Source organism: Salvia miltiorrhiza, chromosome 8 (genome assembly GCF_028751815.1).
Source record: "Salvia miltiorrhiza cultivar Shanhuang (shh) chromosome 8, IMPLAD_Smil_shh, whole genome shotgun sequence".
Taxonomy (NCBI): domain Eukaryota; kingdom Viridiplantae; phylum Streptophyta; class Magnoliopsida; order Lamiales; family Lamiaceae; genus Salvia; species Salvia miltiorrhiza.
In genome coordinates, this window is record NC_080394.1 from 3,628,037 (window position 1) to 3,768,966 (window position 140,930).

Here is a 140,930-nt window from a genome sequence, read left to right on the forward strand (position 1 = left end):
GACAAAAACTAAGCGTTTATAGAGGATTTATATAATAATTAATTTATTTCATAAAATATTCCCCCAAGGGAGGAGACAACTTGTTTAGCTACTCATAGTAGCTAATACTTGTGTACATAAAATAAAAAAAAAACTAAAACTAAAACAAAAGCTTTGAAAACAAATTAAAATTACAAAGATAATTTCTAGAGAGAGGAAGTTGTGTGTGTGAAAATGTTGTGAATTACAAAGATAATTTCTAGAGAGAGGAAGCTTGTGAATTCAATTTTCCGATGGTTTTATAGAGGTCTGATACCCTCTATTATTGCTTGGTAGTTGGCCTCGGATGCTTTCTTCGTGGCCAGCTTGCTTGAGATTGACAGCCACCTTCTTTTGTTGGCCATTATTGCCGACACTTGTTGGTGTTGTCACATGTGCTGGACCCTTGCTTTATCGTTTTGTGATAATGCTGGTAGGGGCCGGCTGCTTTACTTCCCATTCACTTTTGTCCTGGTGCGTTTGGTGAGTGGCCCTCCTGTCATTCCACCCACTTTTGTCGTTTCTTTTGTGGGTGTGATCCTTGCTGTGAATCACATGATTCACTATGCTTTGTCGGCCACCTTACTTTTTTGGTGCCCGAGGTGCTCTTCCTTTTGGGGTCTGATGCTTATCGTGTTCATCAGACCGGAACCTCCTTCTGTCCGGCTTTGGGAAGAAACCTTTACCGAATTCTGGCTCTTTCTGCGACGAACATTGATCGCAGATTTTCTCGATCCATTGGCCCGAATGAGCCATATTGCAGAATTTGCGACGAGTCTCCTGGCTCCCCGCTATCCTGTTTCCCCAAATCGTTTGCCTCTTTTTCTCGAAAGATTTTTCGGCAAACTCAGTTGTTGTTCCTGTCATTGTGTTAACCAGGAACGTTCCCAGATCAGAACTTTGAAAGAACTTAAATCTGGACTTCATTTTGTCCATCTCTGTAAGACAGACCCATAGCCCCCATGCTCGTCTCGTGGAGATTTGATCCTCCGTGAATGTTGAGGCGATTGGGACTTGAAATTCAGGAACTTTGATTCGGTTCAAGGCTCCTGTATCCGGTCTTCGAAGCTTGATGAAATGGAAAGCTTCATAGACTCCTTTTCCGACGGGTTCTGGTGCTGCGCTGAAGAAGTACAGTTCCAGAACATCTCCCCGCTTAAGGGACTCGTTGTTCTCCCAGGCTTCAAACACCGTTCTCTGGATCCACTTGGGTAGACCCTTGATTTCGTTGAAGGCTGGAGAGGTGGTATAAACTGAGGCCAAAGCCCCAAACTCATACCATTCCTTGATGTGATTTGGATTGGCTCCCGGAGTTGTCCAAATCCTAGGGTATCTCCCTGCAACATCAACCCGGCAATTTCCCGGATTAATGCCCTTTCTCGTGATGAGTTTCTCCCATCTGTCTTGATAAATCTGCCAAGAAGGAGAAATATCAATAAAATTAGTATCAACCTTAACTTGGCCTGTCATGGGCCTAAGATTGATCTCTTCCTCTTTTACCCCAGAGGTGGAGGGTTGACATGTTGATTCAGGGTGTGACCCCTTAACAACATCTTTTCCTCGAGCGTCCGGCTGTAAAGCCATTCTCTCAGGACTTGTGCTAGGGGTACTTGAATCCCCTGCTACAGGTAATCCGCCCTGTACGGAAAGCATTGCTTTAGCCCGGTTTTCACGGACAACGCGCAAGAGCGGCTTGCTGAGTACTTCCTGAAGATTGAACATCTTCATGAAGCAATCATCGATTTGGTTGGATACTTGGGCTTCGTCAGCCGCTTGTATCTTTCCAGCTTGTTTAGTGTGTAATACACACTTCTGCCATTCTTGTTGTAGCAGCTCTAGACTTGCAAAGAGCTGCCCCTGTATTGCCTCGATGGCCTCCACTTCAGGGAGCTCCATCCCTTGTAAGGAAATCTGCAAGAACATTCTGATCAGATTTCAAAACGACAATATCATAATCATAATATTGACATTCGGCTTGCCATCTAAGCAATCTAGATTTTTCAGGCTTAGATTCAATCTTTTTTGTTAAGAAAGCTTTAACGTTAGTGTTATCTACTTTCAAAACAAATTTCTTGGCAAGTAAGAAAAGCGGCCATTTTTTAAACGCCTTTCGCACTGCAAAGAATTCCTTCTCGTTGATGTGCCATCGCACAGCTTCGTCGTCGGAGAAAAGACCGCTACAGTATCTGCAAGGTTCTTCTCCAAAAGGGGTGATCTTTGTAAGCACTGCTGCCCACCAGAAATCACTCGCGTCGGTGTAGAGGACCAAGTCATCCTCGTCTTGTGGTATTGAAAGTTTCGGGAGATTTTTACAAATCTCTTTCAACTTCTTCATACCCTCCCGATGTTCCTCCTTCCAAATGAACGGAACATCTTTCTTCAGTAGTGGACTGAAGACCTTTCTGTGTTCTGCAAGGTTTTTGATAAACATCCCTGCAAAATTGACAACTCCGAGAAAGCTTTGGAGCTGTTTCTTTTCTTTGAGATCCTCCGGAAATCCCTGGACTTTTTCCACAATATGATCTTGTAGAATTATCCCAGATTCATCGATCTCGATCCCCAGAAACTCCATCTTCTGGGTGGCTATGACTGCCTTCCTTTCTGACAGCACCAGTCCTTCTTGTTGACAAACATCCGCAAAGATCTCCAGATGCCTGACATGTTCATGAATGTTTTTTGATGCAATAAGGATGTCATCAATATAAACAAACATAAACGAAGAATAATCTTTGAAGAGATTATCCATCTTCCTTTGGAATATCTGAGGTGCGTTGGCCAACCCCATTGGCATGACATTCCAGACATAATGTCCTTGTGGAGTTGAGAAGGCCGTGAACTTCTTACTCCCTTCCTCCATGCGAATCTGGTAGAATCCTGATTTGCAATCAAATTTTGAGAATACCCTTGCACTTCTGATGCAGTTGATAAGGTGTTCTCTGCTTGGGATAAAATATCCGTCAAACTCAAGAATGTCATTAATCCCTTTGTAATTAATGACCAATCTTGGCTTTCCTCGCTTGATCTCCCCATGATTTCTCACCAGAAATCCAGGACTGCTGTAGGGTGATCTTCCTTCTTCGATAAGTTTCAAATCAAGGTGTTCCTTGATTATACTCATCATATCCTGTTGATCTTGAGGATTCATCAGGATAGGTCTGTACCTTACGAGCTCATACTCCTTTCCAGTTTTAACTTTCAAGGTTGCTCTGAGCTGGTTCTTGTCCCACCATGCCAAAGGATCCTCGTGGTAACACTTCTGGATTCTCCTTTTGACGTCGGCAATGGACACCTGTTCTTCTTCCTTAATATCTTGGTGTGATATCAGGGATACTTTGAGGATCTGAGTTTCTTCCTCAGAGAGATTTGGGAATCCCTCAGTTCTGCATTTGAGCAAAACTTCTCCGAATCTCCTTTGATCCTTCATTTGGGGTCTCCGGAGTCTGCCATCATCACCACGCTTGCTGCGGAATTTGATTGGCATTGAGCGATGAAAGGCTCCATTGAGCCTTTGCACAATGATCTTGTGGTCACAATTGGTTGTGAACACTAGCCTCCTGGCTTCATTGTCTTGAATGTACCTCTTGAAGCTTTGCAGAAAATTATTTCCAAATAATATATCTGCTCCGGTATCATGGAAATAAATTGGTGGAGTCTTGACCTTGTACCAAGGTGTCTGACCTGCTCCGCCGATCAATATTTCCGTTTGTTTTACTCCCTTTGATAGAAGCAAAATCTTTTTGGAGAAATCCCTTCCTGCAATTCGAGGTAGATCTTCTTCCACTTCTACTGGAAAGACTCCTCGTTTTGCTGTACAGATTCCTGCTCTTGAATCCACGTAAGCAGCAAAATATTCTGCTTTGAATTTCTCATATAACATCCCTACAGAGATGTATATCGAGAATGGACTTGTCATTGGATCATCACTCTTTGGCGTCCAATTGTAATCTCCATTCCTCCTGATTTCCATGACCATGGTTTATATTTGTCAAGGAAATTTCGTCCTAAGATCAGGACATCTGCTTCTTGTCCGGCTTGGCCTTCGGTCTGAATTTCAAAACTTCCAACCTCCAGAGTTCCGATGTATCGGTTGTCACCTGGATTTGCCAAAAAATACAACATACTACAAGGAAACTTGTTTTCCATGCTTGTTGTATCAAATCTTGTGGAAACCTGTCTCCATCCTTCGGGGCATTTGAATTTGACCCTCATGTCTGGGACTGGTGTTTCCTGTATTGCCCTTCTCTCATAGGAATGAGAGAAACTTCTTGTTATAGGCCCTGAAGTTAGCCTATTTCCTTGGAATGATAGCCTGGGTGCTCCCAGTCTGAGACTCTGGGTATGATTAAGCACCGGTTTGTCTCCCACATCGATGTCGATTTCCCTGACTTGGGGAATTTCCACTCGGGTTGGAAGGGCTGCTCTGGCAACTTCTTTGAATATTTCTGGAATTTCAATAAATTCTTTTCCCAGAAATAACTCCGTATGATGGGAATTTGATAAGGCATACGAGACTTGATAAGTCAGTGAGTATGGCCTATTTCCATCTGTCATGTACTCCTTCTTTTTGTAGTCCTGATAGAGAGTCAGGGCTCTGCTGAAGGATGAATCCTGTAGATTATAAGCGATCTGTGGGTAGAACTCGGTTATAATCTTCTTGGCATAGAGATTGCCCGAAAAAGCTCCAATAACTGATTCTCTGGCATCTCGAACCCTTTTATCGCAGAGTGCGACGTCAATTGGTTGGTCGGTCCCTGGGAAAAGGGAAAATTTGAGTACCAATTGAATTGCTCCAATATGAATCCATTTCATCGTACTTGCGACTTCTGGCTTCATTTTCTTGAGATCCTGCCTAATATCTTCGGCCGGAACCAGCTGAATTTCCACCTGGTTGCTTGTGATCTCTATTGGAAGCGCCGTTTCTTGGCTTGTGACGCCAAAATAGACATGATGCTTCCTCTTGGTTGGAATCAAGCTATTAAGAACTCGATTCAATCTTCCATTGGAAAACCCTTGGTAAGTTTGAACCTCCTCGGTTTCCTTCTTGAGTTTTTTCACGAGCTGCTTCACCACTTCTTTTTGTGGGATCAGGAAATGGCTAGTGAATCCATTCTGATCCTCCTGCTGGGTGTGGTGAACCTCGTGCTCTTCTTTAGTCTGACTCGGCTCCGGTTGATCCATCGGACATCTCCGAATCTTCAGAACTAAAGATTTCCTCTTGCTCATATATACTCTCATCAGAGGATATATTTTCGAACTGATACACGGGTATCAAATCCTGGTGGTAGATGGCGTCTTCGATATCCGGTGTGGATTCGAATTTCCTCATCTTGTTGTCTGGGCAATTTGTAGAGATATGCCCCTTTGCACCGCACGTCCAGCAGTTGCAATCCTTGAAACTTTCATTTGCTTTGGCCTGAGTGCGCCTGAAAGTTTTTCTCGCCGGGATTCTCTTTTGATTTGAGAATCGGTTTCTGGATGGTCCGCTCCGTTGGCCTGACTTGTAGGAGCGTGCCTTCTGTCTAGTCCACATAGTTCTTGGCTTCCAAGAAACCCTTCTGGACTTTCTTTCATAGGGTTGGTACCTATGTTTCTTTCGGCTCCTCTTTTGATACAGCAACTCAGCACCAATCTCTGTTGGAAGATCAATGTTGTCGCACATCAATGGAGATTTCTTGTTGAGTCTCCTCAATCTCTTGAGATTCCTCTGGTCCGCTGCCTTCTGGCACCATTCGGACAGCTTCTTGTGGACATAAGACATCCTCCTTGAAGCACTATCGAGGGGATATTTTCCGGGTGAAACATACTCCTTGATGAGCATCTCTCTCCATGGACTTGGAAACTTTGGAAAAAAGAGGTCCATGGCCGTCTGATCTTCCACTTCCCCCATATGAACATATAGGGTATATAGGCGCAGGAATTCATCGAGAGCTTTTGGCTCTAGCATCATCAATCTCAGATTGTGAAGTGCCTGTTGATATTTCTTGCGCTTCTCCTCCGCGGATCCTTCGAAAAAACCCATTCCCAAGAAATGGATTTTAATCTGCTTAGTAATCTCCTTGATGATGTCATACATGGATGGACTACTAAACATTTCTTCCCTTACTGGAATCTCAAGTTTGTCCCAGTATTGTTTTGCCATTCCTGCCAAACTGGCTTCGAAGACTCTGGCAAATTCTTTCTTATCGTAATCAATTGTAGCGATTACGACTTTCAATGATGAAGCCCATTCGTCGATGAGACCCTCCCATTCTTTGAAGCTGGCTTCGTCAAGGTTGAGGATCAATCCATATGGATGGACTGGTTCCAGTGTGACCTTTCCAACCGGAGTATTCTGCATCTGAGGCCTCCGTCGTCGGGTTCGCTGGAACTGGCTTGCATCGTCTTGGGCTGACCCTTTCCCTGACGATTCTTCTCCTTGAGGCTCAATTTTGGGGCCCTCATCTCCTTGGTTCATCTTTAGATCAACCATATTGAGGTTAGCAAAAGATTCTGCTAACTCTTGTAGATCTTCTAATCCGATTCTGTCAAGGCTATTCATGATATTTGCCTTTCATGATTCGGATTATGTCCTCCGGCTGCAACTCCTTAGGTTTTGCATCGAATAGAGATGTAGACGTCGGGTCTTTGGACCATTGATTCCGAATTTTTCCGGAACATGGTTTTCGCCTTTCGATCTCCTCCATTCTTCTCTGGATATCACGCAAGAGGGTTAGGATTTCCTCTTGTTTGAGTGATATTCTGCTTATCTCCATCGGTAGTTCATACAGCTTGTTGCCGTAATATTCCACCGTTTTCTGAATCTCCCGCAAGTTGACGTTGTCGGAAGAGTCTGGCTCGATCTTGTGGTAGCTTGGATAAGCTACTCCCGCCTTGTCTTTTTGTTCCATCAATCGTGTGACTGATGGGCCTCGTCTCTGGTTCGTTCAATCGCCGTTCTGGTAGCGGCGAGTCCCATGAGGTTCTCATGGTAGAATTGGATACTCGTGATAATATCACGAATAATCTCGACATCTTCTCCTCGTCGTACGTTGATAACGAGGGCTCGATTGTTCCAGTTGAGTCCGTCTAATAGACGGGTAATCTCGCTCTCCAAATGTTGGAGAGTGTTCCTGTATGGTACACATCTCGGACACTCGTCCGGATCCATAAACTTTTAATGGAGTCTCCTCCCACATGGGTTAATTAGAAAATAAACTAAAAATTATATAATTCCTCTATAAAAACCCGCTCTGATACCATTTTAAACAAGGATCTTTTAAACTATTTTTTGCTTGATAGTACGTGGCATTGTCTCACAGTCCAGACCCAGATTACCAGGTAATCTATCGGGCACGAGGAAAGTTTCCAGCCGATATACCTTTCAAGCCAAATTTTAATGCATATAATGAAATAAAGAGAATTCTTGGACAAAGCAATTCAAAGGGTGGAACTAGCTAAAGGGTAAAATTGTCTAAAGTGGGTACATTTTGTATGTTTTAAAATAGGTGGGTACATTTTAGGTTTTGTTTATGAAAAGGGGTATTTTCAACCATTAACCCTAAATAATATTACTAAATTTTGTAATAAACGATGCATATTAATTAGGTATTGCTATTGAAAACGTATAAAATGCATTTTGGCTGCAAGTCTTGTGATATGACATTTTGTCTATCAACTCTTCATTAGTTTTGGTCAATCTTTGTTTTAGTGAACTTTTTTTTAGTGGACAAATATGCCCTCTTGTGAAGAAAACTCCATGGATTAAACAAATATATAACATATATACTACTCATGATTCATCTTGTCCTGTAAAATTAAAATTGTAAACATTTCCTTCACCATTCCTCATCATTCACATTTTCAATCCAAATTTATTTACTTGTTTTAGATCTAAATTCTTTAAAAATTTGAACAATCTTGAAGAAATTGTGAATTAACCTGTAATGACCCGGCTCTAGACTTGACGATCAGGGGCGGTTCTTGGGGCGTGCGAGGTGGTCAATCGCACAGGGCCCCGAAAAAATAGGGGCCCCAAAAATATAGATTCATATATATATTATGTAAATAATAAATAAAACCTATAAAATTATTAGCTTGTGTAAGGTAGCATAGTGGTGTAGAGCCATTTTTTAGACTTTGTTTAACTGTGATCGAATCTTACTTGTAGCAAATTTTGCGATTTTTTTTTTCAGCTTCTTTTTTCTTTTAGCGATTTTTCATTTCTAATTATTTTTGTGATTATGGCAGCACCAGGCACACTATTATTTTCTGAAACTTTTTTTTTCAGCTTAATTTTTTCTTAAAAGCGAGGTAATTTCTTTAAAAATTTTAGAGCAACACTTTGTAAGTGAATGACATAGTTTTTTACTCTCCCACCGTCCCACTCCAATATGCTCATTTCATTTGGGCACGGAGATTAAGAAAACTTACTTTTTAGTAGGAAAGTGGTAGAAAAGTGGTGTGGTCCACACCAATTAAGTACACATTTTTTACTCAAAATGGAAAACGATCCTATTAGAGTGGGACATCCCAAAAAGAAAAACGAGCCTATTGGAGTGGGACGGAGGAAGTATTTATTAAGTAAATTCGTGGGACGGAGGGAGTATTGTTTAATCAAATATTTTTCTTTGATCTTATCTTTTCGTTCAACGATTTTTCAATTCTAGATATTTATCAAGGTAATTTCTTTAAAACTTGTAAGTAGAGAAAATTTCTTTAAAAGTGTGAATGACATAGTTTTTTATATACTCCCTCCGTCCGCCAAGATTATGGCACAATTACTATATTGGGCGTCCGCCAAGATTATGTCACTTTCCTTTTATGACAATGGTCCCACCATTTACTTTTATATTTTATCCTTACAAACACTCTTTATTTACAAAAAACTCACCTTAAATTCAATCTCAACCACACATCTCATAAAGTGGTGGGACCCTTCCTCCACTACATCAAAATCATCATCAATTTTATTAAATGTCGTGCCCAAACAATTTGCCATAATCTTGGCGGACGGAGGGAGTATTTGTTAAGTAATTTGACAAAAAAAATATATTGTTTAATCAAATATTTTTATAATACATTTTTTACTTTAATTATGAATAGAGGGCCCAAATTTAAGAATTCGCACGGGGCCTGCGTTTCCCCAGCGCCGCCCCTGTTGACGATTGTCCATTACGGACCGATACGAGTTTTTTCTAGCATGTTTTGACCTCACTCGCACGCTCCCTGACCTAAACGAAAATTTATTTGATCACCTAAATGAGAGGTGAGTATATATGTTCACCAAAATTCCATGACCTTGTCTCAATGTAAATTAAAAACATACATCAATTATTTGGTGAGCAAGAAGCATTAAATAATGGCTCATTAATTATGCATGTAATGGATATACAAAATCTACAACTTAAGTGGTCTAATCTTTTGGATGATTTTAAAATAATTTGACCCAAATAGTAACGAATCCAACACCTCACAAAAACGACAAACATTTCTGCATGAAGCAATTACTTTCTTGCCCCCCAAAAAAATTATCTAAAAGATTACAGCAAGTATATCACAACTCATATGATTGAAATGTTTGAACAAAGTTTGACCCATTACTCTTCTTACTAAAATGAATTTTTTTTTTAAAAAAAATACTCCCTCCGTCCACGAAAAAGAGTCTTGTTTCCCCTCTTTTTTTTGTCCATAAAAAAGAGTCATGTTTCACTTTTTGTACTATTATACCCTTCATGGGCTTCAATATTTACTTTACTTTGCCATTAATACATCTACCTCAATAACTAAAAATAATTCACTTAATTTCTTAATTAACACTAATCCTAATTAAACTCACGCACAAAACCCACGCACACACTCACAAAACACACACGACACACACATAGAAGAGTCCGGCGCCCCCCTTCCCCCCTCCTTCCTCACCGGCATCGCCGGCTCTCCGGGAACCACCACCGGTACACCTCCCTTCTCTCACCTCTCGCCTCACGCCCTCTCTCTCTTCTCAAACTCTCACGCACCTTTCAACCCAAACGTCGCGCCGCCTTCATCTACTGCCGGCGAAGGTGACTGCAGCGAGGGCTGCGACCGCCGCGGTTCCCTCTCCGGCGAAGACGCGCCTGAGCGCCGCTTTCCTGGCTTTATCTCTCTCTCTCACCACTCAGCCCTAAATCCCCAAAATCCAGAATCTACCCTAAATCCCCTAACTTCATCTCTCTCTCTCTCACCGCTCCCCTGAGCGCCACAACCGGAAGGCCACCGCCGCAGAGCCCAGTCACTTCTCCGTTCACGGTCGGACAGTCGCCGCCGAGCCCAGTCTCTTCCCCGGCGAGGAACGCCGCCGCTGACCGCCTCTCTCTGCGTCGCCCTTCATCCCTCGCTCTCTCTATTTCTCAGGTAACAACGACAACCCCTCATTGTACCCTCAAATCGTCACCTCTCAGAGCTCGAAACCCTGATTTCGCCGCCTCGCTCCACCTGAGCTTGAATTTGTTTTGGTGGAATTTGTTGTTTGAATTTGTTGTCCAATTTGTTGTTGAATTTGTTCGAATTTATTTTGAATATCCAAAAAGTTGTTGAATTTGCTGGAATCGAATTTGAATTTGTTGCTGCAATTTCCTAAATTTGTAGGTGGAATTGATTTGTTGAATTTGTTTGAATTTGTTGTTGGGTTTTTGATTTGGATTCAGGGGAACCGCTGCCACCGGGCCGACTACGAACGGTGGGTCGGAGAGAGGGAGGGAGAAGAAGATCGTGGAGGTTCCAGCTGCGGCGTCGACGATGGCAGTTGCCCCCTTGGAGTTCCGGCTGAAAATCGTGGTGGTTGGCTGCTCAATTTTTGTTTTACAGTGCATGATTGAATTTTTGATTTTAAGTGTATTCAATTTTGTTTCTTAAATTTGAGTTTGTTTGAATCTGAAATTTTAGTGCACCTTAATTAAATCTTCACTTTCAGGAACATAAAGCAATTAATTAAGTTTAGAAGTTAATAAAGGATTAAGTATTTAAAATTGTTATTAACACTACCCCTATAAATTTACTTCTCTCGCCACTTACACCTACTTTAACAACTTTCTTAAAACCCGTGCCGAGTCCCAAATGGGACTCTTTTTCATGGACGGAGGGAGTATAAATTTGAAAATATATGTTGCTTGCTGTCCCAAGAAACCGAAAAAATTTCATGAATATAAATCATCACTAATATTTTTAGCTTACCTAAGCTGATAGAGCTAAGCAAGAGTCAACTCTAAGTGGGACCCACTCAAAGTTTTTGTAATTATAAGACATTGGTCAATCATTAACCAATCAAATCAATGGGACCATTAGGAGCTGCCGTGATAGGCGTCCCAAGATATATACTAACGACGTTGTCCTAATTTATAATTTTCATGCAATTAAAATTTGATTAAATATTGCTATAATTAATTAACACAACATGCACGTACACTAGTTTATGTGTGCCTCTCGCTCATTTTTTTATATCTCTATTTCATCAATATTATAAGGGTTCTTCAAATAAGACTAAGATTTTTATTATTTTTTTCTGCCGTATTCTGTTATATACGTAGCTACCATTATATTTTATTTGATTGGCAATTACATATTGGGTTTCGGACTAACAGACTCATTCAATAATAAATGGCTCTGCTGCATCATGGAGAGACATTAATTAGAATAATCCAATAAGCAAATCATGCATATTTAAGAACTTAATACAATTTGGTCTTCTTGAAAGCAATTTATAATTAAGAGGTGTAGACTTAATTAATTATGAGTTTCTAGCTAATTTCTTTGAAAATGATGATTCATAATAAAAATTTATATCAGTTATAATATTAAAAATAGATGTTGGAATCGTGACTCCATTTCCATTACCTTTTCGCAAACGAACTATGCCATAAGGCCAACATAGAAAAAGTGGTGACTGATTGAAAATTTGACAAATTAATATTGAAATACAATGAGCCCAAAAGTTGATTTATTTTCAAGTAAAATCTAATAATTAATTAGCTTGCTCATATATATATACATTGAAGATTTGATCTCATAGGTGATGATTGCGAATTTGGATACAATCACATTTAAGCTCCGATCACATAAACTATTTTTGGCCACTTGGGATCCTCTGTTCCACTATTTTGTGTGTACCACTCTTAATATATTTATTTTATCATTATTTTTTATAAAAATAAAAAATATTATTATATTATGAACTCTAATTAATATTTATAACTAAAAATTGAAATTTTAAAAAATTATATATCCTAACTTTGAATTAATGAACCCAAATAATCAATTATTAATTCAAATAAATATAAAAAATAATTATAAATCATAATTAGATGAGTGAACTCTTGTTAATTATCTTTTTATAATATTAAAACATAATAAATTAAAATTGAAGAAAATATAACTAAAATTATACTCCCTCCGTCCCAATAAAAGTGGTCACTTTTTTTTGGGGACGGAGATTAAGAAGTGGATTGTTATGTTTTAATTGAGTGTGACCCACCAAAATTAGTGAGTAATTTTTAGAAAGTGGCCTACAATTATTGACCAAATTAGTGAGTAATTCTGACATTTTTAGAAAGTGGCCTACAATTGTTGACCAAATTAGTGAGTAATTGTTGACTTAATTAAAGTAAACTTTTGTCATTTTTAGAAAGTAGCCACTTTTAATGGGACACCCAAAAAGGAAATGTGGCCACTTTTATTGAGACGGAGGGAGTAGTAAATTAAGAGTGGTACATACAAAATAGTGGGACAGAGAATCCCATTTGGTTTTTGGCTGTCTAGATTTATTGTTTTAACATGAGTGATGCTAAACAGTCACATTGTGGCCACGGGCCATCCACCAAATAGTTAATTATGATATTTTTTGTTCTGTTTCATTTATTTTTAAAGTAGAAAAATATTTATTTATTTTACTGTATTGTCACATTGTAATTATTTTTTAACATTTTGTTTTTTTAGAAATAAAATAAAAAATGCAAAACATAGAAAAAGGTTCAATACAAACAATACAGTAAAATAATTAAATCCTATTTTTATTTTAAAAATTTTCTACTATATGGCTGCACGCGTAGATTTATTGTTTTTTTTTTTTTTTTCTGAGGGAAGTATATTTATTGTTTTTAACAATGCCGATAAGTTGCAGAATTGTTTCGTGGACAAGGAGATAATGATAATGAACACAAAAAGCAACATGATTTTCTCAGAAGAAACGACAAAAGGAAAAAAGATTTTACTATGTACCGTCAACAAAAGAAGTTTTTTTTTTTTTTCCACAAATTTTCCATCACAACACAAAACCCCATAAACTGATCAAACTCCTTTTCTTTTTCTTTTCGGATTTTTAATAATTGAAATCTGAATCTTCGACACCCATGCCATGCCATGCCCCTTCAAATCTTTCTGATTGTACTTACAGTCAAATTTTCTCTCTCTACCTAATAGTAGTACAGCGTCTCTCTCTCATCGCTCTTCCCCTCATCATGATTGAACACCAAACCGCTGCTCCCACCGTCGCCGCCAATCAGATTAATCCCACTCGGCTTCTGATCATCAAGAAACGGGTCATGAAGCATGAATTTGTGATTCTCTTGATCAAATCCGCCGTAAAACCCCTGAAAACCGCAGCCGATTTCTTCCTGTTTGACGCGGTGATGATGATGATCCCTGCTGTCGGATGAGGAGCAGCTGGCCTCGTTGCCACCGAACACGAGCATGTTGTTGCAGAGATCGGGCAAGGGCTCTTGATTAGTTTGAGGAAAATAAGGATATTGAGACGTGGTTAGTGAAAACGTGTCGGAGTAGAGGGATGATGATGGGATGGGTTCGAGAACTGGGGCGAGAGATTTAGCAGTTTGGAGATAAAACGAGTTGAAATCTCTGTAGAGCTGCGAGATGGTAGAGAGAGAGTGGGGGTGTGTTTGGAAGGTGTTTGAGAATGGCGGCTGTGAGTATTTGGTGTGGTTTGAAGGAATCAATCCCATTAGTTTCTTCTTCAGCTTCGTGTTCCAGTAGTTCTTGATGTCGTTGTCGGTTCGCCCCGGTAACTGGGCTGCGATGATCGACCACCTGCATTTATTTTTTTTCGTTTTTCATGAAACATGCTAAATTTGAACATAATATTGATGATCAGTGAGTTACGTGCATGCATAAAATCAAATACATATAGGGGAATAATCAATGTGTTGACTTTCCAATTTCCATGTAGCATTCGAATTTCCCACAGTTTATATATGCTTTCCTTTTTCATGCCTCTTTTCTGTTTATTCTTCTGCTTTCGGTTTAAATTCTTGCAGAAGAAGAAAGAAATTAAAGAAAGCAGTGTTTGAGTTTGGTACAATGTGAGTCTCCACTTTCCCAAAACAGATCTCGAATTCTTGCAGTCATGAGAGAGAGAGAGAGAGAGAGAGAGAGAGAGATACCTGCTTCCAATGCTTGCATAGAGTGTGCAAATGATTCTGTCTTCTTCATCAGAAAATTCGCCATGTTTAATGTTAGGTCTGAGATAATTAAGCCATCTCAATCTGCAGCTCTTTCCACATCTTTTCAGACCTGAATTTCAGACAAATTCCCATGATCACTTACAACAAGAGAGAGAGAGAGAGAGAGAGGGAGAGAGAGAGGGGTACCAGCTTTTTGAGGAAGAGCGATCCAATTTCCACCGGTGCCACATTTCTCCATGAACTCCTTAAGCTTTGCATCTTCTTCAGGAGACCAAGGGCCCTTCTTCACATTTGCCTTATCACAGCAAGGAGCTCTTCCCATCTCTCTCTCTCTCTCTCTCACTTCAACTCTTTCTCTCTCTTATATTGGGAGCATCTATGTTCGTAGGCAGGAATCGAGAAGCTATGTATGTTTCCCTTCTCTATCTCTCTAATAATTTGACTTGGTGTGTTGTGAGGCTTTTTATTGATGGAAGGTGATTAGGAAACAATGGCAAAGTCATCAATTTATATCGCAAGTCAAACTAAAGTTATGGCCGAATGGGGTGATTTAAGTTTGCGTCTCAAATCACACAGACAATATAATTATTACATAAAATTGCATGAATTTCATGCACAGTCTTTTTCTTGATTTTCAAGATTCCAACAGTTTATTAATTTAACTCTTGAATTTGTAAGCAGGATCGACTGGTCAATGATGTTACTGTTGCAAAACACTGTATATATAGCAATAATAATTTAAGTTCATTCGTTGATTATATAAATAATATTGAACTTTCCAGCTAACCAACAATTCATGCTCAGAGATATTTAAAAACAATTCAGCGTTACATAAGCCTAACAAGAGCGTTGATTGAGTAGAGTTGAGATCTGATTTACATGTTATAAATTGAATCAATAAGTAAATTAACCTCTCTCGTGTAAAATTAATTAATCTTAAATGAACTGCATGCATCACTTAAGGTCTAACATTAGATTGTTAATTTAGAGGTATTTGATAATATATATATAGAAAGGTTATATAGAGAATGCTATATATAGAAAAATGGATCTTCTAATTGTTGTTTTCGTGTGTGATAGTGAAATTTTTCTGTTGGCCTCCTATAATTGTAAATCGTTACGATCGAACCAGGTAACTCCAGTGCGTGCTGATTCTTTGTTTTTAGTTTTTCATTGTTATTCGGCCTTTTCTTTCAACATATTATATAGTCAAGGCTTTCATAATTATGGTTGCTTGCTAGTATACGTGCAATTACAATCTTATATTCATTAGTTGGAAATTATAGATATATGAATATGAACACTCAATGAAAGTCTAGTTAAATCTTCAAAAGTTAAAAAGGCATAAATAAAACTACTAGTAGTGTCTAGGCCCAAAATTTACATTATTGAGCTATATATTTAGCTTTTACCATATAATTGCCAATGAAGCCATAGGGCACATCTGCACTAGCTAACTAGCACCATATGTTGTACCTCAAACCTAATTAAGCACGGCTGTTTTTCTTGGTGTCATACCAAAATCGCAAAATCTTAAATTCCACTACATTTCTTTGGTCGGACACAGACGGAAAATTTCATCGATAAAATCAAAAATTCCGTCGTAAAATCAAATATTTCGTCGGTGTCCGACGTATTTTCTTGTAGTGTTCAAACCCTACAAGATGATGTATATATATGGTACGTATAATACGGATTAGTGTGCAATAATTGTGATTAAGGGAAAGCCCCTTGAGCACAAATCTAGCTTGATTAATTGATGAATCGTACTTCAAAATGATCAAATTTTTTTCATTATAATGATGACCCATCTTTTAGATTTGAGGCAGCTATATAGGTAGGTGAGTATACATGTACATGCATTCATTTGATCTGATCAGGTGCCCATTTGGATTGACTTATCAATATTTGCTTTTTCACTTCTTTGAATTGTCATAGCAAACTGACAGGTAATTAGATCATACACACATAATCTAAAACACTAGTTGAGTTACTTTTGACAAAATTTAAACCAAAATTGTTTGTGTAATGCAAGTTGGAGTCAAATGATGAACTGTGAGAAAACAAATTAATAAACGTCATTTTCTTTGTTTCTAATTAATGACACTTCCATTGATCTCTAATTTACAATTAATATACTAACTTTCTAGTCATGCATAATTGTCTTTGTGTTTACATTTGATAAATGTAAACACAAAAAGTAAAAGGCTATAAAATCAATTCTTCACTTAGGACCGGTTTGTCGTTAAGACCAGTTTCTGCCTGTGAAGGCTTAAATAATTAATTACTAAAATCAATTTAATAAATGACCAATTCCAGTTTGGAAAGATTAGTACGATGTATGTGTAGTTCAATGCAAACTTTCGATAGTAGTCGATGTCCAACTGTGGTGAGTTTTCTTACACATAGGATTGTGATTTTTCAAAGTCAACAGATGGAAAATGTACCAAATAGCCACGCCCACGCATTTATGAATTTTATCTATTTTATATATATAAAAAAAAATAGAATTACAAGAGATATATATATTATATAATCAAATAAGTCACTTGCACGCAGACGAGACCAGAACCCACACAAAGGTGAAAAAACTACACCGCACGCAGGTGGAATTGAATCCAAGACATCTCGCAAAGAAGAGTCTTTAATCGGATGTCTCCTCAACTTTACCACTTGAACTAGGCATCATTGGCTCAATTTCATAATATTAATTACTACAACATCCGTAAAAACATGAGAATACTTCATTAAATTTATGGAGTAACTAAATTCACTGTGAAATTGACTGCTTCAAAAAATTAGAATTTTCACACCTCATGAGATTCGAACCCAATGTGATAAATTCATTATAATTTTTCACGATCAGAAGCGCCTCTAATTTCATTTTAAATAAGGACGTTCTATTTGAACCTCCCATATATAATTGAGATCACATGAGACTAAGAAAACATGCAGTCCTTCGATTTTTTCAAATCAGGCATTTATGAAATTATTAACAAGGTAATATACTAATATTGATAAATAAGATGATATTGAAGATTATATTAGACGGGCTAGGGGTATACCTATCAAAAAAATAGAATGGGTAGTTTTTTTATGGACAAACTAAAATAACATAAATAAGTAGTTTATGAAAGAAGGGAGTACTATTTTTTTAAAAAAATCAGCCGGTTGATTATATTTGCCAAATTAGCTCTAATTAAATTAATATGTGAATGCGAAGACTGGCATAAAATCTCAAACAAGGCTGCAATAGCCATATAAATTTTTATAACTACTATTATTTCCTTAAAAGTACATTATCGTTGACTTTAATAAATTTTCTTGCTTTTATATGTTGCATTATTTGTCAATAATTGCCTGAATAAGAAATTGTTACTCCCTAAATTTATGTTCGCTATATACTAATTATTTTGAAGTGACATGCATGGCTCGAATTAGCACCAATTTTAGATTTAAAAATTTGCATTATGTGAACACGTATCCCTATATGAAAGCATAGAGAAAACCACGAATTATGAGAAAAATCGACGAAAAGTGCTCTTCACACAACGACTTTTTACTACAAAAACATTACTTAAATATGCGTTGTATAATTATATCTGTTTTGTCTTCTCTCGTGAGACATCGAATCTTCTGATTAAAAAACACACTTAAAATCAAAAATGTAAAAAATGTGATTAATTAATTGATTAAGATCGTACGATCAAATAAACTATTTTAGGAAAGGAGACAAGTGTCCTCGCCTCCATTGACTTTGGGACAGCTAAGATAAGTATTTGTGATTTGCTTAGTTCTTACTTAAATCAACGGTTGGCAAACTAAGCTTGAATTTTATTTTTTCAAGTATTATTTAATATTGTTTTTAATTGGTATATTACCCCTTGAGAACTCAATTTAACCTTGGCATGATGCTACTTAAGTCATTTAATTTGTTGAAATGGCCTCCTCAACGATTGTAGCAATATATAATGATCCTCAATTTTCCTTTTTAGGGAAATATTGATGATAAATTATATGCTTATATAATTATCTAAATTTATTCAAAATAAATTGTTAAACAAACTTGGAGGCGAGTATATATAAAACTCACATAATGTCTGGTGGATATCACATCTGACATGAAGGTCAATTTATTTTATTAGTTAAGTGCAAGAGAGATAAATAATTTTTACAAAAGATAAATTTTTATTTGATTCTAACAGTATAGTTTTTAATCTATGAAACAAGAACTATTTCCAACAATTATTGTGAAGAGTGTATTTATATATGTCCATATCCATAAAATTATACGACGATGAAGCGCAGTCTGTTGGTAAGACGCTTCCCCTCCAACCAATAGGTCGGGGGTTCGAGTCACCCTAGGAGCTAGAGTGTGAGTGGGTTTTTTCCTTTCTTTGGTTGTAACAAATTTAAAAAAAAAAAAAATATCCATAAAATTATGGATGTGTCATTTTTCACAACGAATTCATCATTTAATCGGGCTAGTTCATTCAGTTCCGAATAGCCTACTCGGTTTCAAACTATTTTTAGTTTGAGTCATTCAAGTTTTTTTTTTATTTAATTTAGGACTAAAAAATTTCAACCCTAATTATCTTTAACCATTGATTTTTGGACTAGCCCATCAGGCCAGAAAGTTTACGAAGAAATTATAACATAGTATATGATGTTTTTATAATTATATTCTTGTAATAAAAAAATAAGTCATATTTTTTCAGTCAAGATATTTAACATTATATTAAATACAAAGTAATGTCATTTTAATATCGACTTACATAGTAACCAATAAGAAATTCCATGAAAGGTAAGCTTTTATATATAACTATGTTTGCGCGTTTAAGTTCGATTTTTATGATTTATTAATAATAATACAAGTTCCAACTCAAGATCTTTGTGGTACTGGATATCATTCGATTTTTGGCGGTTATTTTCAAATCAAAATTTTTATATTAATTGGCTTATAAAGTGACTTTATAGTAAAAGATGTGCTTAGGATATAATTTATATATATTGTTGGCCACATTTCTTTTTTGGTTTGTCCCACTATTGTTGGCCACTTTCTAAAAATGGCAAAGTTTACTTTAATTAAGTCAACAATTGCTCACTGATCAAGTCAACAATTGTTGGCCACTTTCTAAAAAAGCCAAAATTACTCACTAATTTTTGTGGGTCACACTCAATTTAAACATAACACTCAATTTCTTAATTTTCGTGACGAAAAGAATGTGGTCAACAATAGCGTGACGGAGGAAGTATTAGCTAATTGAATGTCATGATTATGTATATCTTTTAATTCATAAAGTTAGATATTTATCATTCACAGTAAGCAAACAACATTTTTTTTTTATTATTGGAGCAAACGACATTAATTAATACCGATGATTCTAGAATCATCTTTGAAAATGTTGATAGGGACAACTTTTAACATTAGAAACAAAATTTTAGTTCTAATTAAGGCCAAATTAAGCAATTGAGATCTTACAGTTATAGAATTAATTATTTTATTGAAATTATTTAAAGTGTCAATATAGTTACATTTTTCTTCTTTACACTCCTTCTAATGATGTGATGCCACATGTCGATTCAGTTGGATTACGGCAAAAGCTTTCAGGAAATCAACGACATCAACCCACTAATCTGCTAAAAAAAGAAAACACTGAGGTAAGAGGTGGGAATTCTGATTGGTTTAATTGATTAATACCAAAATCAAATCAAATTTTTAGAATTTGATTATCCAATGATCTAAATATTTAGTTTGGTTTGATAATCAATATGCATGTTTTTTTTTTTTAAGTTTTTGGTATTCAATTGGGTATAAGGAATAACCAAAATGATGTAATTCTTCTTTTTCGTAAAACTTGAGCAGTATTTCTTTTTAGATTATTCCATGAATCTTGAGCATTTTTCTTATATGGCAAAAGTTTTTTCCTTTATTCATCATTTCACTTTTTCACCTATCATTCACACTCAACACACAAAATACTAGTAACCTTTTAAAATTTGTGTCGAAAAGAAATTGTTCAACCTTCATGGGACGAAGAGAATATTATATTATAATTATTATTAGGGATATTGGAAAATAAAATTACGAATTATTTTAAATTTATAATTTTAACGTAATTTTCGAAATATGATAAATTAAATCATCATCTTTTCAATTTTTGCAGTTTCATCTCCTCAAATTTTTTCGATCGTCGGATTGTTGAGTTAGAGTTTAATTACGTGGATTAGTTCGCCATGTAATTAATATTCATGTTATGACATCGTTTTATAAAATTGCTGAATACTGAAAATTATGGTGCATATACATGATACAATTCCTTTGTAATTTGAAGAAAATTTTAATTGAAATTATACAAAACAACATCATTTAAGCCTAACAAAAACAATGTCGTCCACGTAAGCTTTAATTCAATACTCTGGCGATCGAAAAAAAATTGTGGGAACGAAATTATAAAAATTGAAAAGTCACATTAAATTTTCAATTTTGAAGTAGTTCGTATTTTTATTTGTTAAAATTCTTTATTAATGTACTAGCCTATAATATTATATTTTAAATAAATATTTTTAACTCTTTTATTGGATGGGTGAGATGACATCAGGGGTTGCGTGAGAAGTGCGCATAGTTGTGCGTGTGTTGTGTCTCACTATTTCTGTGCTCGAAACGTGTCGCTTTCTTGCCTGCAATTTTCAGACCCCTAATTACTAAATTACCAACCAACACCCTTCACACTTACACTTAATTCATCTCCTTTTTTCCTTTTCTCTTTTCCACTAACCTTAATTAAACCTACTCGGCTACGCCATTTTCACCTCTTCTCCTTCGTTTCTTCGCATCTTATTACTTCAACTTCGGTTATAATTACAACTGAATTAAGGAGAATGTGTAAATTGGTTAAAAGTGATAGGACCTAAGGGTTAAATTTTTCTATTTGTGGAAACAGACTACTTATAATGGGACGTCCCAAAATGAAATACAAGCCACTTATAGTTATATATTTCTCATACTAGTACTAGCTATTATCCGTAGTTATCTTTTATTACTACTCCTATTAATTAGTGATAGGGCTTAGTTAGAGGCCTTGTGTAACTAAGAATGAGGGTAGGTTATTTAAGGGTTGTTTCTTCAAGAAATTTTTTGAGAGGGAGTTGTTTTTTTAAGTATTTGATCATCAATAATACTAAAAACTATCAAAATTTTAGGTTGGAACTACCGCTTGCCGAGAAACCTAAGAAATATTCGCATATATTTTCAAGGAAGATGCATATATTCCCTTCTAAGGTTAGACTTTTGTATAATGATTCCATCTCTTGAACACCCTTCTCAAAAAAAAAAGTTTTAATGAACAGAAAAAGAAGGATTTTCTTGTACATTAATGAATGAAAAACTAAAAGTAGAAAATACCAATTTTTTTTGCGAACGAGTTTGTTAGTTTATTTTTATATTTTTAATCTCGTTTACATTTAATATTTATAAAAATATTTATTTGACAAAGTAATTATTAATTATCTAGCAATTTGATTTTGATGAATCTCTTTTTTCACTTTGTATATATATTTTAATTATTTTTAAAAATTTATATCCTACAAAGTGCGCCACATTTTTAAATTTTTATGGATTGAAATAGTGTAATATTTCTTGCTAGCTGACAAATAGTGAGAAATTGACAGTGGGTAATGATGAATATCATAGAATTTTGTTGGAAATAAATCCCATCAACATCAATCCGTTTCGTGATGTGTTTGGTTTTGAATTTTAGGCCTTCGTCAAACGGGTCGGCTTCTTACTTGTCAAATCCCCAAGAGCCCGGCCCATTACAGGCCCGAAAAGCTACTGAAGCCCAATAATAAAATGAAGATCTTTTTTTTTGAGGGAGAATAAAATGAAGATCTTTATTAGAAGGAGAAGTGACAAATAGTGAGAAATTGACAGTGGGTAATGATAATAAAATGAAGATCTTTTTTTATTTAAAAACTTGACGAAAATATTAAATAAATATACTTATTTAGCCCCAAAATTTTGGAGAAGCTGCCGAGCTTAGTCAGGATATGGTAAGGGTGTAATCGAGCCGAGTCGAGCAGAATAGTGTCTTGCTCAAGATTGACTCGTTTAACTAATCGAGTTGTTCGCTTAATTATCGAATGAGCTTTAATAGAGTCAAATACAGTGCCGAACCTAATTAAACTTTTAAAATTTTAGTTATTTTTCAAATATATAAGTTATTTTTTAAAATGTTAGTTATTTTTCAAATATATAAATTATTTTATTCACAATAATATAATAGATCTACTATAGTACTATTTTCTTACCAATAAATGATGTTAATTAGATACTTAATCCAAATATTACTAATTATAGTATAAAACATTTAATCAATAATCTTATATTTTTAAGATAAATCACCTAACGAGTTTGCTCACGAGCTAACGAGCCAAGTATCGTCATGCTCAAACTTGACTTGTTTAGCTAAACGAGCTGCTCATTAAATTACCGATCAAACTTTTATCGAGTCGAACGTCGAATAGCTCACGAATAGCTTGACTCGTTTACAAACCCGATACGGGGATTATTGTGATAAATTTAATAAAATTGATAGATTGATTTGATTCTGTTGGCTGATAAATATATTAATTAACAAAAAATATTGTGGTTAAACTAGAATAAGTGGAAATTATTATTCGAGGCAAACCGATATTCTCTTAATTAAAAATTCAAGGGTTAAGTATCAATTTGGCCTCTAACGTAGAATCCCCTGTAGCTATTAACACCCTATGGGCAGGGGTGTGTCAACTAAGCCCCTGAAGTACCTAATTTCCGCCAATTAACTCCTCCGACTTAACGGACGGTTAACACCGTTAACTATTTTAATTTTTTAATTTTATTTTATTTCATTGGTGGTGGGACCCACACCATCTTCTTCACCAAGCTCGCTGGAAACACGCCGGAAACCTAATCCACCCCTTCCCCAAAACTCCGGCGTCGCAGCGGCGACAAGCCGCGGCCGCCTATCTCACCAAAGTGGTTGACACCATTCCAAATCAAGATTTTCTGAAGAAAAATATTATGAGGGATGGCCGCCGCCTCCGGTCAAACCAGCATAAAGCGGCGATTAGGCCCCATGCCCTCCGCCGTGCCGTGCGCTGCCGCTGGACCATGCGTCCCTCACCGCCACCAGCCTGACTTCGCTTCAAACTCCGACCAGAAGCGACGAGAAAGACCGACTGGATCTGGAAGATCGGTCAACAGGGAGACTGGATCTGGAGGAGCGGCTGGATCTGGAGGGAGACCGGGCGACTGGATCTGGAGGGTGCGACTGCCGACTGGAATTGGAGGAAGATCGGCCGAAAGGGGGAGGAGCTGCGGGCTGTCAAGGAGGTGAAGGGCAGAGGTGGGGCGGGGGAAGCCTCGACGACACGACGTCTACAGGTGGGGGAGGGGAAGATATGAGGGTTTTAGGGGAGTCGTGGTGTTTCTGCAACGGTGGGGGCAAGTCGGAGAGAATGAAGGGCGCCATTTTCTCCGGCAAGGCTCCGGCCATGGCGAGAATCAACGGCGGCGGCACGAGCTTCCTGATCCATCACAATATGCTGCTCACAACCCACGCCAATCTCGCATCCGTAGCTGCCGCTAAAGCCGTCGAGATCCAACTCCACAATGGCCTCTTCGCGGCTTGTCGCCGTTGCGACGCCGGAGTTTCGGGGAAGGGGTGGATTAGGTTTTCGGCGAGCTTGGTGAAGAAGATGGTGTGGGTCCCACCATCAATAAAATAAAAAAAAAAAATTAAAATAGTTAACGATGTTAACCGTCCGTTAAGTCGAAGGGGTTAATTGGCGGAAATTAGGTACTTCAGGGGCTTAGTTGACACACCCCCGCCCATAGGGTGTTAATAGCTATAGGGGTCTCTACGTTAGGGGCCAAATTGATACTTAACCCAAAATTCAAAAATCAGGGCTTCTTCCCAGAAACCCATTCGGAGCCAATTTGGGAAAAGATATGTCGATTTCCGGCGATTATAGCAGAAAACGGCCGTTTATGGAAACAGATACGCCGGCAACAATCCTGTGCACAGTGGTAGCAATTGATTACAACAATCTCTTCTACAGAGTGTGTAGTGTGTGCGAAAGGACTCTGCCGGAGAATTCCGACCTTTTCTGCCGCCACTGCAACTTCACCAGCGGTTTCAATCCTGCTTCCAAACGCCTCTTTCGTGTTCTCGTGAGTATTCAATCACTGCTTGCCGGCTACGAAATTCAACGCCGATTCGGTCGAAATTGACGGTTAGAAATTCAATCGTGTTTGCAGATGTCAATCGGTACAGATACGAAGATCATGGTGGTGATAATGTTCGATAGGGCCGCCAGAGTGTTGTTTGGTTGCTCCGCCGACGAGTTCTTCGACTTTGCCAAAACTCACCCCTACGCCTGTATGTTTCTGTGTATGTATCAATTTGATCGTTTTTGCCGAACATTATTGATCGATAGATTTTGGATTTTGGTGTGAAATTTTGCAGCTGCGACGGCCAGCAAAGCTCTGGAAGGGGAGATGTTGACTGTGACATTATCGAAGCCCAAGAATGGAAATGCTCAGCACCTGCGAGTCGTATCAGTTGTGCCCATGGGAAGTGGTTTTCAGCCAGCTATCCACATTTTGAAGGAATTGTATCCACACTAACTCTCTCTTCTATTCTGTAATAACAAGTTCTTCAATTCTTGCTCAATGTTTTGTCGTAGTTGAGAACGAATTTCAATTCTTGCTCTAATAATATTCATATTGTTGAGTTTTGTTGATCAGAAGTGGTAAAAAATAAAAATACAGATTTTTTTTTTATGACATCAATTTTTATGTTATTTTTTTACCACTTCTAGTTACCAAAACCCAGACATATAATGTATCATTAGAAAGATAACTTCAGGAGCTTTCTAACGGTACCTTCGGATTACTTATCGGACTGTAGACAATCAAATTATTAGCCAGCAAACTTTGGTCTCAGGTTAATTTACAAAAAAGTAAACTGCTATATTTAAAAAAAAAAAAATAGATTTGATTAAAAACTAAAATTTAGGTATAGTTTGTGTTTTATTGGTAACCAATCCAAATAAATACTACTCCCTCCGTCCTATTTATATAAGCTTGTTTTTCTTTTTTGGATATCTCAAATATATATCCTACTCTCTCCGTCCCGATTCAATAGGCAACAAACATTGGACACGAATGTTTAAAAACGAATAATTTAAAATAAAATAGAAGAGAGAAAATAATTTTTGTTGAGGATATATGGGTCCAAAAACTAGGAGAGAGAAATAAAGAAAAAATAATTATGTGTGAGATCCAATGTCATTTGGTATAAATAATAAGTTATATGAGAATATTTATTATGTATTGACTTTTCATTTTAGGAAGTGGCTTATTGAATTGGAACGTTCAAATAAGGAAACATGACTTATTAAATTGGGACGTAGAGAGCATTTAATCTTTTGATTTACTCCAACTTTAATTCATCATTAATAAAGTTGAGCATATTAGATAATTTATTTGTATATTTTTCATTTTTAATGATTTTTCTTAGTCTTTGTGTAAATTCCAATCAGTCTCAACGTATATTTATGGGACGAGGGAGTATAACATTGGACTGCTTGTACCGAATAACAATAATATTACAACAATGAGGTTAAGATACATATGACTCATTTTGTGTGTTATGGCCTCACCAAATTGACAACAAGAGGGGAAAAGAGAAACAAAAGTAAAACTTATGAGCGAACTCTTGCAAGACGAGCCCTCATCTCTTCTAGCTCTTCCTCGTCATCAACATTCTCCTGCAAGTTTATAAAATCGCTCGAAAAGTTTAAGAACCGGAAAAGGGGATGATGAATAGCCGCTTGCGACGCGTTAAAACATACCTCTGCATCTTGGCTAGTTGCAGGTTGCTTGAGCTTCTGTTTCCTTATTGTTTCAGGAAGTTGGGCAGCAGTCTCACCAGCAATTGCTGATAAAACCTTTTCAATTTCTTCTTCCGTCTCCTCTTCTATGTCTTCTGAATCTAGTGCGTTGTCCAACGTGTCATTCATCATCTCTTCAACTATACCAGCCTACAATCGCATAATAATACATCGTCGTTACCCCAGGATTCAACATACCTCAGTCACTTAACCCAATAATCAATATAACCCAGAAAATGCAATCTTGCCTTGGTCATTTCTTTGCTGAATTCTTGCATGGTTACAGCAACTTCTGAAGACTTCATAAGATTATTGACAAGCTTCATGACTTCAGCACTTTTTGATAAATGCCCCACGGTACGAGCAATAGCTGGATATAATAATAGCAATTAATTTAAATAAAAATCATCTGAAGAGTCAGGCTAGCGAGTTTTTTTACAAATTACAAACGAAAAAGGTATAACGTCCACAGCATAGAGAAGTAAATTCTGAATCTCCAAATGCATTTTTAGCAAAAAGTGGTCTGTTTGCAAATCAAGATGCAATGGTGGTAAAAGTGTAGTCATATATTTCTGCCGAGATTAACAATAAAAATAGCAGGTCATAAGTTTTCAGAGCATTGACTCAGCATGAAGTAATAAGCGACAAGAATCCCATATCATGCTATAGCTTTTAAAATAAGAAGGGTAGATAGACTAGACGAAACACTAAGTGATGCATCACAAAAGAAATTAAGCCCTTGTTCATGTGAAGACTAAGCATATGTTTCTTGAATAAACATTAGGGTGGAAGATTTATATTGGGTTTGTAGCTTAACATACAACATGCTGATGTTCTGAACATAAGTTCATATTCCTTCTAAGACACATCTGTGCCATCACCCTGAATCCCTGTTAAGTTAGAACTGAATCTCCCTTATCTCAAGGAACCGGTGTTCCGAAGTTGAATCAAACAATTCAGGGAAGAATGCAAGATTGGTGGTCATAATTAGATATTAGGATCCATGTGTAGTATCAACATATAAGAGCGAAAAGAGAAGTGAAGTAAACTGGATCGTACCAACGCTTTCTCCTAGATGCATTGATATTGAGTTCATCTGTGCTTTATTTTCATACAGACGGTTCACAGTCTTCCTAGATCTCACAATTTCTTTCGCTAGTGCCTGTTAGGAGAAATGATAAAAAGCAGCATATCAGAATAGTAAATTGCCTTCTTTTCATGGTTTGTTCAATATAACAAACACAAAGTCCACCAGGAACTGCAAATATCTGCAGATTGACACCAAAGACAATTAAGATAAAATTATACGCATCTCTATTCTCAGTTTCAGATTCCGTACCAATGAACAAAATTTCGGTACCTGGAGCCAGTTTTCAACTTTGCTGATTTTTTTATATACAGAATTTTACATATGCCACCTTTTACATAGAATAGTTTCATTTATTTGATGCTGCATGTGCTTTAGCTCAATCAAAATTTCACTATTCCAGCAGGGTGTTATATAACTTATGCTTCGTTCCACCCTTTTAAGTTATCTTCTCAACTTCCGTAAAACATTTAGACTTCAAGTGAAAAGTTTGTCCAAAATAATGACTAATGAGAAACAGCTTGGGTCAAAGCAACCATTTCATGAGATGCCAACTCCATTATTCCATTGCAATGCACTCTCCTCATTTAACATTGCCCTTTGTTATTTCTTTCTCTCACTGAGTCATGCACTTGGATATGTAAAGTACACAGTGTAGTTAATTGTCTTAACAACTAAGATCAACCTTCTAAAACACTACTTACACCAAATATCAATATCAATACTCTTTGATAAACTATGTCGGGAAGATCCTTGACGACACAATGCTAAATAACCAAGTTAACATTCCCAACAAGTGAGTGCTGTGACACTCAGTCAACTGCATCCTCTAACCTTTGAATCATTTGATTTTTCTCTATTTTAGAAGAGCGAGCTTAGGCACAGGGGCTTATGAACATACAAAATATGTCATGGTCACCACTAGCTCTGGTCACTGTCTTAGTAAAAGCATTCTGGCAGAACTCATTTTTCTCAAATTTTTTCCTTCAATACATAATACACTAACATGTCTCGACTTTTGAGGTCATTATCTGCAGAACCTAGATAACTTATTCATATTAGAGGGATAAACAGACACATTATACTTGTATAGACAAAAATCGGCATTTAGGTTGCCTTATGCGAGACGTGGCCAAATATCATCATATTCAAGTAATATACACATGCCCTCTTAATTATCAGAGCAAAATTTCTAATAGAATGCCACCCCACCACCTATCTCTCCCTAATCAGGACTTCGATTTGAGAACACAAGCATGCTCTTCCAAAGTTAAGTGTCTTCAAAAACAAGGATATCATTTATCACAGAATACAGAATTAAAAACAAAATCAAACCTTTACCACTAATCAATATGAAAATACAAAAAATTAAACAAATTCAGTATAGAACTATAAAATATCTCGAGGAAACCAATTGAAAGCCAATCATGCCTTCATTATCATCAATAAACATCAACACACCAGAATAAATCAAGAGTAGAAACGATCAGATCAATAAATCAAATTGTAATTAGAGTGCCTTAGCAGAACCCATGTCATTTCTCTTTGCAGCCTCTTTGATCGCTTTCTGCACATTCTTCTCTTCTCTCTGTATGTCTAATCAAACACACCAATAATCAAAAACCAAAAATCTAGTCAAAATACATTATTTGCAAACGCAAAAACAATCCAGATAAATTAAATCAAATCAAATAATAAAAATATAAGAAATGACCTCGGATTTGGCGTTCGATATTGCGACACTCTTGGCGGAGGCGACGCTGCCAATCTTTGAGTAATTGCTGAGGATTAGGTTTCGGCTTCAATACATTCTTCATCTTTTCCATACTATGTTTTGAATTTTTGCTATCGATCAATAAATCCTTGGAAAAGAAATGATTTTCTTTTTCTGCTTTCGAATTTTGGGAATTTCTTCAGAGTTCTGCTATGTATATGGATATTATGATCCGGATATTTGTACAGAACAAAAAAGAAAAACTGAATTTTTAGTGATTCAATGTTAGAAACGATGAGATAGAAGTCGTTAATTGTATGAACAAATCAGCTCAAGGTTTGAGATTTTAGATTATTGAGTAGATAAGGACTTGGGTGCCAACTGCCAAATGCGAATGCGCGTAGAGTTTCGGGGCTTAAAGAAGTTTCCTTTTTCATTAAGGACTCTAGAATTTTGAACTCACTGTACCTTCTACTTTTTTACTCACTTCGTCCCAATTCAATAATCCGAAAAATTTAGGCACAAAGATAAAAAATTGAATAATTTATAATAAAATAATAGAGAAAAAAGTAAATTTTGTTGAGAATATATGTGTTCAAAACATAGAAAAGAAAAATAAGCAAAAGATAATAATGTGTAAAGTATAATGACATTTGGTGTAAATAATGAGTTATGTGAGAATATTTATTGTGCATTGACTTTCCATTTTAGGAAGTGACCTATTGAATTGGGACGTCTAAATAAAAAAAACATGATCTATTGAATTGGGATAGAAGGAGTATATTCTATCAGAGCGTTTATTTTGAAAAATAGCGTTGATAAATAAAATTAATTCTTATTTATTCGATGGAGTGAAATTTTGAGATATTCTAATATTTTTTATTATTTCATCATTTAAACAAATTTTATATAATTTATATCTCATTAAAAAAGTGGAATTAGATAAATTATATCATTGAGGATAAAAATATTTAATCATGCAAAATAAATGTCTTACAATAAATTTTTCAACAAGTAATTGGCCTAGTAAAAGGTTTTTCTTAAATATAATTAATAATATTCCTCATTTCACTTATAATGACTCAAAAACGGAGAACGATATTTCTAGGAACTCTATAGGTTTATCATGTTACTCTAAAGAATTAATAATGTTTATAATTAAAAGCTCCCTTTCAAAAGAAAATGTTTACAATTAAAAGCCAGCCTTGATATATCTAAAGAAGTATTGGGCCGTAGTTTCGCGTTATAGCCCAACTATTGATGGGTTTATTATGGATCAATTGAACTTGGCCCACTTCGCTATTGCTTTCCATCTTGTACACAGAGGTGATGTTAATACGTATAAATGAAATAAGGTGAAAATGGAATGGATTTGATTTTTGAGAATCAAACTAGTACGCCTACCCGTGCGATGCACGGCGAAAATCGAAATTAAATGATATTTTAAATAAATAAATAAAATTATTAATCAAAATCAAAATATAAGCAAATGTGAATTATTTAAAAAATAATAGTAATTCACATCATTTACAAAATAAATAACACGAATATAAAAATATATAAATTTTTGGGTAAATATCATGAAAATCCCTGAAGTATACATCAAAAATACCTTGAAACTTTCAAAATGTTCTATTAACCCTCAAACTATTTGGTTTTTATCAAATATATCCCGCATCTATTTTTCGGTCACCAAAAAGATGATGTGGCTCGCCGGATGCCACAATGTAATTTATATTTTATTTTTTTAATGCAATGGCAAAAACGATGTTGTTTCATACCATAAACCATATCCTTTAAAAAAATCAACTCTGAAATTTAAAATTTACTCCTATCGTGTTTGAAATTCACGCTAATAACCTAGAATTAGAGATAAACACGATAGAATATGGTACGAAACGAAGTTGTTTTTTTTCCATGTCATTTTAAGAAAAAATAGAATATAAATTACATTGTGGCATCCGGCGAGTCACATCATGTTTCTGGTAACCGAAAAATAGATGCGGGATATATTTGATAAAAGTCTGATAGTTTGAGGGTTTAGAGAATATTTCAAAAGTTTCAGGGTATTTTTTATAAAGTGGTATAGTTCAGGGATTTTCATGATATTTACCCTAAATTTTTAATTTTGTACTTCCAATAGTTGAAATACCAAATTATCATTTTTAATTGATACTCTTTATAAATTAGTACTTCAATAACTGAGAATACAAAATTAAAAATTGTTATGTTTTTAAATTTAGGTTCTTTCTTGTGTAATTGTTGTGAATTATTTTATTTATAAAAAAAATTCCGCATTTAATGTTTGTCGTGCATCTAATGGACGGATGTATTAATTAGTTTATATTAAAGGAGAGAAGTAAAAAACTAATGGACGGATATATTTTTTCAAACAAAATGGATATATATATATATATATATATATATATATATATATATATATATAATAAAGAATTTCTTTATATAATAAATAAATTCAAAAATCGCGCCACATGAGACTCGAACTTAAGACCTTTGGCCTCATGCATTAACTCATTACCACTTAGCCAACACACGCACACAAAATGAGTATATTTTTAAAAAACTTAAAATGAATAGTTTTTATTACCAACATAAAATTAAATATATAAAATTATTTCAGCTCATGGTCCAAATAAATTAGTCCAATAATATTAAGAATTCATAATTTTTTTTTATTATTTCTACACCGCTTATGAAAAGAAATCATTTGTGTGCCTCCATCCGTATTTTCAGTGTTGGACACGTTCTCCGAAATGACAAAAAGCCAATTCCCTTTAAAAAAACGTCTGCTTTTTTCCTGCAATTGCTTAAGAAAAAAATTGTTGGTGTCACTGGCGAAATTTGTTATTTTTAGAGAATTAAGAGAAGTTGCATATTTAAAAAAGAGAAAAATTATGAGATTTTGGGAGAAATTAAGAGAGAAACAAAATATATACACATTTGATGAAAATGTTACTAAAATTATGGACTGAAAACTATAGAAAAAATTCCTGAAAATTTTTACTGTTAACATTGGTATTTAATAAATAAATAAATTTAGATGTTAAAGAATTCTCCTTAAAAAAAGATGTTAAATAATTAATCATACCAAATATGTCAATTTTAAAAATCGAACTTTAAAATAACAAAAAATAAATAAATTACAATTGATTCTCTCCAAAATTAAAAAGAAGCAATAACTACAATTGAAAGAATTACGATGCAAAATTCTCAAACAAACACGTATCGTTAATTGAATTCAAAAGTACCACAAATCAAAACCATGTGCAGTTCTTTGAAAAAAAAAATAGTGATTAGCTCGAAAAAGAAAAATAGCACATAAAGATGAAGTTTCTGTTTCTTTTTTCAACAACATATCGAGGCCAGCTAATAGCAGATAAGTATATCCTCTTTTCAGAAAACTAAAAAACAAAAAAGAAAATGTTTCAAAGAATCAATAGTTTTCCAGAGCTTCCTTTGCTTTCAACAATAACCAAATTGATGAAGATTATTTCATATATTATGGTACAATCAAAGCAGTTCTGTTGGATAAAACTATATAAGAATAAGAGTATAACCAAAGCTGTAAGAAAAGTACAAACTTGAGGAACTACCAAAACTGTAAAAAAGTGATAAGCCTATATATCCCTCTCATAACACATCAAATCAAGATATTAACGTCTTAATTGTTCGCCTCACCCTATATAGTATAATGGAATTAAAGCAAGAGAACAATGTGAGTGAAATATTTTGTTACTAATCTTATTCACAGTGTAGGGACGATCCTTTCTAAACTCACTCTCATTTATATGTTGAACCTTGAAGAGAATAACTTGACCAATCAAACTATTTTCAATATCAGGGGCACTTACATCAGATTTTTCAACCTGGTAAACACACCATGATTTAGAATGTAAGAATATAACAATAGGTAAACAAAGTAGAAAAACATTAAAAAAAATATATACCTCATGATATTGAGCAATAACTTTAGTTGCTTTGCTGCCCAATAACTTAAACTCTTTCTATCCTACAAATATATACCTACATAGTATATCACAATCCATACATAAATACTATAAATAAATAAATAAAACATTTTAACTCAAAAAAATGCAAGAGGATGTTCTTTGTGTACTCGATATAGCCTTGGATGCCATGATGTAATCTCCACATCTAAACATCTCGACTATGGTCCTCTCCAACCATGCTAGCACCTATGCCTTGGTGCCTTGGTGGAAGAGCTCACATCTAACTCATTTTAGTTAGAATCAACACGTCAATATTAAGATTGATGATCAACTTATGGCAGAGAAAAGTATCACAATTTCTATCACTGTTAGTATAGGTAACTCTTTCAAAATGCAATATACCTTTCCATTAAATCTTGAGTAAGATAGATGGGAGTCAGGTTAATTTCATTTGTTGGACTAAAAAAAATTGCACAACACGTATATCATCAAAACTAAGAACAACATCAGCGTGTTCATGTGTTAAATCTACAGAAATTATAAAATTGGTCAAGTCGAACAATTAGTTCTCGATTATATATATTAGTCAATAAACCTAAGACAACATCCTGGCTATTGGACTATTTCCCAGATCTGGTAGTGAGCCTACCTCATTGGGGTTAAGTATGTAAAAAACAGAAGTTCTGCTCAAACTACCAAAATCCTTTCGAAATTATACCAAGTGACAAACAACTGAAAATCATTATAGATATCCATCATTTTACAAACATTCAGAGGATGCAGTCTCCATAAAATCTAAACTTATTGTTCAAGATAAATAAACTTTTACCACTTTTTTTTCATTCCATTTCTATTTTGTTCCTATATGGGAAATAAGAAAAATAGTAAGTATCATAAATCAAATTTGAGAAGAAATGTAAATGATGACAAAATATATGTAAAACAGATCATATTTTAACCACATTCCAATAATATCATAACATATACTCATCTATTCTAAAATACATGCATTATTCCAAAAAATTATTCTAGACATGTTTCTCAATGTTAGTATCCAAAATATAATCCACATGAATTGATAATGAAACCATACATTACAGAACTTGTAGAGGCTTAAATAGAGGAGTTTTAATAACAAAGCAACATTCCCAATTTTGTTTCAAATAAAGAAGATCACACCGCTCCTATCGACAACACTACTGGCACTCTATTTGTTTAGAAAAGAAGAAAAGAAAAGGGAAAATAGATCCATGATTATACCACCTTCATCCTTGTTAATTTCAATTGTTTGATGCCAAAGTATATAATGAAGAATATTCAATAAATGTAAATAAAAAGAGATGCGAGGCAATAATTACCTCTTTCAATTTCTTGAAGATACTCCACGCCTCAAAATTTCTCCATCTTTTGTCATCAACTTTACAATCCTTAATGCGAGTTCGAACTTTCCCCTCATTTTATTGCTGGAAGCCTGGAAACAACAAACAGATTGGTCGATTTTTGGATTAAAATTTGGGGTAATCCCTATCAACTTTAAGATATAAGGGTTAATTTCATATGTGGCCATCGCGATTTCCGAAATTGGAGAGATGAGAGGTTGTGCTACGGGAAAACAGAGACAGCGAGACTACGAATCACAAAGTACCTTATCTATGACTTGCAAAAAAGACCAAATTTTGTAATGTTCGCTCTATGTGACTGAATAGGGTGTATGTTTTCCTTACTTTCGATTCAGAATCGAAGAGAATAGGGAGAGATGAGAAAGAATCTAACCGATAGATCTCTTCTTCCTCGGCAATGTGGCATCTTGATCATCCCCATATGTGTCTTCCATATTGTCGCTCTTAGATCTGGTCTCATGCTCTGTATCTGTGCTTCTTCTTCCATTAAACATTTACTGTGCTTCAATTCGAAACAGTTGCATCCTAGTTAATACATATATGGATGGAGAATAGTAGGAGAAATTAAATTGATTTTGAGAAATAATCGTATTGTGATCGAACCGTCTGAGAGAGATATCAAATTGCTATGGGGAGAGAACCGTGGGTGAGAGAAAACTGTTGTTGACTTGTTGTGATAGAACGTGTGAGAGAGAATTTTTAGCGGTAAAAAATAGCCGTTAAACTCATCTTTTATATAATATATAGATTATGTTCGTCGCTATATAGAAATTACATATAAAAATTGAATATTTTTTTTTCATTATTTAAATACGGTTCAATACTTATTATCGTTACTACTATCATATTTTAAAATATCTTTATCAATATTATGCGATATTTTTCTTATGAACACTTTTGAGAAATTCAATATCATGCCAATAAAATTAGAATCCCTTCATCCCATACAAATAGCCCTAATTTATATTTTGTGATGTCCATATAGAATAGTCATATTCTATTTATAGACATAATCCTACGATAAATTAACACATATTAATTTCAATATACCAATTTATTTATATTATAAATATGTGTGTGTATATGTATATATATATATATATATCCATTTTAATTAAAATGAATCCCTTTATATTTTTAAAGTGAATCATTTTCTCCGTTCACAATATATTCAACTATAATTATTAAAACACGAATAAGTCCCTTTTAATACTATTTTTATAGGATGGATTGAGTTTTAGTCATTAGAAATTGATTTGAAAATCGTGATTTATTTCATTCCTATCCTAGCCTATTCAATTCCTACATACCAACTATATTCGAAGTGCAACTATTCCACAAAATTAATGTGAAAACTTAATGCATTATCTTGTATACTATTGATTTTCTCAGTTTTTTAAAGGGGATTGACTTTCTTAGTTTGAATAAGTGTAATCAATCATTCGATCATATTTAACCAACTCTCATACACTTCAACAGTAAAGTGATCTGACGAGACAGAAATCAAATAAGATTAACGTATTGCCTAAGTTAGGGGTTATTTCAGATAACTTATATAGGATTTAATAACTTAAGATGTTTTTAGAGTTAATCGCACATGTATCGTTCGGTCAATAAAGCCGCCCATAGATTAGCCCAGTTTGCTCGGAATATTTCTGAGCCTATGGTTTGGACCGATGTAGTTCCTGACTGGCTTAGGAGCACAGTGGCTAAAGACGATGAGTAATGTAGTTGCTTCTTTCTGAAGAAAAGATGTAATATTTGAAGAACTTATAAATTGTTAAAATTTATGATAATTGAACTAATAAGCTATATATAGAGTGAATCGTGAGTTAGATAGATAAAGTCAAGAGTTATGAAAAGAGAAAATGTACAAAAAGATATAGTAAAATTATTTTTGTGAAATAATTGTTACTTATAAAATTATAAAAAAAAATATTGGAACTGAGAAATGATTTATTGGAAAAAGTACAAGTTATTTAAGTTTACTGTTACATCTCATAAGTTATTTAAGCTCAACCAAACACAAAACACCCTCTTAACGAGACGGGATATCACATAGTTGATAAACTTAATTAGGCTTGATATTAAGCTAGCTAGAAGTATTAATTAATTAGTTCATACAAATATAATGATGAAACTTATAAATTTTAAAATTGAAATTTATGTTTCTTATGTGATCTGGAATCAGGACTATAAAATTCATCCGACAAAGTAATAAATTCACCCTAAACTTTCGTAATCTAAGTAGCGAAAATAATTTCTAATTTATATTTTACTCTATCCAATGTATTAATGATTTCTTCGTTAATTTGAAAGCTCCGGAATAGACTACTTAAATTAATCACACTTATACTATAAATGGCACAATCAAGATAATGATGAAAAGGAATTCAAATCTAAAATTGACGTACTAAATTATTTTGTTCTCCATCAACTGCTTTCTCCATAGCTTGGCCCTAATCAACTACCATACTATGCTTAACTTATTATTAAGACAGATAAGATTAACATTTAATGATTTCTCATAAGGTGAATATCTCAGTTCTTGTAATAGATAAATAATAATAAACATAAATGGAAGACTTTGGAATTTAGTCATAATATATAAGCTATTTATTCTTGAACACTCTTCAACTGTCGGTAGGGTAGACCTATTAATTTTGTCCTTGAATTATGCTCTTAAATTAATCAACTTGTAACCGACTAATGACGTCATTTTGAAATTAATAACTTGTGCATGCAAATAATGAATATAATACATAGTGTGCATTATGGGGGAGTAGATGTGGGAGTTGGTTTTTGTCCCAAATCTAATTAGAAATTCTAAATGTAGGAGGTTTGATTCGAACTTTCTGTCCTTCAGTGGATGATGAGATTGAGATTATCTTACTTAAAATGTACAAAAAGAGAACTAGTACTTGCATTTTTTTGGGAACTTTGATTGTATTATTTTTAAGGGGAAAAACAATATTGTATTTATTTCATATATAATAGTATCAGTTTTTGTAGTATCCTTTAACTATAATGGAAAAGAATTGGTCCAATAAATTGCTCGAAAACTATATATAACTATAAACTAAGCTAGCTAAATAATAAGCTGCTCTATTGGCTGATTTATGTCCCTAAATCAAACGGCTAGATTTTTCGAGCTCTAAATCGGCCGACGAAATTTGTCTACCCTGGCCCTAAACTGGCCGTCCAAATATTAACTAAATGCTTAGTGGGATTGATGTATATATAAATCAAGCTATATTCAATTTCAACATATATAGAGCATGCTCATGGGGTGTATATATATACATGCTCAAATTTATCCAATTAATTTAACGACGAATGCAGTCATATTATATATTCAGTGTAGTCCTCTCAACTCTCATGATAAAATGTAAGTTTTTACGTTAATCAATCTCTTTGATCATGAAAATTTACGGTGGATGCATCATCTTGCTAGAGGCATAAATTTTATTTTATTTTTCAAATGCATCAAATTATATATATATATATAGATAGTTCTTTCATTCTCACAAAAAATATAATTTTCAAGAAAGCGCATTAAATTTACGTTCTAAATTTATAAAAAAGCGCATTATTTTCTATCTATCTATCTATATATAATTACAACTTTATAAATGTTTTAGCTAAACACTTGAGCTCGAACTTTGAATTGGTTTTTAATTAAATAATCATTTTTATCAATATTTTACAAAAAAAAATGATTAATTGCATATAAATTACTGAATTTCAATAAATTCTCATTTTGCACATAAATTTTAAATTTTGTATTAACCCAAAAATAATTTATATACAATTAACCCAAAAATATAATCCAAAATTAATATTGGTGGCATCTCAATAATTCACTTATTTTCCATGTTTATATAATACGATTGATGTGGAAGTATTGTCTAATTACCACGTAGAATCTGTCACAATTAATATTGGGCCAAACGAATAAGGTATTAAATAATATTGTAATAGACGTAGGTAATTAATGGTCCTGATAAAGATTCGTATTAATTCATTATAAAAATCAACAGAAATTAATCAGAACATCGATCTCATATTATTATTGTGAAACAGACAATTCGAACGAAAATGAACCGCCTATTAATTCGAATATTTTAAATGACAATTCGAACTACAATGAAAACATGCAAGCAAGTAGCAAATTGGGCAAACTTAACATTGAATAAGGCCTGTTTTTATGGGCAATTAATTTCCATAGTCAATAATCACCATACAACATTGCATCTTATAACATGGGAGTTGTTTGTCACAACTCTTTCATGCTTAAAATTTCATAGGATTTTCCAATAGCCACTTACATAAATTTGGGGCTAATGTTCCATCTAATAATAATTTGCTTATACTCCCTCCGTCCCACGAATTTTGACATGTTTGGATTTGGTACGAGAATTAAGGAGTTGTAGATTAGTGTTTTAAGTGTGTAGTTAATAAAATATAAAAGCTATAGGTACGTGGGTGCGGATGCGGGGGCGATACGATACGAGTACGGGGATACGGGTTTTTAAAAATTATAGGGTGCGATTCGGCAATGATACATTTAATTATTAAAATTTTATGATATATAATGCTTATAAAATATATACAATTTAAATTTTCTTAAATTAATTATATGTTTTTTACATTTTATTTTACCCAAAAGTTAAGCATTTTCAATTATATAAGTTAATTGAGCAACAATATAACGATTCAAATATTATTAGTCCAATATATAAGTCATAATTGAAAATAAAATTATCAAAATAATCTTGTGTAGGTCTTTCGTGCACGACATACGTGAATTTCGCCCATGGAATTTGCGAATCCGATTTATTTTTATAAATTGTTTTGAAAGATACGCCACGTGGCGAATCGGGTGCGAATCCGACGAGAATCCGAGAGAATCGCACCCTAAAAGAATCCGATTCGCCGTACATGCTAATTTTTGAAGAATCCGTGCATCATAGTATAAAAGTGATAAGGTAGGAGAGAGAAGACAATAAAAGTGATAAAGTAAGATAGAGAAGGTAATAATTATTATCCAAAATGAAAACGTGTCAAGATTCGTGGAACGGCCCAAAAAGAAAAACGTGTTAAGATTCGTGGGACGGGGAGAGTACATAATTTCGTTAAATTATCGAAATTATCCGTGCCTAACTAACTTCTACACATGACTTATGTTTAATTGGAAACAGTTTTAGTGTTATTTTCTTTTGGCGACATTGACCAAATTACAAATGGTTTTGGTCGCCTAAGCTTTATTTATATGGGGCGAAAAATGATTCCCAAAAAAAAATAAAAAAAAATTCTCATAGGAGAAGAATTATAATACTATCACTTATAAAGTGCAAGTTTTGACGCTACTAACTAAAAGTATAAGCTTGATTTATTGGTTTGGATCGGAAATAGTACGTCACGAAAAATAAATTACTAGTTCCTTTATATAAAATGTATTTATTGTATATACATTGAAACGAAGAAGTCAAATGCTAGAAAACAATAGAGAATCAATGGTGAGCTCGGTTGAAATTTAATCACGGCCCATTTGAAGTGTAGCTACTAAATAATAATATTATTTCGAATTTTTTCGATCGAGTAATTAAATTTTCTAAGATTAGTCAAGATGAAATCTTTACTAAAAAAAATCTAGTATAAAAAAGAGGCAATGCTAAAATTCAAAATATACCGACATTTTGTAAATGTCCCAAAGCATGTGTCACGGCATGAGGGCTTAGTGTCGGCAGAGAGGTCCCCTAAATTAATAGTAGTAATAATATGTAAATTAGGTTAGGTAGGTCACATTCAGCCAAAACAATTGAAAAAACCCCATTTGTCTAATTTCCACATTTTCAGCCGCTCTATAATACATTACAAGCTATATATTGCTTGTGAAAACAAATTTATAGATATGAAAGTTATTGCCCACCAAACAAATAATCATTTCAATTGTTTTTAGCAATCATTCAAAATTATATATCCGTACAGTCTTCCTACTAAATATTAGTAGTAGAATAATTAAAAATTTGATGATAATGTGTTTTTTATGGTAATGGGTTCATACTTTGTTGGTTCAATTACAACCTTTAATTAATATGTTATACTTGTAACATATTTCAATTATGATATACTATGACATGTATTTGTATTTGGAATGTATTTATATAGATATGGATATATATAAAAATATAAATATATGGATGAGATCGCGTGAGAATCATATTTTTTTGTAAGAACTGAGAACACGTACATAAACACACACTACCAGAAAAATTGACATCTAAAGAAACTAACGACGGATTAGTTTCCGTCTTTAATTTTTCGGCTTTAAGGACGATTTCTCGATGGAATACCAATTATTTAAATAATTTTTAAATTTTTGTCATCTGCACGTCATGTGTTTTAATGACGCAACATGAACAACCTGAATAAGCATATCGATCGTGAGGTTTGTATCGTGTCACTAAGTCCGACGTTAAATTAAATAATTAACGACATAATATTTATTTTTAACGACGAAAAATTTCATCGTTAATATATAGCACATATTTTTACAGTGACATAAAATACATGAATATATGAGAGATAGTCAATTGATACAAATAAATGTAACACATGCACATGATTGATAATGAACTACTGTGTTTGTGTATTCTCAACTTAATTAAGCATTATTTATTTATTATCAATTCTCAACATTTGTGCATGTATGTATTATATTTATTAATTTGTTCAATATAATCATTTAATTTCTTATATATGAATTTCATGTGTTTACGGATGCTTTTTTAGTTATCACTTACATGGCTAAAAATAAAATGGGCTCTATATAAAAGTTCAAGGAATTGCGAACCAATCATTAATTAATTATCAAAATTTCAATAGTTTGATCAACCGATTTGTTCTTCTTCTTGGCTTGTTCACTGTTGAGTTGCTGCAATACGTAAGTATGGGTTATTTAAAAATATAAATTTCATGAACCTATCGACAAAAAACCCGTTTCTTGTATAAGGAGCTAATTATGTTAAATCATTTAAATAAAAAACATAAATATGCAATTCTGTTTTTTCTTATTCTACGTACGTCAAATTATTGAGCATATATATAATAAATATCATCAAATTTTTTTTTATCAGAAAAGATAATACTCCCTCCGTCCACGAAAGAACTTTTTAATTAGGAGGGAGTGGCACGGATTTTAAGAAAAAATATTGTTGAGTGTATTGAGAGTAGATAAAAGGTAGTTGAGTGTATTGGGAGTGATGAAAATTTGTTATAATTAATATTGAGAGTTGTGAAAAGTGAAAAGTAAGAGTAATTATAAGTGGTGGGGTATAGTCCAAAAATATATAAGAAATTTTTTTGTGGACGTCCCAAAAAGGAAAGATAGGAAGTTCTTTCATGGACGGAGGGAGTATTATAAAAAAAGAACTTTGGGTACCAGAGGTACCGAACTGTCTACACGATTACATTGGAGATGCAATTACTCATCCATGAAGAAAAGCTCCTGGCCTCAACATTTAAATTAAAAATCTTACTCCAACTCCAAAGCCTAGCCTTGACTTCTCCACAAAAACGTTGCACGTCCCATGAACTTCCTTCGAATCTGCTCTTGTTACGGCTCTTCCAGATAAGTCAGATGATACACATCCAAAGTGTTGTGAGAAAGTTTTTGCATTCCTTCTTCCCCAGATTAGTAAAGACGTCGAAATGATTAGTCACATCTTTCGGTCTTGGTGTGCACACTCCCAGCCAGCGCTAAATTTCGATCCAAACCGCTTCTGTCTTTGGACACTCCATGAAAACATGGTTCGCTGATTCAGCCTGATTGCAGCAAGCATTGCACCAGCAATCCTCAGCTTCTGTTAAGATGTTTCTCTTCCTCAAGTTGTCACACGTCGGTAACCTATTCCACATCAATCTCCACGCCATGCAATTGGGATTTAGATAAGGGTACGTTTATATGCACTTAGTGGGTGGGTGCAAGCTATAAAGCACAGCCAAATATTCCCCTTCAATCACTTCTGCCTAATTATTAGTTATTTTTCGAAATAATTGCTTCATAGATTAATATCACACCACTAACACAAAAATTATCCAGTATTACAAATAAACCATCCACATGACAAAAGTGACATAGCACATGACACTTAACGAAATTCAAACTCTATTTAATTAAGGAAATACATATATCTCAAAATTTTATAACTTCTGATTTTTTAAAAAGTCGAAACATTTCCCGTAAATATATACTCCTTCCGTCCCATAAGCTTAGGCTTGTTTTCATTTTTTGAATGTCCCATTTATATAGGCTTGTTTCCATAAAAAGTAATGTTTTTTTACTCATTTACTATTATATCCCTATTTAATTCTTTAATTTACTTCCATTTTAATACATCATTAAATAATAAATATGGGCATACTAGGGAATTTACTTGTATATTTTCATTTCCAATGATTTTTCTTAATCTTTGTGAAAATCCCAATCAGCCTAAGCTTATGGGACGGAGGGAGTATGTAATCACTACTTCTATTTGCATTAATGCTGAATGTTATGCTTAATTATATAGGTATATAAAAAATGCACAAACTCAAATATTTAGAATGAATATCGCCAAAATAATATATAGTAATACAAAATACTACTATATATGCAAAAAAAAAAAAATCACATGTCTCAAATCGGGCATGGTCAGCATCGATAACCTTTATATCCTTCAAGTCAAGCACATTAATTATCATAATATATTTTTTTGGTGATCAAATCTGACATTATAATGAAAATGGATATTGCGAATTAAAATTAATTATTGCATAATATTGTGTATCTGAAACTAACATGTATGCCATGCTTTTGGCAATGACGCTGGGCCATAACATGAGCAGACAAAAATTCAACATGTCATTAAAGAGATTTGAATAAATACATTGGAAATTTTGCATTGGTCTATATTTTCTCGAATCTGAATAGATTTAGTTCAAGTTGATCCAATGATGTTTTTTAATATATTACACTCATACTTCTTTTTATGACTTCGTAAATTTCTCACGATTTATTTGAGTTTGAAAATGTTTGAATTGGATCCTCTTCAATTGCACCTTCTTGGAGCTTAAATCTCATTGCAAACTCATTGAGAGATTAAATCTTATTGCAAAGTCATTGATGTGTGAAGATTTTTATCCATATTTTGTCAAATTTACCCATGTACCAAGAAAAATAACTTCCCAACTCATCGTTATATGATCTTATTATAAAATGCATTATCCAAAATGTGATTTACATATTTTAAATAATCATAAATTTTCTTTCCGTGGTAAGATCATATGTTTTGTGTAAATTTTTTCAACTGCAAGTGGTTGTTAACTATAACTATTTTGGGGAAGCTGACAAAATTAGTGGTTGCTCTTTCTTGCTTAAACGTACAAGATATCTAACAACTTTTTTGAAATAGACAATATATGATACTAGTAATTAACAACTTTTTTCAGTCCTTAAATCGAAACTGTTCATTTAAGATCCCTTATTACTAACTTGTGTGACAATATCTATTGTATACATAGATTAAGATTGTGTGGCAATCTAAGGATTTAAGATTATCCAATATTAGGGTGTATTTTTTCTTATATAAATCATAAATTCTAAACACTTAATATATATTGTCATGTACCAATCATCAAAGAATGTGATAGGATATGGCACACTGAAATGGCACACTTAATATTGTATATTTTCTCAACTCTCCTCTCAAAATATTTTATCACCATCCTTTTTTTTTTTTTTTCCTTTTTAAAGGTTTTGATGATACTCGGCCCTTAATATGAGTATGTGCTTTCAAGGGTTTAGATTTTTCTTTTTTCTTTTTCTTCTTATAAAATTTTATTTCATCATCAGGGTTCTAATAATGCTTTGGGTTTTAAGGGAATGTTTCATACTAAGTAAAAGTGCATGGTCCATATGTTTATTAATCTAAGACCATTTCCATATGCAAATTAAGTCATGTGAGTGGGGCATGAGAGAAATATACTGATATGGCGATTTTAATTAAAAGGCAAATTGCAAGTCAAAAGGTCATAAAATTTAATATGAGAATAAAGCTTAAAATCAACTAAATAAACCATCTTCGGAGACTTTTCTTCATAAAGAAATTTCTCCCATAAATTAAAAAACCCTTAGCAACTAAATCCGGTTATTACTAGACGTACCTAAGCATAAGTTAATCATAATTACTGCCAAATTTACATTTCTTTGGAAAAGCAAATGTACCTAGAAGTTCTTTCATGCATCCAAACATAGATAATACTAATAAATTAATAGCCATGCTAGAATTGACGTATAATTAATAATTGTTAACAATTTAATTTAAAGACCTGCGAATGCCTAGCTAGGCATGTAGGAATATACTAAATTATCCATGAAAGTAGTTATTTACTTATTTTTATGTATGTAATAGTTTTATTATTTTTAAAATAAATTTTCAATGTAAATTTAAAGTAAACTAGATTTAAGAATAGACGGCTAACTGCATTCCTATTTTCGACGTTTTCTTGTCCAACTAGAGGATGTGATCGCCCAAAGTGAAATATATGGGATTTGCTTTTTTTTTTTTTTTTTCCTTTTTTTAGCACCTATTTGCTTTTCTCATTGCAATGAAAATTGTCCATTAGCCATATAATTTCAATGATATTAAAAGACGTGCGATAAAAAAAATAAATTAAAATTACACCTTTTGTTACATATAAAAATGTAAGTAAATTTTCTACTTAATTAATTACAAAAATTCATACACCCTCAAATGTCACTATCTATTTTCATGACACAACAATAGCTAGATGTCACAATTTTATTATGTCACTACGGGAATATTTTGTTGTAATGTTTTTTCTTTTCTTTTTTTGATTTTGTTTTAAATCTATTTTCAATATATATTTTTTAAATATACAAATATACATCTAATATACGTTATGCGCGTTACGTACAGAAAATCCCAAATTAGACACGATGTGAACTGCAGCGAATTGATACAAAAAATTCGTTCCATTTTAAAGAGTCAATCAGTTCTTAAATTCTAAGTCAATATACATCCATGCATGTTCTTCATTTTATTTAGTCCTTGCATATAGATTTTTTTTTTTTATCAGAGAAATGAAATATATTGATGAAATCGAAAGGGTACCAGGAGTACCGAGATACATGCCAGAGAACAAGAGTATCAAGAGAATGAACTCAAGTTCAAAAGCCACCCAAAACCAACACAAAAAAACTTATGAAAAAGCTGTCAAGAACCAGGTCCTAAAATCCGAGGTAGGAACCGACATCTTGAAGTTCGTCTTCCATCCCCAAAGTCCTTGCATATAGATTGTGTTCAAATCACATGATATTTGTGTAATTTAATATAATTAGTGGTATAAATACTAAGTTACTTAATGGGTCACGAAATCATTAAATTTTCTCAAATTATTATTAATTATAGTTTTCTATATTTTATTAAACAAAAACTATTGTTATAAATTCCGATAAGCTTTGAATAAATAAATTCAAATCAAACCCCCTACAAATAATTAATTCAGTTTCGCCCCTACAATAATACTAAGATTCTTGTTCTGTAGCACCAAATCTTTACAAAAATAACTGTAACCGAAAAGAAGCAAAAAGATAAGAGAATTTTTCGAAAAATGAGCAATCCTAACTAACAAGCTAGCTCATAAAAAGAAAGGCTAAAAGCACGAAAACTGCCAAAAAATATCATCAAAATATGTATATACACATACATAATTACAAATATGGATCATTCTTGTGCGCATGCAATATTGCCAAATTTCTCTTTATTAGATTTTTGTCTCAACTGCATCCCCCCCACCTAGGCTTCAATTTCCTTATCACAACATTACCTCAAGTGGGACCCAACAATCTTCTTATTTATACCCCCATACACAATTATTTCATTACACACAACACAACTATACAATTAAAATTTTTAGTTCATTAATTCTTTTTTCCCAATGGCTCCTCTCCTAATCTCTCTCCTCTTCCTTTTCATGTTCCCTTTGGGGAATAATGGTCAGGGTCCGCCCTCACCAGGCTACTACCCTAGCTCGAGAATCGGCTCGGTAGGGTTCAACCAAGGGTTCAGGAATCTTTGGGGCCCACAGCACCAGAGGCTCGACCAAGGCGCCCTCACCATTTGGCTCGATCGAACCTCAGGTATTTTTTTTTTTTTGGAGATACTACAAGATACATGTATAATTTTAATTAGTCATGACTACAAATACAATGGCAGGGAGCGGATTCAAGTCATTAAATCCTTATTCATCTGGCTATTTTGGGGCTGCTATAAAGCTGCAACCGGGATATACTGCTGGAGTTATTACATCTTTATATGTAAGAATTAGTTCCAACACTTATTTTAGTATTTTTTTGAGCTAGGTTTTAATTTTGTGTCCAAATTAAAAACTGGGATTTCAAAATGGCAGCTCTCAAACAATGAAGATCACCCAGGCAACCACGACGAGATCGACATCGAGTTCTTGGGCACGACGGAGGGGAAGCCTTATGTTCTTCAAACAAATGTATACATCAGAGGGAGTGGTGATGGAAATATTATTGGTAGAGAGATGAAATTCAATCTCTGGTTCGATCCCACCAAAGATTTCCACAACTATGCTATCCTTTGGAATCCCACCGAGATCATGTTAGTCTTACTAAATATATATATATATATATATATATATATATATATATATATATATATATATATATATATATCCTCTGATTTTATTATATAAAGTATATAATTAAGAAAATAATTAAATTAAATTCTGCAAATGGTCGTCATGCACGTAGTGTAGTTCTAACTTGAAAATAGTAAGTGTGATATTTCAACACCACTATTCATAATTTTGCAGAATTTTCACATTCCTCTCAATAATTAGAGCTAATAGAAGTAAATTTGTCTAGTTCCTTAATATACTATATTAGTGGACGTATATAAATATGGCGATAGAAATATCATGTGCAATTATTTTCTTCCTACTTCATTTTGAGAGAGACATGTTATTTTTATTATGTTCATAATAATATATAGTAATTAATTCGCCTTCCTTTTTCGCCTACGTGTCACAAAAATGCAGATATTTCGTGGACGATGTGCCGATTAGAAGGTACACGAGGAAAAGCGATGCCACGTTTCCTTTGAGGCCAATGTATGTGTACGGATCCATATGGGATGCGTCATCGTGGGCGACCGAAAATGGCAAATACAAGGCGGACTACAACCACCAACCCTTCGTTGGCAAGTATAACAACTTCAAGATCGGCGGCTGCAGGGCGGGCACGGCCTCGTGCAGCCCCGCCTCCGCCTCTCCCTCGGGCGGGCCCGGGCTGAGCCGCCAGCAGTTGGCGGCGATGGAGTGGGTGCAAAGGAATTACAAGGTGTATGATTATTGTAGGGATCAACAAAGGGACCATAGGCTCACTCCCGAGTGCTAGAATCTATGGAAAGATCCTCTGTTGCTACGTGTCAACGTTTTGGAGAGTCTTGAGATGGACCCCACTTCTTAAAATAGATTTCTTTAATAAAAAAAAGTGTACGTAGCGTCCAAGCCTCCAAACTTCAATGTTTTGGAAGTTGCTTAATATATATGTTGTGTGTGATTTGCATGTGAGATGAGAGGATGAAAAAAAAGTATCCTCTTGTGTGTTTGTCAAGGCAGGAAAGTTGCCAACAGATGTATACCTTTTACTTATATGAATTCCACATTTAATTTGTACTAATTAAATGGTTCTTTTTCAACTTTATACTTCATGTCATTGAGCTTTTAATTTCTTATTTTTTTAATACAAGTATAATTGCTTCTTTATTTAAGAGTCTTATATTTATATATATCCTCTTCTATGTGTAAATATAGCTAGAGGAATGGTGAAACTTATCAGTATATCACGAAGGGTTCACAAAAACAAACAATTTAAATACATGCAACATGAATATATTTAACTAACTTATACTTCGTATTTAATTGAAGATGCAATATATTTTATATTTAATTCATTTCTCAATTAATATATTAGAATATATAAGAGTGAAGTCTGAACTTAAATCTATTTTTAATTCATTTTTCTTATTTTAATTTTATCAAATATATAATTATGTAAATAAACAATAAAAATAATTAACAATATAGACAGGCCGAAAAGCCCAAAATCCCAAGATTTTGGGCGTTGAAGCCCAGTTGACTTGACGGGCCGTTTGGGCAATGCTTTTAAGGCTCAATTTTTTTCTGAGTCTCCATTTTATCGAGCTCAGTTCAATCCTAAACTCGAACAAGTAGGACGGGCCTGATCTTGCCGGCTCAAATGGCCGAGTATGCAATGAGATAGTTTCTACTTATAGACCACACGTCGTGGGAGTTACATTTATTTCTACAAACTGGGCCATGGCTTATGGTGCTTTGGGCCTCATTCACAGCCCACTTAACTACTTCTTTAAGAGGAGCCCACTAATGCTTGAGATCAGAAAAGGAGAATATTGGCAGAATAGTCAGTATATTTACTACTTACAGGAATCAATTGAGTTGGTAAATGAAATAGACGGTTAATTAAATCTTAAACTATATTTATGTTATTAATTTATTTTGAATTATAAAAATACATTTTAATTAATAAATTATCGAGTTTATATTAATTGCACTTATTGTCCATTTTTTGCTTCGGAAAATTGATATGATTATACTAACATATGGTGTCTTATTAAGGGGGGTGTATTCGTTGTGGATTTCCACAGACTTTAAAAAGTCCATGGAATTTAAATTCCATGAAATTCACATAGATTCCAGACGACTTTCAAAGAATTCGTGGTTGGATTTCACCCCGATTTTCACTGATTTTCGAAGACTTTACGGGATAATTTTGGAATTGAATTCCATGAAATCAGCGCCCGCAGAAAACCAGCGCCCGCTAGAAGCTAGATGAGACCCAGCGCCCGCGGAGTCCCAGCACTCGCTGGAAACCCAGCGACCGCTGGGTTCCAGCGAGCGCTGGGAATATGACGCATTTGACCGATCCCCGTGAAATGTGTTGTGAACTTATTGATGCACATCTGCCAATAACGGAGACACAAAAGGACTGCCCCATTGATAAGAAAGAAGCAATAGCAAAAAACAAATGGATTTATAAAGCTATTTAAATAGACAAAGAAAGAGGGTGGGTTTACAAAAGGCATATAGAGAACATCATTACGCTTCTATGCTCAAGATACATTGCGTCAAACTTGTATCCTGGTCAACGAGTTACATCCAGCCAAGCAGCTCCGTCTGTAATCACTCAGGTCACGCAACAAACATGTTGATGCTGTGACATACTCAGCGCTCGCGACAACCCAGCGGCTGCTGGGAACCCAGCGCTCGCTGGCTTTTTGGCCGCGGGCGCTGGAACTCAACGCTCACTTAAAATTTCATGGATTTCAATTCTCGTGGTTCTTGGCCGGATTTCGTCGTGTGTATTTTTTGGATGAAATCCATGAAAGTCATTCCGAATTTTAAGTCAATGGAATAACGAATACACCTAGATTTGTATGGATTTTAAAAAGTCTTGAACGAATACACCCAAATTTATATGGACTTTTAAAAGTCTTGAACGAATACACCCAAACTTTTAAAATCCATAGAAATCCATCAAATTCCACAACGAATACACCCCCCTAAGTCTTGGGTATATCACTATGTTCATAATACATTCAATTATAATAATTACAATTTGTATCGCTTTCTTAAAATTATTCTGTGAATGAGTGGGTATTAAATAAAACATTGTATGATGCAGACTTTCGTTATTATTCTCCCAAATGAAATCTTATTCTAATTAATTGTATATGTGATCTGGCAGTAAACTGCAAAACACGCCGGTAGATAAGGGTGCCTCCAACCATGATCCAGTTTCTAGTTTCTAAAATTGTCACGTCAGCTTTAGAAACTCACCTACTTTTTTCTCTCACATCTCCTCCAACAATAAACCAGTTTCTTACTTTTTCAGGGTCCCACCATAATACACACTCCCTTTATATATCTATATATATAAATATTTCCCAATTAATTTTATTTGCATTAATATTTATATATTTTAATTTTATTTTTAAATTAAATTTCTATATATTAATTATCTAATTTAATAAAATAAATTAAATTTAAAATTATAAATAATAATTAAAATTACTAAGATTAAATCATATTCTGTTTACAAACCAATATATATATATATATATATATATATTAAATTTACAAAGCAATATATATATTTTACGTAACATACATATTCAAAGGAGAAAAGCAAAATAATTAAAATGGGAACACCAATATTGGGCAATATTGGGCTGAAAACAGAAAATTGAAGGAATGGGGCCCACGCCTGGGACCCGCTGTGTCAGCAAAAACTGGTTCCCAGTTCGCAACCAGTTTCTCCATTTCTTTTTGAAAACCAGTTTCTTTTTCTCCCAATGGTAGTTCTCAATTTTGGAAACTGATTTTTTCAACCGAAGGTAATATTGCGGACCTCATCATTTCCATACACTATCTCTATCTCTATCCTCAATATAAATGAGTTGGATTATTTACTCGTCAAAAATATCTATTCTTTTCCCCTTTTATGCAAAATCAATAGATTGTACGTCTATGTACAACATGAGCAGCCAACCGCAATATCAACCATTAAAGCCACGCCACATCAGCTACCACCACCGGGCCCCACCAGCACAATACGGCCAGAACACCCACACATAATTTGGTTTCTGAGCAATCCAATAGATTCCAGCTGTCACCCACTCACTTTCCACCTCGAAAAAAAGCGCTGGCCTCTGCACCAATCCGCACTCGCCACGTCATCCCAACTCATTTTGTAGAAGCTCTCGGCCTCCTATGGGACCTACCCAGCCTCATCGCGAGGGACTCCAGCACGCGCCACGTGGCGTCGCCCTCCAGCATTGGCACATTGAACAGTAGGGCCCTCCTCACCGACGGGTCCCACAGGTTCCTTTGGATCGCCGTCAGGTTGGTCGCCGCGACGCGCTCGAGGACCTCTCCGAGCGTATCCACGGCGCCCTCCGCCACCGTCAGAGATATATCCGCCCACGGCACGGCGGCGGGGAAGGGCAACTGGATGCCGTCGGCGATGATGACCGGAACGCAGCCCAGCGCCACCGACTCCACCAGCCTGGGGCTCCACGGGGCCCACCCCAATGGACACAAGCAAAACTTTGACCGCACAATCTCCGACTGGTAACCGGCGAAACGCTGCCTCCGTAGGTAGAACCGCCGGTCGCCGCCGTACCTCCGCCATATTGCAGTCCGCACCCGCCTGCGATCGAAAGAGTGCTTCAAAATTCAGATGAAAAATGAATGTAAGTAACAAAATTTAGCGTATGATTATGAATAATTCTCACTTGCTGTAGAAACGACCGCTGACATTTTTAGGGTTCACTTCCATTTTGCCCCTGAAGAAGGCGAAGATATCGCGGCGGCCGGTCAACGGAGACTCCTCAAGCGTTGACCGTACACTTTCCGGCGATATATACGGCGGAATCACCACGTGTTCCACATCCCGGCATGGATGCTCGTATTTCACCCCGAAAGTCTGCAACACAATCGAGTTTTTCAAGAATTTCGGCACTCCGTCTGCAATCGCCACATCCTCCTACAAATTCACATCAAGGAAAAGGAAATTAACAAAAAAAGTATATTTTTCAAGAAGTTGAAGAAAGAAAAAGAATTTCATATATACATAATTACATACCAATGTGTGAAAGCAAGAACCGAAATCATGGGACGCGACGAAAACATGGTCGGCGCCGCGGCTGCGGTTCCAAAACGGGAGCTGCGAGGAAACGAGATGGATGGCGGCGGCGATGAGGGAGCGGGCGTGGCCGATGGCGGGGAAGCCATTAACGGTGCTGAAGTTGCAGGAGACGTAGACGGGGACGAAGAAGAAGTGGGCTTCCCATGGATCGAACGTCCGAACGTCGCTGCTCAGCAAGGCCCGGTGGACGGCCACCTCCGCCGCGAATAAATGGGTGCTGCACCGCTCGTTGGCGAGCCAGTCGGCGTTGTATTTCGACGGCAATTCGTAGACGTATACTTTCATTCCGTTGAATAGCCCCGCGCCGTGGGTTTCGTGGAGGGAGGAGTTGAATGTTTCTTCGATGATGAGAGCGCGGGAAGCTTCGTTTTGCGCAACGGTTGTTCTTGAAATGGAGGAAGAGGGTTTGTGGCGAGTGATGAGGAAAGAGGAGAAGAAATAGAAAGAAATGGAAAACCAAAGAATCCATTTGAAATATCTGTAGCAGAAGAAGCCTTTCTCTTGGTTCCTGCTGCTTCTTGCTCCATGGAAAAGCCTCATCTCCTCACGTACAATTCCTCTCTCCCTCTCTCTCTCTTTGTTTTAAGAGAGAGAGAGAGAGGAAGCTAGGAGGCAGTGGTTGAAATGGGGTTTTCTGTGTTTGGTTTAAGCTGGGGGGAGTGGAAATCAAGAAACAAGAGATGTGTGATGGGATTTGTTGGGAGTTCGTTTTTGCTTCAAGAGAAATAGAGCGTGAAAGTGAACTTTATTATAAAAAGGTGAAAATCTCATTCATTGTAATTTATATACTTGTGCACTACTCCATGTTAATATTACTGATAATCGTGAATATTACATATGAGTGACATTCTCGTTGTCGTGTTATTAAGAACAAAAAGTTTGTCCCCTTGGGATGGCCTAGTGGATGAGGTAGTTGTCTATTGTCCAAGAGGTCACAGGTTCGAGTACTCTCGGCCACTATTACCACCATAGGTGGGGTGTGTGAGTGGTTTGTAGTATTATTTATTTAGAAATTTCATAAAAAAAAATAACAAAAAGTTTCTACAATTGTTCACATATATTCTGGATGAGGAGCAGATCAAATCGATAATAGAGCGTTTGTCTCGGTCTTGTCACCTATATTAGCCATAGTTAGATAATTTTAATCCGACGTGATCTTAATTTTAATACTAGTATTTGTAAGAAAATGACATTGTATCAGTTTAGACCATTGTATAGTTCAAGTTGCAATACAATATAATTGCCTTTGGATGTGTAATGCGTTAGGCTGCATTTGTTTAACTTTGAGCGAAAATTTAAAATGTCCAATATCATCTTTTATAAACACAAGCTTTCTATGTTTTATCCATTCTTTAAATACTTATGTTGATGAATTTGTTGGTTTTTTATGAAAGTCTTTAATATATTTGATTGATTTGATAGCTATCAGCCATAAATTTGTAAAAAAAAATTGATAAAGACAAAAATTTGATTACTAGTATCAATCAAAAGTACATCTAACTGATGGATGACTAGATCTTCTGACCATTCGAGCGGGTTGTTAAAATTGAAGAAAAAATAGTAGTATTACCATTTTATGATGCCGAAGATGGTGCATGCAGCCTCCGCCCCATGCCCATTATTAATTTTTGGATATGACTATATAGTTCAAAATTGTCAATTATACTATAATGCAGGTTGACGATAATAGATTTACAATTATGCAAATGCAAGTATGCAATAATGACGAATGGAATAATTCAAGAATCAGCAACAACTCTACTAACTTAAGATCGAGCTTCATTACTTCCTCAACAATGCACTAATTAATTGTTCTAGTGGAGCAACCTATAAATGAATTATTGTAAGGGGAGAAAAAATTAAATGTACCAGAAATAACTGTCCATTTAATTAAGGAGTTGAATCTTCTTGAGTCTTTTTGTTAACTAGCAGGAAGAACGTGCGATGCACGTTGAACACGTTTGAATTTTACTATGTAAATAAAAAAAGGAACCAATGCAATTATTAATGATTAAATTTAAAAGTAATAAAGTAATATTCATATTTCTAAATAAAAATGCAAAAAAATCTATGAAAAACATCCTAAATTATCTAAGTAAGGAGTAAGACGAATTTTAAATCTTTTCTTGTTTGATTTTGACGATTGGGGATCTCTTCTTGTTATTTTTGGTTTGCAAAATGCTGTTCAGCGGCAGATCGTCGTCACTTGTAATGTCAATGTAGTCATCAAACTTTTTCTTGGTTATCCTTCTTTTTTTCTTTTGCGATTCTGTGGGCTGCAACTCCATCGTAGTTTTTTTCTTTCTAGACGGAATTTTCTTTTTTGATTTCTCGGGTGAATGTTTCTTTTCCTCCACTTCAGTCGGCTCTTCTTCAATATCTCCAACATCGATGCTTTCCATTTGTTCCATTTTTTCGATTGCATTTGCTACGATATTGAGATTTCCTCGTTGATCAAATTTTATAGACTTGAGCATCGTCATGAAGCGCATTTCTGTGTACACTTGTGTGCTTAGTCGTCTATAGTATGTGGATTCTGTTTCACCCTGTGAAAATATATAATTGTTATAATTATGTAATATCGAATTTTGTAATATTAACAATTTAAATTATAGTAAGTGATTAAGTAAGAAATCATAATTTACCTCTTTGATTGAAGAAAGATATTCATCCACAGAGCATCCTACATATACCTCTGCCACTTGACCGAATAATGTAATACGTGCATTGCAGTCGCCTTGTATAACATTTATTGTGATTCTGTATCTAGAATTATATAAAATGATAAAAATTAGTATATTTTTGTTATTGTGTCATTAACTAATTATGAATTGGTAGTAATTTTGAATTTGATATGTACCTGGGCGACGTCTCAAGAACTTCTTCATTGCATTTTTTGCATATTGCACTCTCATCAATTTTGGAGAAAGATGTGTTGCAATTTTTACAAGAATCATACCATATTGTTGCTTTATTTTCAACTTTGTCGATAATTCCCGTAAAACAATACGAAACACCCTAATATATGATAAAAAAAAATAATAATATTATAGAAATAATCGATTATGTACTTTTGAAATGCATCATTAATTATTTAAATATCGTACCTCTGATAATAAATGTTGATTGTCTCTGAGATCTTTAAGAGTGACTTCCTTTGCTTGTTTTATTTTTTGTGCCATTGCTAATTTAGCAATTGCTAATGCATCATCATCAACATCAGAACACCTGCATATAATATTAAATGATATGTTTGAATTTTTTTAAAACTATATAATTTATTTATTTTTTGATACGTACGATTGGATCGGCTGGATCTCTTTGCATGTTGGTGTAATTTGCAAGACGGATTTCATTGTATTTTGCAAGAGTATACCACCTAAATAATATATATATAAGTAGTTTACAAATAAAAAAATGAAGTATTATTTTAAGAAAATATATATAATATGTTTGTTACCAAATTTCCTTTTTGCGACGACATAGGAAATTGCAACAGTTGGCTTGCCTCCAGTTATTTGTTCAAGGTCATGTCCTTCATTTTTCGCCATATCTTCCCATAAAGATATCTCTACAAGTTCAGATCTACGAGAAATATTGAGTAAATTCAAATATAGTTATTTTTCTAAGGTTATGAACAAATTATAGTATATGCATGAAACATTAAATAAAAATAACATATGCCTATATATATATATATATATATATATATATATATGCATTGGAAATTGAAAGATGGATGTAAATAATAAATAAAGAACTTACTTTTTGTTCATGAGAGTTATGTTTCTCACAGCCTTGTTCACTCCTTTGATAGGAATCTGTTGACTTTTTTGTACTTGTACTAACATTCCAGAAATATCTGTGACAATTTTTTTGTTTTTATTTATATAATTATATATTTAGAGTTTAATGTATGTTTTATTTGAAGGAATATTTTAAACTAATTTCACTTACCAAACTCTTCTTCCTTGTCAAGCTTTTGTTCCACATCGTTGAACTCCACAAAATTATATGGTATTTTATACTCTATCTCGTCGAATGCTTCCTTTATATCAGAGTATCTATTGAGTATGATCTCTTTTTCTCTATGGATGCTTGGATACATAGTATTAACGTTTCTAACCTCTCCATTAGAGATTAAATACGTTTTGTTGGATTCAAACTTTTTTCCAAATTTGCTTATTTCATTATTGAACATTGTCGCTCCAATTTGGACACCCTGCAAATTGAGTGATAAATATATAAATTGTAAAAATTAAAGTTATAATTAAATTTGTGACTTACCTCTTTGTCAACCATTATCAATTTCCAGATTTTTGTGCTTAAATTAGGTCCACAATTTACTTCGTGGCCTATTCTCAAAGCCTTCAATGCAATTGTAAATGATCTTTCATTTACTTGCAGAGTTTCGATTGTCGTCATTGTTGAATATTATATATCCTACAATAAAAATAATAAAATTATGTATATAACATCTCATTTAACGTAATATAACGCGACAATAATAAATAATAATAAACAAACAACAACAAAAAGGAATGTTAATAATAATTATAAGTATAACTCTAATCAAATAAATATAAACATATTGATATGGCAGCAAAACAATTATATCATTGTATTTTATCAAAGCCTAACTATCTATCACCAATTATTTATTCACTTTTAATCTGTATTTTATTTTATCAGTGTATTTACGTATTTATTTATTTTAGTGTTCTATATATGAACTTAAAAACTAATAATTAACTTAGGGTTTGGCTTATGTTTTAGCCTAAATTACAATTCACACGTATTCATGCTAATCTTAAATTATAAAGATAAAGAAATCAATGCTTAGATATGCAGGTAAGCACGAATTCATTACGGATAAATAAATGCACACATTCATAGACCTCTAAAATTCGATCAAATATTAAGCATGAAGAAAATCAAAGAAATAACTTCAAGATAGGGAAAAGTTTTCTCTCAGTAAATTCGTCGAACACGTAAGAGTCAGAAGGAAGAAACTAATTTTTCTAGAACTATGAATGATAGAACTTACCAAGAATTCGTTCAATCGCAGAAGATAAACAAAAACGCAGCAGAGAAAGAAAATTAGAGGCGGATATGTTGTAATTTGATTTTGTACAAAAAAATTATACACCATTATATAATGTGGATTCGAAAGTTTGATTCCTATTACAATTCTAATTCTAAATATTGTAGATTTCTATAACAAGTCATTGATCTATTAAATTATTTTTATCCTTATTCTAACCATATTTGAATTACTGTCTAACTCGGTTATACTACTAACTTTTGGGTGAAAATTGCAATTCTTAATCAACTCGGTTATACACCATGACCCCTTTATTTTTGTTTTTTGTTTTTTTAAATATTGCAACATCATATTAGAATTTCAATGAGACAAAATAATTTCCTCATATTAAAAAAATGTATATTAAAAGCAACAAATATTTTAAAAATTAACAATGCATATTGCTATCTCGAAAACAACATAGACAATTAAAATGATGAAATTCCAGTTGCGTACCGAGTGTCTTGAACACAATGCGAATCATCAATTGCATCTTTCTGATTCTTCATGATTTTGTTGTCCTGTTAAACACGTAAATATAATATTATTAATGCAAAATAACATCATATAAATTAAATTTTAAATTAAATAATTACCTGCGATCAAAACTTGAGTGTAGACAACATTTTTCGTCAACATTTTTTGTCTTGTATCTGTTGTGTTTGGCTTAATCAACACTTTAGTAGTAGACATTGAAGTTCCTCGTGATAGAGCAACATATAATTGTCCGTGAGAAAATACCGGAGAAGGCAAATATACACCAACATTTGGTATAGTTTGTCCTTGAGCTTTGTTTATTGTCATTGCAAAACAAAGTCTGATTGGAAATTGTTTTCGTCTAAACTGAAAAGGATATCCTTCATTTTCAGCTGGTGAAAGAGGAATTCTTGGAATGAAGACATGCTTTCCCATATGTTGGCCAAGCATTATCTCTGCGTTTATGACGTTGCCCTTAAAGTCTCTGCACACCATTCTCGTGCCATTACACAGACCATTTGATGGATCTAAATTCCTTAAAAGAATTATTGGACAATTTTTCTTCAAGACCAACTTATGTGGAGGTAATCCATTTGGAGTCAAAGAGTTCAAAAAATCGACGTCATAGTTTATGTTTGTCTGGTCAATAGCTTCATCAAAACTGTTGAAAATTTGTTCTTCTCCAGGAAACATGGATATCAACTTATCATTCAGCTTATCCACATGCTCATTTTTTGGCGTTAATATTGCTCGATTCGTCATGTACTCCGCCGAATATGCATTCCTTGCTAAACTCGGAAAAATGGCTGCGATAAGTCTTTTCAAAGAATTTTCTTCATTGTCATACTCAATTACCATATCATCTGGAATTTTGATATTACCTTCATCATCCATCGGTTCTTCACCATTTCCAACACTTAGTAAGAATTTGCTGAATTGTGGATCATTCTTTGATCTCATATTTATGGACAAAGTGATCTTTTTCATTCTGCCCCATAAATAAGAATTAACCAAACTTGCTAATATAGTCTGGTAGACTGTAGCTTTAGGAACAACCGGCAATACTTGTCTGAAATCTCCTCCAAAAACGATGACTTTTCCACCAAAATCTTTATCATTCCCCATGACATCTTTTAACAACTTATCTACATTTTCAATTGCCCATTTTTTTGCCATCGGTGCTTCATCCCATATAATCAGTTGTGCTCTCCGCAATAACTCGGCAGAAATTGAACATTCACTTGTTTCATCAGAATTTATAGGAATTTTAAAGCGTGAATGTGCTGTTCTTCCTCCTGGCATGATCCCTGCAGCAACTCCAGATGTAGCAGTTGCAAGAGCTATGTGTTTTCTTAATCTAAGATGAGCTAATAGTGCACGATATAAGAAAGTCTTTCCAGTTCCACCTGGTCCATCTATGAAAAAAATCCCACCTTCTGCTTTCTGTATGGAACTCAAAATCATAGAAAATGCTTTCCGTTGGTCATCATTCAACTTTAACTCTGCATCTTGATCTTCCTCAGGAATTTGTATCGACATCTCATCTTGTATCTCTCTGGAACAATTATTTTCTATATTAGCATCATAAGAAGGAATTGTGGGAAGATCATATGAATTTATATCTTTTCCCATGCTCTCTAACAAAACTCTTAAGCTCAGCAATGTCTTAGAAACACGTTGTCGGATTGAAGTATTGGCATCCCTTTTAAAATCTTCAGACATTGCATCAAAGTAAGTATCCCATAAAACTCTTACATCTGTCGGTGCACAATGTACCAAGATTATTGCAAACAACCTGCGTGGTTCATTTGGCATTTGAAATGTTATTGCCTCATTCATGCAATCGAAAATGCTTTGATCAGCTTCTAATAAACCCCTTTTTTGTGCCGCTTCTTTGAATGTTGAGCATTCTATACCATTAACCGTCAATAAATGTCGGAAAGAGGTTGGTCCCCTAACATGATTCAACAATAATTTTTCATAGTACCTTTCTCCTTCAATCGGACTAACTGCACTTATACGTCCAATAACGCCAATTTTCTGCCTTTCTGTCCAAATTTTGTCCTTCTTATTCCATACGTAATGCTCTGGAAATTCTCTGTAGAGAAATTGCCTTGCCTTTTCACTTGTAGCACACATAGTAAAATATTCAGTTAACATTGTTTTTGAAACATGATCCCACAATAAAAGCTTCTGCAGATTTTGGGATGCGTGATAGGATACAAACTGTTTGTTAGGAAGGTGAAGCTGTAAGTTGATAACTGCTGGAGAAATATCATTCAAACCAAATTCACAAATTCTCCACATTGCTTCTTGTGCAGATACCCATCGTGCATCTTGAAATTGTTTGATTTCATCAACTTGACGCGGCTCATCATCTTGGGTTATATGAACGGCCACCCTATCATGTCCCTTATAGATATATTTGTACAAATACTTAACAGCTGTGATACCAGAGCATACCTCGACATTAATATGGCAGTTGTATCTGGACAATAGATGTGCATTATATGGCACAACCCATTGGTTGTCTAAGTCTGCATTCCGAACACGTACAATTGATCCATTTTTTCTTCTTCTGTAAATTGGATATCCATCTTTACCTTGTTGTGTGCTTTCACAATATGGTCGTGGATAATGGCATTTGCATTTTCCTTTTACCATACAAGGATTATTTAGATTTTTCTCTCCGCAAGGTCCATGCATCATATGTTTTTTCACCAATTCAAATAATTCGGAATTGTTTTCTTCATCAGGAAGTTCGGCACTTACAAACTTATCTATTTCACTTGTCGTATTCAACTTATGCCCAGACTTGAAAATTATCAGCATGTGGACATGTGGTAACCCTCTTTTTTGAAATTCAACCACATCAACATGTGCAGCTACATGTCCAAAAAATTTTCTCTTGAATAATTGATATTTCAGGTCTTGCAGTTTTGCTCGAAATACTCGTGTAGTTAAGTCTGGACGTTCTTGAGCTGTTTGGCCATCATATAATGCTTGTTGTATTTCTTTCCACTCTGGATTGCAAGTCATTGTAATGAATAGATCTGGTTTTCCAAATCTTTGTACTAATGTCAATGCATCAAGATATCTACGACGCATATCTCTTGGTCCTCCTATAAATGTTGCTGGTAGAACAATTCTTTTGCCAACTTCATTCCCTCTTAATTCTCCATTAAAGACACTATCCACAATTCCTTGATACAATTCTGCTCTCATAGTTGATTGGTTTTGACGATAATAATCCAGTCTTGTTGTCTCCAATTTTATGTACATATCCACTATATATTGCTGTAATAATCTTCCAGCTAATAAGAGTATGGATTGTCTTGGATTTCTAATCTGTATCTTATAGCAAATATATTCTCGGCATGATACATTCTTAACGTTTTCTCTTCTAACACCTAAAAACATAGAAAAATACAATATAAAAATAAAAAAAAGTTATATTAAGTGATTAGTAAAATAAAATAAACATAACAATATACAAAATAAATATATATGTCAACAATTGCTTAAAATATATTCATTATCACCTAAACACTCTAAATACAAATCAACACTTTATCGATTCAGCTCATTCATAGATAGGATTTATAGATTATGATTAAGTAGGGATTTCATTAGGACATATGCATAATGAGAAAAGTAAATAGCCTTAAGCTAAGGTGGAGCATAAATATTTGCAATTTGTAATTGTAAAATTATGAAAATAAATTTATATTATTGTTTATATGATTAGTATGCTACAGTTAATGGGTGGGAATGATATCACAAATTATGGAAATTATCCGATTAACTATAATTATAAATTAACTACACCAAGGAGAAGTAGGATTCAGTATCGTGCTGAAAAGTCAGAAAAATTAAAGAATCAAAATTGAATCTGTAGATAATTAATGTAAAAGCATTTCGCCCACGTCGCCCGAAATAAAATAGCCTACTCTAGATTAATTATCAAAGTTTTCGACAACTTCAACTTTTTCTAAACCCGCTTACTATATTATATTTACTCTATGAGGCTTAACTCATTAATTGGTGTTAATTAGTTATCAATGGCAGCAATGGGTTGAATCCCTTCGTAGTTTGGATGGCTAAAAATAAAAAAATTCCAAGACGAAAACTTTTACACGTGTTATTGAATGAATGTACGTATTTTAAATTATAATCTCATAATTGGAATAATATAACTTTAGAAGAATAAAATTATCCAAAAGTTTAATACTACAATTTATCAAATTAGTAAAATCAATTATAAACATTATAAAAATATAAAATATGATACTTAACTAATTTAATCATCAATCAATTTATAAAAAGTTAATAGAGATACCTTGTTCTTCATTGGAGATAATATCGCTTGCAGTTATGGTTCTTGCTAATGAAGTAGAAGTAGAAACAGAATTTGTGTTACGAACCAAAGATGCTGGATCAATCTTTCTAATGTTTTGATGTCAACCTGTTTCGCCCATTGGAAAAAGAAGTGGATATTGCAAAGGATCATAACATCCATAATAATGCTTTATTCTATGTCTGTCGCCGGAATGAGCATGAACTACAATATCCCGCTCCAATGGAATATTTTCATTATTTCCCTCAACCCATATAGCTGCAACTTGATCTGCATGTGGAGAATTATATACTCGTTGATCTAAGTTGACATCTTTAGAAATATGAAGCTGAACATTGTCCATTGAAGGATAATCTTTCAATCTTCGAAAGAATTTTGCATACGGGTTGATCTCTAAAATTTTCATGAGCATTGTACAACTACTTCTGACAAAACTTGATTTTGCATTATGTTTATTCTGTTCTCAAACTCACTTTGTGTGTCATAAAAGTATAGCTGAAAAAATGTTGGAGACGTATATTGTGGGATCAATCCAGGAAGATCATGGTAAACCATGCCTTGTGCTCGAAAAGAATAAACTCCCCGTCTTGCAGATGCCAATTCTTTGTCCAATTTTACACCAAACGAAGTAAATGAGAATATACTATTATAAGCACGAATATTCCTTCTGAAATTAATAGCTTCTTCTGACTGGGCTGTAAACAATTCATCCAACTCCGGAGGAACTTCAGAAAATGCAAGTTTAACTTTTCCATTATCACAACAAAAAGTAGGAGGTTCATATTCAAATCTTCTTGCACCACAACGAATGCAATCAGGCACATTTTTCAATTCATGTAGCAATGAACCTAAATAGATAAACAATATAATTAAAAAACATTAATAATTTATCATAATGTATTAAACGTATTTTTATCTTAAAAGAATGTAATACTTACAATTCAAATCACTTGCATTTCGTTTACGTTTCTTTTGTCTTTGCAGATTTTTTCTTTGTCTATATACCTCATTAGCTGCAATATATAAATATAAATATATTAATTAAAAAAATAATTTGATATGTGGTGATTATAACATAGACAATTAATATATATATATATATATATATATATATATAGGGGAAGGCTAAAATAAGAACGCTTCTTAAAATATAAATTAGGAACCATTTTCAGCCACATTCAATATATATATATATATATATATATTTACTTAAAAGCTTGTGCGCTCATGCTATAGAAAATACCTGAAGATGAGCTTGTTTTGCGCAATGTAACTTCCATGTTCATAGATAGTGTATATAAATTTTAAAATCCTGCAAAAAAAATATTTATTCTGTAACACAAAAATAATAAATAATAATAAACAAATAACAACAAAAAGGAATGTTAATAATAATTATAATCTCAACTTTTTATGTTTTCCCGAATATAATTGGAGCACAAAATTTTGAATTAAATTATGCCTTTATTTCTCTCAAAAAATAAATTAAAATATAACTATGCCTTACTAATTTTATTTTGATAAATTACACAATTAAGCCACATTCAATAATACGTACTATGTTCTAGCTGCTAGTAAATTTATAAATATATAATATACTATCGATTTATATTTACATATCGACCCGTAAAACATCTCATGCATATTTTTTACTTACAAGGAGATAGGACATCCAATTTGGAAACAAATAAATGTTTAAAATTCATGCTGCAAAGTTTATGTTCTTGAGAGAAGTTATGGAGATATAATTTTGAGAGAGTCTGAATCTATATCTTAGTTTATTATTGGGATTGATAATCTTAGATCGATATTGAGCAATGAGAAATACAAACCATCAAATACCATAAAATCGCAAACTATTTTGTAGCATATTCATACTGAAAACAAAATATAATCTCCTGAAATTTGAATATAATATCATAGGCGTACCCATGTGCGGAGGAAATTATGAAATTCCAGTCGACGGCGGCGACCTGCGGAGTAAATTGGCAAACAAAACATTGCTTCTTTAATCCATAATAATGTCAATCTTATTTGCATATATCCTTCCATGACCAAAACATGGATATCCTTACCTTGATAGATCACCTTCAAGCTTCTCTGCCCGACTAATTAAGCGAGAAATCGAACGGAATGGTTCTCGGACCGGAGGCTCACAGCGGCGGCGAGGTTGTATGCGATGGTGCGGAAGGATGGCTTTGAGGTTAGTTGCGAGGAGATAATTGATTGAGTTGGAGAAGAATTAGAACTTTAATTAATTTTTATTTATATTTAGAGTTTAGTTTAATTAGTACATAAGATAAAGATTTTGATATATATTACTTCTTCCATAGATAATTATATTATATCCAATGGATTGAAAAATCGTGAGGGTGATAAGATAATTATATTATATCCCTTAATTCACTCAATGTCATTCTCTTTAAAAAGGCAAAAAAGAAAGGAGTCAAAATTAATTGAAAAATCGTGATGTTGATAATTATTAATCAATACTAACAAATTTATATTTTATTTTAGGGGTAAAATAGGCAATCCACAAGTTGTCCCTTAAATTGTCATTCGCTCTTTTTCTATTAGTATAGATTTATAGTAGTATGTTTTTATGAGTAGTATTATTTGGACAAAATTTGTCCAGACAAAAAAAGGTTAAAATTTTTTAAAATTCAATTTATTTATAAATTTTGGTTCAAGTTTAAAAAATATTTAGTTAGTTTTATTATTTTTTTCATATTGTAGTTTTTTTGTAATTTTTTAACAATTTTTAAATTCTATTTTTTTATAATTTTTATACTTTAAAAATAATAAAAAATTAAAAAGTTATTAAAAAATTACAACATAGAGAAAACAATAAATTAGTCGAATTCTATTTTATTTTGAATAAAATTTTAAATAAATTTATTTTATAAAATATTTAATCATATTTTGTTCGATATATTTTATCCAAATAACATTACTCTATTTTTTATACCCCAAAATTTATTGTGCTACGATGATCGGATTTATGGTGATTATGTATATATACGTTTTTTAAAAAAAATTCTGCCGTCTAATTATGTAAGCTCGTGTTGTCTTTATCAGTGAAGCCGAGGATATTCAATTATGATCTGTCTCTAAAATATGTGAGAAATCTTTTACGCAACGACCAAAAGTCATCCTGACTCTGACACCAGAATTTAATGGGATATATGTACTCATGAAATTTAATTAAATATATGCCTCTGTGTCAGAGTTTGTGTGTGTGAGCTGCAGAGGGCGGCCGCCGCATTCCACCACCGGCCACCGCCTTGCATGCGGTGGGGCAATCTATGTCGACATGGTTTAATCAATTTCTTGTATAGTCTCCCTGTTTGAGATTAATCAGAATCAAATTATGAATATCAAAATTTGATTACTTTCTTAATCCACACTTAGTATTTGACCTCTAATTTGGACCAATTAGTGGGCTCCTGCAATATGGGCCTCTACTTCTAGTAATACAATGGGCCTCTTGTTCTAATTTATTGCCCAATATGAATATGTTCAATAATTGAAGCATCAATAGCATATTACTCTCTCTCTCGTACAATTTGACGACAAGCAAAACTTAAGCAATCTTTATTCAGTATATTAAATTTTTGACTCGATTCAAACATTGATAAGACTGAAGATAATTTTTTTTGAGGATGAAAAAACGCACTTATATTAAATCACGATGAATAATATTCAAAAATTAGGACGAAAAATCCGACTTCCAAACCATTACACCATCAGACCATGTAGCAAAGTTAGTTAAACAATACGCAGTTCTATTCGCCTCACGACGAACATGCTTAAAATATAAAACAATAACATTCTTAGCATGAGAGAAAGCATCAAATAAATCATCAGAAAGAGAATATGACCCTTGTAATCGTCATGCACCACATGTACCCCAAGAAGAGAATTGAGTACAAAATCTATACTGTAAATTCATCAAACTTCAAGGATTATGTATTCAACTGGATATAAAAAAACATCATCACCTCCATCATTGAACATTAAAAGAAGATATGAGCATGACTTCAGTTGTGCAGTGGATCTAGCAATACTTGGCCTACCAATTAATTTAATTATGTTGCCGATGTTATAATATGATGATAATATGATTTCGATCCCTCCTAAAATTGATTGCCATGATCTAAATGCTTTGAACGACTGCCTGAGACGTCAAAGATTGACCAGCAATAATTGATATTTTTCATCATCTTGACTCAATTAATAATGCAAATTCATCTTCTACATTTATAAAAGCCTAAAATTTGATTGGGCGCAAAAATAATAACACAAATGAACTAGATGAGAAAACTAAAAAGGAAATAGTTAGTTCATTAAAACAAAAAACTAAAAGAAATACTATTTTGCTATTAAAGTGATGTGCATCCCCACCTTACAGATGGAGACTGGCGTGGCGGGCCGTAGAAGGGTAAATATTTGATTTTTTATTGTAGCATTTTTTATTTTACTTTTCCCCCGTAAATATTTGATTCTAACTATAAAAAAATAATTACTATATATCCCAATTGGATTGAACAAATCCTAATTAATCATTACAAAATTAAACTAACGCATACAAAATTGAAATTGAAGAAAAAAATAAATAAAAAATGGAAATAGGACACAAAGTGCTAGCACTTGATACACTAAATTCCAAGTTTATGTGTCCATCCTCTAAAATTTTAATTGTGTTCATATATTTTAGTTTAAAATTAATAATATAAATTAATAAATCCTTATTTTAAGATTAAACCCCAACTAAAAATTAATCTCTTATGTCCTTCAAAAAAAATTTGGCCTCTAATGATTTTTAATTAATAATTGATTAATATCCAATGTTTAATTAACAATTAGGTAGGAACAGAATAATATGAAACAGTGCGTGAACATGTGAAATGTGAACACGTGACTAGGGGTGGGTAATGGGGTATTATTCCCCCACATTAGTATATACTACATATTCCCTAAAAAATCTTTTTCCTTTACTTTTTCACATGATGGAATTCTTAAATTTGAACAATATGCATTATGTCTTAATAAATCCAATATATTTTATTTATTTCCACCTAAAAGATTATTACGATATCACTAATTAAGGAGTGATTATGTTTCATTTTGAAACCATTTTACTTAAAAAAAATTAAAATTACAAGATATATCTGAATATAATCAATTCTACGGGCGAGAAACGTCTTACGTGTGGGACCTCAACATCAACAATACAACACCCCACGCAGACGAGAATACAAGACCTAATACAAGACCTAAAGTGGGAAAACATGACCGCACGCAGGCGGGATTGAATCTAAAACCTCTCACAAAAAAGAGTCTTTGAGTGTCTCAACTTTACCACTAGAGCAAGGCTTCATTGGCCATTTTAGATAAAACACATTGACCTATTTAATTAGTTTTCTGAATTGAATTACACGAAATTTAGGAATATAGTTATTGAGTAAAAAACTTCGCTATTCCCGTGGAACTTTGATGAAGGCCAAAAGCTTGTTTACGGGTCTAATTGTTACACCCCAAGAACAGAGTGCTGGGCTGGATTGTGCGGCCCAACCAGAGGTGTCTCAGGAAGTGAAGAAGCCCAAGCGGAGGATCCAGCAGCCCAGTAGGTTTAAGGATTATGTTGTTGATTAGAGAGAGAGGAAGGAGTGGTCCCAAGTTGTTAGGAGTCTGAGATTGTTGTCGCTGACTTTCAGCTGTCTTTTTCTGCTTTCCCAGAAGGCCGTTGGCCATATGTAGGACATCTCCTTGTTCCTTTTGGATTATGAGAAATGAACTGAGAGTTTTATCCCTTTTCCTTCAAGTTTTCCTCTGTCTTTAGTTGGGAGTCTGTGCTCACTCGAAGAGCTCGTGTTTGATCTTATCAACTGGTGCTTCCATTGATCTTCCTGCCATGTCCAACGCCGAAATCCTCGCCGCCATCGAATCCCTTCGGACCCACCTTGAAAGCCAAATAACTGCCACCAATGCAACAGTAAAGGACTTTATGTCCTCTGTTGATTCCCGTTTTGAGACACTCCATTTTCGCCGACCCCCACCTCACCCAGATCCTCCACCTCATTTCACAGACATTTCCCCTTTGCTGCGCTCCATGAAGATGGATGTTCCGCGCTTTGACGGTTCTGATCCACATGGTTGGATTTTCCGGATTGAGGAATTTTTTGACTTCCACGGCACCCCCGACGAGATCCGACTGCGGATCGTTTCCTTTCACATGGAAGGTAAGGCGGCAGCTTGGTTTCAGTGGGCTAAGGCCAACAACCTCCTCTCTACATGGCCAGCCTTCCTTGCGGCTATCAAAGAGAGGTTTAGCTCGTCCCTTTTCGCGGACCCTCAAGGAGCGCTATCAAAACTCACTCAACAGAGCTCGGTGGCGGATTTCCAGACCGAGTTCGAAGATTTAATGAATCAGGTTCAGGGCTTACCAGAGCACCTCTTAATCAGTTTCTTTGTGACCGGATTGAAGGCAGAGATCCGCCGTGAGCTTAGCATCTCCAAACCCTCCTCTCTCATGGAGGCGTTTGCGCTTGCCCGTGCATATGAGGCCCGATTCGAAGAGTCCCGACTCAACGTGGCTCCGCCTTCCCGGTGGCCTGTTAAAGCGACACCGGTCAACTATGCTCCACCATCTGCAAGCCCACCATTCTCTGCTCCGTCCCCGACTCCGCCACTACTCATTACATCCTCTGCGTCGTCGTCCACCGTCCGACCACCCCGTCCCCCGCAGGCGACTCCCCACCAACTACCAATCAAACGCCTCAGTCCGGCTGAGATTAAGGACAAACGAGAGCGGGGTTTGTGCTACAATTGCGACCAAAAGTGGTCCGCCGGCCACCGATGTCGCAACAAGTTTCTACTGCTTGTGGGTTCAGAGGAAGAGGACGACACCGACCCAACCGACGACACTTCAGGAGAAGTAGGTGACAATACCACAGTCGGAGATGTCTCAAGTCTACACTCACTCTTTGGCACTTCCTCCCCGCGGTCTCTACAACTTCCCGGCGTTATTAGCGGGTCCCCAGTTCGAGTTCTTGTGGATAGTGGGAGTACTCATAACTTCCTACAGCCAACAATCGCTAAATCGCTGAACCTTCCAATCCAGGACATTCCATCTTTTCGAGTGTATGTGGGCAACGGCGATTTTTTGGTTTGCCGTCATATCTGCCCAGCAGTGCCTCTCCAAATTCAAAACCACACGTTTGTGGTAGATCTTCACGTCCTCGATGTTACGGGACCGGCGATTGTCTTGGGCATTCAGTGGTTACGACATCTTGGGCCAGTCACTCATCACTATGAGGAGCAGTTCATGGAGTTCGATCGCGCCGGTCAGCGGATCCGATTGTGCGGCGACCCCGCTCCAGAGACTCCGATTCTTACCGTCGCGCAATTGCAAACTCTCATAGCAGCCCATGTTGACCAAATTTTTGAGATTCATATCCGGCCCATATGCGCCAAAGAGGAGCCCAACTTCCTAATGGGATTTGAGCCCAAGTCAAGTGACGCTCCTAACATTGATCCAGGCCCAACTTTTCCGCCTCTTTCATGCCCTACTGAACTTCAGTCACTATTACAACAATACCGTCTGTTGTTCCTGCCTCCGACGGGCCTCCCACCATATCGCTCCGTCGACCACCGGATCCACCTGCTTCCGAACTCCGCGCCGATTAACGTGCGTCCCTATAGGTACCCACAATTTCAGAAGCTCGAGGTGGCCAAATTAGTGGAGGATATGCTAGCTCAAGGGACCATTCGACCAAGCCGAAGCCCTTTCTCCTCCCCGGTATTATTGGTCAGAAAAAAAGACGGCAGCTACAGGTTCTGCGTCGATTATCGCGCACTAAACGCAGTAACTGTACGCGATCATTTCCCTATCCCCACCATCGATGAACTCTTCGATGACTTGGGGAGCGCGAGGGTCTTCTCCAAATTGGATCTACATTCGGGTTACCACCAAATCCGTCTACACAACAGAGATATCCACAAGACGGCGTTCCGAACTGCCGACGGCCATTACGAATTTCTGGTAATGCCCTTCGGCCTTTGTAATGCACCCTCCACCTTTCAATCTGCCATGAACCAGATGTTCGCCCCATATTTGCACAAATTCGTTGTTGTGTTCTTCGATGACATCTTGGTCTTTAGTGAAACAATGCAGGAGCACCACTCACATCTCCAAGTGGTCTTCGATTGCTTATCTACTAACCAATTTTGTTTGAAGCTCTCCAAGTGTATTTTTGGCCAATCCTCTGTCGCTTATTTAGGGCACATATTGGTTGAGGGGTGTATCCAAGCTGACCCGAGCAAGTTGTCCGCTATGGAGACGTGGCCTACTCCCAAGACCGTGCGACACATCAGGGCGTTTCTAGGCCTGACCGGGTACTATCGGCGCTTCGTACGAGGATACGCCGCGATTGCAGCCCCACTCACGGACCTCCTCCGCAAGGACTCCTTCCAGTGGTCTCCGGCGACGCAAGCGGCCTTCGAGTCTCTCAAGGCAGCCATGACTTCGGTGCCGGTTCTTCGCCTACCAAATTTTGATTTGGACTTTATTGTGGAGACTGATGCTTCCAACGTGGGTGTGGGAGCGGTGCTCATGCAATTGGAGCACCCAATTGCGTTTTTTAGTAAGAAGCTGGGCCCTCGTCTTCAGGCTGCATCAACATATACGAAGGAGCTCTACGCCATCACTGAATCAGTGAGAAAATGGCGACAGTATTTGCTGGGAAGATTCTTCGTGGTCCGCACCGACCACAAAAGTATCCGGGAACTATTCCAGCAGACGATCCAGACTCCAGAGCAGCAGCGGTATGTTAGCAAGCTGCTGGGGTTTCATTTCCGAATCGAGTATCGCACAGGTAGTTCCAACCGCGCTGCCGATGCTCTTTCTCGGTTACCGGATGATCAGAGTGAATCTCCACCGCAGCTTCTTGCACTGACTCTTGCCAGCATGCCTATATCCGAGCTCACGGACGTCCTTCGACTAGAAAACTCCACTCGGCCTGATCTCGTCGACCTCCATAAACAATTCGAGGACCGAAAGCTGACTGCCGATTACTCAGCCCGCGATGGGATTCTGCTGTTCCGTAACCGTTTCTACATCAGTCCGGAGTCGGCCCTTATCCCTCGACTGCTCCACGAGGCCCATGCGACCCCCACTGCAGGCCACGGCGGTGTCAAACGCACCTTGGTTCGCTTGGCCACCACTTTCTTTTGGCCACGGATGAGAGCGACGGTAGAAAAATATGTCGCTGAGTGCATTACGTGCCAACACACCAAATATTCTACCCAACCACCTGCCGGGCTGCTTCAACCTCTCCCTCCGCCGAATCAAGTGTGGGAGGATATCACAATGGACTTCATCACGGGGTTGCCTCCGAGTCGCCACTACACAGCCATTCTTGTGGTGGTTGATCGCCTCACCAAGTCAGCCCATTTCGGGCCTCTCCCGGCGCACTTTACCGCGACATCCGTTGCCTCTCTCTTCATGGAGATTATTGTCAAACATCATGGATTTCCGGCGTCCATTATTTCAGATCGCGACCCCCTGTTTTTGAGTAAATTTTGGCACAAACTCTTCCAACTATCCGGCACTACGCTGCACCATAGCACGGCCTACCATCCTCAGACGGATGGTCAAACGGAGGTGATTAATCGTGGTCTCGAACAGTACCTCCGTGCTTTTGCTCATATGAAACCAGCAGCTTGGGCTACATACTTGAGTTGGGCGGAATTCTCCTACAATACCTCATATTGTACCAGCATTCGCATGACACCTTTTCAGGCGTTATATGGGCGACTACCGCCGACCATTCCACCATATGTCCGGGGCACTTCCACAATTCAGGCTGTCGAGGACATTCTCCTGGAGCGAGACCAGTTATTGAGGCAGCTGAAAATCACCCTCCGGCAGTCACAAGCCCGAATGAAGCAGAATAGTGACCGTCGACGCCGCGAGCTTGAGTTTAATGTCGGCGATCAGGTCTTGGTGCGCCTCCAGCCCTATCGCCAAACCTCAATCTCTGGCCGGGTGATTCCCAAACTAGCACGCCGTTATTATGGCCCTTATACTATATCAGAACAAGTGGGACCAGTCGCTTATCGCCTTGAGCTACCTCCCACCAGCCGCATCCATCCGGTATTTCATGTCTCGGCCCTCAAACCTTACAAAGGGGATAGCTCGGAGAAGCCCTGTGACCTGCCCTCGGATTCTCACGACTCTCAGCCCGTCGCCACTCCCCTGGCTATTTGTTCCCAACGCCGCGTTTTGAGCAACGACGGGGTGCGCACTCAGGTTCTAGTTCAATGGAAGGGAGAACCCCCTGAAGGTGCCACTTGGGAAGACTTAGAAGATCTCCGCAACGCATATCCTCAGTTCCACCTTGAGGACAAGGTGATTGCCGAAGCAGCGGGGAATGTTACACCCCAAGAACAGAGTGCTGGGCTGGATTGTGCGGCCCAACCAGAGGTGTCTCAGGAAGTGAAGAAGCCCAAGCGGAGGATCCAGCAGCCCAGTAGGTTTAAGGATTATGTTGTTGATTAGAGAGAGAGGAAGGAGTGGTCCCAAGTTGTTAGGAGTCTGAGATTGTTGTCGCTGACTTTCAGCTGTCTTTTTCTGCTTTCCCAGAAGGCCGTTGGCCATATGTAGGACATCTCCTTGTTCCTTTTGGATTATGAGAAATGAACTGAGAGTTTTATCCCTTTTCCTTCAAGTTTTCCTCTGTCTTTAGTTGGGAGTCTGTGCTCACTCGAAGAGCTCGTGTTTGATCTTATCACTAATATAATTGATCAAATTATATTCGAGACATCCAATTCTCCATTTCTCAACTTAAAAAAAAAATATATGAAAAAAATCTAATCGAATCACATAAATTAAGAACTTATAGTAACATTTATTAGTTGGATTTATATTTACGATAATATACATTATACTAGAATGCAAACATATTGCCCAAATTACAAATTAATTTGCTTATTTCCAAATAAACTTTTAAAAATGACTTACTGTCCACTACTAATAATTCGATAAATTTATTTCTTAACAAATGCAAATAAGACGAGGCCAATAATTCTCAAGTACTTCTTTCAATGGCAAAGTCTATTTCAAGTTAGGGCCCATAAAGCTATAATATAAATATGAGGCGGTCTTGGGTACACCCGGTTGTATCGTACAACTGAGTTGCACCTTCACTTAAACTTTGATGCGTACTAATTTGAACTCATACCCTAATCCAAACTATATAAATAACACTATTTTGGATACGGATCAACCCGATTGTACGGTACACCCAGGTGTACCCAAGATTTTGTGTATAAATCTTAGGCATGTCACCAATTTTATAACGTCTCCACTTGCATTATTATTAGGCTTGTGATTATAACCCATAACTTCGGGTTAATTAGGCGCTGTTCTGAAAAACTTGTGCTATTCATAAAGTACTCAATTTATAAATTTTGAAAAAAGGTCAAATGTATTTAAATTTGAAAGAATAAAATGTAAATGGGCGTCTTTTTTATTTCAATTACATGATGTATATATATATTTTGATTCAGCAAAAACAATCCATTATCCATTTCTAATCAATTCCAAAACTTTAGTAACAAAATTTCCTTGTTAGAAGTGCATTACGTTTTCTATTTCCTTAATACCTGCCCTAATACACTCCAGGCAAATATTATATGAACTTGGACAATAGTAAATTAATTAGTTAATTAAATTTTTATCTATTATAAGCACAGTCGAATATATTGCGTCAGCAAGGAAACTGTAATGAGAAATGAAATGTGGTCCTGCCTCGTTCGAATGCATCACTACATATTTGTAGCCGTTACGTTGGCCTTGTATCCACTGTTGGAAAATCTTCAACCACCATTTATTCTCCACTCAGCTGTGTCTTCCCCTCTTATAATAACACTAATTGCTTCCATCATCATCCATTACCCAATAATTATCACTCATCACATTTTAATCTTATCCTAAAAAAATCATCACAACACGTGACCATGATTCATAGAATCCGATTAATCCAGAAATGCAACATCGTACACCGGATTGCAGTAGAGACGACTTTCCTTGTTTGGTCAATCAGATTCAACTCAAATTCCCCAATTTCTTTAATTTAAGGCCGAGCTGAGCTGAGCTGAAGCGAAGAGCAAAAATCAAAATGGTTGAAGCGACAGCAACCGGCGGCGGCGGCGGCGGCCGGCTGCGCTTCGCGGCGCACGTGATACGCGGGCGGTGGTTCTCCCTCTTCGCGTCGTTCCTGATCATGGCCGGCGCCGGCGCCACGTACCTCTTCGGCGTCTACTCGAAGGAGATCAAGGCGTCGCTGGGGTACGACCAGACCACGCTCAACCTCCTCGGATTCTTCAAAGACCTCGGCGCCAACTTCGGCGTGCTGTCGGGCCTCATCGCCGAGGTCACGCCCACGTGGTTCGTGCTGCTCGTCGGCTCCGCCATGAACTTCACCGGCTACTTCATGATATGGCTGGCCGTCACCGGCAGGATCGCCGCCCCCAAAGTGTGGCAGATGTGCCTCTACATATGCATCGGCGCCAACTCGCAGAACTTCGCCAACACCGGCGCGCTCGTCACCTCCGTCCGGAACTTCCCGGAGAGCCGCGGCAGCATGATCGGGCTGCTCAAGGGCTTCACCGGCCTCAGCGGCGCCATCCTCACGCAGGTCTACCTCGCCGTCTACGGCAACGACTCCAAGGCGCTCATCCTCCTCATCGCCTGGCTGCCCGCCGCGCTCTCCGTCGTCTTCGTCTTCACCATCCGCGAGCTCAAGGTGGTGCGGCAGACCGCCGACGAGCTCAAGATCTTCTACCAGTTCCTCTACGTGTCGATCCTGCTCGCGCTCTTCATCATGGTCATGACCATTCTCCAGAAAGTACTCGTCGGATTCCCGCCGGCGGCGTACGCCGCCAGCGCCACCGTCGTCTGCGCAGCTCTGTTTGTGCCTCTGCTGATCGCCATTAGAGAAGAATCCAGAGCTTGGATGAAAGAACCCATCATCGTTCCTCCTCCTCAAATAACAATAGACAACAACAACAACAACAGCGAAGAAGAGAAATCAAGAAACAAAACAGAAACATCCTGTTTCGCGCGAACATTCTTGAACAAGCCGGAGAGAGGGGAAGACTACACGATACTGCAAGCCCTTCTCAGCACCGACATGATCGTCCTGTTTCTCGCAACCTTCTGCGGCTTAGGTTCGAGCTTAACCGCCGTGGACAACCTCGGACAGATCGGGGAATCTCTAGGCTACCCGCAGAAGACGATCAACACATTTGTTTCCCTTCTCAGTATCTGGAACTACTTCGGCAGAATCTTCGCCGGATTCGTGTCGGAATCTCTTCTGATCAGATACAAGTTCCCGCGGCCGCTGATGATGACGCTGGTGCTCTTCCTCTCCTGCGCCGGTCTCCTCCTCGTCGCGTTCCCGTTCCCGGGATCGGTGTACGCGGCGTCGGTGATCATCGGGTTCTCGTTCGGGGCTCAGCTGCCGCTGATCTTCGCCATCATCTCGGAGCTTTTCGGCCTCAAATACTACTCGACGCTGTTCAACTGCGGGCAGCTGGCGAGCCCGCTGGGGTCGTACGTGCTGAACGTGAAGGTGACGGGGCCGCTCTACGACGGGGTGGCGCTGAAGGAGTTGAGGGAGAAGGGGGTGAGCAGGTCGGCGGCGAAGGAGCTCGTCTGCATCGGCGCCGGATGCTACCGGTCGGCGTTTGTGATTCTGGCGTCGGTCACCTTCTTCGGGGCGCTGTCGTCGCTGATTTTAGTGGTGAGGACGAGGGAGTTTTACAAGGGAGATATTTACAGGAAGTTCAGAGGCGAAGCTCGGGAAAATGGGGATGCATCTATCAGCAGATGAAGAAGATGTGTTAATTTTAGGTGATCGGTTTAATGTAATAGCACAAGCGAGATTGATGATAATTATCTTCTGTTTTTGCAAATCTAATATTTCAATCTAATGGCTTTTGATATGAACTCGCGCGAGCAGAGGTGGATCCATGATTTGTCGTTTAAAGTTTAAAAGGGTTGAATGTGTTGAAATTTGGCGTTGAAAAGTACGTGTACGTAAATTCGGGGGCCTGAGTTCCCATTAGCATTTCGTACTGTTCATTTTTATGTTCAAATAGAATTTTAATTTATTGGACTTGGGATTAATTGAAAGTATATAAAGACATATCTCTTTATATTTGTTTTTTAAAAAGATTATGTTTTGAAAAGATAAACTAATTCATTATTAGCAATTTGTTAGTACTTTACTTTAACGTGAGAATTGACTTAAATTTAATATTGAAAATTAACTGAAAAAGAAAAACATGATAAAAAATAATAAGAACTTAACAAATTAATATACATAACAAAGTAAAATATTAAGCAATTAACATGGATACTAGCTACGACTATTAAAATAATACTCCATTATATATTTTTTTTGTATTTCTTATTTAATAAAAAATGTGAGGGGCTTTATAGCCCCCGGATCTGCCACTTCTGTGAAGTCCTGTTCATTTTGTGATAATTATCTTGCTCTTTTAAAATAATTTTTAAAAAGACAAAATGAAGAAAAAGATAGAAGGAAATCATTCATTTGGTGGATATGCTCGAGTTGGAACAAGTAGGATTAGTTTTTAGAGTGAAAATTTAAAATGCCCACTTCCTTATCTTTTTTTGTAAAAATGCCCTATCTTATTATACAAAGCATTTCATGCCCTATTCTTTAAGTACCCCTTGATTTGATGGGTTTGCTTGGTTTTATGTGAAAGTCTTACACATTTGACCGATTTGACAGCCATCGGTCATAAAAGTCAACGATTTGACAGCTATCGGTCATGCGTATATGTGTCCAGCCGGTGGCTAGATCATGTGTCCGACCGGGCGGACACATGTTTTCACCGGCCGGACACTTGATTTTATCGGTCGAACACATGTCTGACCGATAAAATCACGTGTCCGACCGGCTAGATCATGTGTCCGACCGGTGAAAACATGTGTCCGGCCGGGCGGACACATGATCTAGCCGGTCGGACACATGATTTTATCGGTCAGACATGTGTCCGACCGATAAAATCAAGTGTCCGGCCGGTGAAAACATGTGTCCGCCCGGTCGGACACATGATCTAGCCACCGGCTGGACACATATACGCATGACCGATAGCTGTCAAATCGTTGACTTTTATGACCGATGGCTGTCAAATCGGTCAAATGTGTAAGACTTTCACAAAAAACCAAGCAAACCCATCAACATCAAAGGGTAAATTAGGCACTTTACATATTTAGGGCATAGAATGTTTTCTATGATAAGAGATGACATTTTTCAAAAAACACATAAGGGATAGGGCATTTTTGCCCATTAACACTAGTTTTTACATTATTTGGCACGTGATTTGTCTTATACGAAGCTCATTCACATGGTGTTATTTTATTTTTACGGCTTCGAAAATCTGTCTCTTTCTTGAGGCACACATCACAATTTGGCATTTTCTGTAACTGGCAATATGTGTATGATTAAGAAAGAAGGCATTTTTATGTTTCATTATGTTCAGTAGATAGAGAACAGTTTCTGTGTGTTCCAGTATTCCAGCTCAAAGCATTGGTGAAACACGATAAAATCATTTATTTTTGAGCCACAACTTAGGTTTATTTTACTTTATGGGATCTTTTTGTTGCGCTCATGCTATCAAAAATCAAGTTTTATGCTTACTTGTATGATGTATCATCAATTTTATGCTACCAAATAAGTAACAATTTTACCTGGTCATACCAACAACGCTTAAGAGGGTAACTAAAAGTTTAAAAAAAAAATGAAAATAAAGTAGGTAGGTTTGAGAAATTCCAAATGATTAGGGAGGTTGTAATTGTGGGTTCATTGAATCCACCAAGTTGTAAACCCAGCCAGATTCAAGGGGAAAAGAGAGGCGCTGGGTGGGGTGGGGTGGGGGCGAGATAGATTTAAGAAAAAAAGTTGAGTTGATTCATTTTAATTTTCCTAAACTAAATTTATAATAATAATAATAAAAATCGAGTAATTGAATATACCCTCACGGCCTCACCTGATTTGAATACAAACTTCCGCCCCCAGTTTTTCATAAAAATGGGTATCTTAGAGCACTCCCAGCAGATCACCTAAATGCATCACTAACTTTAAATTTAGGTTAAAACAATTGAAAATGAGATAAAAAATGCATCCAACAGATCCCCTAAATTGAATGGGGCCCACTAAAATTTTTACACCTACCTAAATTCAATCTTAAATTTACACCCACCCTAAATTTATTTTAAACTTATAATTAGTAGGGCCCACACATAATTATTGTTTTTATGTAGAAAATAGGAGATTTGGTGTATGCATTTATAAAATCGAGATCCTAAAATTAAATAGGGAAGCTTTAGAGAGAAATATAGGAGCATAATTTTGAGATTTCTGTTGGGAGTGCTCTTAATATCCGATAGGGTATAAGATAGATCGGATAAATCCGATGCTCGAAATCTGGATAGACACTTTTATCTTTAATTGAATTTAATTATAATTTTTACATAATTTTAACATCAATTATGGCATTTCACGTTATAATTCGATCTCGAAAAGGTGTATGTCCATGCTATTTTTAGATACTTCATAGTCGAATCCCTTTTCTTTCCCTCCATATTTGCTTTATTTCATGTGTCTTAAAATTTTGATTTTTTTTTAAAGAAACAACCAAGCCTATATTTTATTGATTTTGAGATGAAAGGAGAGATATTTGAGGCGATGCACTTTGGAAGAACAAATTTGAAATAACGTATTAGCATTAATTTTCCACTTAAACAAAGATAGTTCGTTCATCTCTTTTCTTTTTTCTTTTCTTTTTTGATAAAAGCTCGTCTCATATTTTAATCCCAAAGGCCCAAACAGTTGGAAGGAGCCAAACGCACCTCCCGAGCCTATTCAAAACTTAGGTTCGGATAAAAAAATTAGGCTCGCAAACAGGTTCCTAGGTTCGGAAATCCGTTGGAACCTCAAGAAATTTGAAACATTCTTTTGATTTTAATCTTTTGCTTTTCATCTTTCTTTCTTTTTTTCCTTTTACTTTCTCTAAACTCTTCCTTCTTTTTCGTCGCCCACGAATTCCATCCGTGGATGTCTGCAAATTTACTATTTCATCTCCAGACTAGGCGGATTTCTTGTCTCAGTTCGGGAAATTTGAGCGAAACCCAATTGATCCCGATTCATTTTATTCACAACCAATTTCGTGTTTTTAGTTTATACTGCTGTCTGAACTAAATTCTTGTGTTTCAGTTTCAACTTCATATTTTCTTGAAAAAAACCCTCTCTGTAACTGAAACCCAGTGTAAATTTTATCTCTATTAGATGAAAGGGGATAGAATGTCAAAAAGATCTTCATTTGGAAGCATGGTGAGAAGGAGGCTCTCCGATATTACCAATTCTTTGCCTCAGCCTAAATCGCCGGCATTTCCTGAAAAAAATTTGCAATCTGATAATGCTTCTGCTAAGGAGCACATTGACCATCTTGTTAAGGTACACAATTTCCATTTCTTTGTTGATTTTTGTGTTGTTTCATCATAGTTTATCCAACTTTTTAAAACTCTGTTACAGGAAAAGATGGCCTTGGTGAAGCTCATTCAAGAAAAGAAGTATGTATATTTCTCACCAAAGAAGATGTTTTGATTTGATGATGTGTTCATAATTATGATAGTTCTAAATTGCTTTGAAACAGTAAAATTATAGAATTGAGTGGAACTGAGGTTCAAAATTTGAGAACATGTCTTCAGAAAATGCAGCTGCAAAACTGGACTCTTGCTCAAACAAATAGTCATATGCTAGCGGTCAGTATTTCTTTTGTTGTTGAAATTAAGGATGATGCAGAAATCTTACAGCTCTGTTGATTCTACCTTGTGCAGGAAGTTAATTTGGGCAAACAAAGGGTAAGCTTTTATGGAGATGTTCATTTGAATGTAAAGATTTGATCTTTAATGGGCAAACAAAGGGTAAGCTTTTAGCATATCTATCTCTAATGTATTGATGATCCTTCACTTCACAGCTGAAAGCATTACAACACGACGTAGCGTGCAAAGACACACTTCTCAAGACAAAGATTTTGCAACTCAAGGTAGGCATATTTATAACTTAGTGAAGGGATGTGGCTCAATTTGCTTAAATCTTGATTCTTGAACCATTAGTTGTTGATGAGTTTGGTTCTGATTATTTCGTTTTTCAACCCGAGGAACTAATCTGATCATCACAATTCTGCCAAGTCCATATCATGGATAAGGAATGCCACCGGCAGTAGAAGGATTGTAGGATGATGTAGACTTAGAAACGCGATCATATCTACTGTGTGTTCATGTTTAGGTTTGTCTAGCACTTCTATTTAAGCTAAATAGCTATTGAACATCGCTCTCTTGGAGTGAAGGAGGCAGAGGAGGTAACAGAGGGATCGGAAATGAATGAGGATGCTAGGCCTCGCGATGCCAGCAGGAGGCGCCGTCTCTCAAGAAGTGCATGTAAAAATCTAGGAAAACAATACTGCTTTTTCAATATTGTGAAGCCTTTATCTGATGATACTTACCATTTGGCGATATACTGCAGCTTTAGGCAGCTCAACGACATCTCAGCAGCACGCTGAAATGGAGACTGCACTATGCAAAAGGTTTACAACTCTGTTTATTCGTAGCTATGAAGAGAAACTGGCCATATGAATGAATGTGTGTGTTTTACTGACATATTTGATTAACGCAGGCGTTGTGTGAGGAGAGAATCTGGTGGTGGAGGCTATGAAGCAAGAGAAGAGATGTTGGAGAATGTTGAAGCGCCGAGAACATCCATTTCCAGACCATCGCGTAAGGCAGTGGAAAAGGTTCAGTCCTACAAGGAAAGACCTCTCAATATCAAAATGAGGAGATCACAATGAATTCAAGTTGCAATTTCTTCTGTGTGTGATTGTTCCACTTAATTTTTTATATACATGCAGACAAGTATGCTCCTTTGATCAAGTTAATCTTATTCAATGCAATCTTCTGCTGCTTAAAATAAATCCTTGAAGAGCTGATAGACTTGAAGGCATTTGAAAAACATAACTCAAATCAATTTGAAATTTGTGGAGAGAAAAAATCAAGCCAAATTGTCCATGTCCATACATAGTGGTGGAACCAGGCCCCCGGGGTGTTGGGAGGGCAAAATATTTAAAATAACTAAAATAATTCGTCTAGATATAATATAATAAAATATTATTACAAATCGCAACAATTCTCTATGATTACTCATAAAACGGAGTAATATGAACTCATTATCAATTGTAAAAATAATCTATTTCTCATTATAATTAAGTAACAAGACAACGACAATCTCTTGTTCTATTTTAAAGCTAACTTTTTATAATTTTGATGGTGAAAAAGCTATTTCTACAGTGCCGACGATCTCTTGTTCTATTTTGAAGCTGACTTTTTATAATTTTCATGGTGATGAATAAATTTATCCATCGAAAAAGATGGATAAATTTCAAGTGTATAGATCGATTGATGTATCAATTACTCCACGACACTTGCAACATGTAATGTAGAAAAATTTCTCTCTAGATACTTCACAAAAAATAATCATTTTCGTGTTAATGAATAATTAATTTGAATCATTGATCTGTACATCACCTATGGTTTCCATAAAAGGAAGTATTATGTGGTATATATAAAAGAATTAAACATAAAATAAGCATTATTGCATGTATAAGGAATCATTAGTCAATAGTGAGTTAGTCGAAGCAAGATTCATAAAATATGTCACTACTAGCTATAACATTTTATTTGGTGACATTTTCTAGAGTCACAATTATTTGAAAATTATGTCACTACTACAACATTTATAGCAATTACTATTTATTTTTTCTTGATGCATCTCAAGTCTCATCTCTCAAGAAGCCGTGTATAATAAGCTAATGCATTGGAATATGATATTGATCTTCATATTAACTGATAGTAATTTCTTGCAGCACTTGAAATCCTAGCAAATTTGCGGTTGAATTTGCATAAATTAAGTCAGATATATTATTATTTCTATTGATAATCCGAAAAGACCATGTTGTTTGGATCCACGAAATATTTTAGTGGGCGCATGCGCATCAACAACCAATCACCGGCCACGACCACATCTTGCTTGCAAGCAAAAAACCTGCCCCTCCACTGCACCAATGCAGCGCTACGGTCGAAGCCCAAGACAATTTGATATCATTTTTTCAGAAAAAGAAAATTGCTTAAAATCTATATAAATGAATATTGGTGAATAGAAGAGAAGCAAGGCAGTAGTAGGCATGGCGGAATCGACGGTGAGCATGAAGCTGTTGATCGACAAGAGAGGGAAGCGAGTGGTATTCGCGGAGGCCGGAAAAGACTGCGTGGATTTCCTCTTCAGCATACTGTCTCTGCCCGTTGCCACCATCATTCGCTTGCTCAGAGAGGAAGGCATGGATGGCTCTTTGCCCAACCTCTACAAAAGCTTGGAAAATCTCAACGACGACTACATAGAGCCCGACAAGAAGAAGGACTTCTATCTGAAACCGGTCTCCTCTTCTTCGCTTCCGCTGCTGGCTCTCGAAGCTGCGTCAAGTACTGGAAACAACTCTTACAGATGTAACTACTGCTCTCATTATATTGATCCAAATGCGCAAGTGGTGTCGGGAGACGGCAGTTTGGTGAAGGGGGTGGTGACTTATATGGTGATGGATGATTTGGAGATCAAGCCCATGTCTACTATCTCCAGCATTACTCTGCTCAATGACTTCAATGTTAAGTATGTGGGTGCTTTGAAGGAAAAAGTTGTCCATTTGGGAATGGATGAGGTATATATCCTATCCTCTCTTCATCTTTAACATGATTTAGTTTCTTCTTGTCCAGTAATACTTTTATTTGGATTACAGAAGCACTACCTGATTTGATGATGACGAGCTTGATTAAATGGTTTCTTCCTTTTTGGTTAGGCTTTGGAGTTATTGAAGATTTCTCTCCAGAGCAAGAATGTTCTTACAGAACTCTTCTGCTAGCTAGTTCAACAAATGTCGGATTTTGGTTTTTGGATGGATGCGCGATCGTGATCACTTGAAGTTTATCCTTAATGAGCTTTCTGTTTTCCAACAATGCTCGTTGATGTAGCGTTCTGACTTGCGCTTGCTTATTGTTATTTATAAAAAACTTTTGAATTTATGGTAATCTCTTGGCATTAATTTCTATAAATATTTCATATACAAACACTATTATATTAATGATGACAATTGACAAAGTCTGCAAGTTGAAAGTGATTATCACTATGACAAATCATATGGTCATATTAACAATTCTACGACACCCATCGAGATAGAAAGATGGTGTGGTATATTGGTGGCAATGGAATTAGGAGGCTTATAAATTTCAAATTAAAGTAACCCTTCCAATATGCAATAAACTACACGAGAATTTGTAACATGTTTGTTCAAAAAAAAAAAAAATCGTAACATGTATTCTAGCGAGATTATGATATTTTAGTATACCAACGGAAATCTAATTTATCGCCTTCCCAAGAATTATAACCAAATTAATTAGAGCATTCGCATTGGTTGAGTCAGTTACTGACTCATCTAAGGAAGAAATCATTTATGAGTCAATAGCCTGCATTGGGGAGCCTCGTCCAATTGACTCATAGTCATATCCATTAATTTTGATTTTTAGATTTTTTTTCATTTAATTTAAATTGCACTAATTCAAATAACAAATTTATACAACACAATTTGATGAGATTTGACAATGTAGTTACATTGGAGAAGTGTAAGTGGTTTTGCCTACATGACTTGCATGTTGAAAGTGGGTGGTTTTTAATAGGGGTTGCAATAGATCGGATCTTGTTTGGTTCATATTCGGAATTGAATTTTCTTATTTAGGTTCGAAATCGGATTAGATTCATATGATCTATACAGGGTTTCGGGTTTAGATCTGAATCCATATATTTTTTCTTTCTAAAAATAAATTTATAAATCTCAAATTAATCAAAAATAAAATCATAATTACTGTCTAGAGTTTCAGTAATTATTAAAACATAAATGGTTAAACCATAATCTAAAAAAAATATTATTAAAATTCAAAATAAATAAAAATATAATAATCAAGTATTATTCGTAGTAGAATAATGAGATATACACTTATTTTAATTGTATATGTATAAAACGGATGAAAATTAATTATCATATCATTAAAATACTTCCTCCGTCTCAGCTATCTTGAGACCTTTTTTTTTGCATGGAAATTAAGAAAGTAGTGTTTTGTGTGTAGGTGAAAAAAATGAAAAAATGAATAAAGGTAAATTTTTTGTCAAATAAAGAAATGTCTCAAGATAGATGAGACGGATGGAGTAAATTTTATCTCTAACTTCATCACAATATTAACAGTGGAACAATGTGTCTTCTATGAGGCCTTCTTCCACGGACGCCAAGACCAGTCGCAAGCGACTCGCGGTCTACATGAGTGTACACGTTAACCCTAGCTAGCAACCTTTGTCTAGTATAGGATCTCAATTGGATTTCCTTTAAAGTTGGTGAACCAACACAAATAGGATACATATAAAAATATAAACATTTTTGACAGTCAATTATTTCATAAACATTTCATTTCATTTCATAAACATTTCATTTCGTTTCATAATTAATCATATGAGCATTTCATAAAACTGAAATAATCAGTTAAATCATATCATGCATATATTCGTATAAGAGACCTACGTCACGTAGGGAATCTCTATATACATATAGTAAAAGTAATGTCCACCTTAAACGTTCTTAAAGTTGGCGTAGAATCGCTTCTTCTTCAGTTTCGTTTTCTATCGCCCGGACCTTCATTGATGAAGAGTCGATAAGCTGGCGTAGAAATTCCATTATTCATTAATAAATAACTTAAATAAAACATTTTTAATTCCATAGCAATGGAATTAATAATAAAACATTTTAATCCTTTTAAAATCCATACTCATAAGTTCTTGAAAATAATCACATAATTAATAAGGACTTAATCCCAAAATATTTCCTTTAAAGTCCATCAATAATTTAAATAGAATGGATTTCATTGAATAATCAATGTTGGAGTATTTTCATACTCTATTTAATTATCATTGAGTAGACAATAAGTGCGTAGAGATTTCATGATCTGGATTGAACTGTTTCTTCGAGAGTTGCTTCAAGAGTTCTACAGTCTGTTTCTTGTTGGGTTGCTTCTTCGGTCTCATGTTTCTGGCAGCCTCTTTCCCTGCGGGATTTTGAAGGAGATTCTCTTGAATCTATTTATGGAGATATATCTACTAGATCTTTTGTTGGCTTGGGAGTCCAATTCATAGGGTTTCATTGAACTCTAATTTGTGCCGCTGCAACTGGATCGTTTTATGGGCCGTCGCCTGGAGCTCGACAAGAGCCCAAACTTCTTATACGGTTTGGCTATACATACTTGATGAAGGGAATTCGTTTTTGCTGGGGATTTTCGTTTAGATCAATTCTCACGATGTAGACGTGAATTATTATTCCTGCTAGGTGTCCCCCCGATCTTGGTACCGTCTGTAGTACTTTTCTTTGATATAGTACTTTTATTTTTCTCCTGGTAGAAGAGTGTTTGTGAGTTATACACTTGAGCGTACATTGTAAAAGAATTATTTACTCTTCTTTATTGTTGGTTCTTGTTTCTCAAGGGATTAGGTGCGCCTAGAAAGTTAGTCGTTGTCTAGCTTTCAGTTATTCACCGTTGATGAGGTTTTGGGAAGATGTAGAGGCTAAGTAAGAGGGTGTCTTATTGTGTAAGTCCTTTGTACATCTTAACTTCATATAGTGGATGATCTTCCCTGAGCGAGGCCCCCCAGACGTAGGTTGTTTAACCGAACTGGGTTATCATTCGTTGTGTTCTATCTTTCGTACTCACATTCATTGGTACAACGCATCTCACCACATATTTTATGGATTAGTTATTTTTTCAATCAAGATATTTAAATTCACTACATAATTTAGTGGAAATTCAAACATTTTAAAAAGAAATAAGGCCAAAAATTTGTAGGCCTTATTAATCAAATAACAGCCCAAAATAAATTAAAATTAGGCCCAATCAATTAAAATAAATACCCATCAGCTTTTATAGCAAAATGGGCCCAGCAATATAAATGAAATCGGCCCAAAGGAAAAGATGGGCTTGAGCCCCAATTAAAAACTAACCCTAATACAAACATATAAATACATAACTCACACACACGACACATACCAACACACACTCACAAACCCTCTCTCTCTCTCGGCTCTCTCTCTTTCCCTCCCTTGTTTCCCCTTTCTTTCTTTCTAAATTGAAGCCCTAATCATCTCTTTTATTCAACGAAAAACTGAAATCTTCTATCCCCTTCCCTTTCTCCCCTTTCGGCCGAACAGAAACAGTGGCGGCTCTGCCGCCATCATGCCTCAGCCGCCTACCGACGACGAGTCATCGGGCTGCCGCCTCCCCGATCTCGACACTCACACATACATCTACATAGGGGCTCAGCCACGATTCAAAACGACAACAGTTGTAGGATTTCATATAAGAGTTTATATTCATCAAGATTTGTAATTGCCTATCTGTGTATTTCTTACAATAAACACCACATGTGTAAATTCCAGAATCATATAAACATATAAAGAATCATAAGTAGTTTGCTTTGTGTTTGGTGGTTCAATTTTGGAGTAGACCTTGAGGAAGCAAAATTGTTATAAAAATTCTGCAGAAATGCTGCATGGCATAAGTGTATGAAGGTATTTCTTGAAATTGACTAATAAGATGAATAAATATAAATCGCACTTACCTTGAATCTTGATTGAAATTAGTTAGGGAGTTGAAGGTGAAAAAAAGATGTGAAATTTCAAAGAAGACGGTAAGTGTGGGTGAGAACAATGTTTAGCTTCTAGAGGAAGATAATAGTGTTGCTTAATGAGGAAGCTGGATAATGATGAGTAGATATTTAGAAGTTAAATTAATAGAATATGGCAAGTGGGTGGTTATGAGATAAGGTTAACTAATTAAAACATGTGGGTATCAAATGGATGTGAATTAAGCACATTAAGAAAATTAGTGGACAAAATGTACCATCAAAATTTAAATAAAACTTGTGACTTTAATAAATAAATAAAATGATTTTTAATAAAATTATTAAAATATAACTCTTGATTGATAATAAAAAAAATAATATCTCATTTAAAGGAAAATTTATGATTTCATGCAAAATTTAAAATCCATGTAATTCATATAACTACACTTAACTAACGAATTAAAACTTATGCATAAAATCCTTTAAATTTCAATTGGATTCAAATAAATAAAATCAATCACATCAAACAAAATTAAATCACAACAGATACATAAGACCAAATTTTATTAATGGATGTTGAACCCTAATTATCAATAATTAAACATTTGATCAGTGATTAAAAGTCGGGATATGACAATAATTAATTTTTATTTCAAAAAAGTAATTTTTTAAAAAAGTATATATATATATACCATGGCTTTGAATTTATCAACCAATTATTAGCTACTCAAAATGAAATTAAATAATAAAAAATAATTATATACCATAAATTGATGGAATAAATCCTAATTAATAATCACAAAAGTAAACTAAAGGTTTTTACAAATAAAATCACGAACAATTTTGAATTTGCAATTTTAACGCGACTTTTAAAATGTGGCAAATTAAATCATAACCTTTTCAATTTTTGCAATTTCATCCCCTCAATTTTTTCCGGCCACCGAAGTGATGAGTTGGAGCTTATGTGGATTTTTTTTTCACGTAATTAATTTCTGACTAAGATTAAAATAAAATCAAAACCTAATTCTTTTATTTTTCTTCTTTTTCGTCGAACTTATTTCAGTATCCCCCATTTTCCTTAAACTAGTACGCCCTCCCGTACGATACACGGCCGCGATATATTTATTTATTTTAAAATTTTGAAATTATGTAAAAATATTATTATTTGTGAATCAAATTAATTAATAACAAAAAATATATTAATTTAAATATTAGTACTTGATTTAAAATAGTGTATAGTAATAATTTTATCAACTTAATGAGTAGGAGTATAATATTAAGTTCAATGAGTATTGTATAATAATAATTAAATTTATCGAAAGTTTTTTGTTATTGATTATTATTTTCTATTAAAATTAAAATTAATAAATACTTTTATAATATTGTCTCGATATTTGTTGATAATTGTGCATTATATTTTTTAATTTAAATATTTATATGTATACTTTGATAAAAATAATTCAACAAATAAATATTATATTTTTTTAAATCAAAAGAGAAGAGAAGATATATAAATTCTGTAGGAGAAAGAGATACAAATAGAAATAATATAATAACAAAATAAGGAGAAAGAGAAAAAAATAAAGAATATTGTAAAAGAGATAGGAGAGAGAAAAACAATCACTTTAAAATTTTAAATTATAATAAACTATTTATTTCAAATTCATATTTAATGAATTTTAAATCGAATTGAAGATCTTGTCATGATCTTTAACTTAAGATACACATCAAATATATTTTTATAAAAGACGAAAAAGAAGTAAAATAAAAGCATTAGGTTTTGATTTTGTTTTAATCTTAGTCAGCAATTTAATCTTAGTTACTATCTCCGTCCCTGAAATGGCTTCCTCTTTGGGGACGACACGGATTTTAATAAAAAGTTGTAAAGTGTATTGATAATGGAGAAAAAGTGATATAATTATTATTGGAAGTTGTGAAAAGTGTTATAATTAGTATTGGGAGTGGTGAAAAGTGAAAAGTAAGAATAAATAAAGTAGTGGTGGGGTAGGTTTCCAAAAATGGAAAGAAAAAAAGAGGAAGTTATTTGGGGGACGTCCCAAAATGGAAAAAGATGAAGTTATTTTAGGGACGGAGGGAGTAGAAATTAATTATGTGGAAAAAAATAATCCACATAAGCTCCAACTCATCACTCCGGTGGCCGGAAAAAATTGAGGGGATGAAATTGCGAAAATTGAAAAGGTTATGATTTAATTCGCCACACTTCAAAAGCCACGTTAAAATTGCACATTTCAAATTGTTCGTGATTTTATTTGCAAAAAACACAAAAAAAATATATAAAGAAACGAAACAAAATTGAAAGTAGGACACACTAAGACATGAAATGTGGTATAGTGAATATCATTTTGGTGGTTTTGCATGCACTTACTAGTTGAAGTGGGTAGTTTTCAATATTAGGGTGCCTCCAAAGATAAGTTATTCCAATTTCTAAAACAAAGAACTAGCATTGGAGTAAGTAGGAACTGATTTCTTCAAAAAAATCGAGAAACCAAGAGCAAACAAAGAACTGGTTTCTAAACTTCTTTCCACGAAAGACAACCTTTTCTTTTCTTTAAGCATTTTCCCCCTTAACCAAAGCCCACCAAATTCCACTTTCTTCTATTCTACTTTTTCTGGCAGCCATTTCTTTTTGCTTTTCTGGTCTACTTTTTCTCATTGAAAAGCGTGCTATTTGAATTATACGGAAGTATGGCTTCAGTTGTTTCACATTGTGATCTTTTATTTTTTATTTTTTTTTCATTATATGTGTTTTAATTATTTTGCATTGTATTTTAGTATTTTATTTTGAATGTTTTATTTTGCATTGTAAAAAAGCAACGGCTATATATTATTTTATAACGGCTAATTCTAATAACAACGGAAAATTTTTAAAATTTTCTATATATACTTCACTTCAATTTTCATTATTCACACATCTTCTCAACAATCTATCTTCTTCTTATTTCCAAAATTCTTTTCACTACAATTAAAATGGCGGATTCAAGCTCTCAAAATTCCGACTCAAGTAATTCAAGCTCTCAAAATTTTCAAAATTCTTATTTTTCAAATTCACAATATCACCACATGTCTTACCCTCAACAACAATTTTCATACAATTATCAAATGTCTCCGAATTTTCCTCAACAATTTTCATTCAACTCTCCTGGTGGTTCGATTTATTCTCAACAATTTCCATTCAACTCTCCTACTGGAACAAATTTTCCTCCACAATTTACATCCAACAATCCTTTCAAGTTCCAACTATTTCATGCCGTAGTTCGAAATCCAGCGCGATCTTATTTCAAGGAAGACCTTCACAATATAATGCTCATATGTATTATTTTGCACAACATGATCATTGAGGATGAGGGTGAAGAAGCGGTCAACTGGTCTGACGAAGATGCAACTTCTCAGCAACCAATACCAATGGGTACTAATAATTGGGAAGCATTTGAAAATTATCTCCAAAATCACAACGATTTAACAAATAAACAAACACATCTCCAACTTCAACATGATTTGACACAACATATTTGGGCACAATTCAATGTCACAGATGGCTCCAATTAAGTAATATTAGTTTGAATTATTATGTTTATGTACTTTCAATTGATGTAATTTAAATTTTTGCAATGTAATTATAATTATAATTTAGAATTTTAAATTTATTTTATTTTATTTTATTTTATTAAATTAGATAATTAAAATATAGAATTTTAATTTAAAAATATAATTAAAGTATATAAATAATAATACAAATAAAATTAATTAAGAAATATATACATATATAGATATATCGAGGGAGTGTGTATTATGGTGGGATCCTGAAAAAATAAAAAATTGGTTTAATGTTGGAGGAGATTTGAGAGAAAAAAGTAGATGAATTTCTAAAGTTGATGTGGCATTGGTGTAGCAATTTAAAAACTAAAAATTGGGATCATTGTTGGAGACACCTTATGGCTCTTGAATATTGTACATTTTAATTTGAAATAATACTACATTTGTTATAGCCTGTTGGTGGCAGACAACCACTTTTAGCCTAGTGGCAGACAACCACTTTTTCTTTTGGTTTTGCTTTGTTGAATATGAAGTGGCAAGGTTTGAGATAAGAAATTTAATTCCTAAAAATTTCAACTATACTGAAAAATAGTTGTTGATTTAAATAAGGGGAAAAAACCGTTTATTTCAATAGGAATCATTTCCTAAAATAAGGGTTGGGAAAATCGTTTGGGTTGAATGGAGGACAAATTAGTGTTCAAATTAGATCATTAATATTTGAAGGGTATTATGGCAGCTATAATTATGGCTCCATATAATTTCCCTTAATATTTATCAACAGTAACGGAAACCCAATTTCTCTCATGATTGCAGAGGGATATGAATTTATGATAATTAAATAGAAACGCAAGCATTATTACTTCACTAAGCTTTTCATCTGCACCAATCCGATGGAACTAGTTTGCCAGCCTCTATATATAAATGAATGGTGAGTTGAAATAGAGTAACCCACCCAAGAAGAAGATCAAGCCATCAGATACACAAAAAGATTAATGGCGAATCCGACGGTGAGCATGAAGCTGTTGATCGACACTAGCAAAGTGAGACGCGTCTTGTTCGCGGAGGCCGGCAAAGACTGCGTGGATTTCCTCTTCCACATACTGTCTGCGCCGCTTGCCACCGTCATCAGCCTTCTCAGAGAGGAAGGAATGGAGGGCTCTTTGCCCAACCTCTTCAAAAGCTTAGAAGATCTCAACGACACCTACATACTGCCGGGCAAGAACAAGGAGGCGTTTCTGAAACCGGCGGCGCCGGTCTCCAGTTCCTCAGTTCCGCTTCTGGCCCTCACTGGTTCTCAAATTCAGACGGTATTTTACAGGTGCACCAATCATTACAATAATAGCAGTTGTCGCAATTATGTTTCGGATGACCCCCGCGCCACTTGTCCCTCGTGCCGTGGGGTTCTGAGCTCGACTATGACCTATGTGGGTCCTCCCGCGGTGGTAGAGGCCGCGGAAGGCGGCGGTTTGGTGAAGGGGGTGGTGACATACATGGTGATGGATGATTTGGAGATCAAGCCCATGTCTACCATCTCCAGCATAGCTCTGCTCAACAAGTTTAATGTTAAGGAGGTTGGTGCTTTGGAGGAAAAGGTTGTCACTTTAGGAATGAATGAGGTATCATTTTCTGCTTCTTTCATTTATTATTATTGTTTAGTATACGTGTGTATTTGTGTTAATAGTATTTGATATCTAACACTTTAATGATCTCGAATGTGATCGCTTCTTTTTGGTTAGGCGATTAAGTTGTTGAAGGCTTCTCTCGAGACTAAGAACGTTCTTACACGCGTCTTCTGTGATGCGATCGATGAGTTGAAGAAATGTTGATCCAGATTACTGCATGCTGTCTCATCTGTTTTCCTTATGTTCCATTTCTCCTTTTGATATGCGTTTACAAACTTCTATTCGAAACTTTAATTATGAGTTTATTATCGTACTAGTTGAACTTTAGGGGGGTGTATTCTTTCAGGAATTCTGTAGATTTTTAAAATCTATGGATTGTGTATTCGTTCAGGAATTCTATGGATTTTAAAAATCTACAGATTCCACACAGATTCTGAACGGATTTTATAGGGATTTTAACAAGAATTTGACGTGATTTTTATGGATTTGAAATCTACCATCCCAGCGCTCGTTGGAGTTAATTGAGCGTTGGGGCAGCTCCCAGCGATTGCTGGGTTCCAACGAGCGTTGGCTTCCATTCCAAAATCACAATGCAATTCAAATTGGTGAACTACAAAGACAAGTCGAGTGAAATGTATTTCAGATTCTGGTTTTGTCATTCATGGGTACGCACGATTCGCAGTTCAAATCTTGTGAAGCACATTATTGAATATAATTATAATTCACTCATTTGTTTAATTTACTTACAGAAAGGGTTTCCTTGGGGATGACTTACGCTAATGAGATGGGCTCTGTTTTAAGCTCAAGCCTGCATCAATGGCGGAAACCCTCCACACCAATTCTCCATCGGGCCCAGCGAGCGTTGGGTGCCAGCGGCCGTTGGCTTCTTCGAGCCACGGCCGCTAGAACCTAGCCGGCGCTGAAATATGAAATCTTCCGAATTCTCGTGGTCGGAGGTCGGATTTGTTCATGTGTATTTTTTGAATGAAATCAATGAAAATCAGTCAAATTTTAAAATCCATAGATTTTTAAATACCTCTAGATTTTCATAGATTTTTAAAAGTTTGAAACGAATACCTTTGGATTTTTATAGAATTTTAAAAGTCTTGAACGAATACCTATTGATTTTTATAGACTTTTAAAAGTCTTGAACGAATACATCAAGATTTTAAAAGTCTGTAGAAATCTATTAAAATCCTGAACGAATACACCCCCCTTAGCATTTCTAAAATTGTTTTTATATATACAAAGTTACAAACTACACAATTCATATATTTGTGTTAGAGCATCCACATTGGTGCTTACTTGTAGGGGTGTCTAAACGGGGTGGGGCGGGTACCCTACCCGCATTTTGCGGGTACCCGACCCCGATTTTTCAGCCTAAATTAAGTAAATATAATATTTTAGAATTCCGATTAGATAAATTATGAAATAGATAAATAAATTTTGTAGTTCAAAAGCAAATCTGTATGACTATACAGTGACAATTTTGTTATTTTTGTTAACTCTGTAAGAGTGGAGTGAAACGACCTCGTACGTGTACAGAAGTTTTAGGGTTAATTTAGATTCAGTTACAGAACGAAGAAAGGTGCCGAGAAGCGGTTTAGGCTCAAATTTGGATGACAAATTTTGAATATATATGTCGGTATATGCTATGTTTTATTTCCAATAATGAGTCCATCTAAAAGCTATCTCTAGGTGGCTTTCTTGTATGCGCTTTCGAACTTTTATTCGCAAATTTAAATATTAATATGTTGTAGTACTTGTTTAACTTAATGCAAAACTTTTATATGTATGTACAAACTATATATATAGTACTCCCTCCGTCCACAAATTAATGCCCCACTTTGGTGTGGGCACGGAGACTAAGAAAACTGAAAAAAGTGATGTGGATGAAATAAAAAGGGTAGTGGTTAATAGATTAGATTACTTTTACTAATCTTAAATTAGGAGATCACTATTGCTTTGTTGATTTATTCTCTTTTTTCTCTCTCTATCTCTGTTCTCATTGATCTCTCTCTCTCCCTCCTGCTGCCGTCTTCACATCTCAAGTGAAAATATTGAAGAAACCAAGTCAAACTAAAATGACCAAGATTTTTTCGGGATTAAGTTTTGGGCAGCAGATCAAATCCCACAAATCCAAGATTCCTACGCCCAAAACCCCCAAGTGAACAAATTTCATAAAAAAAAAAGGGTTAAGGTGCAGATAGGCCCCTCAAGTGGAGGCCCTTAGAACGTTTCAGTCCCCTTACTAACTGTGTGTGCAAATTAGCCCCCGAACTCAAAAAAACGGTGCAGATCGGCCCCTCTGACTAAACACCGTTATGGGCCGTTAGTCAAGGGGGCGATCTGCACCGTTTTTTCGGAGTTCAGGGGCTAATCTGCACCTTTTAACTTTTTAATTAATTCATCTCTCTCGCTCAAAATTTGATCGTCGTTGTCGCTGATTAAAGCTCCGGCGAGGCCGGCGGAGGGCGCCGCCCCTTTCTTTCTCTCTTGGGCCCTAAACCTCGGAGCTCGCTCGACTGCACACGCTTAGCGTCAAGGACGAGCTCTAATTCTCCCATTCCGTCAGAAATCGCCGCTGCAATATCCGGTGAAGCCGCCTGGCTTTTCTCGATGGGGAGTCGCCTAGCTTTTCTCGATAAAGAGTCACCTCTTTCTCTCAAATCCGGCGAAATTCGGTGATAAAGGCCGACGATGCCCGTCGCCATCTATACTATCGGCGTGCTGTTGAAGAAGGACGCCTTCAAATCAGAGACCATGGCCAACATGATCTCGATCTCGATTGGGGTCACGATCACCGCCTACGGCGAGGCGAAGTTCGATTCGTTGGGGGTGATTCTGCAATTGGGGGCGGTGACGTTCGAGGGAGAATTCGAGTTTCCATTTCGATTATGTAATTTTTGGGAGCAATGACGCCGATTTGGAATTCTCGATTTGGGGCTTGGGAACTTGATTTCGTGATTTTTCTCATCTGACGGCAATTGACGCCGGAAAAGTTGGTCGGAGAAGATGAGATGTGATTTTTTTTAATGAACGGTGTGCAGATTAGCCCCCGAACTCCAAAAAGGGAAAATGTGCAGATTAGCCCCTGAACTCCAAAAAAACGGTGCAGATCGCCCCCTCTGACTAACGGCCCATAACGGTGTTAAGTCAGAGGGGGCGATCTGCACCATTTTTTTGAGTTCGAGGGCCAATCTGCACACACAGTTAGTAAGAGGACTAAAATGCTCTAAGGGCCTTCACTTGAGGGGCCTATCTGCACCTTAATCCAAAAAAAAAAACCAACCGCAGACAAAACTAAGAACACCACATCAAGATCAGTTGAGAAAGAGAGGTAAGAAAAAACTCATCATTTGAAAATTCAGTGAATACCCACTTCACAAAACAACTCGAAGCAGCCAAACATCACCAAGTGTAGAATTCTAAACAAATGCAGAGCCCCCAAGGATATACCCTCAAGGACATGAGCCCTAACTCCTTTCTTCGCGGATGGATTCCGGCCTTCAATGGCTGCCTGGGCTCCGATTAAGAGATTTTGAAAGCCGCCACTTTGGATTCCAACAGGAACAACTCCGATTCAGAGAGATGGAAGCTCGCCGCATCGGGTTCCGGCAGGAACGGCGCCGATTCAGAGAGATCGAAGCCGCCGCTTCGGATTTCGGTAGGAACGGCGCCGATTCAGAGAGATCGAAGCCGCCGCTTCGGATTTCGGTAGGAACGGCGCCGATTCAGAGAGATCGAAGCCGCCGCTTTGGATTCCGTCATCGTCGACTCTGCTTCATAGAGATCGAAGGTCGAGAATTCCGTCATCGTCTGACAGATTCAGAGAGAGGGAAGCCCTCAGCTTCGTATTCCGGCGATTCAGAGAGAGGGAGGCGCGCTGCTTTGGATTTTCGGCTGCATCGCCTCCGATCCAGAGAGAGGGAGACGCGCTGCTTCGGAACGGCGCCGATTCCAGAGAGACGAAGACAAAGAGAGAATGGCTGGTAGATCTAGGGTTAATTCAAGAGAGAAAGATGAAAAGATCGGATGGAATTCTCTAGAATGACATAAATGAAGTACCCGATTTTTAACTTATTTAATTAGTTAGTGTTAGTGAATTAATTAAGAAAATAATTAAGTGGGTTAAAAAATGAGGAGGAATAATTAATGGTAAAGGGTAGTAATTTTAAATAGCAAGGGAGGGTAAAATGGTACAAAAAGCAGAATAGAACATTAAATTGTGGACAGATTTTTAAAGGCAAGTAGGGCATTAAATTGTGGACGGAGGGAGTAGTTGATATATTATTTACAAGTTATTATTATAGTCGTGCTCGTGCATAGCATGCGTCATATATAACCATTCTAAGACCAGCACGGGATCATGCGCCCCATCTTGAGCTCCTCGGCGGGGCTCGGCTCGAGCCTGCCCAACAACACACACTGTGGATGCTCTTAAGATCTAGATCTCATTCCTATTCTTAATCTCAAGTGATGATTTCCGCTTAGGGGTGTAAATGAGCCGAGTCGAGTCGAGTATTGCCATGCTCAGACTCGAGCTCGACTATTTTGATGAAGCTCGAGCTCGAGCTCGACTCGGCCGAGCTTGATTTTTTTGAGCTCGAGCTCGACTCGATGTCATATTTGTGAGCTCGAGCTCGACTCGGTTAAGCTCGATTGTGGAGTCTTGCTCGAGTTTGAGCTCGAGCTCGTTTAAGCTCGTTGAGCTCGAGCTCGTTCAAACTCGGTGAACTCGAGCTCGTTTAATTTTGGACCAATATATAATACATTATATAATAATTACTTGAGCTCGATTAGGCTCGCGAGCCTAACGAGTCGAGTATCACGAAACTCGAACTCGGGCTCGGTATCAACTCGAGTAGCTCGAGCTCGAGCTCGACTCGACTAACATCGAGTCGATTTCGAGTAATCTTCGAGCCGATCCCGAGTAGCTCGCGAGCTAGCTCGACTCACTTACACCCCTATTTCCGCTATTAGCACAATGGTAAAGTTAAAATTTTGAAATAATTTTAGTTTCCTGTGAAATGAGCTCTACAGTATGTTGAATTAGACTAGGGAAGCCTCTCCCTATCCACCCAACCCATCACAATTAATGATTCTCGAAATCTATCAGCAAGTATGGCCTCCCAGCTGCACAACTTGTGCAAACACGCTACACCACAACCAAATATCAATATATAAATGAGACAACAAGTGCTGATCGATTAGATGAGACAGCAAAAGGCATGGCGGAGATGAAGGTGAGCTTGAAGCTGTTGATCGACACAGGAGCCAAGAGAGTGCTGTTCGCGGAGGCCGGCAAGGACTGCGTCGATTTCCTCTTCCACATCCTGTCTCTGCCGGTCGCCACCATCATCCGCCTGCTCCAAGCCCAAGGAATGGTGGGATCTCTCCCCAACCTCTACAAAAGCTTGGAGTCTCTCAACGACACCTACATACAGCCGGACAAGAGCAAGGACACCTTCCTCAAACCGGCGCCGCCGGTCTCCAGTTCTTCCGTCCCGCTACTGGCCCTCAAAGATCCACTCATCCAAAAGAATTTTTACAAGTGCGCTCACTGCAACTGCCATGTCTCCGACGACCCGACCGCGGTCTGCCCCAAATGCGGCCGGAAAATGACCGCGATCGTGGCGTACGTGGCTCCCCCCGCCGTGCAAGTGGCGTCGGAAGACGGCGGGATTGTGAAGGGGGTGGTGACGTACATGGTGATGGACGATTTGGTGGTGAAGCCTATGTCTACTATCTCCAGCATTACTCTGCTCAACAAGTTCAACGTTAAGGAGGTTGGTGCTCTCGAGGAAAAGGTTGTCAATTTGGGAATGAAGGAGGTAATCTGTCTCTGCATTTTCAACTCCTTTTTTTCTTTTCTTTTTTGAGTAATTTCATGACGATCGTAAATGTTTGATTTTATATGGTTAGGCTATAATGTTGTTGAAGACTTCTCTACAGAGTCAGAAGGTTTTGACGGATGTGTTCTGCTAGATGAAGCATCTCTTCTCCATTTTCTCGTTTTGTGTTTAGTTACCAGTGGGTTGGCAAACTATGAACCTCTGAGTTCAATGTTATGTCATGTATGTAGGTATTTATCTATGCGCAGTCTGTTTCGTCCATGACTCCATGGGAATTCTGTTTAATTAGAACTAGCGTGTTTATAGTTAAGCTTCTGCATTTCTATTTTGTTTTAGAAAATTCTCATGACTGATTGTTCTCCAATTCAGTTAGTCTGTAATGTATATAGTGTGATTTTAGTAGACACAAAGACTAGATTAACTTTCCCTCAAAAAAAGAAGACTAGATTATTGGCTTCCCATCCCCAGCATAAATTTAACTAAAGATGATTGGTCAAATATTAAGTTCCATTACTCATTATAAAGTTATCTCACAAGTGTTCGCTATTTTATTTAACACGCCGCAAGTGTACGGGTGCAATTGTGTACAGTAGCAAGCAAGGTCGTATTCCACAGAGATTGAATTAATCAATTCCTATCCTAAATTATTACTCTATCTGGACAAACGAAATTGAGAGTTTTTGTTGTAAAGAACAAAATAAAAAAATAAACACTGGAAAGAAAATAAATTAAGCTGTGTAACAGAGAAACAAATAAGACAAGATTTCCTAAGGCAAAGGTTTCAACAGATTCTCCTAACTAACTTGTTCAATTCAATTAATAAGACGATTTCTAAGGCAATCTCTAAGCTAGTCCATACCCACTCCCGTGGCATACAAACCGTTGATTACATGCAAGGCTACCATCCCTGGATCGCACTTCTAACATGTAACTCCTAAAAGTTCCTAGGATTAACGCCCTCACAGTTATAAATTCCCTTTAGAATTAAAATAAATGTGTTCTATGTTCTTAGTTCAGGTAATAATTATCATCTCCCGATTTCAAATTAAAACCTATGATTATGCTAAATTGGTGGCCAATCAATAAAGCAAACAATTAAAACAAGAACATAGAAAGGAATAACAATCCAATTAATTGAATCAAACAGTCAGAAATTCAAACCATGTTTACTCCCTAAACCCTGGGAAAAAAGGATTCTAGCCACACATAGACATATGAACTAGAATACAATTCTCAATAAAACAAATAAACATCCACAAGAAAAACCGTAGTAGAATTGAGAATCTTCAGTTCTTGCTCTCGCTCCGTTCTCTGTCTCTCTCAGTTCTCTGTCTCTCTCAGCTCTCAGGAAAAGTAAAATTTGATAAAAGATGATAAAAGGTTGCAGAGAATAAGTTCTTGGGGAATATTTATATGCCCTAGGTCTTGTAGCTCTCAAAAATACCCAAAATCGCTAAAAAAAATGAATTTTGGGCGGAAATACGGCGACTCGCGCGGCCACATGGCTGGCCCGCGTGACGAAACAGAACTCGTGACAGCTTTGCGCAGCGATTTTGTTTTGGCTCGTTCTCCCTCGTCCGAACTCCGATTTATGATCCGTTTGCGCTCACGAACTCCTATCGAGACGAACTACAACTTGTATTTCAGCCAATTCTTCCAAATTCTGCTTCATTATTTCTGAAAATTCGTTCAAACAACAAGCAAGTGACAAGTTCTTGACCATAAACGAATATAAGCTCAAATAGACCATCAAACACACAAAATCCTCACAACTAAGCATAAAAAATGACACACCAAGAGGTAAAAATGCATGTTTATCAACAAGTTGATAAACATACTAATATTTTTTAGAATTACGAAATAGATAACTAAATTGCAGAACACTACTATAATATAAGAGACAATTTATATTTTGTTTTGGTCATGGCACAAACTTTCAACAAATTTTAGTTTATAACCTCAACTTTAATTTAATTTTTGTATAGCCTGAACTTTGATAAATTATTTAATTATAGCCATAATTGTACCAAATTTATATTAGTAACCTATTCTTTATCATTATTACAACTAAAATTATGATTAATTGCCACAAAGCTAGAGTCTAGTGTATTATACATGAAAAGAGGTTTTCAACGGTAGGTAGCATATCGTCATCGGTTGGAATCGCGTCTGAACGTTCACATCAAAAAGTTAGTGCAACGATGCCAACGTTCAGACGCGATTCCAACTTCACCGGTGGTCCGATGACGATGTGCTATCTACCGTTGAAAATCTCATTTAATGTAGAATACATTAAAATATGATTTCGTGGCAATCGGTCATCGTTTCATATGTAATTTCGATAAAGAAAAGTTAATATCATAATTTTAATGTGATTGTGATTATAATTAAGTAATTTCTCAAAGCTCAGGCTATACAAAAAATAAATCAAAATTGAAGCTATAAACTGAAATTTGGTGAAAGTTAAGGCTATAAAGTATAATTAACCCTTTTGTTTTGTGGTGTAACTGTGTAAGAATGGTTAGTAAAACGAACTCGTACGTGTATGGAAGTTTTAGTGTTTAGAATTGACTAATTAGAACAAAGAGAGGTGCCGAGCCAGCGGTTTAGGCTCCAATTTGGATGAGAAACCGACTGAAGTAGGATTGTGGGGGTTATCACTTATCACTAATTTTTTTTTTGATCAAGAAAAGAAGAGTAATATAAATGAAGAGCAAAGGTACCAGAGGTACCGAGTATTAGTACAAGAAAGAAGTTGTGAACTCTCGAGAGCACCACTTCGAAAAGCATGCATCCGAAACTATTATGCCAAAAGTGTGATTCCAGCTCCACATTCTTCCTTTGATCTCCAACACCAATTTTTGAGCATCCCAAACCTTTCCTTCAAATCTGCTGACATTCCGGCTCTTCCAAATAAGCCAAACCGTGCAAATCCACAACGCCTTGAGGAACTTCTTGCTACTTTTTCCTCTTCCTCCATGAACGAAGATGAAGAAGTGTTGTAGAATACCTTGGGGTCTCGCCGTTCTCTGTCCGACCCACTGTTGAATGAGATCCCACACCTGTTCAGTCTTTGGGCAGTGAAGAAATAGGTGTGCTGCTGTTTCTTCTTGTGCAACGCATGAGTTACACCAGCTATCCTCCACCTGCAGCGCCACCTTCCGCTTGATGAGGTTGTCACAAGTTGCCAATCTATTGCGAAGGCATCTCCATGCAGTAACCCTCGCCTTGTAAGGAGCCGGAGCGTCCCAAATTTTTCCAGACGACTCGTTTTGGTAAGTCACAGCAGATGAATCACTTCTAGTGGCTACAAGAGCTTCATAAGCAGATTTTGTTGAAAACCTTCCGTCCTTCATCGCCTTCCAATCCCAGCCATCTTCCAGACCACAGCGGGGGGAAATTCCGGAAATAAATAATTTTAAAGCTTCAGTCATATCATTCTCCCTCTCGAACAAATCTCTTCTCCATTGAAATTTCCATTCCCACACCTCATCGGTCCAACAACCGGACTCAGCAATAGACGCATTCTTACTTGCGCACAGGTTGAACAGCCGGGGAAACACAAATCTCAGTGGTTTATCACCCACCCACAAATCAATCCAAAATCTTGTTTCCCTGCCTTCCCCAATCTTTCGTGAAATGTTCTTCAGAAACCACCCCGTCTCCTTGCCCCTTGCCATCGCAATAATATTCGGCCACCAACCCCCGCAGCTTCTTCTTTCTCTCAACTGGCAGGCTCCATCTTCCCCCCAAACCAGAGCTCCATAAGTAGATTTGACGATCCTTGCCCAGAGAGAGTCCCCATCCTCCAGATACCTCCACAACCACTTCAACACCAGAACATTGTTAAATCATTCAAGGTTCCTGAATCCCAAACCTCCACTACTTTTGTTGGAGCACAAATCACTCCATTTAATCCACGCAATATTCCCAGTAATTCCGTCTCCACACCCTCCTCCCCAAAAGAATTTTCGGCACACTGAATTGAGCTCTTTCACAATAGTTTTTGGGATAGAAGAAAAGGAAAGCTGATATACCGGGATGGCCTGTAGGACTGCTTTAATCAGGGTGGCACGCCCTGCCAAAGAAAGTTTCTTTTGCTTCCACCTTCCAATTCTCTTTTTGACTTTATCGACAAGGAAATTCCAGTCAACCACGTTCTTGCATCGACCCCCGACCTTAATGCCAAGATAATTGAAGGGGAGAGTCCCCACCTTACAGTTGAGAATAGCCGCCATCCTCCTCACTTTATCATCTGCCATCTGTACACCCATGATACTGCTCTTGTTGAAATTGACCGACAGACCGGAAACAAACTGGAACAGGAGGAGGATATACTTCATGGCCTCCGCATTCTCTACTTTGTCGTCGGTAATGAAGATGGTATCGTCAGCATATTGTAGGTGTGAGAGGGGGACGTTCTCTTTGCCGATCATAGCTGGGGTCAGAAGCTGTCTCATCACTTATCACTAATTGTTATCGAATATATTTTCTCTATTCTCCCTCTTATTCTTACACAACAAATTTCTCATATTATGAGTAAAAATGAATTTAAGCTTAACTCACCTAATTAGATTGGTGAATTTAAGATTAACTTACCTAATTTAAGAATGGTTCATTTCGTGAAGATTTATTATAAATAATTTATTTTTATGAATTGGTGTCAAAGCATGCCATTTAACAGAAGAGAAATGAAGCCTCCACACTAGGTATGTCAATCGGGCCAACCCGCTCGGTTTCGGGCCAACCTATTCAGTTTCGGGTAATTTTCGGTCCGGGCTAGTTGGTTTTTTATTTTTCGGGCTAAAATTTTTCGATCCTAACCCTAACTCACTCGGTTTTGGGCTAGCCCGTTCGGGTCCCCAAGTTTGTGATTTTTTATATGTTTAATTTTTTTTATAAATAATCATATTCTTGTAATAAAAATATGTCGTATTTTTTAAATCAAGACATTTCGCCTTATTTTAGATACAAAAATTAGTATTATTTTAACGTAAGTTTACATAGTATCTAACTTTAACTTCGTTTCTAATATAAATTGTATATAGATTTAATATAAATGACTATCTTTCTTTGACTTTTATATCATAGATGTTTGTTATTAACCGTTAGAAAAAATTAAAACATATTCTACACGCATCAAAATATTATTATCGAATTAAGAAGTAAAATATTAAAGTTTAAAAATCAATTATTAAGAAAATGTTCAGTTAATCGGGCCAACCCACTCAATTTTCGGGCCAACCCTATCGGGTTCGGGCCATTCGGGATAAAAAATTTCAGCCCTAACCCACCTTTTTTATCGGTCTATTCGGGTTGACCCGTTGGTTTCGGACTTTTTTGACATCCCTACTCAACGCATTCGTCAAAAAACGAAGCCTCACCGCAACTGGAATATCCTGTAAAATGTAATTGTAACAACACAAATACTCTTGTGCAATCGGTTGCACCGTGCAACTGGTTTGACACTATTTCATTCAGGAAATGACATTTGAATATTTATGAATGATACTACTTCAACTTACAAATAACACTTGAAGACGGTGCAATCGATTGCACGGGAGAGTGGCTCTTGTAACAAATGTAAGATACTTCCTCCGTCCCACTGTATCTGAGATTCTTTCTATTTAAGGCGTTTCAGTGTAAGTGAGACTTTTTACTTTTTTAGTAAATATTTTACCCTTTAAACACATTTTCACTTTTTCACCTATAAATAAAATACATTTTTCTTAATTTTCGTATCAGAAAAAGGATCTCACATACAGTGGGACGGAGAGAGTATTAATTTTAGAAAGTTAATTTCAAATTTCCAAACGAATAAACTCCGAAACAAATAACCGTGGGATACGCATTGATTCTTTACTCCATAATTTGAAAAATGATACTCCCTCCGTCCCGGCCAAGACGCTACATTTGCTTTTCGGCGCGGGATTTAAGGAGTTGTAGATTAATATTTTAAGTGTGTAATAATAAAGTGATAAAGTAAGAGAGAGAAAATAATAAAGTGATAAAATAAGAAAGAGAATGTAATAAAGTGATAAAGTAGGAGAGAGAATGTAATAAAGAAATACTTAATTAGTGTTAATTAAGTGTTTAAAATTCCTTATTTTTGCCAAAAATAGAAATGTAGTATCTTCGTTGGGATGGCCCGAAAAGGAATATGTAGCATCTTGGGCGGGACGGAGGGAATAAAATATTAGATATATATAGACTCCATATATAAAAGATTTTTATTTAGAAAAAGAATATTATGGAGTGATAAATACTGGAGTAGTATAAAAGACCATTAGGGCGCACAAAAATCAAACAGAAATTACGCAGCCAAAAACCATGGGCGAAGTTGCAGACGAGAAAAAAGGCATGGCGACGACACCTACGGTGAGCATGAAGCTGTTGGTGGACACGCAAGCCAAACGAGTCCTGTTCGCGGAGGCCGGCAAAGACTGCATCGACTTCCTCTTCCAAATACTGTCTCTGCCGGTGGCCACCGTGATTGGGCTGCTCAGAGACGAATCAATGGCGGGATCCTGGCCCAACCTCTACAAAAGCTTAATGGATCTCAGCGACGGCTACATACAGCCCAATCAGAGCAAGGACGCCTTTCTGAAACCGGTGGCGCCGGTCTCCAGTTCCTCGATGCCGCTTCTGGCTCTTAATGATGCACAGATCCAAAAGAAATTTTACGATTGCGAGAAATGCAACGGTTACTTTACTGATGACCCACGCGCGGTTTGTCCTGCATGTAACGAGCTAATGACCTCGGATCTGGAGTATGTCGCTCCTCCCGCCGTGCCAGTGGCGGCGGAAAGCGGCGGTTTGGTGAAGGGGGTGATAACCTACATGGTGATGGATGATTTGGAGGTGAAGCCTATGTCTACCATCTCCAGCATAGCTCTGCTCAACAAGTTTAATGTGAAGGATGTGGGAGCTTTGGAGGAGAAGGTTGTCACTCTTGGAATGACTGAGGTAACTCAACATCTCTCTATCTTTAACCAATTTTATTTCTTATTTTCCAAATAAAATTATGGATTGTTGTTTTTTGGTAGGCTTTGATGCTGTTGAAGTATTCTCACCAGAGCAAGAATGTTCTCACTCATGTCTTCTGCTAGTTCCGTTCCAGCCATTTATTCCACTCTTTCCATTTTGTGTTTCCTATCATTTTGCCGTTGATCTTCCGTCCATGAACCTCTCTATGTTCAAACTATTGTTCTTAACGTATTAGTTGAAGTTTCGTATTTGTGTGATGTTTTGTTTCCTAAATTCAAACTATCAGATTCGACCTCTTTTAGTGGTTGTTGCAAGCCTAGGTTTATTGTATTGGTGAAAGAAAAAAAAAATCTTTGCGTAATTACATTTTCCCTTCATATTAAAAGCATGATATAAGCGAGATATGGCGGTTGATCGAAAGAAAGATTATGGGATATAGTATACAATAATGACCCTATTGCAATTTGTGTGGTACTTGCATACATAATGCAATATACTTATGTGACGATTCTAACAATTTAAGATTGTCATTTTCCTTCTTATATACGATGATACTTCGTTTGATTACTCAAGATTATTGTTCGAGATTAAATTAACCTAAAATTTGACTAATCCTACATGCAACCATGTCAAGATTAAATATCGAACAATACATATTCCTTCTGTCCACGAAACATGAGTTGATTTTTAGTGCGTGGATTCAAGAAAATAATATTTAGTTGTTAAGTATTGTAGTTGAAAAAATGAAAAGGTAAATAAAGGAAAAAAAATTTGCCATATAATTAAACGTAACAAGTTTCGTAGAACGGCCTAAAAAAGAATACTTTTGCCATATAATGAAACATAACAAGTTTCGTAGAACGGCCTAAAAGGGAATGCGACTTATGTTTTGTGGGATGGATGGAATATTGATCAATCTAATAGAATATCACCGTATTTATTTTATTTAATTCATCAAACCTAACAAAGATGTTAGGTACTCCTCTCTGTTTCATTATAAATGTCTTGTTTTTCTTTTTTGATTGTCCCAATTCAAACGTGTTGTTTTTTTTTATGGAAAAAATTATTCTAAAAAGGTAGAATTTTTGAGACCCACATCACTTTTTCAACTCTACACCATATCATTTAATAATATAATTAACATTTTCCTAAATAGCTGTGTCGAAAAGAAATACTCCTAGTTATCAGCTGAAAATTTTATTTAATAATTTTCATTTCATAAATGATAACTTTACAAATATATGTAAGTCAGAGTTCGCATCTTTGGGCAGCTAAAGGTATCTGTGCACTGCACTAAAACAAGGACAAAGCAACTGTATCAGTATTGCAGAGTAGCAAGTTTAATGCTAAGAATGTGCACTGTACATATTCCCCCCAGAATAAAGCTGAGCAATTGTGGATGGCTGAAATGCATTTAATTTTCTGTATTGTCATTCCATAAACGATGATGAGATTGAAAGAGTTCAAATAAAGCTATGGCAACTTACATGAAAGTTAAAGATAAGAAATAGACAAACTAATTAATGTATCCCAGCTTCCTTCCTGACATTTTTTTGTTTTTGAGAGGTTCCTTCCTGACATTTTATGGCATTAGGAAAGATAAAGATCCCCTTTCCTGCATTGAGTATTGGAATTTCTGTTGAAAATTTCAAACCTTAAAAGATAGAGATGCAAATTAATTAGCTAAAGTGCGCATTAATACATGATGAAAAGATCTTTGCATAGTTGCATTGCCAACTTGAATAAAGCTTCATTGAGCAAATATGTTTATATTGTTAGATTAATTAGTGAGGAAATTGTTGTAAATGTGACATGTTTATTATATATGGGCGCGGTTGAAAGAAAAGATTATACTAGAACACGAATGCAACAATGGGTGAACATACGGGCCGAAAGTTTTCTGTATTTTTTCATTCCATAGATGATGAGATTACATTAATACAAGAGCATCAACAGTGGGGGTATTTGCGTCGTATCGAGCCCCGCCGTTAGAGTCGATCGCCTCGCCGTTTGATTCTTTTGAACGTTGGCCATGGACTTTTGTCAAATTGTTTATTTATTTATTTTCATTTTTATTATATGATTGGTGTTAGAATCGGTATATCTTAGTTTTAAATTGCAATGCACATATTTCGAGCATCCGTAGTGCAGGGTTTGGCGAGTGATGCGCACAGGGCTCAGCCCAGTCCACCCACAATATCGCGCCTAACAGACGTGGATGGGCGCTCCGAGCTCAGACAACATTTTGATTGGGCATGTGCACCGTACAGCCCAATCAGAAAAATACTATATACATTAAAAAAAATGAGAACAACTATAATTCGAAGTTTGGTGAAGACGACCGTTGAACGACTCTTTTGAAACATTCACGGGGTGTTTGATTTGGTGGATTAAATAAATAAGATTGATAGGATTAAAGAGATGATTAGGAGGGTGTTTGGTTAAAGCTTATTTTAAAAAACTTATAAGCTTTTGGAGCTTATAAAATGTAATTTCTTAAACCGTATAATCTAAAAAGAGAATTTTTAGTTAATGAAAAAAAAAATTGTTAGAGAGACATAATCAAATAAAAATAAAATTAGAATTATATATGATGAAATCAAAAAGTTATAATTGAATTATTTTTATAAAATAAGTGTTGCTTATAAAATAATGAGAAAATAAGTCAAGGTAGATGACTTATTTTTTTGGGAACTTATAAGCTCTTTAAGCTTATTTTACACTTTATAAGTTCTTCAAAGGCTTATTTTACCAAATAATTTGAAGAAGCTTATAAGTTGTTTTAAAGAGTTTATATGCTCAGTTAAATACCCTCTAAATTATTCAGTCAATTTTAGAGTGATAAATAATCACTTAATTGGATGATTAAATACATACCAAATTGTTAATTATAAATCTAATCATACAAACCAAATATTTAATACTCCCTCCGTCCACGAATCATCTTCCTGTTTGCCTCTAAAATTTTGTCCACCAATTAACTTCCTACTCTGCTTTTTGGACATATATACCCTCCCTTACTTTTTAAATTACTACACTTTATCAATTGGACCCACCACACTTTACCATTACTTGTCTAATTAATCCAATTTTGAAGTTAATTAAATGGAGTAGTATATTTCGAATTTTTCAGTTTATTTATTTATTTTCTGAATTTTCAATTTATTTATTTTCTGAAAATTTTATTTCCAGTTTATTTATTTATTTTCTGAATTTTCAAGTCTATTTATTTATTTATTTTTGAATTTTCAGTTTATTTATTTCCAGTTTATTTATTTATTTATTTCCAGTTTATTTATTTATTTATTTATTTTCGAATTTTCAGTTTAATTATTTTCCAGATTATTTATTTCCAGTTTATTTATTTATTTATTTTCTGAATTTTCAGTTTATTTATTTATTTATTTTCTGAATTTCAAGTTTATTTATTTATTTATTTTTGTATTTTCAGTTTATTTATTTCCAGTTTGTTTATTTATTTATTTATTTCCAGTTTATTTATTTATTTTCCTGATTTCCAGTTTATTTATTTATTTTTGAATTTTCAATTTATTTATTTCCAGTTTATTTATTTATTTATTTATTTATTTCCAGTTAATTTATTTATTTTCTGAATTTTCAGTTTATTTATTTATTTATTTTCGAATTTTCAGTTTATTTATTTTCTGAAAAATTTATTTCCAGTTTAATTATTTATTTATTTTCTGAATTTTCAGTTTATTTATTTATTTATTTTCTGAATTTCAAGTTTATTTATTTATTTATTTTTGTATTTTCAGTTTATTTCTTTCCAGTTTGTTTATTTATTTATTTATTTCCAGTTTATTTATTTATTTTCCTGATTTCCAGTTTATTTATTTATTTTTGAATTTTCAGTTTATTTATTTCCTGTTTATTTATTTAATTATTTCCAGTTAATTTATTTATTTTCTGAATTTTCAGTTTATTTATTTATTTATTTTCGAATTTTCAGTTTATTTATTTTCTGAAAAATTTATTTCCAGTTTAATTATTTATTTATTTTCTGAATTTTCAGTTTATTTATTTATTTATTTTCTGAATTTCAAGTTTATTTATTTATTTATTTTTGTATTTTCAGTTTATTTCTTTCCAGTTTATTTATTTATTTAATTATTTCCAGTTTATTTATTTATTTTCTTAATTTTCAGTTTATTTATTTATTTTCGAATTTTCAGTTTATTTATTTTCTGAAAAAATTATTTCCAGTTTATTTATTTATTTATTTTCTGAATTTTTAGTTTATTTTTTTATTTATTTTCTGAATTTCAAGTTTATTTATTTATTTATTTTTGAATTTTCAGTTTATTTATTTCCAATTTATTTATTTATTTATTTATTTATTTATTTATTTCCAGTTTATTTATTTATTTTTCGAATTTCAAGTTTATTTATTTATTTATTTTTGAATTTCCAGTTTATTTATTTCCAGTTTGTTTACTTATTTATTTATTTATTTCCAGTTTATTTATTTATTTTTCTCAATTTTCAGTTTATTTATTTATTTATTTTCGAATTTTCAGTTTATTTATTTTTTGAAAATTTTATTTCTAATTTATTTATTTTCCAGTTTAATTATGTATTTATTTATTTATTTTCTGAATTTTTCAGTTTATTTATTTATTTATTTTCTGAATTTCAAGTTTATTTATTTTTTGAAAATTTTATTTCTAATTTATTCATTTAAATGCTTTCATTTAATTCACCTAATAAAATAATGCCAAATAGTTAGTGCAAGATTAGTAAAAGTAACCACAATACATTAACACTACCCTTTTAGTCTTTTACACCACCTTTTCACCACCTTTTTCAGCTTTCTTAAAACCCGTGCCGAACACCAAATAGGAAGATGATTCGTGGACGGAGGGAGTACTTCATCCGTCTCATTATAAGTGGCATGTTTTCAAAAGTACCACTTTTAACTTTTTTACATTTTTTCCTTAATTTTTTGTGTTCAAAAATTTTGAGACAATTATAATGGGACAAAGAGAGTGCTAATTAAAGTTAATTATTTTATCAAACCTCTTTTATCATTTAAACCAAGCATCTCCTCAAAGCGTGAAGTTAAAAATTGGACCAATAAATGAAGATCTATAGTTTGATGTTACTGATGCTGGAAGTTTAAGCACGGCGGCGACCTGCCAGTTTCGCCTCGTTAGTTGCACAACTTCTGCAACACTCCTAAACCTAAACCTAAACCTAAACCTATATAGATGAATGGGATGGATACAGAATTGATTATAACCCTTTGAATATTCACTACTTTTACACACAAAGAAATGTCGGAAACTACGGTGAGCATGAAGCTGTTGGTGGACACGCAAGCCAAGCGAGTCCTGTTCGCGGAGGCCGGCAAGGACTGCGTCGACTTCCTCTTCCACATACTGTCTCTGCCCGTGGCCACCGTGACTGGGCTGCTCAGGGAGGAATCAATGGCGGGATCTTGGCCCAACCTCTACCAAAGCTTAATGGATCTCAACGACGGCTACATACAGCCTAATCAGAGCAGGGACGCCATTCTGACACCGGCGGCGCCGGTCTCCGGTTCCCCGGTGCCGCTTCTGGCGCTTAACGATGCGCAGATTCAAAAGGAATTCTACGATTGCGGCGTGTGTAATGACGGTTACGTTGCTGACGACCCAAACGCTGTTTGTCCTAAATGCGGCGCGCTAATGGCCGCGGTTATGGACTATGTGGCTCCTCCCGCGGCGGCGGAAGGCGGCGGTTTGGTGAAGGGGGTGGTGACGTGAAGGGTTGTATACTGAAAGCAAGACTTTATGCTTGTATACATTGATTCCTTAGTTCACTGTGATTCTTCTATCTGAAATATTGTTATTGCATAATCCTATTATAGTCCAATTTATCTCATACTATAGATTATATGGTGTGTTGTAGATCACAGAAGATCATATAATCGAAAAAAGTTGAGATATAAATTGAGTTCACAATCGAGGCAACTATGGACGAGTTGCTGGTTTAGATTGTAGCATAAATGGATAAATAGTTTGTCTTGGCTATTTATTTATGCTAGTACCTTCGTGTATTGAACAGGATCACAGTGAGATGAATTCTTATATTCTGACTAATTAAGAATCAAGATCTCGGCGACTTAAATAATCTTAACCTTAGTTGGATTAATCGGTGTAAATAATATATTGACTATTGCTTTGATTTATCATGGGTGAGAGTTCTCTTGAAGCTCAATATACTCGATATTTTGGGTGATAGCAATTATTATTCGACATGCGATTATATTGCAATAAGGAACCGTGTCCTGCTAATAACAGGATGATAATATCCTCTCGAGGAACTTAATAAGTTTATCGTATTAAACCCTGCAGGTGGAATTAGTTCCGATACGATAATAAGTTTAAGTGGTAGCACTCGAGATGTCGTTTATAATTAAACGACTAATTAATTAATTAATTGATCGTCAGAGGAATTAATTAATTAATGGATATTGGATATCTTAAACACGGGGATTAATTAAGTCTAATACTAGCCCCGACTCACCTAAAGAATAAAGAGGTAATTCAGTATTAATTTTCTAGTGGAATAAATTAATACTTGTGTCTCGATTTTATTCTGGGCTGAATAGGAAAATCGAGCACTGGGAGGCCAAACTTTATTCAAGCTAGTAGATCCCCGCTTGGCCCAATAAAGGCTTAACTCCATATGGGGCGTCCGTCCATCTATTTCTCACTTAAGCCTTTGGGCTTTGTTTTAGTTTAATTAGATTATGGGCTTATTATTTAGGGTTTTAATACCCAGTATAAATAATAGGTACAGCCCTAATTCTAATTCACTTGTGACATTACGTGAGGTAAAATAGAGAGAAATCTGTGAGAACACAGAAACTGAGGCGGCGCGTTTCCCTAGGAAAAGGAGAGGACTTGAAGATCGTTGCCACCCAACGTCAAGTCTTGCCGTGGGAACAAGTTGGAAGATCAACACTGGAGTCGATCATTGCCGGATTTGCAAGTAAGATTCTATCCTCTTGCTATAGGCACATGGTTTTTGTATGTATTCGTTTGATATCCGAAATGGATCACGGGCACGTGAATCATATGTCAAAATATGGTTCCTAAAATTGGTATCAGAGCCGTGGTTCCAGAATTTCGGCTCTGTCGGATAAATGAATAGTAAAACCATTAAGTTTTTTTTGTTTTTCCTGCTGTTGTTCTTCGTGGCTTGTTGATTCGTGGGATACGTCGGTTTGACGTTGTAACTATTTTTCCACCGCGAGAAAATCCGTGGTTAGATTAGAATTTCCATTGTAATTGTTGTTGTTCGGATGTAATCTGTAATCTGAAAAAATGAAGAACGGATCGACGATGAAGAATGGGACCGCCGCGCCTTCGGCGGGCTCTACTGCACCTGGAACGCACAGAGGCACAGCCGCGTCTGGTGAGTACAGTCGACCGCTGCAACCCCACATATCAGCGTCGAGGGCGGCGGTCGCTCCGGCGACTACCGTCTGCTCAACGTCTGTGCAATGTGTGGAGGTGGATGGCGGAGGTCGCGGCTGATCTGGTCAGACGGGGTGATGGGCGGCATTTTTTTAATCGCGCCTCCTTCTCGTGTGCGTGCTGGTGACTGGCCTGAAGGCGGCTGACTTGGCGGGCGGCGCGGAAAGGGTCTTGAATGGAGTGGCAGCGGCGAATGCAGTGGAGGAGAACAGGGGCTCCGAGCGGCGCGCAACCCTAGGCGGCGCAAGCCCTAGCAGATGAACAGTGTCTGCGGTTTTGGGCTGCTGAACGGGCCTGAGCGCCTGGGCCGTGGATGGGCTTTGACCGCGGGTCAAGAGCAGTTGACTGTCTGTTCCGGGCCTGGAGGTTTATTGGCAGCATTTGTTTTGTCCCTTTTTTCGGCCCAGTTCGAGTTTTGGGCTAGTTTTAGCCATTTTTTTCTTTTCTATTGTTTTAATGTAATAGATTAGAAATGGGATTCCACGAATGGGCCGCGAAGAATTTTTTTTTATTGTTCTTAGCATGTCGTGGGATTTTATCACCGTTATGGTGTTTTGAGCATGATTTTATTTGCTTTATGTGAATTTAAATGCGCATAGAATATCATGCTAGGTTCAATCACGTTTTCACTAAGCACGTTTTAATTTCAAGCGAGCATGTTTTATTACATGTGTTCTAGAAATGCATGCTTAGGTTTTCCGTGTCAACGTGATTTAACCTGTAAACCTTTTGAACTAAAAGACTAAGCGGATAATTCAATTTTTTAAATAAATTTGATATAGACCTCCACAGTTGGTTTAAGACAAAGTAAATTAATAATTGGTGTAAACGTCCACACGAACGTGGCTTGCACTCGTTATTAATTTACAGCTTTTGTCGGTTAAACTTCTAAATTAAAAATATTTTAATCTTGTGAATAAGTGGGAGTTTTGCATGTAAACGTTCACACTATCGTGACTTGCATGTACTAATTTCTACGAGTTATTCTGGAAATGATTAAAATTAATTATTTTAACATTGAGAATAGTGGGAGCTTCTTGTGTAAACGTCCACACGAACGTGGCTTGCACGGGTTAGTTTTCATGGATTATTCTAGTAGGGGTTAAAATAAAAGATAGTCATTAAGTTGACTAAATTGTGGTCATTGCTTAGACGTTAATTTCAAGTACAACTCCCCAACGGAGTCCCTTCTTGAAATTGCGTGGTCTAGTTAAGGTCCGTTAATTGGTCCCATTTTGTCATAAGGATAAGTTGACAATGGAATGAGACCAAAGACTGGGTGTCTGGTCAAACGAAGAGCGCGTAAACGTCCACACGAACGTGGCTTGCGTGTAATTCGATTGGGCTAACGGAGGTTTCAATAATATTGTTTTATCAAAAGGTTACAATATTATTGCTACGAATCTTTATGCAATAACGTGTTTTTTCTAATGTGCGCTTGTTTGTTTATATTTCAGATATGACTGTTACCCCGCTTTTGAATGTTTTATCTGCTAAGCCGCTTACTGGTCCGAATTTTTCGGAATGGAAGCGCAATCTGGGATTTGTCCTAGACGCGGAGGAGTATAAGTTTGTGCTTACTACTCCCGCTCCCGCGAACCTTCATACTCGGTCTTCCGAAGAGCAAAGGGAGGCCCATAAGCGGTGGCATAGGGCGAATAATATGGCGAAAGCTTATATTATGACCACTATGTCTTCTGCGTTGCAGCTGCAACATCAGTCGTTGGAGACTGCGACTGCAATTATGAGGAACCTCGAGGAGCTCTTTGGGGAATCGGACCGATCAGTCCGTTTTGAACTCATGAGGAAACTCATGTCTTCAAAGATGACGGAAGGATCGTCTGTGCGCGAGCACGTGCTTGGAATGATTAATCATTTCAATGAGCTGGACGTGCTCGGTGGAGGAATCGAGGATGCTACTAAGGTAGACATGGTTCTCCACACTCTGCCCAAATCCTACGAAAACTTCCGACTCAATGCCGTAATGGGCAAGAAAAAGTTCACTCTAAATGAACTGCTTAATGAGTTGGTTGCGGCCGAGGGGGTCATGGGAAAGAGTCCACAGGCTTTGGCCACTGCCACAGGACCCAGTTTTCCACCGAAAGGTAGGAAGAAGAAAGGGCCCAATGGCAAGAAAGGCCAAGCAAAAGGTGGGAGCAAGAAGAAGCTAGGCCCGACCGGAGGCGTTGGCAAGCCAAAGGGGAAAGGGAAATGCTTCAAGTGTCAACAAGTAGGACATTGGAAGTCTGACTGTCCCATGATGAAGAAAGCTCAAGGTATTTCTACTGCTCTTGTAACAGAAACATATTCAGTTTCGAGATCTTCCCATCAATGGGTTGTTGACTCGGGTGCAACTGACCATGTTTGTTACACCTTGCAGGGGTTCCTGCGGACAAGGGAGCTTAGTGGAGGCGAGCTGGCACTCTCCATGGGAAATGAAGCAAGCTTACCTGTTGTTTCAATTGGAGATGTGAATTTATTTATTGATGGACATGTTTTAGTTTTGAGAGATGTACTCTATGTTCCGGGTTTTCGGAAAAACTTGATTTCTACCATTCAATTACGAAAGTATGGATATTCTGTTCTTTTAGAAGACAGTGCAGTATTCATCAAAGATGGTCAAGTTTTATTTAGAAGTGCGGCTGATTCTCTTTATACTTTTTCATGTCCATTCGATTATTCTTCATCTGCTTATACTTTGACTACAAACCAAAAGAAGAGAAAGGCTTCTTCTCTGGAGAACCAAACTCTTCTTTGGCACCTAAGATTGGGTCACATCAATCTAAGGAGGATCCAAAGACTGGTTTCCGATGGTATCTTGGAGTCTCTCCAAGTAGAACCAATCCCAGTCTGCGAATCCTGCATAGAGGGAAAGATGACGACTCGGCCTTTCAAGGCAAAGGGGTATAGGGCCAAAGAAGTGTTGGAACTGGTTCATTCTGACTTGTGCGGACCTATGTCCACTCAAGCTCGTGGAGGGTACGAGTATTTTGTCACTTTCATTGACGATTACTCAAGGTACGGATACATTTACTTGTTGCGCTACAAGTCTGAATGTTTTGACAAGTTTCAAACATTCAAGGCGGAAGTAGAGAAGCGACATGGTAAAAGTATCAAGTCATTGCGATCTGACCGCGGTGGCGAATACCTCAGTAACGAGTTTAGAGCATACTTGTTAGAATCTGGGATTACATCTCAGTTGACTACACCGGGTACACCCCAACAGAATGGTGTAGCAGAGAGAAGAAATAGGACTCTTCTAGAAATGGTTCGTTCGATGATGAGTTTCGCTACTTTACCTGTTTCGTTCTGGGGATATGCCTTAGAAACAGCTGGTTACATTCTAAACTTAGTGCCTTCTAAGTCGGTTGCAAAGACCCCGTCCGAGCTGTGGTCAGGGCGCAAGCCTTCTCTTAACCACATCCGGGTTTGGGGCAGTCCAGCACACGTGCTGAACAAGGATGCCGATAAGTTGAGCCCTAGAACTGAAGTAAAGCTGTTCATAGGATATCCTAGAGGAACGAAAGGTGGTTATTTTTATTGTCCTAAGGATCAGAAAGTCGTTATTAGCACTAACGCAAGATTCTTGGAAGAGGACTATGTAAATAACCACAAAAGTAGGAGCGAAATCATCCTCGGTGAGGTCAAAGACATTGGCACGACAAGTCAACCAACTCAGCCAATTGTGCAAGATGTAGTACCTCAAGTCTCATCAGAAAATGCACAAGCTGTCGATACTGAATCTGCAATAGTGCCACGTCGCAGTGAGAGGGCATCAAAGGGCAAACTGCCCAATCGATATGCGTTTGTCAATGAATCTACGGATTCAGTTGATGATGGGCTTGTCGAAGAAGATCCCTGGACTTACTCAGAAGCACTAGCAGATCCAGATGCTCTTGAATGGGAAGCATGTATGGTTTCTGAATATGAATCCATAACTGCCATGGATGTATACGAGAAATGTTTGCTACCTGTTGGTCGTGAGGCCATTGGCTGCAAATGGGTATACAAACGCAAGAGAGGACCAGACGGGAAGGTTACGGCCTTCAAAGCGAGACTAGTGGCGAAGGGTTATACTCAACGACCTGGTATCGATTATGAGGAAACTTTTTCGCCAGTAGCCATGCTTAAGTCTATTCGAGCTCTCTTGGCCATGGCTGCCCATATGAACCTAGAGGTGTGGCAAATGGATGTCAAGACCGCATTCTTGAATGGGTATCTTGAGGAAGATAGAGACATCTATATGCTACAACCAGAGGGGTTCATCAAGGAAGGTGAGGAGCATCTAGTGTGGAAGCTCAAGAAGTCCATTTATGGACTTAAGCAAGCTTCACGATCCTGGAACAAACGTTTCGATGACGTGGTCAAAACTTATGGTTTTGAGCAGTGTGTCAACGATAGTTGCGTTTATAGGGTCTGTATCGATGGGAGTCTGGTATTCCTTATACTCTATGTGGACGACATACTTCTCATTAGCGATAATGTGAATGTATTGTCTGGCATTAAGGAGTGGTTATCCCAACAGTTTCAAATGAAGGATTTGGGAGAGGCAGCATATATTCTCGGAATAAAGATTGGTCGTGACCGATCTAAGAGAATGTTGAGTTTGTCTCAAACATCCTACATTGACACTGTTTTGGCGCGGTTCAGCATGCAGAATGCCAAGAAAGGTTTTCTACCTTTCAGACATGGTGTTCCACTATCTAAGGCAATGTGTCCCACAACGCCTGAGGAGATAGCGAGCATGAAGATAATTCCCTATGCCTCGGCTGTGGGAAGTCTCATGTATGCGATGCAGTGTACCAGGCCTGATATTTGTTTTGCCGTAGGCATTGCAGCAAGATATCAGGCGAATCCAGGTCAAGCTCATTGGACTGCTGTAAAGCACATACTCAAGTACCTTAAACGGACTAAGGAGTATGCGCTAGTTTACCAGTCTGATGATCTGACACCGGTAGGGTATGTAGACGCCGATTATCAAGGTGATAAGGATAAGAGGCGGTCTACTACTGGCTATGTGTTTAAGTTTGGGGGTGGAGCCATTGTGTGGAGAAGTGTAAAGCAGAAATGCAATTCACTATCTACCATGGAAGCCGAGTATGTAGCTGCTTGTGAAGCTGCTAAAGAGGCTGTATGGCTCAGGAACTTCCTAACTGAGATTGATGTGATTCCTAGTTTGCCGAAGTGCATCACAATTTATTGTGATAACGAGGCGGCTATTGCGAATAGCAAGGATTCAAGATGTCATCAATCCATGAAACACATTGATGGCAAGTATCATTACATTCGGTCTGTGGTCAAGCATGGTGATGTAGCTTTGATGCATATTGCGGGAGTTGATAATCTGGCTGATCCCTTCACGAAGAGTCTTCCTGGTGCGGTGTTCAACAAGCATGTTGAAGGCCTTGGAGTTCGTGGCCTCCCTATACTAAATTAAACTTTAGTATAAGTGGGAGATTTTGTAATAGCTAGAGGATATTATCAGTTTTTCAGTCACATTGTATACTAAAAGTTTGCTTTAGTATAAGTGGGAGAATTGAAGGGTTGTATACTGAAAGCAAGACTTTATGCTTGTATACATTGATTCCTTAGTTCACTGTGATTCTTCTATCTGAAATATTGTTATTGCATAATCCTATTATAGTCCAATTTATCTCATACTATAGATTATATGGTGTGTTGTAGTTCACAGAAGATCATATAATCGAAAAAAGTTGAGATATAAATTGAGTTCACAATCGAGGCAACTATGGACGAGTTGCTGGTTTAGATTGTAGCATAAATGGATAAATAGTTTGTCTTGGCTATTTATTTATGCTAGTACCTTCGTGTATTGAACAGGATCACAGTGAGATGAATTCTTATATTCTGACTAATTAAGAATCAAGATCTCGGCGACTTAAATAATCTTAACCTTAGTTGGATTAATCGGTGTAAATAATATATTGACTATTGCTTTGATTTATCATGGGTGAGAGTTCTCTTGAAGCTCAATATACTCGATATTTTGGGTGATAGCAATTATTATTCGACATGCGATTATATTGCAATAAGGAACCGTGTCCTGCTAATAACAGGATGATAATATCCTCTCGAGGAACTTAATAAGTTTATCGTATTAAACCCTGCAGGTGGAATTAGTTCCGATACGATAATAAGTTTAAGTGGTAGCACTCGAGATGTCGTTTATAATTAAACGACTAATTAATTAATTAATTGATCGTCAGAGGAATTAATTAATTAATGGATATTGGATATCTTAAACACGGGGATTAATTAAGTCTAATACTAGCCCCGACTCACCTAAAGAATAAAGAGGTAATTCAGTATTAATTTTCTAGTGGAATAAATTAATACTTGTGTCTCGATTTTATTCTGGGCTGAATAGGAAAATCGAGCACTGGGAGGCCAAACTTTATTCAAGCTAGTAGATCCCCGCTTGGCCCAATAAAGGCTTAACTCCATATGGGGCGTCCGTCCATCTATTTCTCACTTAAGCCTTTGGGCTTTGTTTTAGTTTAATTAGATTATGGGCTTATTATTTAGGGTTTTAATACCCAGTATAAATAATAGGTACAGCCCTAATTCTAATTCACTTGTGACATTACGTGAGGTAAAATAGAGAGAAATCTGTGAGAACACAGAAACTGAGGCGGCGCGTTTCCCTAGGAAAAGGAGAGGACTTGAAGATCGTTGCCACCCAACGTCAAGTCTTGCCGTGGGAACAAGTTGGAAGATCAACACTGGAGTCGATCATTGCCGGATTTGCAAGTAAGATTCTATCCTCTTGCTATAGGCACATGGTTTTTGTATGTATTCGTTTGATATCCGAAATGGATCACGGGCACGTGAATCATATGTCAAAATATGGTTCCTACATGACGTACATGGTGATGGATGATTTGGAGATCAAGCCCATGTCTACCATCTCCAGCATCGCTCTGCTCAACAAGTTTAATGTGAAGGATGTGGGAGCTTTGGACGAGAAGGTTGTCACTCTTGGAATGACTGAGGTAATTAGCTCAACATCTCTCTATCTTTAACCAATTTTATTTCTTATTTTCCAAATATAATTATGTATTGTTGTTTTTGGTAGGCTTTGATGGTGTTGAAGTATTCTCACCAGAGCAAGAATGTTCTCACTCGGGTCTTCTGCTAGTTCCGTTCCGGCCATGTATTTCCTCTTATGTTCAAATTATTGAGTTTCGCATTTCTATGATGTTTTGTAGGGTTGTCTAAATGGTTATCGGGTTTTGGGTATCCAATTAACCGAACCGAAATTCCCGGGTTTGGGTATCCAATAACCGAAAATTTCGGGTAATGGATCGGTTTCGGTTATTGTTTTTTTGGAAATTTCGGTTATCGGTTAACCCGAAAAACCGATCGGGTTAACCGAATAACCGAAAATTATTTTATTAATTATTTAATATATATATATTATCAATATATCATAGTATATAATATATTATATATTTGTAAATTATATAAATATATTTTTAAATTATTTAATATCTATATATATATATTTGTAAATTATTATATATATATTATATATAATATATTTGTAAATTATATTTGTAAATTTACATATATATTATATATTTGTAAATTTACAAATAATTTACATATATATTATATATTTGTAAATTTACATATATATTATATATTTGTAAATTATTTAATATATATATATAATATATATTTGTAAATATATATTATACTCCCTCCGTCCATGAAAGAACTTCCTAGGAGGGAGTGGCACAGGTTTTAATAAAATGTTGTATAGTGTATTGAGAGTGGAGAAACGGTTGTAAAGTGTATTGGGAATTGTGAAAAAATATTAATAATTTATTGTGTTGTTTTAATTAATGTTATTTGAGTGGTGGGAATTGTCTTTGGTGGGGTATTGTCCCAAAATAGGAAAAAGTAGGAAGTTCTTTCGTGGACGTCCCGAAATAGAAAAATAGGAAGTTCTTTCGTGGACGGAGGGAGTATATTTGTAATTTCTTTTAGATTAGATAGAGAAAAAATTATTTGAATTTTATTTTTTAAATGGGTATTTCGGATACCCAAATAACCCAATTGGTTAACCGAAACGGGTATTGGGTAACCGAACTTCTAAAACGGTTCGGGAACGGTTATTGAAATTTGGCAATTTCGGGTTCGGGTAACCAAAAATTCGGGTACGGGTAACCGAACCCGAACCGATCGACAACCCTAATGTTTTGTATCCTAAATTAAAACTATCACATTCGACCTCTTTTAGTGGATGTTGCAATGCAATGGAGGAATGGGTTCTTGGATATTGTATTGGTGAAGAAAAAACAAAATCTTTGCGTAATAGCATTCCCAACTTCATATTAAAAGCATGATTAAGCGAGATAGTGCGGTTGAAAGAAAATATTATGGAACATAGCCTAGAATAATGCTCCTATTGCAATTTGTGTGAGGTATTACATAATACTACATGTGACAATTCAAACAATTTAAGATTGCCGCGGATGAGGCCTAGCTAGCACAAGTGAAGTGACAAGGTTGAAGCACTCATAATTTGTTTTTATATGAGATGTTTAATTTGAATTTAATTCCGTCTCTGTGCATGTAATGTTCACACCTTTGTGTGGATAGCGTTTCGTGTGCATTCTTTGTATGGTATAGAGGTCTTCCTTACTTGTGGGTTATTGATTTTTGTATGTTAAAAAAAAAGTGAGGACATGTTCTAAAATGAAAGTGATACTCCCTCCGTCTATGAATTAAAGCTTGAACTTAAATTTTTGTTCACAAAATAAAACACTATTGTCTTTTTTGTATTTTTTTTATTTTCATTCTTTTTCTATATTTTACTATCCTTGTCACCAATGTACCCACCTTACAACACATTTTCATCAATTATATATTATATATTTACTATACTAGTGGACCTTACCCCACAATACCTTATCACTTTAGTCAAATATTCTTTTATTTCACTCACACACGTAATACCTTTATCAACATTCTTAGTTTATGTGTCAAGCATAAAATGAGGCTTTAATTCGTGGACATTGAGAATATTATCTTTTAAAATGGATGAAAAAAGGAAACTGGAATACTTTTTTATAGGCCGAAATTAGTAGTAGTATTTTTATTTTGTATAGAATGAGAGTATTTTAAAAGAGTAATTGCCCCTAAATATATAAATTTTCATCAAACTTTGAAATTGCATACCACCTTAAAAATCAACCTCACAATACATAAAACTTGTATATTTTCTGATTTTTCCCGTAACACCTAAAATTCCCAAATTTGAAAAAGACGCGGACATTGGAATTACATGTGGATTTGCCGGAGTTCGGTTCAAAACGACGGCGTCCTTAATTAAAGAAAAACGACGTCGTTTCTTTAAATTTCACCTTACTTTTTTTTAAAATTTCTTGATAAAGGGTAAAATCAGAAAAATAAGGTGAACTTTAAGAAAAATGACGTCATTTTCCTTTAATTAAGGACAAGGTTGTTTTTGAACCGAACTTTGGCGAGTCCACGTATAATTTCAACATCCACATTATTTTTAAATTTAGAGATTTTTAAGTGTCATGAAAAAAAGCAAAAAATATACTTTTTTCGTCCCATCTAAAGTGAGATCCTTTTTTTGGACACAAGAATCAAGAAATGTGTGTTTTGTGTACAGGTGAAAAAGTGGAAAAAAAAATGATTAAAAGATAAAAAATTTATCTAAAAAAGAAAGTGTCTCACTTTAAGTAAGACAAAGAGAGTATAAAAATTAGGGTTGGAATTTAAAGTACCCATTCTTATAATTTATCTTACAAAACTACCCACACTACCCAAAAGCAAAAGTGATGGTGATAGGCATGCTTGGTTTTTGTAAAAGTTCTTACACAAGTACAATTGTGTAAGAGTTGTGTAAGATATGTAGTTAATATATACTGTAGGTTGAAAATTTGGAAAAAATTTGGGAACGTTTGTGTGTTAAAAATATTATTACGAAGGTAAAAAAATTCATGATTATGTGTATTATGAAGGAAAAAATTATTTTGAAGCGAATGGCATAACTAGCCGCCAGAAATCCTTAGCCGGCAGCACTAGCCGCGGTCCATAATTTTTTTTTATTCATAATGGGTCAACTAGCCGCCAGTAAATCCTAGCCGCTAACACTAGCCGCTGGAAAAAAACACCGGCGGCTAGTGTGAGCGGCTAGGTTTTACTGGCGGCTAATTGACCCATTAGGATCAGAATTTTTTTGTGATTCATAATATACTTAAATTGGAATTTTTCAGCACTCGTATTACTGTTTTATTATATACACAAACGTATCCTCATTATTTTCAAACTTAGGGCATTTATCAGATTTTGTGCATTTTTAACTACTTATCTGACACATTTTCTTACACAATTGTACTTATGTAAGAACTTTTACAAAAAACCAATCATGCCTATCACCATCACTTTTGCTTTTGGGTAGTGTGGGTAGTTTTGTAAGATAGATTATAAGAGTGGGTAGATTCCCCTATTAACACTAAAAATTATGTATTATAAAGCTGATTTTAAAAGAGTAATGTTAAACACCCACATTGTGGTTATTTTTTTGTAATTTTAAAATAAGATTTAGTTATTTTATTATATTCTTCACATTGTAATTATTTTTTTGATAAATTTTTTATTTTTATTAAAAATAAATTAAAAATAGAAATGCAAAAAAAAAACAATGTAGAGAATATAATAAAATAAATAAATCCTATTTTTATTTTAAAAAAATAAATTAAATAAATCAATATTTTTTTGTTATACTAGTGTGTGGGTGGCCACATAGATTTATTAATTTTAAAAATGAGTGATGCTAAATAATTACATTGTGGCCACCCATAATTTACATAAATAGAAAATATTTTAATTTATTTAATTTATTTTTTTAAAATAAAAATAAGATTTGGTTATTTTATTATATTATCTACATTGTAGTTATTTTTTTGCAATTTTTTGATAACTTTTTTATTTATATTAAAAATAAAATGCAAAAAATAGTACAATGTAGAGAATATAATAAAATAACTAAATTCTGTTTTTATATAAAAAATAAATTAAATAAATCAAGATTTTTCTTAGTATACTAATTTGTGGGTGGCGACAAGGTGGCTGATATTTATGGTTTAAAAATAATGTGTAATTTTAAAATTCAATGAAAATGTATATGTATTTAGACTTTAGAGGCAATTAGGCTTATTTTAAAATATTCCTTTTTTCTTTTTTGAAGTGGAAGACTAATAATTTGATGTTAGGATAACGCAGGAAATTTGAGCAGGGCGGCGACCTGCCAATTTGGCCTCGTTAATTGCACAACTTCTGCAAACACCAATATCGAAGTTCCGCTCCCTATATAGATCAACATTGATAGAGGATTGAGCATAACCACACTCGCAGAATACAGGTAAAGAAATGGCGGATTCAAAGGTGAGCATGAAGCTGTTGATCGACACAAAAGGCAAGCGAGTCCTGTTCGCGGAGGCCGGCAAGGACTGCGTCGACTTCCTCTTCCACATACTCACGCTGCCGGTCGCCACCATCATAAGCCTCCTCAAAGCTCAAGGAATGGTGGGATCTTTGCCTAACCTCTTCCGCAGCTTAGAGACTCTGAACGACACCTTCATACAACCAGACCAGAATAAGGACACCTTTCTGAAACCCATGTTGCCGGCCTCCACTTCCTCCTCGATTCCGCTTCTGACGTTCACTGCTGCTCAGAATCACAAGAAATTTTACAGGTGCGGTAACACCAACAGCTGTCGCAGTTATGTTTCTGATGGCCCACGCGCCACTTGTCCATCGTGCCAGGGGTTTATAAGCACGACTATGACCTATGTGGCTCCTTCCGGCGTCCAAGTGGTGTCGGAAGGCGGCGGCTTGGTGAAGGGGGTGGTAACCTACATGGTGATGGATGATTTGGAGATTAAGCCCATGTCTACTATCTCCAGCATTACTATGCTCAATAGGTTTAATGTGAAGGAGGTTGGTGCGTTAGAGGAAAGGGTTGTCACTTTAGGAATGAAGGAGGTATCATTTTCTGCTTCTTTCAAGTACTACTATATTTCTTCTTCTCTTATTGTATCTGTAAATTCTCGTCTTTTTTTTTTTTGGGTAGGCGGTGAAGTTGCTCAAGACTTCTCTGCAGAGCAACAAGGTTCTGACTGATGTCTTTTTTAGTTGAAGAAATGCATCTTCTGTTATCTTTTTGGTTTACTTTTGTTGTTGTTTTCTCGGCTATGAACCTCTGAGTTCAAATGCCTTTTCATAGTATATATGCTGTTGATATCAAATGTGCAGTCATTTGGCTATTTCATGGACTTTGCTAGTAAAATATGTAAAATAAAACTAGCTTGTTAATTTAACTTTGCATTTGTATGATGCACTATTTACAAACGCAGGAGGCAAAATATCCCTTTGATGCGTTCTCTGCAGGCCTTTGCAAAAGCTATTAAAATACGTGAAGAAGATATCGATACAAAATTTTACTGTTCTTACTTTTCAAAAAAGTTTAAAAAGTTGAAAGTAATAATTACGATAGGAAGATCTTTAATTATAGTAATTAATAATTACAAAATTTGATTCGATTTGCATCCAACCTGAACCCCAAACGATAAATGATAAACAATAAATTTATGAAGTCACACCACCCACACGCTGATACAATAAGAAAAATTTTGATTTATTTAATTTATTTTTAAAATAAAAATAAAATTTAATTATTTTATTATATTTTCTATATTGTATTTATTTTTTTTGTATTTTTTATTTTTTAATTTACTTTTTAATAAAAATAAAAAAGTTATTAAAAAATTGCAAAAAAAAAACTAGAATGTAGAGAATATGATAAAATAACTAAATATTATTTTTATTTTAAAAAATAAGTTAAATAAATTAAGTTATTTTTTATTTAGATAAATTATGAGTGGCCACAATATCTTCAATTAATAAGTGCTATTTCGAAGCAGCACTTTACTTTTACTTTTTTTGACTTGGGGAAATTGAGGAAGAGTTGGGGAGGAGGAGCAGTGGGGTTTAAACTTGGGACCTCATTGTTCGCACACAAAAAGTCTCACCGTTTGATGTCCCATTGGGGATGCACTTCGCTTTTAATTCTGCTCTGTTCTGTTGCACTAACAATAATTTGTAATCTAAATGAAATTCAAAATATTAAGCATAATTTGTAATTTTACTAACAATAAATTTGTAATCAATTAAGCATAATTTGTAATTTTACACAATAAATTTAATTTCAAATCTAAATGAAATTCAAAATATTATAATAATATTATATATATGTTCAACAATGTAAAAAGTACACTTCCAATTAAAACCGATCTATGTCCACGATAATTTTGTATTATCATTGGGTCACAACTATTATCGATTCGTATGAATCTTACTCCCTCTATACCATTACAAATGTCTCACTTTTTATGACGAGACATTTTTTATTTTTTTTGGTAATACTATTATCTCCATAATATGTCTATGAAAAATACTCACATATTATGGAAATGGGTATTTTAATATATTAAGTCATACATTATCTCTCTATATTTAATATTTAAATAATTTCCACCAATTTACTTTATCTATTTTCTATACATTTCTTAATCTCAATGCCCAAAAATAATGTCATATTTGTAATAGGATGGATGGAGTATATAACACACACACGGAATTAAATCCAATACCTCTTATAAAGAAAAGTTTTTGAATGCTTCAATTTTACTATTAGAGGTATGCATTGATTTGATTCATTCAGATATTTGATTCATTCAGATATTAAAACCACCGAATTGTGATGTCGTGATTTACCACTTTTCAAGAATATAATAATGACTTAACAGAAGGAGTTGACGTTGTTTGATTATTTCTACAAAAAAAAAAGATAAATTGATAAATGAGACAGGTACACGTGTCACGCATCTAACTGTTGGAGTGTTGAACATCGGAGTGTGGCATAGAACTTACCCCGATAATAATATGTGTAATGGATAAAATTCATATAGCCCATTTAAATAAATATTCACAGCCCAAATGTCCGGCCAAATTCAAAAATCGAACTAATTTCAATTAATTTAGCCCATGCGCTAAATCATTAAAGCTCATCAACTCAAATCCTAAAAAGGACAGCAATTTGGGGGAGAAGTCAGGAACCGAGTCAAAGAGACGATCCCATGAATATCGAAATAACTAGGATTTTAAAAGACGTGCCAGTAAAATCCTAGCTGTCAAGATACCACAGTGTATAAGAAAACCAACTAGGTCATTCAAACCATCCAATCATTCACGCTCTAGAATGTTCTCTCCTCACTCTCACTAATCCACTTCCACGCTCTCAATCCAAGGGATTTCGGTAATCAGATCATCCAGGACGTCTCGACGACCTTGGCTGATTGCTTAATGGCTCTCTATTTCACCAACCAGACTGATCCGATCTAACCGTTCATTTAAATATAAATTCAACACAAGTGAGATATACTCCCTCTGTCTCATTTGTATTGGCCTCCTTGTAATTTTGGATTGTCCCAATTGTATTGGCCCATTTCTTAAAATAGCAAAAATAACGACTTCTAAGGGGCTGTTTGATATGGGGTTATATGCAGGATAAATTAAATTAATACAGCTTTGTGTGGTGTTTGATATTATGTGTTATTAGTATGGTCAACTCCCACTTAATCCCACTTGTCTGTATTATTTTGTAGGATTAACCCACACTAATAAACCCCCCCTCCCCCTCCGATAATTTTAGTCTTGCCAATTTGGATTAAAATTTTGATACCCTTCATCACTCAAATCGATGCAATTGCCCAAACCCTAGTTCCTCACATGTTTTACTCCTTCATGCTGTTTTCGTCTCTGCCGCCCACGACCACCTGCAAATTGGGTAAAGCCCATTCCTACTCCCTCCTGCGATTTCCATCTCTTTCGTTTTTTTGAGGCGACAGCGTCAAGGTCAGAGGTTTGAAGGTGCGTTGGGGGCTCGTCGTTGGGGGCTCGTGAATCGTCTTCTATTTTCAGGTCAGAAACATTTTCAATCGTCTTCTACCTGTTGTTGCTTGACTCATCTTCGACCTACAGAAACTGACGTTGAAGCTGTGGAATGGAGGCTGCCGAGTTCGCCTTGCTCGTCGATCGCAACGGTGCCGATAATTGATTTTACAGTTCTGGAAAAATGGCTGAAGCTATGGCTGCCGAGAACTGAGGATGTAGTTCTGGAGATATGGCTGCCGAGCGGCTGTTTGTATTCCTTGCGCAGAAAGTGAAAGGCCCAACGATTTGTATTCTGTGGAATGGGCTTTCATGAGGGATACCCATGGTATTTTGTAAAATATATGAGGATACTTTTGGAATTAAAAAATATAATCCTACTTAAACATATGGATATCAAACACAATATAGGATTACTAAGCCATGATATCAAACACCCATCAAATATTAGAAATCCATAATAATCCACACTAATTTCTCTGGATAACTTTAATCCTAATTAATCCTAAACTCCATATCAAACGGGCCCTAAGTGGGCAAAAGTATAACACTGCACCTACTTAACTCATAAATAAAGACTTTTTTAATCTTTATGCCTAAAAGTAAGAGGCCAGTCCAAATAAAACGAATGGAATAGTATATTTAAACATTCAAAATCGAAGCTATAATAATTGGAGCAATAAATGAAGACACCCTTGCGAAGACCAATAGTTTGATGCTACTTCTGCAGGAAATTTGCGCAGGGCGGTGATGAGTGATGACCTTCCAACTTCGCCTCGTTGACTGCACAACTTCTGCAATACCGAAGTTCCGCTCCCCCTATATAAATCAAGGGACATTTGCAAAAATGCCCACATTTATAAAAACTTGTAAAATTGCTCACTTTCATAAAATGAAAGTGGGCAATTTTACAAGTTTTTATAATTCCCTATTAACACATAAATCAATGTGATAGAGATTAATTGAAAATAACCCTTCATTCACTACTCACAAATACAGATAAAGAAATGTCGGATTCGAAAGTGAGCAAGAAGCTGTTGATCGACACGAAGGGCAAGCGAGTCCTGTTCGCGGAGGCCGGCAAGGACTGCGTCGACTTCCTCTTCCACATTCTAACGCTGCCCGTCGCCACCATCATCACCCTCCTCAAAACGCAAGGAATGGTGGGATCTTTGCCCAACCTTTTCCAAAGCTTAGAAACGCTCAACGACACCTTCATCCAGCCTAACCAGAAAAAGGACACCTATCTGAAACCAATTTCGCCGGTCTCCAGTTCCTCCTCGGTCCCGCTTCTGGCCTCCACTGCTGCTCAGATTCAGAAGAATTTTTATAGGTGCACTTGCAATTATAATCGTGTTTCTGATGACCCACGCGCCACTTGTCCTTCGTGCCACCGGGCTCTGAGCACGACTGTGACCTATGTGGCTCCTCCTGCGGTGGTAGAGGCGTGGGAAGACGGCGGTTTGGTGAAGGGGGTGGTGACTTATATGGTGATGGATGATTTGGAGATTAAACCCATGTCTACTATCTCCAGCATCACTATGCTCAATAAGTTTAATGTGAAGGACGTCGGAGCTTTGGAAGAGAAGGTTGTCTATTTGGGGATGGATGAGGTATACCATTTTCTGCTTCTTTCACTTACTATATTTTTCATTCTCTTACTACTTACATTTTTTTTTTTTTTGAATTGTATCTGTAAATGTTGTAGGCTGTGAAGTTGCTCAAGACTTCTCTGCAGAGCAACAAGGTTTTGACTGATGTCTTCTTGTAGTTGAGGAAATGCGGCCTCTTCTGTTATCTTTTTGTGTTTCCGGTTGGATTACTTTTGTCGAGTTCAAATATGCTTTTTCATTGGTAGTCTATGTAAGCTGGTTTTATATGGAAATATATATCTATGCAATTTATGCTTATATCAGATGTGCTGTCATAAGCTAGTAGTAACACATAAAATCGAAAACTAGCTTGTTAATAATTTAACTTTGCATATCTATATGATGCATTATTAACAAATTATAGCTATTATCAGCATCAAAAACCCATGCGCTCTGTTATTTTTGTTATTGATCAATTGTCGGAGGAAAACACAAAATATCCCAGCGTTTGCAAAAGCTACTAAAATGAGAAAGGAGAAAGGCTGGAGCATCCGTGAAGGGTGAAATGAGAAAGACAAGAACTATAAACTCCCTTCATTTTCATCTACTCCCTCCGTCGCGGCCAAGACGCTACATTTGCTTTTCGGCACGGGATTTAAAGAATTGTAGATTAATGTTTTAAGTGTGTAATAATAAAGTGATAAAGTAGGAGAGAGAAAGTAATAAAGTGATAAAATAAGAAAGAAAATGTAATAAAGTGATAAAGTAGGAGAGAGAATGTAATAAAGAAATACTTAATTAGTGTTAATTAAGTGTTTAAAATTCCTTATTTTTGCCAAATATAGAAATGTAGCATCTTCATTGGGACGGCGCAAAAAGGAATATGTAGCATCTTGGGTGGGACGGAGGGAGTATATCATAGTAGGCGACAAGATCAGCAATTTCCTCATCATTCATGCTAAACTCAAATACGTGCAAGTATTTCTGAGTTATTGGTTTTGTTCGGTGTTCCAATCCCGTGTTAAAAATAGAATAGCTCTTGCTTCGCATCTGCTTTTCCAACTCTTGCCCAAATTATATGTTTAATGGGAAAAAAAAAATGGATTTGATATAATTGCATAATGGAAACTGATTTTACAAACATGTAGTTGCATGAAATAGGATTTGATATGATATGCCATTGAATTTTATACTAGTTTTTATGGAAACTGATTTTACAAACATGTAGTTGCATGAAATAGGATTTGATATGATATGCCATTGAATTTTATACTAGTTTTTAGGCAATAAGTGTGATCGGGGAAATAGGGATTTGATTTAGAGGTTATTATGAATTATAGTGGTATAAAATAAATCCTCCTTCCGTCCACAAAAATTATGCTTTTGACACCGAATTATTATTATTATTATTATTATTATTATTATTATTATTATTATTATTATATATAAGAGGCTATAGTGAGTAGGATTGGGGCTGTCAGTATAATTAATTACCCTAAACCTATACGAAAACTGTTGTAATATCTTCTTGAGCAAGCAATTCAAAAGTAAGAATGGAAGATTCAGGGAGAGAAGAGAAGGAGAGAAAGAAGAGAGAAACAGATTCTGTATTCTCATAAAAACTGTATATTACCGTTCCATCATATATATATATATATATATATGAATAAGTAATGTACAATAAATAATAAATAATATTATTTACAATACTCCCCCTTGGACATTACTTGATTATGTTCATGTCTCTCTTGCTGAAAAACCCTGTGGGAAAAAACAGTCAAAGAAAAGAGTACATGTGATATGTATAACTTTGTGTTGCATTTGTTGCCTCATTAAAAACCTTAACTAAGAAAACCCAATGGGAAAAAACTTAGTAAGGAAAAAAGAGTACAACAAAAATACACCTTCAAGGCATAATGAATTCGCTCCCCCTCAAACTAATAATCTACTAAGCCTACGCATTCCAATATTATAAACATGTTTTTCAAAAGTTGACGTAGGAAGGGATTTTGTGAATAAATCTGCCAGATTATCACAAGAGCGAATTTTATTTATTTTAATTTCGCCGCTCTTCTGGAGCTCATGCGGGTAAAAGAATTTAGGTAATATATGTTTTGTTAAATTTCCTTTAATGTACCCGCTATCCATTTGTGCAACACAAGCAGCATTGTCCTCATATAGGACAGTGGGAGATTTATCATCCGCAATACCACAAGATCCGCGAATGTGTTGTATCAATGATCTTAACCATGCACATTCTTTAGCGGTCTCATATAAAGCGATAATCTCTGAGTGGTTTGAGGATGTAGTAACTAGAGTCTGTTTAACAGATCTCCAAGATATAGCTGTACCACCACAGAGGAAAACATAACCAGTCTGAGATTTAGCATTATGGGGATCAGATAAATAACCAGCATCCGCATAGCCTACCAATGTCATGTCTTGGTTTCTTGGATAGAACAAACCAAGATCTTTTGTACCTTGAAGATAACAAAGAATGTGTTTAACACCATTCCAATGTCTTCGTGTAGGAGAAGCACTGAATCTTGCTAGCAAGTTAACCGCAAATGCTATGTCAGGCCTTGTGCAATTTGCGAGATAAAGTAGTGCTCCAATTGCACTCAAATAAGGAACTTCTGGTCCTAAAATATCTTCATCATCTTCTTTAGGTCTAAATGGGTCCTTATCTACTTCTAGTGATCGGACAACCATAGGTGTGCTAAGTGGATGTGATTTATCCATATAGAATTTCTCTAAAATCTTATTCACATAAGTTGACTGGTGTACAAGAATTCCTTCAGGGAGATGCTCGATCTGCAGGCCGAGACAAAACTTGGTTTTACCCAAGTCTTTCATTTCAAACTCCATCTTTAAGCATGAACGAGCTTCTTCAACCTCTTTGCGTGTTCCAATTATATTTATATCATCAACATAAACAGAAATGATACAAAAACCATTTTGTGATCTTTTAATGAACACACAAGGGCATATATCATTGTTCACATATTCCTTCTTCAAGAGGAATTCACTAAGTCGGTTATACCACATCTTTCCCGACTGTTTTAAACCATACAACGATTTTTCTAATTTCACACAATACATGTCACGAGTTTCATTTTCCTTCATATGAGGAATTTTGAATCCTTCAGGGATTTTCATATAGATATCAGCGTCTAGTGACCCATATAAATATGCAGTCACGACGTCCATTAACTGCATTTCTAAATTCATTGATGATGCCAGAGATATCAAATAGCGGAATGTTATGCCATCTAAAACAGGAGAATATGTTTGATCAAAATCAATTCCAGGTCTCTGCGAAAACCCTTGAGCTACTAATCTCGCTTTATATCTTGCCACCTCATTGTTCTCATCTCTCTTTCGTACAAATACCCATCTATATCCCAATGGTTCAACATTGTCAGGTATAAGTATTATAGTACCAAGAACTTTTCTTTTCTTTAGCGAGTTATACTCTGCCTCAATTGCTTCCTTCCATTTCAACCAATCAGAGCGCTTCCGGCACTGTGCTACTGTTTTTGGTTCTGGATCCAGATTATCATTTGAAATAGTACATGCAATTGTAGAGACAAATACATCGTCTATTACAATAACATTTCTGTTATAAGTTTCTCCCGTATTTATAAAGTTCATAGCAACTTCAATGTTGACATCAACCAGATTTTTATCAATTCCCATTATATTATGATCTGGTTGTTCCGCAATCCCAGTATTAGTTAGTGCACTTTTAGAAGTACTGGGATTATCATCTACAAGATGATCCTCTTCAAGAGGTTGTTGGAGTGACATTATATTCTTATTTGATTTCGTTTTGCGGGGATTTTTATCTTTAGCACCAATAGGTCTCCCACGCTTCTGGCGTTCGGGATTATCAGCTGATTTATTTTGTCCATATGGAACTTCAATCCTTTGTGGTGCATTCATAGCAGGAATATGAGATTTTGTCACTCCTTTATGATCAGTAAATGCATCTGGCAAATTACTTGCTAAATATTGCAAGTTAATTATCCTTTGAACTTCTAGTTCAGATTCATTAGTACGTGGATCTAAATAGTGAAGATTCTTTTCATTCCATGAAATTTCTCGACATTGTGTTGAAGTTGGGCTTTTGTCTCCCCCTAATGTCGGGAAATGATCTTCATCAAAAATACAGTCAGCGTACCGGGCAGTAAATTGATCCCCAGTCATGGGTTCAAGAAATTTAATTATAGATGGAGATTCATAACCCACGTATATACCTAGCTTACGCTGAGGGCCCATTGTGGTACGTTTTGGTGGCGCTATTGGAGTATAAACTCCACAACCAAATATTCGCAGATGGGAAATGTTTGGTTCTTTACCACGTACTAATTGTATTGGGGAATATTCATGATATGCAGTTGGTCGGATTTGGAGCAAATTTGCAGCATGCAAAATCGCATGACCCCAACAAGTAATAGGTAAGTTTGATTTTTGTAGCAATGGCCTAGCTACTAGTTTTAAACGTTTGATTAAGGATTCAGCTAGACCATTTTGTGTGTGGACATATGGAACAGGATGCTCCACTTTAATACCCAATGACATACAATATTCATCAAAAGATTTTGATGTGAATTCACCGGCGTTGTCCATTCGAATGGACTTTATTGGGTAATCAGGAAATTGAGCTCTTAATTCGATTATTTTGGCAATAAGCTTTGCAAATGCTTTATTGCGAGTAGATAATAAGCATACATAAGTCCATCGAGTAGAAGCATCAATCAGGACCATAAAATATTGAAATGGTCCAGAAGCCGGGTGAATTGGTCCACATATATCTCCTTGAATTCGTTCAAGAAAAGAAGGAGATTCTAATTTAACTTTGGTACGAGAAGGTCGTACTATAAGCTTACCTTTTGCACATGCTTCACAAACAAAATCATTTGAAAATGATAGATCTTTTGTTTGTATATTGTGCCCAATAGCATTATTAATAATCCGACGTATCATATTTTGCCCAGGATGACCCAATCGTTCATGCCATAATATAAAAGATTTTGGGTCTTTAAATTTTATGCTTAACGCAACATGATTGTTAGATTTAATATGAGTATAATACAACCCAGAGGAGAAAGAAGGGAACTTCTCAAGAATTTTTTTCCTACATCCAACATTTTGAGTGATGAGAAGAAATTCACTATTGTTATCGGTTTCAGTTTCAATGTGAAAACCGTTTAGTCGGATGTCTTTAAAACTAAGAAGGGTACGTTTTGATTGTGGATACAAAAGTGCATCATTGATAATTAATTCTGTACCCATAGGGAGTATTAGAGAAGCTCTTCCAGAGCCGACAATAAGGATATTGTCATTTGCAATTGTAGTGACGCTCCCCCTTTTTTCAGTAAGAGTTTGGAAATATTTTCTATCAGTAAGTATAGTATGTGTTGTGGCACTATCCACTAGACACAATGTACTTTCATTCTCCATGAGTTGCAAGTTTGTGTTTGACATTCTTGCAAGAAAAACATGATTTTTTCTTATGGTCTATCTCCGTGTTCACTCAATTGGTTAGAGACTCGTGCTGATAACGTGTTGTAATATCTTCTTGAGCAAGCAATTCAAAAGTAAGAATGGAAGATTCAGGGAGAGAAGAGAAGGAGAGAAAGAAGAGAGAAACAGATTCTGTATTCTCATAAAAACTGTATATTACCGTTCCATCATATATATATATATATATATATATGAATAAGTAATGTACAATAAATAATAAATAATATTATTTACAATAAAAACAAAAGAAAGAAACATGTCGATTCCCAGCTGTAGCTTGAGGCTATTGATCGACGCTAAGCGCGGAACTGTGTTATTCGCAGAAACCGCTGAAAATCTCGCCGCCGTCATGTACCACATGCTCTCTTACCCGGATAACGCCATCTCCCTCCTCCGGAGACAAGACACGGCGGCGGGCTCTTTAGCGAACCTCTGCAAAAGCATCCAAAGCGTCGACTACAAAGAAGCGAGCAATAAGATTTACTGCTGCCGCAATTTTTGTTATTTCGCGTATTCCGATGATCCCTACGCGGTTTGCGTGCGCTGCTTCGGGTACATGAACACGACAATGGCGTACGTATCGCCGCCGCCACTAGCGCCGCCGGCGGGTGGAAGCGGCCGCGAAGGTCCGGTTCACATAATCACGGACGATTTGGAGATGATGCCGATGTCGGCCATGTCCATCGTCACTCTCGTCAAGAGGCTCGGCGTCTAAGATGGGGATGCCGTGGTGGAGAAGGTGGTGGATTTCGGCGTCGACGAGGTTCGATTTTTCTTGAGATTTGTTGGTGATTTGAATGCGTATTTGGTGCATTAGGGTTTATCAATTTCTAGTTAGGGATTTATTTATCTTCAATTTTGATTCATTAATCACAATTAATTTAATGCACGTTACTTATATTTTGTTCAGGCCATTAAGGTGGTGAATGCTTCTCGGGAATCCAAGAAGGTTCTCACGGATGTCTTCCTCAAGCCGGAGACCGTAAAAAGTGAAATTGAAGGGTAAATATATAGCAGTTTTATTTTGATTTTGAATTGGAATATTCAAATTATCTTATGCTTTTTTTTTTTTTTTTTAAGATGGAATTCTGATTATCTATTCAGCAATTTTATTAGATTCGTGGGACGGAGGGAGTATATTTGACATATTATGTTATTGGTTTACTTCTTATAAAATTACATCTTGCTTCTTCTTATGTGTAGTAACCATTGAACATCTCATTGCTTCTCATGCCAAATACTAGTGATTTTCTGGGATCGTAAGTTGTAGGTTGTTGGAATTAATGGGAATTCTTGTGATTCTTTATTGAATACATTATTGTTGGATTTATGTGCAGCCTAGACGAATTCGAATTCGAATTCGACATCTGAGCATTGCATAACTTGGTGACACAATGGAAGGGAGAATCTAGTGTGGATGAGGACATGGAAATGTTTGGATCAGTGTTATCCTAAAATTTTTCTGGAATAGGTTATTTCAACTTCTAAATTTTTTTTCTATAGTTGTGCAGTTTTAAGTAGAAGATGCACAATACTTTATATTGTTTGGTATGTGTATTCAATTTGCATAAATGTGGCTTGAGATTATTAGACACTTTGGATCAGTAGAGCAACTGAAGTGCAGAAGCATAGATGGGGTATGGAACCAATTATTTTTCGATGTGCTTTTATTTCGTTGAAAATAGCATCACTTGAGGGATCTACGTATAATGTGCTACTTAGCTCAAGTGTTTATCAATTTAGTTTCTTATATTGAGTAACTATATAAAAAAATTGAGATAGTCCCTTTGATATCTTAATCTCTGATAATTATTTTGATTTAAAAACACAGGACACAAAGACTGGCGATTGATATGCGAAATATATTCTTAATATATTCAACAACTGAGATAGGTCAATCGTTATTGTGCGTAGAGGTGATCAAGTATTCTAATTAGCAAAGCTATTGGGTTTTGACATTAGTTGGATTATTTTTTTATTTTTAATTCTTCTCGGTTTACGAATTAGAACCATTCTTAAATTTAATTTTTCTCGCCTCTGAACCTCCATATACGCACTGTCATTTTCAATCGTTTTCAATCATTGCGTAACATATGAAATCGAAAACTAGCTTGTTAATATAACTTTGCATTTCTATGATGCATATATTATTTACAAACTATTAATATAACTGGTATTTGGATCTGCACTGTCTGGTGCATTTGGAAAAAAAAGAACGAGGTTCGGTTCAAGCAAGGTAAGTGGAGCAGGGATGGAGTGACAGCCGAGATCAAGTCACACGTTTGGAGTTGGACGCAGGTGTTCTCTAAGTATGGGAGCTCAGCTGATTTTTCCTTCAGAGATTGGTTCAAAGTTGTTTCTCTTGCGAATTGATGTTGGGCTCGGTTCTGTCCAACCCCTCTTGTCCTCCTATTTTTTTCGGCCTCTCTGTGGGCTGTTGTTTACCTTTTTTGGGGTACCCCTGGTACCTTTCCATTGATTAATGAAATTCCCTTTTCCGATCAAAAAAAAAAATTACAAACTATTAATGCTATTATCATATATCAGCATCAAAATTCCATGCTCTTAGTTATATATTTGTGTTATTCAATTGTTGGAGGAAAAGACAAAATATCCCTTCGATGCCTTCTGTATCATATTATTCATGTATCTAGATAATATTTCGTATCAAAACATAACTTGGACATATGTAATGCGTGGATTTTATCTTTCAGACGCATCAATAACTATTATTGATAGATATAAATTTAATACAATTTGTTCAAACTCAAACACAGATTCAACATGAATTGTTCAAATTCAAACACAGTATGAACACAATATGACACGATATTTTTCATGTTTTGATCGATTAAAATTTAAATTTACACGTACACAAAATGAGAATCATAAAGCTTATAATTAATAACAACAATAATAAAGCATAATTTGTAATTTTACACAATAAACTCAATTTCCAATCTAAAAAAAATACAAAACATTAAAGTATATATTCAACAATGTAACAATATACTTCAAATTAAAACCGACCTATATCCAACGCGAACCCAACGCGATAATTTAATTTGTTTTATTATGGGGTCGTAACTATTATCGATCGATTCGTGTGAATCTTATTATTGCATAGAAAACCCCGTACCAAAACAGACTGAGATATATATGCATGGATTGATTCATTCGGATATTTCCTTCCCCTTGTGACTCGCAGATGTAGGTGAGTCATAAACCCTAAACCCTATTGTATTACATAATTGCTAATATAAATTCAATAAAAGTGAGATTTATATTTATTTGTTTTATATGCTTCTATTAGAAATAGAACTATCGTTCTATATATATTCTACATTCATCACAAAAACTATTGTTCAATTTCCCACAAACGTCATAAACCCTAAACCCTACACGAAAGCAAAAGAAAAGAAAGAAGCATGTCGAATCCCAGTGTTAGCTTGAAGCTGTTGATCGACGCCAAACGCGGCGTTGTGTTATTCGCCGAAACCGCGGAAAACCTCGCCGCCGTCATGCACGGCATGCTCTCTCAGCCGGAGACCGTCATCTCTCTCCTCCGGCAACAAGACACGGCGGCGGGCTCATTAACAAAGCTCTGCAAAAGCATCCAAAACGCCGACAACAAATCGACCAATGCGGTTTACTGCTGCGGGTATTGTCGTTTTCCCGTGTATTCCGGTGACCCCTCGGCGGTTTGCTCGTACTGCTTCGGTTACATGAACGCGACGCTGGCGTATGTTGCGCCGCCAGTAACGCCGCCGGTGCCGGCGGGTGGAAGCGGCGGCAAAGCTCCGCTTTACATAATTACGGACGATTTGGAGATAACGCCGATGTCGGCCATCTCCATCGTCACTCTCTTTAAGAAGCTCGGCCTCGACAACGTCGATGCCTTGGAGGAGAAGGTGGTGGATTTTGGCGTCGACGAGGTTCGATTTTCTGGAAATTTAGAATGCATGATGGTGCATTAGGGTTTATTTTATATATCAATTTCTAGTTAGGGATTTATTTATCTTCAATTTTGATTTATTAATCACAATTAATAAAATGTTTGTTATATTTTGTTCAGGCTATTAAGGTGGTGAATGCTTCTCGGGAATCCAAGAAGGTTCTCACGGATGTCTTCCTCAAGGCCGAGACCGTAGAAAGTGAAAGTGAAAGTGATGATGGCTACATAGCAGTGTGATTTTGTTTAGATTTTGAAATGGAATATTCAAATTATCTTGTTATTTTTCCTTTTCTTTTTTAAAGACGGAATTCTTATTATCTCTTCAGCAATTTTATTAGATTCGTGAACCGTTTTTTCAGTCGTGGTTTGTTTAATTAATGCTCTTCTAAAGTTCCTATCATGGTTTGTTTAATTCTCCTTGCTTGTTTATTTTTGAATTTCACATGATATTTTGTGTCAATTTGAACCTCTCTCATGCCAATTACAGTAACCTTTTGGGATTGTAAGTTGTGTAAGTGAGTGGAGCTAGCTCGTGCTACTCGGGATCGGCTCGAAAATTACTCGAATAGGTACCGAGCTCAAACAATTATATATATAATATATTATTTGTAGGCCCAAAATTAAAATATTTTTCAGATCCATAAAGATGGCCCAATCCCCAAACCCTAAGCCCATTAACACAATTACTGAATTTGAATCACACAATAATTGAACCTAAGTCCTATCTCAGAACAGCAGCCGCCCCCAATCTCCCATGACTGGCGACCGGCGACCGCTGACGCGCACCCCGACACTCGGCGCGACGGTGGCTCATTCTTCCAGCGAGCTTAGCAGCAGCAGTGCAGCACAGAGCCGCCGCCTTTGGCTCTCATTTTCCTAGCCCGGTGAGCGAGCGACACCAGCATCATCTGCCACCACCGGGCTCCGCGGCGCGACGGCGGCTCGTCCTTCCGGCGAGCCTAACAGCAGCAGCAGTGCAGAGCTAAGCCGTCGCCTTTGGCTCTCTTTTTCCCAGCCCGGCGCGACAGCAGCATCATCTGTCACCACCGGGCACCGACTGCCCTTTCCCAGCCCGATGCGATAGCAGTAGCGACGCCGCGATGGCTCTTTTCTTTCTGTTTTCTAAATTTTTGTTGTGTCTAGAAACGACATTCGTGCAGTGTATATCATTATCTTGTTTATGTTTCCTGTTGTTGGTCTTGGTGTTGTTCCTATATCAATAAATATAATGGAGAGAGTTGCTTAGAGTCTCCGATTGTGTATAGCAAAATACTGAAGGGAACATTGTTCATAGTATCTGTTGAAGCATTAATCAGACGAGCTTAAATGAGCTCGAGCTCACCGAGCTTAAATGAGCTCGAACTCGAGCTCAAACTCGAGTATGACTCCACAATCGAGCTGAATCGAGTCGAGCTCGAGCTCACGAATATGGCATCGAGTCGAGCTCGAGCTCAAAAAAATCAAGCTCGGCCGAATCGAGCTCGAGCTCGAGCTCGAGCTTCATCAATATAGCCTAGCTCAAGTTTGAGCATAGCAATACTCGACTCGACTCGGCTCATTTACACCTTGTAGGTTGTTTGGATGAGAATTCTTGTGACTCTTTATGGAATACATTGTTGATTTACATGCAGCCTATACAAATTTGCATTCGAAGAATTGCATAACTTCGTGATACAATGGTGGAGAGAATATGTAGAATGAATGAGAACACGGAAATATTGTTTGGATCAAAGTAAATTCTAAAATTTTTCATCGAGTGTTTCAATCAAAGTTCTAGTCGTGAAATATAACATAAGTTTTGCTGTTTTTTTTTTTTTTTTAGGTTATTTCAACAATTCTATTTTTTTTGTTTTTTTTTTCATACTTATGCAGTTTTTTGTAGAAGATGCACAATACTTTATTTTGTTTGGTATGCGTGTTCAATTTACAGAAATGTGGCATGAAATCATTCGACACTTTGAATTTATTTATATTCAATTTGTGTATTTATTTTTTGAATGAGTTGTTCATTAACTTTTGTTGGGTGATTCTTAATAGTTTAATATGAATTTCGTAATTTTAGTTTTAAAAATTAAATTCAAATTTTTTTATAGAAGTAAAAATGTAATTATATTTATTTTAAAGGAAGAAAATGTAAATTTTTAATATTTTAAGGATAAAAATA

General features: G+C 36.0%; 17 protein-coding genes and 4 long non-coding RNA genes across 30 annotated transcripts; 14 read left to right on the forward strand and 7 right to left on the reverse strand.

The window, feature by feature from the left end:
• Positions 1–13,222: 13,222 nt before the first annotated feature.
• LOC131000090 (transcription factor MYB36-like) lies at positions 13,223–15,086 on the reverse strand. Its single transcript, XM_057925858.1, has 3 exons — positions 14,634–15,086; positions 14,427–14,556; positions 13,223–14,073 (listed from the first exon to the last, which is right to left on the reverse strand). Exons 1-3 carry the CDS (start codon positions 14,767–14,769, stop codon positions 13,443–13,445), a joined length of 897 nt encoding a protein of 298 aa, XP_057781841.1. The 5' UTR covers positions 14,770–15,086; the 3' UTR covers positions 13,223–13,442.
• Positions 15,087–23,096: 8,010 nt separating this feature from the next.
• LOC131000091 (uncharacterized) lies at positions 23,097–25,284 on the forward strand. The gene is made up of 4 exons (XM_057925859.1): positions 23,097–23,170; positions 24,398–24,663; positions 24,751–24,871; positions 24,959–25,284. Exons 2-4 carry the CDS (start codon positions 24,442–24,444, stop codon positions 25,117–25,119), a joined length of 504 nt encoding a protein of 167 aa, XP_057781842.1. The 5' UTR covers positions 23,097–23,170; positions 24,398–24,441; the 3' UTR covers positions 25,120–25,284.
• Positions 25,285–26,062: 778 nt separating this feature from the next.
• On the reverse strand, positions 26,063–29,599 carry LOC131000092 (vacuolar protein sorting-associated protein 24 homolog 1). 3 transcript variants are annotated; one of them, XM_057925861.1, is made up of 6 exons: positions 29,189–29,599; positions 28,994–29,070; positions 27,447–27,549; positions 26,636–26,757; positions 26,349–26,537; positions 26,063–26,264 (listed from the first exon to the last, which is right to left on the reverse strand). In XM_057925861.1, the coding sequence occupies exons 1-6, from the start codon at positions 29,298–29,300 to the stop codon at positions 26,199–26,201; spliced, it is 669 nt and encodes a 222-aa protein (XP_057781844.1). In that variant the 5' UTR covers positions 29,301–29,599; the 3' UTR covers positions 26,063–26,198. The 3 variants fall into 3 exon arrangements, with proteins under 3 accessions (XP_057781844.1, XP_057781845.1, XP_057781843.1); XM_057925862.1 differs by having other exon boundaries at positions 29,005–29,070; positions 29,189–29,261; XM_057925860.1 differs by having other exon boundaries at positions 26,063–26,537; positions 29,189–29,585.
• A 3,209-nt stretch (positions 29,600–32,808) lies between these two features.
• On the reverse strand, positions 32,809–35,275 carry LOC131000093 (uncharacterized). 7 transcript variants are annotated; one of them, XR_009093655.1, is made up of 5 exons: positions 34,933–35,275; positions 34,518–34,630; positions 33,327–34,020; positions 33,157–33,218; positions 32,809–33,075 (listed from the first exon to the last, which is right to left on the reverse strand). It is a non-coding gene; the product is annotated as an uncharacterized LOC131000093 (long non-coding RNA). The 7 variants fall into 7 exon arrangements; XR_009093654.1 differs by having other exon boundaries at positions 33,157–33,232; XR_009093653.1 differs by having other exon boundaries at positions 33,157–33,232; positions 33,327–33,439; positions 34,933–35,268.
• Positions 35,276–46,494: 11,219 nt separating this feature from the next.
• Positions 46,495–48,357, forward strand: LOC131000095 (probable xyloglucan endotransglucosylase/hydrolase protein 32). The gene is made up of 4 exons (XM_057925863.1): positions 46,495–46,764; positions 46,841–46,941; positions 47,034–47,251; positions 47,691–48,357. Exons 1-4 carry the CDS (start codon positions 46,563–46,565, stop codon positions 48,046–48,048), a joined length of 879 nt encoding a protein of 292 aa, XP_057781846.1. The 5' UTR covers positions 46,495–46,562; the 3' UTR covers positions 48,049–48,357.
• Positions 48,358–50,843: 2,486 nt separating this feature from the next.
• LOC131000096 (probable glucuronoxylan glucuronosyltransferase IRX7) lies at positions 50,844–53,148 on the reverse strand. The gene is made up of 3 exons (XM_057925865.1): positions 52,339–53,148; positions 51,989–52,239; positions 50,844–51,903 (listed from the first exon to the last, which is right to left on the reverse strand). The coding sequence occupies exons 1-3, from the start codon at positions 52,939–52,941 to the stop codon at positions 51,438–51,440; spliced, it is 1,320 nt and encodes a 439-aa protein (XP_057781848.1). The 5' UTR covers positions 52,942–53,148; the 3' UTR covers positions 50,844–51,437.
• Positions 53,149–54,330: 1,182 nt separating this feature from the next.
• LOC131000097 (replication protein A 70 kDa DNA-binding subunit D-like) lies at positions 54,331–57,908 on the reverse strand. The gene is made up of 9 exons (XM_057925866.1): positions 57,449–57,908; positions 56,359–56,844; positions 56,167–56,263; positions 55,862–55,986; positions 55,702–55,780; positions 55,509–55,629; positions 55,262–55,419; positions 55,047–55,167; positions 54,331–54,947 (listed from the first exon to the last, which is right to left on the reverse strand). Exons 2-9 carry the CDS (start codon positions 56,600–56,602, stop codon positions 54,516–54,518), a joined length of 1,377 nt encoding a protein of 458 aa, XP_057781849.1. The 5' UTR covers positions 56,603–56,844; positions 57,449–57,908; the 3' UTR covers positions 54,331–54,515.
• A 4-nt stretch (positions 57,909–57,912) lies between these two features.
• On the reverse strand, positions 57,913–61,186 carry LOC130997139 (uncharacterized). Its single transcript, XM_057922399.1, has 2 exons — positions 58,226–61,186; positions 57,913–58,005 (listed from the first exon to the last, which is right to left on the reverse strand). Exons 1-2 carry the CDS (start codon positions 61,184–61,186, stop codon positions 57,913–57,915), a joined length of 3,054 nt encoding a protein of 1,017 aa, XP_057778382.1.
• A 12,777-nt stretch (positions 61,187–73,963) lies between these two features.
• Positions 73,964–76,332, forward strand: LOC131000098 (protein NUCLEAR FUSION DEFECTIVE 4). The gene has a single exon (XM_057925867.1). The coding sequence runs from the start codon at positions 74,501–74,503 to the stop codon at positions 76,214–76,216; it is 1,716 nt and encodes a 571-aa protein (XP_057781850.1). The 5' UTR covers positions 73,964–74,500; the 3' UTR covers positions 76,217–76,332.
• Positions 76,333–79,333: 3,001 nt separating this feature from the next.
• On the forward strand, positions 79,334–81,386 carry LOC131000099 (shugoshin-1-like). The gene is made up of 8 exons (XM_057925868.1): positions 79,334–79,870; positions 79,949–79,986; positions 80,070–80,178; positions 80,254–80,277; positions 80,394–80,462; positions 80,766–80,856; positions 80,942–81,002; positions 81,092–81,386. Exons 1-8 carry the CDS (start codon positions 79,703–79,705, stop codon positions 81,261–81,263), a joined length of 732 nt encoding a protein of 243 aa, XP_057781851.1. The 5' UTR covers positions 79,334–79,702; the 3' UTR covers positions 81,264–81,386.
• Positions 81,387–82,490: 1,104 nt separating this feature from the next.
• LOC131000100 (uncharacterized) lies at positions 82,491–83,421 on the forward strand. Of its 2 annotated transcripts, none has more exons than XM_057925869.1 (2): positions 82,491–83,180; positions 83,319–83,421. In XM_057925869.1, the coding sequence occupies exons 1-2, from the start codon at positions 82,653–82,655 to the stop codon at positions 83,379–83,381; spliced, it is 591 nt and encodes a 196-aa protein (XP_057781852.1). In that variant the 5' UTR covers positions 82,491–82,652; the 3' UTR covers positions 83,382–83,421. The 2 variants fall into 2 exon arrangements, with proteins under 2 accessions (XP_057781852.1, XP_057781853.1); XM_057925870.1 differs by having other exon boundaries at positions 83,259–83,390.
• A 3,240-nt stretch (positions 83,422–86,661) lies between these two features.
• On the reverse strand, positions 86,662–87,306 carry LOC131000101 (uncharacterized). The gene is made up of 2 exons (XR_009093657.1): positions 87,170–87,306; positions 86,662–87,085 (listed from the first exon to the last, which is right to left on the reverse strand). It is a non-coding gene; the product is annotated as an uncharacterized LOC131000101 (long non-coding RNA).
• A 4,050-nt stretch (positions 87,307–91,356) lies between these two features.
• On the forward strand, positions 91,357–92,656 carry LOC131000102 (uncharacterized). The gene is made up of 2 exons (XM_057925871.1): positions 91,357–92,343; positions 92,464–92,656. The coding sequence occupies exons 1-2, from the start codon at positions 91,720–91,722 to the stop codon at positions 92,551–92,553; spliced, it is 714 nt and encodes a 237-aa protein (XP_057781854.1). The 5' UTR covers positions 91,357–91,719; the 3' UTR covers positions 92,554–92,656.
• A 4,542-nt stretch (positions 92,657–97,198) lies between these two features.
• On the forward strand, positions 97,199–98,664 carry LOC131000104 (uncharacterized). Its single transcript, XM_057925872.1, has 2 exons — positions 97,199–98,183; positions 98,275–98,664. Exons 1-2 carry the CDS (start codon positions 97,581–97,583, stop codon positions 98,335–98,337), a joined length of 666 nt encoding a protein of 221 aa, XP_057781855.1. The 5' UTR covers positions 97,199–97,580; the 3' UTR covers positions 98,338–98,664.
• Positions 98,665–104,486: 5,822 nt separating this feature from the next.
• LOC131000105 (uncharacterized) lies at positions 104,487–105,448 on the forward strand. The gene is made up of 2 exons (XM_057925873.1): positions 104,487–105,170; positions 105,251–105,448. The coding sequence occupies exons 1-2, from the start codon at positions 104,535–104,537 to the stop codon at positions 105,311–105,313; spliced, it is 699 nt and encodes a 232-aa protein (XP_057781856.1). The 5' UTR covers positions 104,487–104,534; the 3' UTR covers positions 105,314–105,448.
• A 5,040-nt stretch (positions 105,449–110,488) lies between these two features.
• LOC130997140 (uncharacterized) lies at positions 110,489–110,959 on the forward strand. The gene has a single exon (XM_057922400.1). The coding sequence runs from the start codon at positions 110,489–110,491 to the stop codon at positions 110,957–110,959; it is 471 nt and encodes a 156-aa protein (XP_057778383.1).
• A 13,149-nt stretch (positions 110,960–124,108) lies between these two features.
• On the forward strand, positions 124,109–124,877 carry LOC130997142 (uncharacterized). Its single transcript, XM_057922401.1, has 2 exons — positions 124,109–124,723; positions 124,812–124,877. Exons 1-2 carry the CDS (start codon positions 124,109–124,111, stop codon positions 124,875–124,877), a joined length of 681 nt encoding a protein of 226 aa, XP_057778384.1.
• Positions 124,878–127,438: 2,561 nt separating this feature from the next.
• On the forward strand, positions 127,439–128,078 carry LOC131000106 (uncharacterized). The gene is made up of 2 exons (XR_009093658.1): positions 127,439–127,720; positions 127,781–128,078. It is a non-coding gene; the product is annotated as an uncharacterized LOC131000106 (long non-coding RNA).
• A 619-nt stretch (positions 128,079–128,697) lies between these two features.
• LOC130997143 (uncharacterized) lies at positions 128,698–129,461 on the forward strand. The gene is made up of 2 exons (XM_057922402.1): positions 128,698–129,303; positions 129,399–129,461. Exons 1-2 carry the CDS (start codon positions 128,698–128,700, stop codon positions 129,459–129,461), a joined length of 669 nt encoding a protein of 222 aa, XP_057778385.1.
• Positions 129,462–135,055: 5,594 nt separating this feature from the next.
• On the forward strand, positions 135,056–136,544 carry LOC131000107 (uncharacterized). Its single transcript, XR_009093659.1, has 3 exons — positions 135,056–135,574; positions 135,722–135,813; positions 136,149–136,544. It is a non-coding gene; the product is annotated as an uncharacterized LOC131000107 (long non-coding RNA).
• A 1,609-nt stretch (positions 136,545–138,153) lies between these two features.
• On the forward strand, positions 138,154–139,161 carry LOC131000108 (uncharacterized). The gene is made up of 2 exons (XM_057925875.1): positions 138,154–138,746; positions 138,887–139,161. The coding sequence occupies exons 1-2, from the start codon at positions 138,240–138,242 to the stop codon at positions 139,001–139,003; spliced, it is 624 nt and encodes a 207-aa protein (XP_057781858.1). The 5' UTR covers positions 138,154–138,239; the 3' UTR covers positions 139,004–139,161.
• Positions 139,162–140,930: the final 1,769 nt, after the last annotated feature.

What these genes read in the sequence shown, in the direction of transcription:
- LOC131000090 (XM_057925858.1), bottom strand. Translation starts at nt 14,769, where the DNA reads ATGGGAAGAGCTCCTTGCTGTGATAAGGCAAATGTGAAGAAGGGCCCT. An exon ending in CGCTCTTCCTCAAAAAGCTG is followed by an intron (nt 14,557 to 14,633) that starts GTACCCCTCTCT and finishes TCTGAAATTCAG; the next exon opens with GTCTGAAAAGATGTGGAAAG. An exon ending in TATGCAAGCATTGGAAGCAG is followed by an intron (nt 14,074 to 14,426) that starts GTATCTCTCTCT and finishes AAATAAATGCAG; the next exon opens with GTGGTCGATCATCGCAGCCC.
- LOC131000091 (XM_057925859.1), top strand. Translation starts at nt 24,442, where the DNA reads ATGTCGATTTCCGGCGATTATAGCAGAAAACGGCCGTTTATGGAAACA. An exon ending in AACGCCTCTTTCGTGTTCTC is followed by an intron (nt 24,664 to 24,750) that starts GTGAGTATTCAA and finishes TCGTGTTTGCAG; the next exon opens with ATGTCAATCGGTACAGATAC. An exon ending in CAAAACTCACCCCTACGCCT is followed by an intron (nt 24,872 to 24,958) that starts GTATGTTTCTGT and finishes GAAATTTTGCAG; the next exon opens with CTGCGACGGCCAGCAAAGCT.
- LOC131000092 (XM_057925860.1), bottom strand. Translation starts at nt 29,300, where the DNA reads ATGGAAAAGATGAAGAATGTATTGAAGCCGAAACCTAATCCTCAGCAA. An exon ending in TATCGAACGCCAAATCCGAG is followed by an intron (nt 29,071 to 29,188) that starts GTCATTTCTTAT and finishes GTGTTTGATTAG; the next exon opens with ACATACAGAGAGAAGAGAAG. An exon ending in ATGACATGGGTTCTGCTAAG is followed by an intron (nt 27,550 to 28,993) that starts GCACTCTAATTA and finishes TTCTCCTAACAG; the next exon opens with GCACTAGCGAAAGAAATTGT.
- LOC131000095 (XM_057925863.1), top strand. Translation starts at nt 46,563, where the DNA reads ATGGCTCCTCTCCTAATCTCTCTCCTCTTCCTTTTCATGTTCCCTTTG. An exon ending in GAGTTATTACATCTTTATAT is followed by an intron (nt 46,942 to 47,033) that starts GTAAGAATTAGT and finishes TCAAAATGGCAG; the next exon opens with CTCTCAAACAATGAAGATCA. An exon ending in TGGAATCCCACCGAGATCAT is followed by an intron (nt 47,252 to 47,690) that starts GTTAGTCTTACT and finishes ACAAAAATGCAG; the next exon opens with ATATTTCGTGGACGATGTGC.
- LOC131000096 (XM_057925865.1), bottom strand. Translation starts at nt 52,941, where the DNA reads ATGAGGCTTTTCCATGGAGCAAGAAGCAGCAGGAACCAAGAGAAAGGC. An exon ending in GTTCTTGCTTTCACACATTG is followed by an intron (nt 52,240 to 52,338) that starts GTATGTAATTAT and finishes GTGAATTTGTAG; the next exon opens with GAGGATGTGGCGATTGCAGA. An exon ending in AGCGGTCGTTTCTACAGCAA is followed by an intron (nt 51,904 to 51,988) that starts GTGAGAATTATT and finishes TTTCGATCGCAG; the next exon opens with GCGGGTGCGGACTGCAATAT.
- LOC131000097 (XM_057925866.1), bottom strand. Translation starts at nt 56,602, where the DNA reads ATGTTCAATAATGAAATAAGCAAATTTGGAAAAAAGTTTGAATCCAAC. An exon ending in CGTCGCAAAAAGGAAATTTG is followed by an intron (nt 55,781 to 55,861) that starts GTAACAAACATA and finishes TATATTATTTAG; the next exon opens with GTGGTATACTCTTGCAAAAT. An exon ending in GAGATCCAGCCGATCCAATC is followed by an intron (nt 55,630 to 55,701) that starts GTACGTATCAAA and finishes TATTATATGCAG; the next exon opens with GTGTTCTGATGTTGATGATG.
- LOC130997139 (XM_057922399.1), bottom strand. Translation starts at nt 61,186, where the DNA reads ATGAGAGCAGAATTGTATCAAGGAATTGTGGATAGTGTCTTTAATGGA. An exon ending in GTGTATATTTGCCTTCTCCG is followed by an intron (nt 58,006 to 58,225) that starts GTATTTTCTCAC and finishes CGTGTTTAACAG; the next exon opens with GACAACAAAATCATGAAGAA.
- LOC131000098 (XM_057925867.1), top strand. Translation starts at nt 74,501, where the DNA reads ATGGTTGAAGCGACAGCAACCGGCGGCGGCGGCGGCGGCCGGCTGCGC.
- LOC131000099 (XM_057925868.1), top strand. Translation starts at nt 79,703, where the DNA reads ATGAAAGGGGATAGAATGTCAAAAAGATCTTCATTTGGAAGCATGGTG. An exon ending in TTAATTTGGGCAAACAAAGG is followed by an intron (nt 80,278 to 80,393) that starts GTAAGCTTTTAT and finishes TTCACTTCACAG; the next exon opens with CTGAAAGCATTACAACACGA. An exon ending in CCGTCTCTCAAGAAGTGCAT is followed by an intron (nt 80,857 to 80,941) that starts GTAAAAATCTAG and finishes GATATACTGCAG; the next exon opens with CTTTAGGCAGCTCAACGACA.
- LOC131000100 (XM_057925869.1), top strand. Translation starts at nt 82,653, where the DNA reads ATGGCGGAATCGACGGTGAGCATGAAGCTGTTGATCGACAAGAGAGGG. An exon ending in TCCATTTGGGAATGGATGAG is followed by an intron (nt 83,181 to 83,318) that starts GTATATATCCTA and finishes CTTTTTGGTTAG; the next exon opens with GCTTTGGAGTTATTGAAGAT.
- LOC131000102 (XM_057925871.1), top strand. Translation starts at nt 91,720, where the DNA reads ATGGCGAATCCGACGGTGAGCATGAAGCTGTTGATCGACACTAGCAAA. An exon ending in TCACTTTAGGAATGAATGAG is followed by an intron (nt 92,344 to 92,463) that starts GTATCATTTTCT and finishes CTTTTTGGTTAG; the next exon opens with GCGATTAAGTTGTTGAAGGC.
- LOC131000104 (XM_057925872.1), top strand. Translation starts at nt 97,581, where the DNA reads ATGGCGGAGATGAAGGTGAGCTTGAAGCTGTTGATCGACACAGGAGCC. An exon ending in TCAATTTGGGAATGAAGGAG is followed by an intron (nt 98,184 to 98,274) that starts GTAATCTGTCTC and finishes TTATATGGTTAG; the next exon opens with GCTATAATGTTGTTGAAGAC.
- LOC131000105 (XM_057925873.1), top strand. Translation starts at nt 104,535, where the DNA reads ATGGGCGAAGTTGCAGACGAGAAAAAAGGCATGGCGACGACACCTACG. An exon ending in TCACTCTTGGAATGACTGAG is followed by an intron (nt 105,171 to 105,250) that starts GTAACTCAACAT and finishes GTTTTTTGGTAG; the next exon opens with GCTTTGATGCTGTTGAAGTA.
- LOC130997140 (XM_057922400.1), top strand. Translation starts at nt 110,489, where the DNA reads ATGTCGGAAACTACGGTGAGCATGAAGCTGTTGGTGGACACGCAAGCC.
- LOC130997142 (XM_057922401.1), top strand. Translation starts at nt 124,109, where the DNA reads ATGGCGGATTCAAAGGTGAGCATGAAGCTGTTGATCGACACAAAAGGC. An exon ending in TCACTTTAGGAATGAAGGAG is followed by an intron (nt 124,724 to 124,811) that starts GTATCATTTTCT and finishes TTTTTTGGGTAG; the next exon opens with GCGGTGAAGTTGCTCAAGAC.
- LOC130997143 (XM_057922402.1), top strand. Translation starts at nt 128,698, where the DNA reads ATGTCGGATTCGAAAGTGAGCAAGAAGCTGTTGATCGACACGAAGGGC. An exon ending in TCTATTTGGGGATGGATGAG is followed by an intron (nt 129,304 to 129,398) that starts GTATACCATTTT and finishes TAAATGTTGTAG; the next exon opens with GCTGTGAAGTTGCTCAAGAC.
- LOC131000108 (XM_057925875.1), top strand. Translation starts at nt 138,240, where the DNA reads ATGTCGAATCCCAGTGTTAGCTTGAAGCTGTTGATCGACGCCAAACGC. An exon ending in TGGATTTTGGCGTCGACGAG is followed by an intron (nt 138,747 to 138,886) that starts GTTCGATTTTCT and finishes TATTTTGTTCAG; the next exon opens with GCTATTAAGGTGGTGAATGC.